The 133,085-nt window shown below is 33.2% G+C and overlaps 1 protein-coding gene across 2 annotated transcripts; it reads left to right on the forward strand.

Annotated features, from left to right (window-relative positions):
• The first annotated feature begins 13,797 nt into the window (after positions 1-13,797).
• LOC132945516 (homeobox protein MOX-2-like) lies at positions 13,798-120,261 on the forward strand. 2 transcript variants are annotated; one of them, XM_061015291.1, is made up of 3 exons: positions 13,798-14,612; positions 40,556-41,103; positions 117,892-120,261. In XM_061015291.1, the coding sequence occupies exons 1-3, from the start codon at positions 14,339-14,341 to the stop codon at positions 118,246-118,248; spliced, it is 1,179 nt and encodes a 392-aa protein (XP_060871274.1). In that variant the 5' UTR covers positions 13,798-14,338; the 3' UTR covers positions 118,249-120,261. The 2 variants fall into 2 exon arrangements, with proteins under 2 accessions (XP_060871274.1, XP_060871275.1); XM_061015292.1 differs by having other exon boundaries at positions 40,559-41,103.
• Positions 120,262-133,085: the final 12,824 nt, after the last annotated feature.

Genomic DNA, 133,085 nt, shown 5'->3' on the forward strand with positions numbered 1-133,085 from the left:
TCTAAAAACAGACTTGCAAATTCTTGCTAATCATTAGCTTTCGTTTGGTGCTGATTTCAAAATTCAGGTCAAAACCGGTGGGCCAAATTCAATATATTTATAACTATTTTATTATCTGAAAGACTGTAACCAATGACAACCCTGTTTATAAACAAAATTATACTAGATTTTCGTGAGCTGAAACAAAATGCACCCTATAGCGACATAAACGGGCTGAGAAACAAAGCTTCATAGGAATCTATATCAATATAAATTTTATTGAAAACGGTCCTCCAGTATAGATTTGGCGTCTTAAGCAGAAAAAAAATAATCCAACATTAATTTATGCTATATTATAATATGTATAATGAGAAATGATGATATAGGTAGATACACTCGTATAATATATTAATATGCGGAAATTAACACATCGGCGACACTCCACAGTATCGTGCGCGACTTAATGCAGTTGGCGGCAAAATAATATCAAGAAGTGGTACCTATATTTATATATATATAGATTTTATATTAACATTATATGATTATGACTTATAATACTATAGCAAATGTTTATTACCTAATTGGTGTTTCTTTTTTTACTTTTCCGGAGTCGCGTGCACGATATGTTTAGTAATATAATAATTTATAATGATAAAAAAAAAAATACGTCTCGACAATAAATAAATCTGTTGTACAGGATAAAAATCTTTCTAGCGAGGTACTTTGAAGGTTCAAATAGTATACCTATATATAAAATTACCGTTTTATACGGTCTTAAATGTTTTTCGCAATTATTATAAAACGTTTACATTTTATATGTACATTGTGTGTATAAGTATATAGAACTCGTGCTCTCCGACGATAGTATAAGTATTCCTTTTGCAAACTTTATATGAATTTGTTTTCGTTTCTCATAAATCACATAGAACATAATTATACATAATAGGTTCGTAATAATTTGCATTTAACCGCTTGCGAAATAATAATAATTAATAATAATTTTTATACAGGAAATCTTTATTTTATCTCCAAAGTTATAACGCACAAAATATAAATAACATCAGTGCTTCCGTAAATACACTGCAGCGAGTAAGAAGTTTATAATCGGTTGTTTTAAAGTTGTCTTTGTTTTTAAAAGTTGCAAACCACCCTTAAGTTCAGCAGCTTTATATAACCGTACAAAACGATCCTTTATTAACTCGTATATTTTAGCCTAATATATTTTTAATTTAATTTTCACTAATTTACACGTTTTAACATTCTGGTTTAATTTGTTTATATTATATTAGCGAAGTGAGCTGGTATTCAATTTTAAACTTTCGCTAGGTTATAAAATATCAATTGCGTAAAATAAGTGGTAAACTATTGTTAGTTGGTTATAGTAAAATAATCAGATATACTATTTTGTACTCATCAATATACTGGAATCCAACATCCAGGCTATACATTTAGTAAAATACACCACTGTAGGTCTATACGCCGTTCTAGATGAGTAGGTAATAAATAATAATAATAACATTATTATCATTGAAACAATTATGTATGGGCTAGGTAAGTAACCTATACATATTATCAATATATTGTATTTATCGACAATGTGTGACCAAGTTTCAAATTGGTAGTAAAGACATTGATTATTAATAATAACGAAATGCATTCTAATTATGCAGATAAGACATTAAAACAAATCGTAAACACCGGTTGCCACTACCTATACATTTTCAGTATTAAAAAAATAGAACGAATCGACATGGTTAAATTGTGAGCAGTGACCTACTCGACAAACGATTTTATATGCAATATGTATGTGAAGAAAAAAATATGAATTTATTGCTGTATTATAGTGAATTGCATTTTCTTTTCTCTGTGCGTACGTATATTCCGATTTATTTATTCCGATTGTTTTCTAATTATATTTTATAGGTATTAAATCAAATAATACGCGTTAATAATTTCCTCTTTAAAAACCATTGTGTTTATAAATATGTGTAAAAAAAATAAAAATAACTACTTAAATTATTACTATGGTAGGTATATATAGGCAGCACTTGCCTCTAATTGTTGTGTGGGAGGGTAAATTATTATTTACTGACCCAATTAAAATGATTAGTTTGTCGTCTCAATATTTTTTCTGGGAAGGCAACTGCCCCCTCGTGACCCCCTCCCCATATTTTTAAAAATAAATGGTTTCTAAAATAAAATTCATAAAAACGTATGAATATTATATACATATAAATATATATTGTATATATAACGTGAATATTATGCTTTATTGCCGGTTGGACCTTGTGTATAATATAAAAAAAAACATTTAATTGACCGACATTAATTAAGATAGCTTATAAGTCAAATTAAAGCATTATAATATATTAATTATATTAAGCTGCAATGATAATATTTATAATTACCATTTAATATAAATGTTGTTAGGTAGATACTAAATATTAGTGTTACTGCTTATAAAATATATTTCTTACTAAAAAAATATAACGTCTCAATTACATTTAATTGCGCTTAACATTATGTTATTAATTACATTAAATGAAAATGAAACGGAATAATTAATGCAACGTTATTATTACACTATACAGAAATTGAAATAATACAACCGTATATAAAGTAATTATAATTATATTACATTTATATGTTTATTAGTAGCGTGGTGATTATATAAGTTCATGTACGATTTGCATTCATTTATGTATTAAATTTAAATCACATAAAGTATAATCTACAAAGATGATCGAGTTTTCTAAATATTAATTTGTCGACTACCATTATTAAGATCCGCGTTGATAAAACGCATTTAAAGTGAAACTTGTATTTATTTTAGTTTATGTATATACGACTTTTTCAGAACGCATTGTAAGTTGCGTATACAGCATTCGGCGAGAGCTTCAATACAATTTTCTATTATAAGTATTGAAAATACCGTGCATTTTCATCTTTGAAATTTTGCTACATTTTATATTTACACTTTTAAGTTAAAATTAACTAAAATATTTCCATTTGATGCTACTATGCTAGATTAAAAAGCAAATACAGGATTCATTAAAAATGTAAAAAAAAATTTACGCATCGTAAGGAGATACTGAAGTGGACATCACAGCTGCAACCATATGGCGAGCACAAATCGTGCTTAAATTAACATAAATTATACGTTTAGCGGTCACTGCAGCCAGATTTAACAATTTCAACTGATATATATTCCTTTCCACTTTCCAATAAGTTAGAGTATGAGTTATTTGAGTATGAGTAGCTAATTTTATCTGTCATTGGTTATAGTCGCGGTAGTGGTATAGCACCATACATGAAAAGTAGTTACCTCCATATGTACACCATAATATACTGCAGTGACTTCCGAGTTCCAACCACTGATTAATAATACAATCAATATTGTTCATTCTGAATATAGTTCGATATAGTGTAATAATTCACTTGGGCTCCATTAAGCTCGACAAATAGTATAATATTCGGTGCACAAACCACACACACGACAGGCAATTCGTATATAGCTGGCGACCGGAAAACGTCATCATTGCGAGTTATTGCAAATATGTTCTACTACCGCTCTTGTTGCAGTACAGGAACTCCATATTATTTATATAATATAATATTATTATGATACCGATTTGTATCAGAAACGGTTTTGTGCAAAAGCAGCGGTGATGGCTGTTTTACAACGGGGCAGGGACTACCCTCGTCGCCGCAGCGTTTGTCATCGTTTGCCACATTTGTTATTATTATTACTATACGCGACAAGTGCGTAAATCACACAATCACAGTACCTAAATGCGTTGTACAGGGAACTCGCTGAAATATTGTTTCACGTCATGCGCTCTGTAGCAAGCCTTCGCAGCCCAGATAGATACGCTCTGCAGGCATATTATACATAGGTATTTATTATGTATATAGGTGCAGCAGCGGCTGGAATTTGTATATTATATTAATCAATAATCGCCGTGGAAGTCATTGTGGACCTATGCATATATATACATATAATATATACTGACAACAAAAGGTCGTTTCGATTTGGATACGCGCGTGGCTGATTATATAACGTCGGGTGGTGGCGCGTGGCTGCTGCAGAGGGGTTGTGGTGCGACGGGTTGAGGCGTTGCGTGGGGGTCAGGGCGGGAGAGTCGTTAAAAATGATCGAACTTTGGCCATTTAACGAAACGAAAGTTTTATACCCCTCGCCGGTGGTTTGATATATACCACCTACCATCTACCTATACCAAAGTCGCGGTCGACCGTCGTGGAGGATGGGACGAAGTTGTATATATAACTGCAGCGTCGCGATGTATAGTGATAAAACTATACCTCGCGGAGGGAGCGAGAGAAGATTAACAAAAAAAAACATAAACCGAACGTGATATGACATTAAATGATGCTGCAGTAGAACCAACCCTGCAGTGTTGTTACTTTTAATATTATAGATCCAATTCACCTATTATCAAATTTTAAGCTATAAAAACATTACCTGTGACCCTACGTGTTGGATTGTTTACGATATTTTAATTTTTACACAATTTATAAGCATTTTAAATTGTAATAATTTACACGTTCATAACTATTAGATAAAAACTAAAATATCATAAAATAGCCAACGCGGGGACAAAGATAATGTTCTTAACTTAAAGTTTGATAATATAGGTGAATTCACTCTAATATTAAAAAGTAATAGTAGAGGGTTGGTTCTGCTAAACCGAAAAATATATGTTACGCGTGAGAGAAGACAAATAGTGCGCTGACATCTTCTTAATAACTATATTACTGCAGCTTATAGAAGATGTTCACCAAATCGAGTGTTCGCATATAGGCTATATTATAGGTATCGCAATGTAAAATATTATAAATCAAACGAATTTCTTGGATTGGAAAACCTTCGAGAAAAGCACACATCGAATTACGAGGACAAGTGACGACGGCGTTTAATCTGGAAAACGTAGGCATATATGTACTGTGCAGCAGTATAACGCATATACATAGTTTATATATATATTATATATACCTAGGTATATATTGTTTGCCGTGTTCGAGTGGGATTAAAGGGTTAACAGCGCGGCCAGTCCGGCGGAAAAGTATATTATATATATTATATTATATTGTTCGACGGAGAAATCCTCGTATAAGCAATGGCAGAGGCGGTTATCTCTGCCGAAAGTCACGCTCTACTTAACCGCTAAAGTTCTGCGGACCGACAATAAACGAGATGGATGTTCACGCAAACGTCTTGACCCAATCCGGAACTCTGTCTCTCTTATATACACCGCGAGTATTAAGGTTTAGCCGAGACTAAATAAAACCTTTATAATATAACGTTATAATATAAAACAATTGTGTATACCTATATAGTTATTGCGGTGTTCAATAGACGCATTTGACAGTGCCACATTTAGACCTGATGTGCCCTGCAGGAGCAACATTTTACCATCCCTCGAGAATTCGTCATTACATAGGTACACTATATAGCTGCGATCCTTATTAACACAAGTAATTGACTATAGTTTTTACTTTGTAGAACGTAAATAATTCTAAGATTAAAAAAAAAACTATTGAATAGTATAATACAGTATTCATGTAACATGCAGTGTTATAGAAATATCACTATTACTATCTCTGGTGCACCTCATTTCGTCGGGAGTACCTACCATCAGTGGCGCAACCAATATTTGTACATTAAATTATATATTATAGTATATCGTCACAAATATAGTTGACGTTAGATACCTACACATAAATAGTTCAATAATTAGTACGTGATAAGGACGTACGTAAGGTAAGTAAGACAATTTTAAGCCCCCCTCAAACAAAAATCCTGGGTGCACGCCTGAGGCTACCATTCAAGTACCTATAATTTTGACTCGAGAGCGTTTGAGTGTTTTAACTATAGATTGTTAAAAGTCTTATAGGTGCAAATCGGTTTTGTTATATTGGTACCGTTAATTACTTGGCAGTTGGCACACCCGTTGTCCAATGGTTTTTTGTGTATAAAATAAAGTTTAAGAGGACACTACACCCGCATGCGTTGTATCCGTCTTACAAATGTACAACGCAGCAACAAATATTTTGCGTGGGACAACTACTATGCTCCCTCTGTATCTATAGTAGAATTACCTAAATTCCACAACATAAGGAAGAACTTTATCTGTGTCGTAGCGTTTTTGTTTTTTGGTAGCACTTACCAATAATTGTTAATAATTAAACGAAAAAAAACATAATGTTCTCAAACTGATAATTTTAACTGTATTTATGTTATCTAAATAATAAAAACGCTACGACACAGACAATGAGTTCTTCCCTCTGCGTTGTGGAATTTTGATAATTTAACTATAAATACAGAGGGAGCATAGTAAAGTTGCCCCGGGCATAACAATTTTTGTTATGTTCTGCATTTGTAAGACGGATGCGTCGATGTAGCTTCATCTTAGAGCTGAATTTGAGTATCTAATTATCTGCAGTCATCATCCGTGAAAATCAGACATGGTTAGGCATATCCATCACCTACAATGGATTGAATACGACACCTATAAAGTGTGTTAAATAATATTTATAAATACACTGTAGGCATTTCGACGTACGCGTGTCTCGGTTAGTGTGCAAATAATTATTTAGGTTATTGATTCGCACTGATATTTAATTTTCCTCGCCCGTACAATTTAGCGCCCGGGAAATTTTATCTGCAAAGTAGGTGCAGGGGCAAGGTATCTACTGCGGTATATTATCTTATATATTTAAAATATTTTTTTTCCAACCAAATCGTTGATTGTAATTATATATTATGTGAGAGATGATGACATGCGCATTATTGCGACACTGATTAGTGATATAATAAAATGACCTATATTCCTCGAGATTGGCGACATAGTATCATTATATTAACGTAAACAATTTATACAATAATATTCGAGTTATGATAAAAAAAAATAAATGATTTTCATACATTAATAATTACTATAGATAACGCATACCTAATTTTTAAAAAAAACAAGTCAATTTCGTTATAGTCGTATTAGAAAACATATTTATACTTACCTACCTACATAATATTTCAGTTGTGTAATAATTTCATATTGAAAACCTTTAAACCGTGTGTATACAAATATTATATCGATCGGCGGCATTCTCTGGTGCATTCGTGTACACAGAATATTATAATGTGCATATATATATTATATTATTATTATTATAATATGAACGTATGATTAAATCGGAAAACATGTTTCACTACTATTATATTATACACTCGCTATTATTTTACCCGGACAAATTAATTTGTACGTCCGACGCGCATCATTGCTATATCGTGAGAAAAAGGGATGACAATCGAGCCACCCTGTTTTACATTATAATATTATATACGTACCGCGTACACGGGTATTAATCCAATTTTGACGTGTTCGCTCGTGCGTGACATTATATAATATTATTTATAGAATTCTGTCAATTTGCCGAGTGATTTTATTATTATCTCGTAATTTAAATTTCAGGCAACGAAAACGAAATACCATTTTCCGCCACCCGGCTAAAATCAGAGTTAGGTAGATACTTATTTAGACACATATTTTATATATCTACGCTAAAATAAATAAAAAAAAATAAAATACTGATTAGGTTATTGAGTGGAAAAAAAGAGAAATTCGTGCATTTATTATTTATTGTGTCTGTCACTGCATAGCTATTGTTTAAACGATTGTAATTATTATTACGGTATGTATATATAATATAATATTATATGCATTTTGTTCAGTCATAAACGGACCTTGTAATCGATTTTATAGCATAACTGATTTCTATATACTATAATTGATTTTCGTAACTAATTATACATACGCATTTTATAACTATATATTCCTAAAACTATTTATGGCGATGTACATTGTTCACCTATAAAAGAATATTAAATAAAAAAAATTGTTGAATATAATATTATTTTTATCGAAAGCAACATTGTTCATGCGTGGTTCGTCAGCCGCAGGGACACGCAAGTTAACACAATTGATATATACACATTTAACGGCTAAATTAAAATTAATATCATAATTTATTTTATCCTAAATAATATATAATATATTTTATTTGTTTTTTTATTTTACATAAACACTTGTTTAAAAATTAACTATCGTCGTTTTTGATATTTACTAATGTGTATATAAAAAATATTTTTGCAATTGGAATTTGTTTCCGTAATAAAGAAATTAGGTATTATAAAAAATGTTTTTATCATGATTTGTAACGCGAGGTGCTAATTAGTAATTATCAGTCATACGAATATTAGTTTTTCAATGATTAATAAATCTATAGTATATACTATGTATTTTAATAAAACGCGGTCTTAGTATACAAATATAAAATGCTATTTAGTATTTACCATAAACGCGCATTGCTCACATTTTCAGTTATGCTTCTACAAGCGTGAAAGTGGATGTAAATTAGTTTTCCCGACCAAAATGGAATCAATGTATAGCTCTTTTAGTTGCGTGCAATGCACTGTAGGTACAATGGCACATAATATATATAAATTAGAGTAGGTACCTACCTACTTGGGTTTATCTGTTTTATGGGTTCTACAATCGAACTTCGCATACAACTGTAAAAATATATTTATGAAAAATAATATATATATTATTAAATATTAATTATACGTATATACATAATATAATATAAATAGGTAGAGTAGAGTGGTTCGTATATAAAGAACTAAAAAAGGAAATACTCGAACAATCATTAACTGTCATTCTAATATTTTGAGAATTGATTAAAATAGTGTGAAGGACATATAATTGCCAATTGAAATAATAATATTGTTCGATGAAAATACTACAATATTGTGTATTTTTTTTTCTACGTAGCACAGCAACGTTTTTTGAACTTCTATTTAGAAGTCAACGTACAATCACCGTCGGATTTCACTTGGAATATAATTAAACAAAACGTTTTCCATTCTTTTGTCGGTGTTGATGAAAAAAAAATTCTGAGCATGTTTCCTATATGCATTATTTTAACGCAATTTTATCATGGTGTATCATAATAAAAAATAATGAATTATTAATTGCTATTGTGTTAGCTGCGTCAAATAAAAATAATAATAGTTCATATATATACATTATTACAGTATAACCACTCAATTTATGGGACGGTCACGCGATTGGCTAACAGCTAGTTGTGTGCACAGTAAAGTGTATTAGTATTGTGTACACGTAAACACACAAACCTGAAACCTAAACTGAAGTTAGTGTAAACCGAAACGGTCCCCCCGCGATTAATATAGTTTAATCAAAGTGTTTTACTATAAACATGCTTTTGAAAGTATGTAAATGTATTCAACAACTTTTTGTACACGAAAACATTTTCAATTTTAAACAGAATATCATTATTGTTCACCGTAATAATTATAAAATAGGTAAACGCGTTCGACTTTGAAATTGTGATTTAATTAGTCGTATTCATTATAATAAGACACTGTTATTCGTAATAATTTAATAATTATTACATATTTCCATGATCAACAATTAATAATTATTAGACGTCGTAAAAAGTTTGTAATAACTTTCTGAAGTTTTAAATCCAATAATCACAATACAAATAGAGATTTTATGAGATTTTTATCATGTACAAATAGGTGTAGAAAATTTCTCAATATTCTCAATTCTTTGTGATTTGTTCTTATCCAAATTAAGTATAGGTACTATTGATACGGACATTTTGTTTTTAAACTATTCTAATAAGTCTATGATTGATACCAATGAGAACTATTAGAAATAAAATAAAATGTTCAACATATTTGAGTTATGTATTATAATACATGTTGTAATTACACAGCTAAACATTCCCCAATGAACACCTCCCAATGGCGGACGATTTGGAACCAACTACAAACTTTCTACAATCTGAACCCTCTGAATATCGTACGCCTCCGAATGGTGGTCAACATTTCAGCGATCGAGTGTCCGGTATTTAGAGGTTTCACTGTATATTAAAATCTGTTGGATCATAGAATTTGTATGTACATTTTAGTTTTAAAAAATACTTTTGTCAGTATGGCGATAGCCTACATATAGTCACATAGCTGGTAAGTATAGAATATGACGATTTAAACGAAAATAAACTTGGTAAATATAACTAACATATCATTGGCGCAACTAGGTGAGGGGGCTTAGCCCCCCCCCCCCCCCAACTAAGATTTATCCCCCCAAATATCCCTTATTGATTTAGATATAAGCCCCCTATGGGTTATTTTGAATAAATAATTTTGTTAGCCCCCCCCCCCCCATTTTTAACCCTAGTTGCGTCTATGTACCATATAAAGGTTTAAAAAATAAAAATATAAAAAATGTAAGTAATTAATATATTATAACAGCATCACGCGGTGACCACGGTAATATTTTATGTGTTGGGAAACAATTTATAATTCCGTATCGCGTTAATCAGTCGACCATTTCAAGCGAAATTGGTTCTACGTAAAGGTTTATGAAATAAGTCACGAGGCACAGAGTTCAAACACCGATCTACATTCAAACTTTTCAAAGAACTCATTCTATAGTAAACGTAATAGCCAATATAGATACCTACGTGATTGTGATATTGACTAATAAACTGAATAACCGTAATACTATTATAATACCATAATCAACTGTGTTATCAATTACTAAGTTATTTTGTAATGAATGTAACAATACATTAGTTAGATAATTAAATATTTGTGTAGGTACTATATTATTATAATTTATAGCAAAACAGATAAATCATTTCAAAGCAAAAAAATAATAATAATAATTTACAGACAAAACAATACTTAAATTTATAATATATAACAACAAAACAAATGTTACAATTTCTATAAATGAATAAAAATGGACATTCAAACATTATATTGATAATAGTAAACACTTATAATTTATTAATTTATATGAAGCTTTGGAATTAATGCTTATTTCGACTATGAATACGGCCCTAAGTAACACAATTTGTTAATACATTTTAAACTTAATAAACTTAAACTTAAACTTAATAAACTTTCTTTAAGACATTAAGTAATATTTTATAAAACCGCATAGACAAAATAAATTGCCTTCATATATATAGAATACGCAATAAAAAAAGCGGCTCCAATCTATTATGTTTTAATATTTTTTATAATAATAAATTAATATAAAAAAAATAAGTTTTATTTAAATTATTAGTTTTTTGTGAATTTTTTTTACTTTGATTTAAAAATCAGCTAAAATGTTTAAAGCTAATAATGTTGAGTTGTGTCATTAGAACTTTATTAGAACTATATTGGAATATATTATACTATTTTATACAAACCTGTTGATATTATGAGGTGAATAAATGTATAATGTATATACCTAGTCATTTAAATGCGATTATAAATCATCGTTAAAATATGGTTTATAAAATGATGTTCATTTAATGATAAACAAAAGGTTGACATCTTATTTTTAAAAAAAATTATTGACTGAAATGTATTCACGAGATATTTTAATGAGAGTGACCGAATGAAAAATCTCTGACAATTAAAGAAAAGACAAAAACAATTTACAATCTTATTATGTTGTTATGTTATCTTATTATAGTTATTAATACAGCGTAATACACTGCAATATTTTTATCTTTTTTATTAAAGATTACACCTTATATTATATAATCAGTTTATGGATCACATTAATTTTATTGTTAAATCATAAACAAAAAATGAACTATTTGAATTTAATAAACTTACGAGGTACCTAATACACTATATTATTACTTATAAATTATATTATAAGATATACAAAATACTCAAGAGTTGTTTAGTACACAAATACGTGAAAGTCATTAAATATATATACATATAAGACCAAATAAAACATACAGACTAAATAAAAAGCTCAAGATTTTTTCCTTTTTCATCGTTCGACTGTGTGTAATAATTTTAAATCAAAATAATGAAATAGGTAAGTTGTAGGTAAAATACATATAAAAATAAAAATTATATAGTACGATCGTCGATCGTTGTCTTATAACAATTCTATAAGTAATTTCAGTATTTACAAGTCTATTGATTTTCACATTACATAAATAAATTAAGTCACGATATGTCTTTATTCGCCGTTATTTAATTATAATTTAATACCCAAAGAGGTAAAATCACTAATTTAAGACGGAGTTAGCGCCGTTATAGGCGTTGAATCAAAATAAATAAATTATACGGACGCAAAATGTTGCAGGCGAGAAGATCCTCCCTCCATTTAGAATTTTGTTAACAACCTCTATTTGAATGTTTTTTCGACGAGACCACTAGAGGGTTGAATAATAATTTTGCTAAATTCAAGAGGGTATCTTTTATGAAATTCAAAAAGAACGATTTGATGACGATGATAATAATTAATAAAGAACGGATTTTTTATAAAAGGAAATATGTCTGTTTACTTTTAATCCGTCTTAATAATAATATTAACATTTTATATTCAAATACATTATGTACAAAGTATATACAATTGTACATTTGTATAATATTATATACACCTATACAAAGTACCGATGATACGATTATAAAATGTTAGAATACTACTCTTGTGATTTACAATAATATATATATATATAGGTCTTCAATACCATTGTCATTATTAGAACCAAAATAAATGTATCTACGATAAGTTAAAAGCTTTAACTGCCATTGCATGGTCAAGTTAACACTGCACTACTGTTCAATATTAATTACTGGTGTAGTAGTTTTTATATAACTATAGTAACAGTACTATAACAGTGGACAGCGATAATACTCTGTCAATAAAGAATTTAGACGTTTTAATAATTGATATAGCGTATACATATCTATATATATATACAATATAAGCATATATATATATATATTATAAAACAAAAGTTCACTAAATACGCCGTTCGCAATCATCAGATAAAAACTATTAATTTGTTAGACAACAAACTTGAAATTTATTATCTTTTCATGAAGCTATATATAGGAATAATAGGAATATCCAACCCAGACATAAAAGACGTGGTTAATCGTTGACGAAATTTGTCGGGTTTTAAAAAAGCAAAACACTGTAGGCACTTATTATGAATTATGATAATCGGTCAGCTGCAGAAAACGGCCGGTTATGGATTGGACGCGACGGAATGATTTTTGCGATGCGATGTGAAATGTGAATAACGCATTAAGTACTATCGGTGCGATTATAAACAGTTTCTTCGGCCGTCGTTATTATATGTGTATTATCATCATTTATTATATTATAAACTGCTTGGTGCGAGTCGGAAACCGAAAACGCGCGGTGTAATTATATTACGGTCGCGCATTTAGTGGCGAGAAATACGTAGAGAATGATTATATAATATAACATATTATATTAATTTAGCTGGGGGTTCACCGTCGTCGGGGTGAGTCTCGCGATATATTATGTAGGCGGGAAAGCGGCGGCGATGGTGGAGGCTGCGAATGAGGAAAAGAGAGAGAGAGAGAGAGAGAGAGAAAGATACACGTCTGCAGCAGCAGCACCGAGTGAAGAAAACGCGAGTCTACTCTGAGAGGGAGAAAGAGAGACTGTGTCAGAATAGAGAGACAAAGTGAGAGGGAAAATCGTATAAGTATATATATTATATAATATGTATATATGTAAGTACACGCATGTGATATACATACATACACACGCAAATATATATATATAACTCGTCGAAAAGTAATCTAAGGTGGAACCGTTTAGCTTTCAACAAGCGGCGGCGGCGGACCCTATAAAAGGGTGGGGACGGCGCGAGACGGCGCGGCGGAGAGGAGCGCACGCCCCGCGCACCCGTTCAGTAGCTGTTAAACTCGCATTACAGTCACGTTTATAGTCATCAGCCGACCGTTCGTACGGACGTTATACACGCGCGCGCGTCCTCGTCCTCGTTGTCGTCGTCGTCGTCGTCGTCATAATAATAATAATAACAGTGTAATATTATTCTCTCTCGCTCTGCACCGCAGTGGAGCGTTCGCGTGTTTTATCGTCGTATACGGTTTTTTTTTCATCGTCAATTATTTTTCTACCGTCTCAAACCGCGCAGCGTGTGTCCGGTCGTCTCTATCGCTGCACAACGGGTCGTTGTTAAATTTTTTTTTCGGCCTATATAGTGTCACGATAATTCCGAGTGTCGCTTTGCCTCGTCTTCGTTTCCCGACAAAGAGAATACAAAAATATATTATAATATCGTTCAGTGTTTGCCTATCGTCGTCGTACGAGCCGTGCGTTAAGGGTGGTTTCGCGTCGTCCGCGGGCGCGCGCGAGTGTGTTTCGCGCGCGTGAGATGTGTCGTCGTCATCCATCGTCGTCCGTCGTCGTTATTCGCACCGGTGTGACGCGATCCGTGTGAGATGTTGATGATGATGGACTGCAGCAACAGGAAGCCGCCGGCGGACCTGTCATCATCCGGCGTGGTCGTAGCGGCCGTGTCGTCGCCGGAGCTGGCGGTTGCTGGCACGTGGCACCCCCACGTGTACGGCAACCCCCCCAGGACGCCAACCGCCCACAACGTGGCTGATATACTCGGATGGACCAAGGCAGGCCCCGACGAACAGCCCCTTAACCTGTCGACGGCCAAGCGGCCAAACGGCACCGTGTTGGACTTGACCAAGATCAAACGCAAAGGTAAGAGACCCCATTGATATCCCAAATTCCCAACTTTATAGGTGACATGTTACCAAGGTACATATATTATACGGAATATATTATACGACATGACACGGGGTTCAGTGTGAGCCCGGCGTGATAATAACAATAAAACGACGAGACGAACATATTTTGTTTTAACGATCGTTTAGATCGTTGGTATACCTACCGCGGGTTACGTACATTGCAGTGGTATACTTGGCGGTAGTGTAGTACCTACATAATATGTGCATACCGTGTTATAATATTATTATCGTCATCTATATACCGCGGTAATGTCATAGTTACCTGCAGCAGGGATTTGCAGGTGTATCATTATTATTTATGTAACATAATATTATACTAAAATATTATTATTTTATAAACTCGTGGAATTTTTGTTTAAAACGTTCTACTCACTCTCTCGTCGCGTCGTGACTGTGCTGTTATTATTCCCGACACAAAACGCTCCGTGCGCTGCACATTCGTTCGCTGTTTTTATATATTTTTTTCCTTCGCTGTTTTATATTTTTCCCTTCACCTTGACTGCGGTGCAGTCTTCGTTTTTCAATCTCACGCCGTTTTCGTCCGCGCGTAACAAATCACGACGAAAACGATGACGGGCTACGGCGCCACGTCCTTCGGCCGTGGAACAATCTATGGATCATCACACGAATTTGAGATAATGTCACACGCGATGCGCGCGAAAAACGTTTCCAGTTACGACCTCACCGCAGCAGCTGAAATCAATCTCCAGATCCAATTTTTTTTCTCTCTTTCAGACGTAGCACGACTGATTATTTAATTCAAATCCATTTTGTGCGCGAGTCATATGATTATATACCGCGATATATAGACTCTAAATTAGGTTTATTTTTTCCACCCATCCGTAACAAGGATATAATATTATATAGGTATATAATTCTATAAATTATATAGGTAGGCATGGTAGGTAGTTGTCTTGCAATAGGAACACTATATAGTCACATTTTCTACGACAAACTATTTGTTCCGCCTCTCCAGGCCGGCGGTATTATTACATACATATACCTATAACTAGTCGAACGACGTTAATTATCTACGTGCAGTGTACGATAAACAATAATATGGGTAGCTGCAGTTTTTTTCTTCCGTATTGAACCGTTTATAAAGTAGCATACGCGATTGCTCAATAAAAATTCTATTTGGAAACTATACGGTACGCGTGCATTGTCGTATTTATACATAGGTGTGTGTGAGTGTGTGTGTGTGTGCGTTTTCGATTTTAAGGTGTAATTGCGTTGACGTCTTAATATAATATGTCGCACGGCGGGAGTGCAGCGGCGTCGTTTCAGGTGCAGTACAGGCGCCAATATAACGAGAATTAAATAAAAAAAATAAAACCCATACGAGACTATAAGCGCATTACTATAATAATAATAATAGTAATAAGCCTATTATACGAGTTAACTGTATATGTAAACGTAATATTGTTTAGGTGCTATATCTGTCCTCCGTTAAACGCGTTCAATTTATACCGTAACGTTTTTTATCGTTAAAAATTCAACATAAAAAAAATTTAAAAATTCCAAAATATCGCTTTGAGACAATTAAAAAATTACCCACTAAGCTCACCCTACGTCTCTAACCACACAGTACATCCGGATCTCAAGTTGAAATCCGTTCAAGATAAAGCAAAATTATTTGACAACAACGTTTCCCCAGCAATTTATAGCCAACCACCCGAACCCACTTATAAAAAATCTAGCAGTCCCTACGATCCCCGGTAATCCATCCCTCCCCCCAAAAAAACGTTTTAAATGCAAATGGTGTCGTATATGGTGTCAGATATATGACTTAAAAACCAATAATCACGAAAATCCAAACTAGGTATCGAAATAGGTAGTGCCGTCAGTGGGTGCGGACTACTTCCGTCAAACGATTTATGTAAGTATATGTCATAAATCTCGCTCTTAATCAAATTTGTTACTGTTCCTACTTTCTACCGATAGATTGTAAATACATTGTAAAAATAAAAAGCCGTCTTTCATATAAAAATACAAAATACAAATTTTCGGAAACATTTAGTAGATTGTTTTGACGGAAATGCCGACGCGTCGGATCCGGTGCCAGTAATGAATAATCTATAAAATTTCAAATCTGTGTCGTATGCGGGAAACGCTCCTGCAGGTTCGAATGTGCAGAAAATAATAATAATTAATAAATAACAGTCACTCGTTGTGTCACTCGACGTGACAGATTTATCCGCGAGCACGCGGTATATAGTAATACGAATGAGGTGGGGTAAACGTTGCGTTATAATATTATCCCGTCATCCTCGCGCGTGGTGACTATATAGGTCCGTCAGTGGCGGCGACGACGGCGGCCGGTGTAGTATAATCGATCGGTACAATTCCCCTCGTCCTCTCGCCGCAATAATTGAACGCCAAGCCGTATATAATTGATAATCGCCCGGCTTGTTTGAGTCTACCGAGTGATGCGCGTTATACATTATACATATAGGTACCACCCATCGACACGACTGCGGTTATGGTTCCTAAGTGCCTAACTACGTATACCGACTTATATCTATAGGTACGCACAATCGTCACGATCTACCCCATAATCGTCGCGAGCTATGATATATACGATATATATGAACGATATTCATTTTTTAAGGTAGGGTCGTACCTCTCATTCGCCCAACCGGTTCGCGGACATCCAAAATTCCAAAATCGTTATTCGATATTTTATTTTATTTTTTTTTTTTGTTGCTATAACACACGCCAAAGACGAAAAATCTATTTTTTAATAGAAAAAAAACATGTTTGCTTTATTCGCGGAGAAGAGAAATTTCGAAGAAACGCTAAAACATCAACGAACGATTGTACACCGGTTTCGGCCGTTGCAGTTTTATATTATATACAATATATCTATTATACGAATAATATACCGGGTGATCCATTTAACGTAAGACACTCATGATTTAAAGTTATTGAAAAACAACATATTTGTAACGAAAAATATATAGGTAGGTATTTATTTTTTTTTAAATAATAACATAATATAACGTTTTTGATTTCTTGTTATAAAGGAGAATAATTTTCACGTATAAAAATTAAATTTTGGAAGAGTAGTTGATTAGTTATAATTTTAAAGGTATTTTAAGTTTAGATATTATATGTGAAGTGGAGTGGTACAGGAGTACCTCGCAAAATGTTGGTCGACTATATTATACTCCGCTCATTAAAACTTTAAACACGTCTTATAACTAATATACAACTAATTATTCGAAATTTTATTTTTATATTTAGATCAAAATACTCCACAAATCATATTCTGCTTCGAAATATGAAATAAAATATGTATGTTATATATTATCATTCAAAATAGTAAAAAACTTAAAAATAACAAAAACATAATGTTATATATTGACTTAAATTAAATCACTTAGTATATTATTTTTAAAAACGGTAAGTGTTTTCTGAAATAATGATTGTCAAATGGATCACTCCATAATAATTATTGTAAATATATAATATAGCGTCGTGTTATAGAAATTATTACACTACCTAGTAAAAGTACATAAATAATCAAGTTTTTTTGAGGTGCTACAAAAATATCTTTAGGGTACTAAGCGGAGTGCTCCCTAGCTACCAGTTATGTCCATTGTGTAGTCACTAGTCCAATAATAATGTCGACAAATGCAAAATTTACAACTTTTTTTTTAAGAAATTTAATGGCATACATTTCTAATACAAATTACCGTCGAAAAACTCGGGTTTAGACATACATTGATTTGCCGCGGAGATAATCGAATGGCGATACGATACTTTTGGGACACACGCTGTATATACGGTATGTCGCGTATTATTTGGCGGTACATTAGAGGTAGGTTCTAATATTGCAGTAGGTACGCGTTGTAGAAATAATAATATATACCGGAAAATCGGAAACATCCGTCCAGACGACACTTATTATAATACAGTTTACTGGTAAGTAAGTATCTTGTATTAAAATTTAATATAATATAGTTTAAATACACATTATAAACGTCACATTTGAAACGATCTTGTTAGACTATTATCATGTTGACGGCCGCGGTATTTCGCACTCGGTGGTTTCTTTTTCTTTCTTTTTTTTCTATATACTTTTTACGGTTTCGATCAATGAATATTATATTATACTATGCACTCGTCGTCATCGCATGTTTAACAAACGTTTTGGAAAGCAAACACGACGGGGACTAATTATTATTATCGTACAGTCCTTTCGCGTGATTCATTAAAAAACAGTTGGTCGTCGCCGTCCGCATAAAATATAATATTATTATTTAGGGACGCTAGGAAACGCTCGTTCTGCTTTATATACAGCCAAACCCACGCACAATTATAATTATTAATCATTTTTTTTTTTTTTGATAACCAGTAGTACATAATATTATAGTGTTCAATCTCCTCTACATATATTATATTGTACACAAAATAATTATTATATTATTTAATATTGAAGCAGTTCATGACTCGGTTTCTGAGTATTAATGTTACTTTTTTTTATTAAATTAAAAACCGTATATTATAATACCTATATGTATACACAGCGCTGTTATATTCGTATCGAACCTAGTTAATTTATATTATGTATACACATAAATGTTTTTACTCGGAAGTCACGATTGGAAAAATATGTTTCAATGAGTCACATTTAATGATCGCAATTTTAATTTTTAATTTTTTTTATACGCGTGCAATACAATTTGCGTGTATGCTAAACATTAAAACATGGACGGTTTTCGACGAATCAGACCATTTGATATTATTATTAGTTTTTTCTCTGGAAACACACACTTGTGTCATTATATATTTAGTGAATCCCGTGCTATTACATATATAAAGTACATAATATTTATTATAATTTAATATCATCCCACCATGTACGCTTTGTTTTTCAGCTTTGTACTTCATAGTTCAAATCTTGTTTGCACGCTCGTTGCCGGTCAGAACAATAGTATATTTCGCTAAACGTTTGCTGCAGTTATGGGTATACATAATATAATATTATAATATCATATATTGTACACAATATGTACACACATTACACAATAATGACGTATATACAGAACATTTCGCTTTATTTTTTCGCACCGACAGCAATTGAAATCGATTACCTCAAAGGGCTGGAAGGGGACGGGGTCCCGGAGAATCAATATAATATAGAGTCGTTATAATACGCGAAACAAAGAGTACTACCCGCGCGTCCTTTATAATATATATATTGATGCAAAGGCGCGCGCGTAATCGGTGGTGGCGGTCGGTTGTCGAATAATATAATAATATTATAATAATGTTCGGGCCGGGCCGTTGAGAGAGAGATGATAATATTATATTGGCGCGCAAAGGTTAGCAGCGAATACTATTGTTGTATTATATTGTTCGCGTCCAAGTTCCGTTTTGTACCGTCCAACGTTTTGCACAGTCATATTATATTATTATTATTATTATTATTTTATTCTTCTCGGCGCGTAATATGATAAACAAACAAAAGGGGCTGCTACTGTTGTTGGTAATTCGTTTCGCCACTGTAATCCTTTTTTTCCTGTTGCCGACGACGACTTGCCCGTATATACACTATCTATACGCTGCATATATAAATATGTATATATGTGTATAATGTATATGTATTATCCTCTTTTCGGACGTGCGTGCACAAAAATTATGTTTGTTTTGCTCATCGTTGTTGTTCAAATATATAACGTGCGCATTATATACATTACACGTTTAAGCGCCAACAATAATAATATAATGACGACCGACGACGAAGGATCGTAGAAATTATTAAAAAACAAAACATACACGTCGATCATGCGCGCCAAACGACGTTGAGTTTCAGTATAATCTCGCGGAGACGATTATAAATAGTTTCAACTCTTGTCGGTTTCCTTTCTCGATTGCGATCAGACAATACCAAAAGCCTTCAAATCATGTGTAGGTAGTAGGTACTCGTATATAGTGCGGCAGAACGCATATTATAATATTATATAGTATATAGTATTACTGTTATTTAAAATCTATCTTAACCAATAATCGTCTTTCCGCGTCTCTCTATATTGACTTGATATTATAAATTATAATGCTGCGGCAGTCTCGTTTCGGGCGATACTTTCGTCAGTTTCGTGTTTTGTTTGTAAACAAAAACGATGGTCAATTAGGTCGGGGCGTTGCGTTAAAAATTGAATATACCAAAACTCGTTTACACGCAATGTACGTACCTACGCTAAACGATGGAAGACGTAGTGCAAACTCCCAAATTATATATAGGTACATTCACCAAAAACCACAAATAATAATAAATAATAATCCGTGACATGTCCGCCGGACATATTATATAGTGATTATGACGCGAGCGCGGCTATAATAAAATACTTATATATTTTATACCTACATGTATTAACTGTTAAGTACTATGGGTACAGAGCAACGTATTAAAAAATAAAATCCTTTTATGAATCGAAAATATACAAACGGATGTGTGCATAACGCCGAGCGCTCTTAACGTTTTTCTACCGTGTTTATTATATAAATTACTCAATATAACGTAGGTACATAATATTATATATCCTGATTAAGTCATTTATGTTTATTCGGTAACATCGCTGCACATTCGACTACCTACAACTAATAATAACCTACAACTAATAATAATACATACATTATACGACTTGTCGTGTGTCTGTTTTTTTTTTTAAATGCACCTCACACCTGTCCGTGTAGCAGCAGCGGCGCAGTAGCCGAATTCGCCGTGGAGGAGTAACACAGTTTTATAGCAGTAAATTGATCGGCCATTGTGGCGCCACGTTGTGTTTCGTTTTATATAACGTAACTTTACGAACATATTTTACGGAACAATATATTCGATAAAAATGTCAATGTGTGCTGTGCGTGCACATGCACATGGGCAGTGTTCGATACAATAGCTTAGGTTTATGGTTTGTAATTAATAATTATTTTTATATCGTAAATATAGTACCGCCCGCCGACCACCGTCCTGCCGATAGCTTTTATACGGTTATTACTTATTATACATTTATTTAAACCGCGCTCGAAACAAGTACACAGCTTTTTCCGTTTATTCCGACGACGATTTTTTTATTTTCTAAAATTAAAAATCGATTACAGATGGCTGGTTTTAAAAAAGTGATTGCGAGGAGGGGCACATCCATCGTGCGGGGCTCGTTGCAGTCGTTACGGTTGCGGATTTGTATACAAACACACACGCACATAATATAATGTAAACCGTTTAAATGGATTCCTGATGTTAACTCTCTCTCTCTCGGGAGGGCGCGGGTCTGGTCAATAAATTGTTCATATATGCGGAACGGTTATATTAGCGTATAAATAGTGCCCTTTTTTTTTATACAAACGATATTATTATTATTATTATTGTTGTTGTTGTTGTTTTAATATATACGTAAAGTATTTCCGAGAACATTTTTTTTTTTTTAATTCATCTTTCTCTTTTATCATAATTTATTAACTAGTTTCGCGGACGATATTATTATAATGTATAGAAAATATATATTCAATTAAACTTCTATAGGTTTAATTGACAGTAATAACAATTCGTATTTCGTATACAACTATAATTATCATAATATTAAATATGTTTACAGCCTACATCAAAATTCGTATTTTTTTTTAAAATACAAAAATGCTGTATTGTTTTTTTTTATCATTCGACATATTCAGTATATTTATCCACATCGCCTATGACTGTTGTTTGTTCTTTACTGACGGACGCCGTTAGTTATTAATTTATTATATATAACGCACAATACGTCGTTATTTAATAAAACATAAATTCCCATTAAAATAATATTATACATCAAACATTCAAACGGTTATTTTTTTAGTCCGATTGTGATTTCCAAAAACTGCTGAATGCGTCTGTTTTAAAAAAAAAAACATCCATTTACGGTTTTATAGTTTATACATGTCACTGTTATTTACTCGGTGCGTTTAAAAAACAATGGAATCGTTCAATTTTGTCGCCCCCTCCCTCTTCTCTCGACGACGCACAATGATCAATATTGTGTCGTGTCGTTGTTGTACACGGCCAGTCACCTTAAACAGTCAGTATCTGCACGTATAATAATATAATACTATATAAAATCATAAACACCAGTATTTTATAGATCAATCGTAAAATGTAAACAATATAATATAAAGGACGTTTATAAACCCATGATTAAGAAATAATTGACGTGCGTATAGTCCTCACTCCCCCCTTCTATACAGACATTTTGAGATGGGTAGATACATAATATTATATAGAAAGGGAGAGGAAAATCGATTTGTCGAGTATTATATTGTTTGTAGAACAAAAAAGTATTACGATCCCCGTCATTTAGATGACGTTTAATCTCGTTAACTACCTATACCGCATTTTGCCGAGTAGATTTTGACAAGCTCTTTTGAGACGTGTAATAGTCGTCGACCGTCGTGGTACTCGACCGATTGAATTCGTATATATAGTCTATATTATAAGGTATAATATGTTTTATACCTGTGCAGCAGTTGTTGTACACCATCATTAGAAATATTGTTGTGTGTTCGTCACGGTCTATCGATTTTACCTACTTAAATCGCCCTTGTGAGTTTTCCCTTTTTCACAGTTAAAATACCTACTTACGTTCTATATACCCATAGATTGTTGTGGTCGACGAGGTTGTACCATATTTTTATTATATCATAATACAGTTACCATAATAATAACGATTTTCATTATTATATCTATACCTATTCATATAACTGCCGCCTCCTCCTGGCTGTTTGCATACGTCTGACTGACTATCGTACAAAACTAATATAATATGTCCTTTAATTCGTTGGCAAAGAAAAAAAACAATTTATGTTAATGTAGTTTATAATTGAATCAAACACGCACTAGACGGGAAACGTAATTATTCGCGGAACGAGAATGGAAAGAGTTCAAAGTGTGTTCTCTTCGTGTGTAAATTATTGTTTATTGTTTGCAACTACGCATTAAGTACACGAAATTATAATTTTTAATCGACGGTCGGTGGCGGTTGCAATGTGATTAGGTACTTATGTATACAAGTATAATAATAATATAAGTTACACAAAAGGTCAGATCCATAAATACATTTTTCTTTGTGCCCCGTTTGCAGTCCGAGCTGCAGATTTAAATCGTCTAAAATTCTAATATAATATAATAATATAATATCATTATTATATTATATTGTATTATATCCAACTCCACGATAAACGTCCCGACATCCATTCCGTCGTATCGGTATTATTGGTTAAATTGTATTAAAATACGAGTGCAGGAGCCAATTAACATTGCCATGTGCCCATGTGTAATACGTTGATGAAATACATAAGCAGATAAGCAAAATATAGTGAGTGGCAACATCGCGTAATCGTTTCGTTCTTAACAGGATGTAAGCGCACTATTTGTTTTCTTTCTCTGACCTATACGCGCACAACACAGCAAATTTTCGTTCAGCTGCACATCCGATTTAGTATAAATTGTTGTTAGCAGAGTGTATTGACCTATTGTCAAACTTAAATGAGCACCTCAAACCGCATATAGGTTATATTGATATTTTAATTTAAAAGTTAATTATATAACTATGCAACATAATATTGACTAATGTATTACAATTTTAAAATACCCAATATATTAAAATACCAATGCAATCCTATGCAAGGTGCCTCAGACGATAAATAATAATATTCTTATATACCTTTAAGTTTGATAATAGTGCCCTATTATTCACTACAATATTAACGCTATCTACGTACAATTGGACCTGCTGAACGCAAATTGTCCATGTGGGGTCCGAGAGAGAAAACAAAATAATATGATGCACCACCACTGACATCCTCTTAATTATCGCGTTGATAAAATCGTGTGCAACAACAACCGGCAGCCAATCGACCGACCGATTTACGATGCACACGAATATTATTTTAATCGTTATTGGAATTTAACGAGCGAGTGTGTTATGTTACGCGGTCGACCGTGGCCTGTGATTTCCGACCGGCTTCCTCCTCGAGTGCCCATTCCTCGACGACAACGAATAAATTATCGTATTATCTCGTCGTAGCCGGTAGGTATAATAATATATAATCCTGGCCAGTGCGTTTTTAGACACATATTTATATTTTTATGTCTGTTGTCGAATCATTATATTATATCATAATATGGTCACACGAATATGTCTATCGAGGGTTTTCGGATATTTGGCAATCGCGTTGTTGTAATGGTCATAAAAATGTTCGTACCTATTATATTATATTATTATATTATGATGTGTGATACCGGTGTAATAAAATTTTTTTAAATTATTATAAGATATACCTAACTTCAAGATAACGTATAATGCTATACACGGTGGTTATAATATGCGTGCGGTTATATATTGTGACCGTGGCATATATTTTCACATTTTGCCGCATATTTATAATCGCAACGTCGAATATAATACATTAACTCTATACGTGTGCTCGTGAACCACTACCGTATATTATACCTATTTATATATTATAATATTTGCGCGATACAAAAAAAAAATAATGCAAGTCCCCGTGCGCCGCAAATACTTGTCAAACCAGATAAATTTTTCACAAATTTGGATCACACGAGAAATCGGAGACGATAAGATCAAAACTAGTTCACAGTTGTCAGTGTTATAATATTATTCTTATTATTATCGTCGACGGTAATTTAATATTTCGCGACGGAATTCGTGCTAATATAATATAAGTAGTTATTTTATTATATATATTTATAATGGCAAATGTGTTAACCGACGACGCAGTGGGAAAAATAAAAACGTACAAAAAATTTACTGATTAAAAAATGTATATTTTTAATCGTTCATGAATCGTCTCGAGGCGCACTGACTGCATATTATGATGATTAGCGTGCCATCAGCGAATTTAAATCGAAACACTGAGCGCGGACGGCGGATGTGTGTACACTCGTTTTTATGGGTTCGTCGGACTCGATAAAAAAAAATTATTTGACAATTCACGAGCACACGTGTATTGAAAACATGTTAACGGGTTGTCGCAATAATATTGTATTAAAATATTTAATAATAATGTGATATTATGAAACGACGTACGGTCGAAAAACGTACAGCGAGGGAAAAAATTAAATACCTACCAACCGATCGGCAAGCGGTGAGAGTTGACGAAAACAAAATCGTAACAATCGAATAATAATAATATATTATACTGCATGCGCGTATATTGTGTGTGCATGCATTGTTATCGCGACAACGTGTTGGACATATTACGGACGAAGAAAGCCACCGACGGGTGTGCACAATCATGCACATGTAGTATCATAGGTATATACCGTATACCGGAAATCGGTATAATCATTGTACAGTATATAAATAATATTAAACGAGAAGCAAGTACGTGGGGGGGGGGGACGTGCATAATATTATTTCGGAAATCATTGTGTTGCGCGTTTTACGACTGTGTGACAAGTGCGGCGGTTATGGCCATTAGACGTGAAACGGACAATAATCATAATAATAATAATATTATAATATATATATATAAACGTATAGTAGTATAATGTGTGACGTCATCGGTGTGGCGGCAGTTTTGACATTATTATTATTATTATTACTATTATCATCATCATCATCATAATCATCATTTGTACATTTTACCGTATCTCCCGAGCGGACTGTTTGCACAATACTAATGGGCACACACGCGCGGCGGCCGCCCGAAGAGGAGAACCGCCGCCGTCGGTTTTTTGGACGCTCAGAATATTTACATTTTTTTTTTTATTCCACACCACTCGTAATGGTTTGTTCTCCGTTTGTTTTATTTGTACGTGGCGCACGGCCTACAATGGGCCTATCGAATGTCTAGTATAATATACAGAGTGATCCATTGACATATTATGATGACACTCATTATTTCTGAAAACACTAACGCTTTTGAAAATGAATTCTTTTTACGTGATTTTGGGTCAAAAAAAAAAAAAAAAAAATGTTTTTTTTAACGCTATAGATTTGTGTAAAAAGAATATTTTCAAAACGCTTGTAGTTTTTGAAATAATGCGAGTGTTTACGTTGAATGCGGATCACCCTGTATTTATGTAGGTGCCTGCACACACGCTCTCGCTCACTTAAGGGTGTGTGATGGTAATATTTATTTCATAAACATATCCATTGTTAACGGTGTAGCCTGTAAGTACATTTCTCACTCAGCCCTCCGTGTAAGTCTATTTCAACTAATTTCCATTTATTGGCTTCCGCCATACTCTGGATATTCGCGCGTGGCACAGTAGTTATACCCCAATTTGTTGACGATTATATATGCATTCATCGCAGTGTTTATATTGTATTATAGTGTACCGCAATAATAATAATAATAAGCTTTTGTGTCGAGCTTTTGAAAACCGTTTTCGCCGCAATAATCGGCTTCTAGCGCGCCGAATCTACAAACGACTTTTACCGTTTCATATAGCCTACTATACTTGGGTAATGGATATTGGATACTAAAATGTCGATATCATAATATGAACTCAGATATAAACTGCTTTTTTGATTTGTCTGTACGAATATTGTTCGTCTAACAGATTCTAACACAATAGTAGGTTGTCAGCAATGATTGTAATTAAATCCATTAATGCGTAGACTACATAATAATATATTATATATAGGTAGGTACTATATGTAATTTAACAATAATAACACTGTTTACGGAACGATTTGCATGTAGGTACTATTTAAAAAAAAAACACGTGCCGGATTATATTCTAATTTCAATTTAAGTGCGACTACATCAGAATATTATAATCCACTATCTATACACGTACGTAGGTATGTAATATAAATCACCAACTATTATAATAGCTATTATAATGGGAGACGAGACAACAAAAACTTTTATCGCCGATTGTTACAATAATTCCGGCTCGTGTTGTTTTATCCTCGAATTTAAATTTAGTTCAAAGTATAAGTGTCAACAGTTATACGCATTAACAAAAACGTTTTTAATTTTTACGACTCCGTAAACACCCGGCACGGCATAATAATATTACTATTTTTATGGTAACGTGTGCGTATAACGGTAGTAGGTATATAATAATATAATAACCTATCCTCGGAACCGAAAGACATAAAACGAGAAGAGATAAGGCCAGACCGACAGTAATAATAATATAATGTAATATCTCTTAAAAACTTTAAAAATCCTATAAAATTGATTTATAAGATTTACGTCCGTGAAAAGCCACGCGTTTTTATTTCGTTATATACGTGTGACATGTCGTTCAAACTTAACCAACATGTTATAAGCAATGAAATTGGTTTTTATTATTTTTTTTTTTCATTTTAGTTTCGACGGCGAATTCTTAGAAATGAATATAGATTTTGTACCCATACCATACGCGAGTGTTGAAATACACATACTGGTTTAATTTTTATTTTAAAACACTCCGCAAGTCAGTTTTCCGAGTTAAGTTAACCCAGTTTGAACAAATTTAATAATTGTAATACATTGTATACCGTATATACATACCGTGTTTACATAACAATTGACAGGTCGTATTGTACAAGTCGTTCATATCGATGTAATGGCAATTAATATTATTAATGTAGGTACCTACGCTATTAGTTATTACTTATTGGTTATTACACAATTTATTACTCACTTTTAATTATTAATTAGCAATTAACAGTTTCTAGAATTTGTAAAAAAATAATTCATTTTGTCTTTCACAAGATTATATTATTGTTATCATTAATCATTGAATAATAAAAAAAATTATTACATATTTATTTAATTCTGTTTAAATCTATTTAAATCGCTATAAAAGGAACTTAAGAAGTAACTAATCATTTTTTCAAGCTATAATTTTGCTCTAAACATTTTATTAATTTTTCATTAGTGATTACTCATTACTCTTTACCGTGCCTTACTTAAAAATGTACGTAAAAGGTTAGAATTTTCTTGAGTCATAAGTCATAACTTATAAGTTATAACATAATATTATCACTTGTGGTAATATGATTAAATATTAATAATGTATCGATAGAACCTAAGGTATTACTTAGGTATATTATATTGCAATAATATTTTGTTGTTAGTTCGTTAGTTGCCAAATGCTAATGATAAAAATAAAACATATTTTCCTTCTTCGAAAACGTTGATGTAACACACACAATCAGTTTTTGATTAGATTAGTTTACAAACTGCGACCCATTATTTAACCACTTAAAGTTTCTGCGAAGGAAAGTGAAAATAAACGAGGCGGTTTTGAAGAATCATCGTAGTCCGCACCGTTTAATATTCTTTTAACAATAATATTATCGTGGTGAATTATCTTTGATTTCTGAAAATTTAATGTACTAAACAACATCCATTTAAAATTAATCAAACGTTTAGATAAACACATACGCGGACGTGTATAATGGGCTTGTACTTATTTACAGTGCACGAACACACTCATTTTATACGACGAGAAACGCCATTAAACGCCGACTATAAGCCATAAGGTCAACGATGCTATAAAAGTAAAAAAAAAAATTGTACAAACGTGTATATTATTATAATATATGAACATTATCGACTTAGACTATGAGGTTTATGTACTATTTGCTGACGACGACGGTGAACTGCCTTTTAATCGTCGTGTAAAAAGCGGCGGTCTATGTAGACCTAAGTTCGGCAAAAAAATTCGACGTGAAAGAGACTGGAAAAAAAAGAACTACGGAAAAAAGTCCGAGAATAAAAGTCTGGTAAAATGTATAATATTTATTTTTATAATTTATTATTACATAAAATATTATAATGCAAATATTGGTATAACATGTAGGTATGGTATATATATTTTTTTAATCAACACATGCACAAATTAATACCACATGATTTATGCGAGGTTAATTGACTATTATAGGATGAATAAGACATTAAATATATCCTGACTTAGCGTATAATCGTTGCCGTGTTCTAAAATTATGCCCTACTTGAGTCAAGAACTCCGTAATATTATATACTTATCGGTTATCGCGACCAACTCGAATATTATACGATTTTCCAATCCGTATCAAATATGACATAATATTTACTGGTCTATTTTTAATACTGATATAGTTTGCTAATATAATATTATATAGGTACCCTACTTAATTTACAATCACCTAAAAGTGAATTTACGACAGTCATTTCAATATATAAAAGTATATTATTCGGGTATTCGTGGACTTTGTTGGACTTTTTTCGCCGGTCTTTTTTTCGTCGCACTTTTGTTCGGAAATCCCCTACGGCGTGAAGCTAATATTATAATATATTTATATTATTCTTCAACGACTATGACGAGAAAATACCAAAAGTTAGTGGATCGGTCAAAACTCAAGAATAACTTCGCGGTGGTACCTGTATCAAAAGTTGGATCCGATTTTATCGTTCTTTTCATCTCCCTGCCGTCCCACGATTTGTCATGTGTTTGCGATATTGACGAGTCGTGCGTTTATAATACGTTATAATTAACGACTGTGATGGCGGTTTATCGACAACAATAATGACCGCGACCGAACGGGGAGATGGATGGACGATATAATATTATATAGTATAGAATTAGGTCTATCTCTGTACGCACTGCACGGTAGGTAAATAATATTATATTGTGTGCAGACAATGGATACATTGTGATAATAATATTGTGTGACAACCCGTGTGTACCTACCCTATAACCGCATTGAGGTGCAGACGTTTATCCTGGATGCGTTTGACCGTATATGCTCTGTCGATTGCTCATATTAATATTATTTTAATGTTTCATCAAAATATGACGTTTCGATTATGGTTGTACGCGATAATGTATAATATATTATATTATGTGGGGCTGTATACACACACGCGTGTATACATAATATTATATACATATTTACACCGTGATATTCGAATCACGTGATGTAATGTTTGCCTTTCACTATATATAGCTCCATTTTATCGTCGTCGTGTGTGAGTGTTTTCGGTCGGGTGAGAGTAGGCATAATATGATATTATTTAGTAGGTACCTATTTATAAGCATCGCGATAGACCGGAAAACGATGGCTAATTAAATTATCGAACATGCCTATCTAACCTAACCTGCATGGCTACATAAGACATATATGGCGTTATTAGTTTGTCGTTATTTATCTGAGTAAATTATCTATATAAAGTTTGATATCTTATTGCAAACCACTTGCAGCAAATAACGATCGTGTATAGAGCAGATTGAAATCGTGTCGTCTGATATACTTGAGCAAATTTTGATTTCAACAAATTCGCATAATATATCAATTTTTATTAAAATACAATATATTATTATCATAGCAAACAGCGTGTTTCGTATTTGAGAGCTTGTTATAATATATAAAATAAACGTAAAATAATAATGTAACAATATCGCGACGTCGACAAACGCCACTCGAATTTTCATACTTCAAAAATCAAGGATTTTGTGTAGGTATAATAATTATTTATATTAAACGAGTGCATATCATTATAATATTACTATGTGTATATAACGAGAAAAAAAATGCGTATAAAGAATAATAATATATTATAGCTGATGAATGAAAGGAGAAAAACAAATAAGCGCGCTTATCTTCTGAGAAGTAGTCATTAGTGTTATACATAATATTATAGGTGTACCTTTATATAGCTTATATAATATGAACGTGATAAGACCATAATAGCTATTACAATGTTATAATATTATTATTATTACATGTTATTAAATCGGTCTTTATCTCCGAGTCAATTTCACGAACACAGGCTAGCGGTGTACGTCGTCGTTGTGCATTGATTAATCGCGGTTCGCCGGTAACATACGTTTTTTTTTTTATACATTATAATATTATTAAATAATTGTGATTTTCCAAATACACGTGTTTTTTTTAAATTTTATACCTCTGCATTAAACGTTTTAAACATTTTTTTTTGTTTTCTGGACGACGAAACCGCCTTTGTATTATTATACTGTTGGCACCGCCAAAATCGAAATCGGCCCACAGAGAACCACCGATCTCGTCGTTTGGGGAATTGATTTTTTTATTTTCACCGAAAACACTCCATTGTCCGAAGACCGTCATCGTGATTCGCGCGTTTATAATATATCGTAATATCCTGTCCTGCGTGTGGTCTATTGTTCGTGCGTCCAGCACATTATACCCATATCATTTATATATAATATAAGTGCGTGTAGGTCGTTGATGTGGTGGTGTTGAGCTCTAGGAATAATCAATCTGGCCGAGAGGTATATTCGATATTATGTTATAGGTAGGTACATCGCGTATTTATTTTTTTTCGATCGATTTATAATAATATATAATACGTATTATTTATTATTATTTGTATGTGGAACGTCTTTGCTGCCCCCGGGGAACTATAGTGGGTACGACGACGACGACGAAATCGATTGCGATAGTGCCACCGCGGTGATGGCGCGATGGCTTATATGGTGTACTGTTGCCCGAGTGGTGGGTGGGGGGGGGACGTTGACGCGCGTTAAAAGACTTCAAAGACACGCGCTGTGCTGCAGCGGTTTCCGTTTCCCCGGCGTGATTTTTGGCTCGGCACCGAGTTTTTCTCTCCTGCTGCGGGGCCGCCATCGCGACGCCGAACGACGCACGCATATACTTAACTTGTCTATATTCGTAAACGTGCGCGCGGATCGGTAAACGGATATTAATCTCGTACGAACGGAAAAAAAAAACGAACCGTCTCGAATAGAATAATAATATACAATATCATCGTAGTACGATTTATATAAACACCATCGTACGATTTATATAAACGCGAGCGCGTACTATGTCCCCGACGCGTCCGAACGCTGCCAAACGAGCGCGGACGGACGGACGGACGGCGATGGAGCGGGAACCGGCCGGCCGGGCGATACACTCCGCAGAGAGATAATTTTTACGGCGGAAAAGATAATATTATTATTACAAGCGGACGAAATCGTTTTACTATAATTATAAGCGAATGGTAAAATCACATCACGCGCGTGCGGCGGCGGTGGTGGCGGTCGTGTATTACAGCAGCGCAGTCCTTTGCCAACGAATCGTTTCGTACGCGCGGACGCGCCTTGTCGTGTACGATTCGTCGTGCCAAGAAATGTAAAATGTAAAAAGAATAAAATATATTATACTAATTTTTCGCTCGCGGACCCATCATCGTAATAATATTAATATAATACACGCGAGTGACTCGAGCGACGATCCTCGTGTGCGAAATACTTTCGCCTCGTCATCGCCGCGATTGTCGTCGAGTGCAAGTCATACCATAGGTGTGTACACGCTGTACATACCATATCATTATTATAAATAGGAAAACCGGAATTTTTTGCCGAAACAGCCATGTGAGAAAAAAAAATGTCCATACGCTTCGCTGTTTCGATTGTTTTTCAAAATCCTTTCTTTGTACAACCATCTTTATTGTATAGACAGACAGACATACAGCAGCTATATAGAAATCATAGATTCGTGTCAATTGTTTAAAATATTTTATAATATTATAGTTTCAATCGATTAGTTATATGATATTCGTACAGGTACTAATATAGCTGATTTTTTAAAAATATTTATAAAAAACCGACGTGGGATACTTATCCCCCCCACATCATCCATATTCATCAAAATCTAAACAAAATAATTGTATTTTATAAGTTTTTTTTTTTTTTTTTAATGTAGAAACCATATTTTGTTACCAATGATTATCATTTATCATAATTCATAATTCACGACCACGTTTAAAGATCGTTTGCCCATCGAATCTAGAAAAGTGTCTACCGAAATGAATCTCCATTATCAGTATTAAACAGCTGGAAACTTACGCTCTAGCGCTTATTTGTTGTAGTAACTATAAATGCAATTACCTTTCAAATGTAAATTGTAGTTCCGTGATAGCCTCTATGACATATAAGCGCTAGTGCTCAAGTCTCCAGCTGTTTAATTTAACTTCAATACTGATTATAGAGATTCTTTTCGGTAGACATTTTTCAAGTATGGGAATCATGGGTCGATGGGCAACCATACTATCTATAGCCGTGTTCACGACTGATAGTTTTACATACTCTAAGTTCTATAATATATAATATTTACAACTTTTTACCACTTATTATGAAAATCATTATATTATTTTCTTAGTCACATGTTGCAACTTGCGGACAAACATTTTACAATAAAGCACCTACTTGATGAAGACTTGATTTGGAGGGGACTTGACCAGAGCCCCCTCCAATGTATTCAATGATAATACAATCGATTTAATATAGCTCATGTCATACATTATTGTGTAGTATATGCATTTGATATGTTTGTACTAACATAATTATTTTATTATGATAATATTTCAACCGGAAACATAGCCTCGACTATTCCTACAACTATATAGCTCTCTTCGTGCAATTATATATTTTTATCAATCGATTATGATATCATAATCTTGTATTCACGCGCTAGTGTTGTAGATAGTATACAATTTCCTTCTTTTTTTTTTAAATAACGAACGAATAATAATAATACTATGTAATAAATACGTAGCGTATACCTATTATTATTTCGTGACGTTATTTGTATAATATATATGATATCGTTTCAATAATGAAATCGAGTACAATAATATTATATTGTATAATACCTATACAATAGTATTATAATATAATAGGTATCTAACATTATTACGAATTCGCTTTTCGTTAGCGCCGCTTATATGATATTATTATACGTAAATGCCAAATGGAGAGATGTTCGTTCACTGCAGCTCTCGTACAATAAATTTTGTTTATTATTCACTCAACGTTTTTGCGTCTGATGTTAACCGAAATTTGGCCACAGAAATGAATACCAAGTGATGGTGTAAATAATAATGTGTACGAGTGAAAAGCCGCACACATAAAATATAATAACGGAAAATAAAAATCATAGATACCCTGCTGCATAATATCATTATTATATGCTTAACGATAATAAAAAGCCGAGTGTTATTTTAACTGCGACCTCCTCTTCGTTTCATTATACTCGACCGCTCATATTATTATATATACCATACACTATTATACTATTATTATTATATACGATTCGTGTGTGTGATTATTCAATGAATGAGCACAAACATGAACGGTTTGGCGATCGCCACTATCGAATAGCACCCGAAAACATTGTTGTAGTTAACGATGCCAAACATTTGCTTTCGGCCGGCATATGGGTTGTGTATAATAGGGGTTTTAGGTTTTTTTTCCTCACGTGCGTGTGCGTGTGTGAACACACATATTGAACGTGAAAAAGGACTTGGCCCGATGCCATGGGACATAATTATTAATTAAACGCCACTTGACCGAAAAACACGTTTTCACGGCGAGTGATAAACTAATATATATATTTTGCGTTTCGTATATTAATATAACTGCACTGCAACTCGCGAGAAAAACCGTTTACGCGCCGCTTAAAAGTTATATGCGCATGTCCGTACGAGACAATGATACATAATATTATAATAATAGTGCTTCTATAACGATAGTATTTCGTAAGCAACAGACTTCGGCCGAAAGTTTATTTTTGTATTTTTATTATATGTAACGGGCGCGTTAAGTATGTATACGAATAAAATTGTGAGCGCCGGCCGCTTGTTATAATATATTATTATTATATTGTATTAATAGGTACTATAGAGGCTACATAGAATTGTATTCGAGCGCATTAACATCGCGTTTATTGCATTTTTAACCACCTAACAATGGGCGTTTATACAGAGGCGTGCTCAGGAATTTTCATTTGGTTTTTTTTTTTTTTTTTGGGAGAGGGATAGCCGTTTTTTTAAAGATCCGTAAGAAGACTGCAGAGAAAGGTAGGCGGAGGGCTTGATAATGAAAATTAAAATAACCATGTATATATGTAAATTACACAACATGTAGCTACTTATTAAATAGGTAAGTAGTTTAATAGTTTAAATATATTTTTTGTGTTTATACTCATTCAGAACTTTATTGCGCACGCAGGATTTTAGTTCGATTAGGGTTTTACCCGAGTAAATAATTTACATTTTTTTTTCCAAATAGTTTATATAATTGGTTCTAACAATTTAAAACACTCGCGGGTGTTTAACCTGGACACCTGGTCATCTATAGAGCCTCTTCGTGTGGTAATAATCGGTGGATGATGATTTACCATACGACGATTATGGTAGACGTGTAAACGTTTAGCAATGTTCTAAATCAGCCATAAAAACTGAAACTATGATTATTGACGCCTTTGTCATATTTATAACAATTTATTTTATGTCTATTAAAAATTACCAACAATTAATCGACTCTGTGTATTATGAAATGGTGGTAAATAAGATTTTTTTATAAAAGGAAGAAATTTCAGGAGGGTCAGAACCCTAACCCTGCATCGCCACTGTATACAAGTAAAAAAGATTTGCATCTAATTTATGGGCTTCAGTCTCGTTAGTAATTAAATAAAAAATAGTTGATAATTATGTCTTGGCGTGTAAATTGATTATAATTTATAACCTACTTAGTATTTATTTTTTTACATCGGAGAATTTGTAAGCAGCTGTATAGTAAAAGTGTAAAACTATGCTATATGACGTGTCATAATAATATAATAAATGTTGCTTGGTTAAATCAAAGTTGCATACATTTAATGGACCCGATTAAACACTAATGGACCGATTCCTGGTCACTAATTGATGTCTAAAAGGGTCTGTTAAATATTTAAGGATCCGTGTTGAAGTCTATGTAACGGAAGTCTGCGGAACCCAGTAAAACATAAGTGTTTTTGTCGTATATTATATAATTTATATATTATAATGAGCCTCGTCAGAACAGCGTCACACGCACAGCCGTTCGTTTGCAGACGATTATTATTATATTATTCTATTATACGAACATTTTACATCGATGTATATATTTTTTACCACTCGTGTGTCGGTGACCAAGAATGTCTGACTTTATCTGAAACAAGCATATAATACGGCGTTGATGTTTCTTTGATTTAAGCCCTCCGCGCCATGTATAACTTTGTCACAAGCCCAAAACTAATAAAATGTATTCGCTCAAATATATATATACATATGTAGGCATATATATTTAAAAGCCAGTCCGACACAGACAAACCGTTCATATATATATACAAGTTGAATAGCTTAACCACAAATAGAAATCTAAAATTTTTAAAGAAAAACATTTTTCTTTTTTAATTTACTATGTTGTAACATATACTTTCGAAGTAATAATAACAGTTTAAAAAAATACGTCTCGTTGTGCACAAAAATAATATTACGAAACGCTATACTTGCCATTTATTTCTAAATAAGCGTTTTAAAAGCAATATAGGAATATAATACTAACAAACATTTGAAAATCATAATATTATGTAGGTATAATGGTATTATGGTATTATGAAATTATGTAAAGACCTTTGATATATAACATGTATTACTATTTTCAATAGTCAATAGCCCAAATAAATATACCCTGCATTGCTAAAACTACCGTAGGTGCTTGCCGTTAGGGGTGCAACATACCCCAATTAGGACCCATTATCTGAAGTAGGTAAATTAAATTTTAAATTGAGTGGTATATTATTATGATTTAATCTATTGGCATAATATTATTGTACCTATGGTCCAACTATGTTTAAGTGTATTATTGATAACACCCACCAATCTCATTGTTAAAAATAATATTCTAAATGGGCCACATAAAATATGCTTCCACTTGGACTTCCGCGGTCGATAAATACCTATAATTAACCGCGGTTATGTGTGTACTTTTTACTATATAAAAGTAATTAACTTTAAAGTACGAAAAGGAAAATAATGTTGAAGTTGGCGCACTACTTATTAGTTTTTTTCGTTTAAAGGAATGTAATAGTAACTATTAATTGTACTCTTTTGTTTCGGTATAGTATAGCGTTTAGCAAGAGCGACAAAACAGTTTAAAAATAGCTATCTCTTACAAACCTTTATATACTTTCCAACTAATAAAATATCCAAGTATCCTAAGTTAAAATAAATAAGATTCGTTCTAAATTTAAAAATGTTTACACATCGTGCTATAATATATATAACAAAATACCATATAGACATTTAAATTATATTATTTTAGTAATAATAGGTATGTGATAATAATAATACCCGTGCCATGTGCAGTGATTTAAAAAGAACGTTTCTGTGACTTGTGGACACTAGAAAATTAAACTGTTTTGCTTGAAATTATTTCATTGCTAACCAGCGCTTATAAATACATTATTTTTTAATTAAAAAAGTAATATAAATTATACAAAAAACTGCAACAATGTAGCGAACTTTTTTTCTATCATTATTTGTAGTGGGTATATTACGCGATAAAAGCGTTTATTCCGACAACTAAACCATAATAATTGTAAAAAGTATTGAATAATATTAAATAAAGACCCACCGTACTTCCTCAACAGACGCCAAGAAGTTGCCATCACAAGATGCAGAATCGGACATTCCTTCACAACCCACGCTTTTCTCATCAACAAAAACCCACCTCCCACCTGCGACGAATGCCATGCCGACCTCTCAATACAACATATCATCCAGGATTGCTCAAAGTACAGGGACGCAAGAAACAATCTAGCTATACCACCGAATATGGATGAAGCACTAAACGAAAATAATATTTTTAAAATTATCTCTTTTCTTACTCAAATCCACCTAATAAACAAACTTTAACAATGTAAAAACCCTTTCCGTAGTCATTAAGCTATACAATTTTTTTTTTTTGTCTTGTACTCTTAATTCAAGCTAGGCTAATGACCTGTGATGTCGAAGCCTTATTTTCCTAATAAAAAAAAAAAAAAAAAAAAAATTAAATAAAGACGATAACAACTATATACCTCTCCTTTAGAAATAAAAAGCTTCAACTTGCTTTCGACCAAAAATTAAAGTTAGCAATCTCATCATCGGGTCTTAATTTCACTCCGAATATGCGCTGTACTTCATGAAAATAACATAAGATCTCAGACATCATTTCAGCAATGCATACCCACAGATTGACCCCCTTGGATACCATTCGCCATTATAAATATACTGAGTTTACCTCGTTAAAAAAAAATCAACGAATCCCTCATGATGTGTTCAAAATGTCCGACAGATAATTTAAGAAAAAATAATGAAAATACCTACATTACACAACCAATAAGTGGTAGGCGCAGCCGCGGTATTATAGAAAACATTGAGCGTATAAACTCCATAACTATATAAGTGCACCATTTATACTGCGAAATCGGTCGCGTGACACTATAAGAGCTATCCATCTAATTCAAAAACTACTTCTTCCAAATACTATGTCATATTCTCTGCAGACCGTTAGCGCTATAATTAAATAAACACGACAAATTGACATCCCAATAATACAACATAATAATAATATGCGTGTTCTTGAGATACAGTAAAACCTACTTATAACTGAATCGCTCGGTACCAACAGAACTCCGCCGAAAAGGAATTTCCGTTATAAGTAGACTAAAATATACGGGATATGGGTTATATACAGGACTGTTACTGTTTTCCATTGTGAGGAGATTTCCGTCTAGCCGACCCCTAGTTATAGGGAAGTTTACTGTATTAATATTATACAAGTACAAAATCGGATACACAGCATAATATGTATATAAATAAAGCGTTTCAAATAAATCTATACTGCAGAGTATACCATCGAGGGAAATGAAAAAAAAAGACCTAGCAGCAAAAAGTGCTATATAGCGTTACCTTTAACATCACAAAGTTCAATACTATCCAAAATCAGCATAATATATACTCCATAATAAGATCAAAATGCAACTCTCAAATCCAAGTGGCAAGTTAATTGGAATACTCCCCGCACAAAACAACTAAATTAAATAAAACAAGACGCAACACAATGGACATATCCCCAAGAGATTCCAAGGAAACTCGAAGTAGTACTTAATAATGACGTTACGTATCGGCCATACCCATCTCACACACGACCCACTGCAGTTTCCTTATTGATAAATGATAACAATAAGAACATACAATGTGTCTTTCATGCGAAGTTCACCTTAAAGTAAAACATGTTATAACTGAATACCGCACGTTCTTAAAAATAAAATATAACCTTCCGGACTAAATATCTTCAGCTTTCAACTCTCGCGCGTTCGATCGAAACAACAATCAATTTCATCATCACCTCAAAACTCTTAAGTAATCAAAATATGATACCAACTCGTAGGTGTCAATGTATCATACAATATGTCATTTTTATATAAAGTGTATATTATATCAGTAACTCCTTAAAACCGCGCAATAGCCATGACGCCGCGGGTCACAATAATAATAATAATAAAACAAATTGTCAATAGTCTTATAATGCGACCTTATGTGATGGGCGGTTTTTCCTGGATAATGTAAAAAACTCAATGATTAACTAAGATTTACATCTATCATTCAAAATTTATGACTTTCAATAATTATAAATCCATACTTACTACTCTTATACTCATCCAATTTGTAAATACTAGGATTAAGAAGATGTGTGTTACATCGATTTTCAAGTAGATACAATTTGAGTATGAAAAACTAGTTTGTGAAATGTATCATACTCCATCATAATTAATTTGTTTTGCTTTATTTTTGTTAATTATAATATAAAGTAAATAATAAAGTTGATTATATTACGTCGACCCATGAATAATAGATGCACTCAAAAATTAAACGAGTGGTATTTATAATAATATATCGAAATGTATGAATTTTAAATTAAATCTACGTTAATCACACCGAGTGAAGGCAGTTTGTTTGTACTTTGTATGCCTTTAGATGTACAATATAATTTATGTATTTAAATCACTAAATGTCTAAAATTTTTTTCCGTTTATAAAATATAAAAACGAGTACCTATATCGTATGTTATGATTGCAGCAGACGTAATACCCACAACTGCAGTGTTGCTGAACAACAATAACAACCATAACATCAACAACAACGGCAGTCATCTCCTACAACAGCATCACCATCAACAGCACCTTAATCATTATCACCATCAGCAGCAGCAGCACCAGCCGCAACATCATCACCTTCAGTCATTGCCGACTACCACGCACAATAATGTCATGACGGCCGCGGCGACCGTGGCTACGGCAACGACAACAGCGGCGGCCACGGCCACGGTCACGGCGACGGTCGCTCCGCCACCGGTGCGGAAGAAGTCGCGGAAGGATGTGCCGCCGTCGTCGTCGCCTGGTCTGCTGGTGAGCTCTTCTTCCGGTTCGCCGGCCGGTCAGCAGGCCGGGGAGAGTGACGGCGGACACTCGTCCGACGGTTGCGGCGACCGGAAGCGGAAGAAGGCTCGGACCACGTTCACCGGCCGGCAGATATTCGAGCTGGAGAGGCAGTTCGAGCTGAAAAAGTACCTCTCGTCGTCCGAGCGATCCGAAATGGCGAAAATGTTGGGCGTCACCGAGACACAGGTAAACAACAACAAAAAATAATTATCATCGCAATAATCGTTAATATTATAATTGCAATTATTACTATCACGAGGAGAGCGGTTGGTAATGGTCGGCGGCCGTAAAATAACTTCCATTTAATAGTGGCGCGGTTGCGGGTCACGACACTTGTCCATAAATCTTCATTACCGCCGACGCCGCCGCCGCCGCTCTCGTTATTATTGTTATTATACTCTTATTATCGTCGTCCCCGTTCTGTCTTATATTATATCGGCAACGACGGTCGTGTGTTGTTTGTTTGCTGTATAGTAGACTTAATCGAAAATCGTTTTGTTTTCAAATAATGATAAACGATAAATAAATAACGCAATAAACGCGCCGTGGTGAACTGCTGCTGTAATAATACAATTTATATTATGATTATTGTTAGTGTATTGTTTGTTGTACTGCAGATGAGGTGGCGCTAGTCGTAATTCGGTAGCCGCGCACGACATACCGACCGACCGATGAACTATCTATAATATTATACACGTTCATAAAACAATAATTTTTTTTACACGATTTCGATTTCTCAATCGGTCCTTATTATAATTATCGGCGACGTTTTATTGTAAGTCATAATATAATATGCGATGTTGGCATAATATTATTAAATACGTCTTATCACTTAATCGTATCGTAAAATATTATCGTCATTCTTTTTGTGTGCACAGCGGTATTGTATATTATACCTATATAAGTAGATCAAACTATATATAGTCAAAACCGTTTGAAATAAATTGAACGTTAAAAAATGACTAATTGCTTGGCTCTGCGCCAATAACATTTCTTCATCGCGTTATTATTATTATTATGTAATAGCACGCACGAGGTTTTTGATTGAGCGCAAACGGTTTGTTATAACTTAAACATTATATTATGAGCATGTTGAATGGAAATGGAAATGGTGGGAGGGTGTGTGCATGTGTTTCGCGTCGTTTCGTCACCGCCAAGATTATAATTTTAAGATGCGTTTTTATCCGAAAAAGCAGCGTCGTTGCTGGGAAAAGTGCAAAAAATTGTTTAATTGAATTCCGATAGCCACAGCGATACAATAATAATATTATATTTACTAACAATCACGTTGTTTGGGCATTCATTCATAGCCTCACGGGCAAATGTTATACTTTATCGTCGTAGGGCTTCGATAATCGATATTATTGTCTTCAAGAAATATAAGACGTACCTATATTATGTAATAGTGGTTTACATATAAAATTATTATTAAAATATTTATGTATAAAATATTAGGATGATGCTGTTGTTCTTTGTAAAATTTGAGAACGCACCGGTCGGTATTGATCTCTGCCGTGTTGTGCCTATAAATAAACGCGTCTTATACGACGTATATATTATGTTAAAATACAACTTTTCAAAACGTCGCATCGGTTTTTCTCTGGTAATGAATTTTCCTAGTGTGGACTCATTCATATTATTATGAATTGTGACTATTATAGCTAGATCTGACTATCTGAGGTGGATTTACTACAGGCGTCGGGTGACGACGTATTATAAGTATTAAAAGTATCGAATTCATCATCGACGCACGTATAATATACTTAGGTATCAAAACAGATCATATGATTTCAAAGATATTTTTTAGTACCTACTTACCGATTAGGTAAGACAAGATAATGCGCGCATAAACTTTACACAATTGAAGAGAGAACTAAAATAAAACCCATACCATTTTAGGACGTTATTGACTTAAATACAATATTTTCGAATAAATTCTCACGACAACGTCGATTGTTGTTTATACAGCGTATATAATAATAACGAAATCAACAAATATATACGCCTGAATAGTTCTGGGAACAGTGTTTTTCGCGTTCTCTTCCAGACGAATTTCCTGCAGAGACAAATAAAAATATCATCATATCGCCGAGGACATTTTCGCAGGGTTTCCCGAAAAAAATTAATAAATTAACGATCGGACTCGACGGTCCGGATGCGCACGGTTTGCTCGGGTTGCTATCGCATTTTATATAGTATTGGCAGTATCACTATAATATTAAACAATTCATCAATAAATTCTTATATTTTAATAATTATTATATTACTATTATCACACACGTCGCCAGCAAACCGTTTAATAATATGACACTCGAATCACGTATCGTATTTTTAACGCGCGTTTTCCCCCTCTGTTTCGACGGGGAAACGGTATTTAACGTTCTCGTCCGCTGCTGTTTGAGTGACTATAATAATTAAAAATATTATTATATTATTCAATATTTCTATTCTATTTTTAGTCGACGCGGCCGTGTGCGTGTCACGAGATCCCGCGGAGTTGAGTCTAATAAATAAATAAATCGGTTTCGGATGTCACGCGTGTAGGTATAGCTGGTTGGTATATTGCGCGATTATTTTTTTTATTATAATTGATAATATAAACACATTATTATACTGAATAATATTATAGCTGGTTCCTATATTGTACGTCGAACGTTTATTTTGTGCGCCACACCTTTTAGTTGTTGTCTTCTCGTCCTGTAAAAAAATCACCAGCCTATGCGTATAATTCCGGCCGTAACGCGTTTGGGTTTATTGACCTAATATACAAAACATATGCATTGATTAAAATGTAATAATATGTTCGATTTGGCCGTTGTCAATACCACAATAATATGCGTTTCGGATATATAGTAGTATAGTACACTGTACACTAGATTGACTGCATACGACATACCTAGGTATATTATAAATGTGTATGAATTGGAATAACTGTCGTTAAAAATATTATACCTGCGCAGTTGATATTTGTCTACGTTATCTTTAGTATAATTTCTGAAAATGAAGTATATAGGTACTTCCGCATGGTACCTACGCTTATAATATATTAATAAATTTAAAAAATATATAATCATTAACATACCAAGAAAATTCCGACTTATAGGCCTTGTCCCAAGCGATATTACGGCTATTATTTACTTGTTGTTCGAAATATTATAATTTTGGTGCTCACAAGTATAGGTTTTGGAATAAATGGTTCCCCAAAATGAAATCAATTGTATATTTTTATTTAACTGATCCAAACATTCCAAACGGGTACTCCCAGTAGTTTCCTGCACATATACGACGTTTGGGTTTGGTCCTATTATAATATATTCTTTGGAAAATAACAGTAAAGCACGTTTGGGTATTACATCATAGAACATATTTCATGCACCTATACCTATACAATATTTGATACGAGACAGCTTATTAGCTTTAGAACCCTGCACGAGACATCACGTAAAGAGTTTGGCATTTTATTTTCTAGCAAAAATATTTTTGCGATGTATACCTAATATTTCCTTGTCAACGTTATAAAAGTTGTAACTTTTATATGCGATTACTACTGATATTTATATTTTTATTTTTATTTATGAATACAAATTCTTGTACAGCTATGCAATTTTTTAGGGCGCATAAAAAACCTGTAAATAATGCGTCCGATCAATATTACAGCCCAAAAATTGTTAATCGGACTTCTATATTAGCAGAACCATACTTTAGCCAACAATATTTTAGCCGACAAACATTTCAGCTGACTGTATTTTAGCCGATAGTGTTTTAGCAAACAATTTGTATTTCAGCCCCTCCAATTTTTTTTACCAGTCCTAGATCAATCCGGACCGTGCAGAACCGAACTCAGATAAATATTTCGTCAGATAATCATGCACGGTGGGGCTTTACATTGCTCAAAATGTATCGTTTTCAAAAGTACATAACTATAATAATATAATAATATAATCTGTGTATGAAATATGATCAAAAAAATTTTGTTATACATATACCTACAGGCGTAGCTTTTATAATATATAATTGTGCGTGTTTCCGTTTCTCCGTCTGTCTGTCTGTCTGTCTGTCTGTCCGTCCGTCCCTCTCTTTCGCGGTGCCCATAAATAATAACATAATACGATATTATGAGCGCGTATTATATACGGGTGCACCGGGGTACAAGCTAGGTCGATTGCTGTTCGGGCCAAAGCAAACACGACGGATTTATCTTTAGACAGCCGTCGAACAGCTTCTGCAGCGGCTATAGCATAATATATCTATATATGCACACGTACATAATATTATACGTGTTGTTATTGTAACATTAGATACCGAGACGGTGGTTTTATTCGTCCGATGCTGCGGGGGTGATCGCGTTGACGGATTTCTTAAACGCGGCGATTACGTCGGTTAAAATTAAATAAGCGAAAAGCGCCAGCAGTATACCGCAGGCGTATGTGCGCACATCTCACAGGCCTCAACGACCGCATCGGTTTTTGCTCACTCGCGTATCCGTATTTTCTATTCGTGGTATGTGCAGTGCAAGTTCAAATTTTGATTATTGGAAATGTGCTCTTTTAGCTGCGTATATACTACAGACAAGAGGAAAAGTCCTGACTGACTGTGATCACAGCAAACACTATATGATGTCGCCGTATAGACTTGGAATTGCAGTCATGGCACCGTGTAAGGCCAGATGGGTGAGCTAGAAGAACGGATTTTGCGAAATTTTGATTTTAAGGCGCAAAAATAAAGCGGAACACAAAGTGTTTTACTTTTGATTAAAAATTTAAAAAATAGTATTATTGGTTCAATTATAATACATTTTGAGATATGATACAGAGGAGCAGAAATTACCGAACCGTTGTTTCACTTGAGATTTTGAGGGAATGTACTTATTAGTTATTATTATGTAGATATATTATGCGCACTAAGAAAGGATTTTCTTAAATTCTCATCCTAAAGAGGTGATCACATGTATGAGGTGTCTGTAGTGGAGTGAATTAAAAACATATAGCGTCTTCCCAGTTTTACCCTTATTTATTAGTTATTATAATTGATCTGTATACAGATATAGGTACTATAGTATATGCATTTCTGTCAAAAAATAAATTCAAATAAATAGTTAACTATAATGTGGGGCGTGGTGACTGCAGGGGGGTGCTTTCAGTATAATCTACTATACAAACAGTATACACTTGTTGATATAACTTTAACTCCCCCCCCCTTGGTACTTTAGATACGTTACGATGTGTTTAACCGTTTCAATGGGTTATCAATCCGTGGAAAACGCTAACACAAGATAGACTATCCTGTAATATACACGAACGTGACGTGCTGGGTATATTAGTAAATTATATATTTTAAAGGCTGCACTTTAGTGAATTTTTTCTGTGTGTGTGTGCGCGCACGCGCGCGCGGTTTTCGATGTCTATATACTACCTACTTATATATCATTATTCGTATGGTATGCATCTATATTTGTGACAGCTAATATTGTATTCATCGGACGTCTAGACTGCAACAGAGATTTTTGTCTGGGATCGACTCGTGTCAGGGTGACCCAAATAATAATAATAATATGCGCAGTAAGTGTATTATATTATTATATGCGACTAAAAGTTAAATTTGAATTTGTATAATAAACTATTCGAGAAACTGTGTTGTTGAGCACTCCGCTTGGTTTGACACAATTAAACGATGTGTTTAATGGGTATATATTATTATGAGCGAGCGAGCAGACACGCGAAAATAATTATTATGACATTACGCATGTGAATTTTTATACATCACATAATAATGATATACGAGTTATTTCGCTCCGACGAATTTTTTACACTTTGTATCTTATTATTATATAATAATATGTCAATGAAAATTTTTTTTTACAAAACCATGAAATTAACTACGTATAGTTGCGTATTATTTATATACTTGTTTACGTTTTACTTTTTTAATACGTTTATTTTTCGACGTTTAAATTCGAGTTTTGTGGAGCTTCAGGCTAACTAGTTAATTTCAATATACTTATTAGTTATTGCGCAATGAGAACCTTATTATATTGCCCTCTGGCCAAAATCTTTTGAAAAGACGTTGTATACTATAATAATACAAAGTGTAAAAAAGTTTTTCTCTCTTTCTCGAAAAAAAAAGGTTCAAATGCTGATTGGAATGTTTTACAATCGTCCGGGGAAAAAGTTTGGAGCAAAACTCTATACAGTGTTCGAATCGAACGCATCCTAAATAACCCATAAAGCCATATAAAACAAATAATAATAACGGGCAACGAACGAAAACAGCTTCACAGAACGAGTCGTATATACCACAACACCAGTATAACTATATCTTCTCGTTTCCGTGATTTATGGCCACCGAATTAAAAAAAAATAAATAAATACCACACGTACATTTGCAAACATGTGCAGGCTAATTAGTCATTGTGCTATATTATTATTTAGTGTCGTCACTGCTGCTGCTGCTGCTGCTACAGCGTGTGGCACATACAAATTTATATTTTAAGACGTTAATTTCACACTAATTTACCGCCAGTTTTTATTTTTTGTTAATTACTCAAAAAAGTTTGTTGGAATTATAATAATATGATATTACGCTGCAGCGGTCTTTGATCGAGTTCCACTTGTTGAATGCGTGCGTGACACTAAATGAATAAAATGTATTTCAAAACTGATTCCGCGTAATTACGCATCGAGCACATAAAATAACACAATATTATTATATTATACGCCGCTTGAACCGCGCGACATTTAAAAATGTTCGGTAATAATTAATAATTTTTCTTTCGCCGCTCGATTTACAAACGACTCGTCGCAATTAAGAACACGTCAAATCGTATATACTACGATATTGTTTTAATAATGTCTCTCGTCACGCCGCGAAAACTCCATTACGATTTTTCGCCAATTCGTCGTCGTGCGGTATACTAATAATAATAATAATAATAATATATAGTATACAGCAAATAACGACTAATTATACACTCGACCGTGAGTAAATTTTAATCTTCAACACCGCGACGCGTTAACGATTTTTTAACTGCTCGTCGTCGCTTTCAATTAGCGCTCTGCAGTACAATAATGACGGCAGGCGTTTCGGTGCAGCAGCCTATCGCTTTGTGTATTTTTTATATTTTAACCGACAACTACATCAACAAACTATAATATTTTATTAATAATGCACCAAGACACTATAACACATAGCTGATAACGTCAAACAAGATTAATACGATTAAATTATTATACAATTTTAAACCTCGGACGTATGCGGCGATATTTAAGATGTTCATTCATGTTCTACAGCACCGTGTATATAATATTATGAATTATCAATCGGTGCCCGGACGATTTGTCCTTAAAATCGTGTATCCATCATCGTGTAATGGGTTCAATTTTTTTGATGTCCTCCGACAGTTGTAAGACGTCCTCTAATAAAAACTTCCCACTATTTTATGTCTACTCGTGAAATCAACCGGGAACTAATAAACCAGGGGTTACCAAATGGCGGGCCCCCGCTTGGAAGAAATTTATCCGGCCCGCCAGACAAGCGAAATGTATTGTTTTAGTTATTTGTTTGATGGTAAATTGAAGTTTTCATATTATGATTTTGCATTTACTTTCTTTGGATAAAACATTCGATTTTGATGACCTCCGACAAGTTCCTGAATTTCTAAAGAGGCGCTTCGAAAGTACTACGGTGAAAATAAAATCGGTGATTTCTGCAATTATCGACCGGTCGTCGTCAACTGGACCAGGTTACAACGCGTATAATAATATCGTGTGTGTGGAAACACTAGAAACCATGATGAAGTGTCGCTCTTTTGGTACCTAGGTACCATTTCTTTTATATTATATTATTTATTATATGTTTTTTCAAGTCTGATCTCGTACGCCGAATACCTCAACTGTATATAATATATTTATGCGCGTAATTAGATTCAACGCGTGTACGCGTGTGTAATATCATATTATGATAATATATACGTATCTACTTATTATTATCCTGTTCGTTTGTATTACACTGTCGTCTGCCTTTTGCTCATTCGATAACACACTCACACACACGAACGGTAGGTAATGTAATAATAATAATAATAATAATAATAATAATAATAATAATAATAATAGTAATAATGTTATACTGGCTGCACACACATCAAGACGGACGTTTTCCGAAACATGTGTTCTTTATTTATTTATTTATTTAATTTTCGTTATTTCGTCGACGTAATCAACTTCTGTCTCTCGGGCGATTACAATTTATTGTTATTTTTGGCACGTTTACCGCGCGCGCGAAACGACGAGTAAACAATTTTCGAGTTCATAAACACCGCCACCGCCGTCACACTGCACACTCGCAACGCTTATATTAAATTATTATGTACCTGTTGCCAAACGTTTCTGTCCGTCGTCGTCCTACACTCGTCCGTGTGCACCTTGTGCGCATAATAATAATAATAATAATAATAATAATAATGATTATACTTAGATTATAGAGCCACATGCTAAGGATGGCGGCGTGGACTGGGGAAGGATCGAAAGTGTCCACTCGTGTTCTTATAGAGGTTTCAAATTTAATCACTCACAACATTTTCTTTTACAGATATCATGTATATTGGACGAGATTTATTTGATATACGGTGCCACACGGTGGACAATATATATAATTTACCCAACCTCCTACTTCCGTATAGGTCATTGCGACGTGATTGTTAACGTTTGCCGTGTTCGCACACACAATTTCCTATATTTTCGATGGTTAAAACATTGTTATTTTAACGCACTGCTACTCGATTGATACATATATTATATAACAGCAAACAGAATGAGCGTATTTCTCCATCCACGTCTGTCAAACGAAAATAATATAACAAATATAAACTAAACTGCAGACGCTCGACTTCTCGGACTGCCCTACAGAAATTATCCTTCAAAATAAATGTATTTTCACCTATAATACCTACATCTACACCTACACAAAATATTGCAGTGTAGAACGGCGCGGGGGTGTGCCAACCACGATTTTCTGTTGTTTTTCACACAATTATTGGCCGCGACGGCGACTTAAATCGAGACCGAAATGGCGAGATATGCCAACAGAAAAATCCGACAAATCGAAAAAACTAAACTGTGACGTTTCGTTATTTATATTATTATACTTTTAAAATGACGTGTTTTTAACGAGCGCCGCAGCGCAGTCGTTCGTGTCAGCAGCCGACGACGACGGCCGTCGTCCCCTTTAAATTAAAAATAACGCCGCGTGCCCGCTGTACCGCGTTTTTTTCTTCTCGCGTTCAGCAATTATACTTTTATACTGTACGTCTATACACATTATTATAATCTAAGTGTACATTATATTATAATAGTCGGCCGCCGGAAGACGGATCGCTGCAGTTTTCACTGTCGGAAAAGCTTTTATAACGGGTCGACGTTTTTATAATAGCGTCGATCGTACACTCGAACTGTGTAGAGTCGAAAAAAATAACGGAAAAACACTTTCCAAAAGATTTTACCGAAATAAAAAGCCGATGGCTGGTGTCACAAAACATTCCAAACGATATTATTATAAATTATAATTATATAATTTTATAAAATATTATAATATGATTTATAGTGATATAATAAGATACCTCCTAATGTATTTTAATATATTTTGTTGTGAAGTATTCCTTATCGATACGTATGGAATTTTTCTTCTTGTAAATCTTGATCATCCCATCATACGAGTTATAACAAAACATATGACTACTCTATGTTAGGGAGATTTTACATTAAACCTGAACCTAGTATAATATGTAATCGCCGGCCCAGTTTACATTAATCGCCCAATTATATTATTAATTATTATATTAATCTTCTTGTGAAATTGCACAAGATGTCGATAAAAATATACTTCGTTTAAACACTCTCACTGCTTTTTCTAACGCCAAGGCGAATACATATTGTTATGAATATAAATTGTTAATATTTTACCGAAGCGTGTGAGTGACGACAGCTGTTGCGTGCGTTTCCTTTGACGATGATGTGTTGTATACTTTTTAAATAATTTTAATGTCGAAATACGAACGCTATCGTGAAATAAATCGTATACGAGAAGAAAAAAACAGTATTGTGTTTAAAATCCACGCCCGAACTTAATAATAATATTATATTATAATTATGTAGTGCATGTAATTCGTTTTGTAAAATACTATTATGATGGTCTGTATAATGTTATTTTAACAATGTTGAAATGATATCCCCTTTTCAGCGTCACCTAGTATACTGAAATGAATTTAAAAAAGGAAGTTGGTTTGGGCAAGAAGCATGCCTGGAGGAAGCGTGATTCGATTATAAGAAAGTACTAGTACCCTGCAGTAATGAGGAGACCTCTTGGAAGACCACTTTTAAGGTGAAAGGACTGCGTAAAAAGGTAGCAGAACCAAATAATAGTCATTGGCAGTAAACAGTGGAGGATGACGTGATATAGATGTCGGAGTGTCTGGTTAGGGGTATGGTGTTAAATGATCGAGACCAAACAATATGAAGAGAATGTTGTTTAAATTATTTTCTATCATATCATAAGAGTGTATATCGAAGGTAAAACGGAGTAAAGACGATCGCGAATATCGATATTTAGATGAATCGCGACGGCCGATGGGGTATACTATATAATAATATTATACAATATATTATTATACACATTATATATTTCAACTGAACCAATGTGTATAATAATTGCTTTTAATTACGCTGGCAGTCGCGACAATGGGAAACTTTTAATTGGCACGTTTCCAAACGAAAGTGACGACGGCGAATCGCGAGTGTACAAATTGATTTATGCGAGCACTCGTTATTCTCATGCTACGGACCTGTCGCAGCAGCAGCAGCAGTATACTATATTATATAGCTATTTCGACATCGAAATCGTCTCCGAAAAACCGTACGGTATTTATACGCGCGTATGTGCGAGTGGCGTCCGTTTGTGAATCGCATAATATATTATCATGCGCGTATATAAATATAATTATGCCGCCGAAGTGATTTCCGTATAGTCCCGAAAGACGCGTGTAGGACAAAATAAATAAAATGCGAGACTTTCGAAGGGGGGGGGGGAGGGGGGACAAAAAACTACAAAACCGCACACGTCCGACTGTATCGGGTTCATAAATTGTCTAATTGGACAACGACGATGAATTCCGAACAATACCGTGGTACGTACACGTCGGATGCGCGTTTTAATTGGCCGACATCTGCACAGCGCTTCGGCTGTTTTTTGTCTGCGTTCGCGTGTGTGTGGTGGTGGTGGTGGTAGTGGAGGGGGGGGGCGAAGGGTGGCCGATGGACCTCTCGCAGCGTCGTTCGTTCAAAATAGGCATACGGCTTTTTTTTCTTTTTTTTAATTCCCAGTTCTCGAACCCGACAAACGAGAAAAACTTCGTCGTCATTGCCGCGGTGTACCTCGGTATACATATTGTATTATCTAATACTGTTTTGCGCACACTCGCACGAAAAAATATATCGTCCGATCCGTGATTTCCTGCGAACGTCATTAAATCTATATAATAGCCAGTGTGCCAGTCTGCTCTCGATATGTGTATATTAAATCCGAGTTTAAAACGATACTCACTTGCAGCATGCGTGTGCGTGCGAGGACACTTGCCAGAGGCGACGGATGTGATGTGTGTGGTGTTTAGTGTTTACCGCCCCGCCCCGCCCGGACGACTAATTTTACAGTCTGTATAATGTGTGCTTATAATACGCGCCCGGTGTGAGTATAGATTGGTCAGGGGCGGTGGTGGTGGCGGTGTCCTTGTGGGGTGACTGGAAGGGTGGTCCGCGCAGCCCCGCATGTCGTTCCACCACGGGTCCTGTCGCGATGGTCTCGTTTCTGCTGCAAGGACGTTATAAATTACATTGTTTACAATATAATATTACTATACAGGCGTGTTTGGTAATTTTTTTTTTAAATTTTTAATTTATATTTCTTTTTAATACAATGTAGTATGTACTATAGGCTTCCGAGGAATACGGGATACCCGTATATAACAATACAACAATATACGTGTTTACAATTATTATTATTATTACCAAGCGGTTTTTATTCACCTGTCAGGCAACGAGTATATGGCAGAGTGATGACCGAGAAAGGGTATAAAATGTGTAATCATTATTATTACTGCAAACGATTTGAAATCTTATAGCTAATTCACTATATTATTTTACATTAGTATTGCCACGGCGGTGTCTCGAAGGTATACATTATCCCAATTTTCGGGTGGCAAATAAAAAACTGCAAAAAGATCGATTGTTCAGTTATATACTTTTAACATTTATTACAGTTATGACATTTTAAATCTGAGGCGCATCGTCATATTATTATATAATTATTATCTACTATTATTAAGTATAAAATATTTAAACAATTTTAACCGACCGCCTCCTTGTTTTAATTTAAAAAGTCGTAATTGTGGTGTGGACCGTTTTAACAATTTAACAATTAGCAGTATTTACTATACCAATGTAGTTAGTTTTATGCGTTAAAAGGGGGCGCCTGAAGTAAAATATTTTTCCGTGCAAAATTATACGGCCTGCGGAGTACTTACTTATATATTATTATAACCAGCAGCAGCAGCTGTATATACCTTCGGACGATGTATAAATGCGGTCTGAAAAGGGATGCGGCGAGGGAATATTGCGAACGGCTTCAATTAATTCAATCCCCTCTCCTCCGCGCAAGTTGTTTCATATATTATTATTATATTGCCGCGTATAGCTCCCTTGCCGCCGCCGCCACCGCCGCACTCTCCGCCAAAGCGTTCTTTGCCCTTCACTGCCGCCGCCGCCGCCGTCGGGTAACGACACTGCTTTTAAACTAGCTCCATCTCCGGCCAATTAATTAATTAATTAAACAACGTTTGCCACCGCCGGCAGTCGCGATTGACTCCCGTAAACCATTATCGTATTTTAATAATAGTATGCTACTGCAGTGGCGTATAAAATATATTTTACATATATAGGTAGGCGGATTAAGTATTCGGTGCGTACTTACGTCGATAGTTGGTGCTATATATATAAAAAAAGATATACTTTTATCGGGTTAATCGTTTTTATTTCGTTTGGAATTTCGCAGTAGGGCTTTTGTATCGGTTTTTTTACGATTGTATTTTTTTTTTTTAAATCAGACTAAATAATATATTATAATATTTGGATATCATAAAATATAGATTCATTCATATTTGCTTACACAGACGATGACACACATGCATATTATATCCGACCAAACTAAAAAACATTTTACACAACAGTCGTGAAATAGAACCTACAATCATTTTAGCACTTTTCGATGCGACCCTCTTCCTGTTACTCATAAATAGGCATATTATATATATTTTCTCGTATTTATTGACGCAGACACTATTGAATCGTTTTTAATAATATGTTCATAATATTGTGAGATACTGCAGTATACAATATAATTAATCATTTATAGGTTAGTACTCGAACAATCTCGCCTATATAGTGGAATTGGTGATTTTTTTTTCGCTATCAAAATTCGGTCGATCAATGTCATATCTCGGAATGCGGTCTATATATTCATCTATGATGGTCCAACCGTTTTTTTTGACACACCTTGCAGTTTACGGCTAAAAAATAAACACGATTCGGGATGATTCATCACTCTTTCACAGCACTACCTTTTGACTTCCGGTCACGAGTGGATTTTTTCTCATATAGTTTTTGGCCAACGTTTAAATATTAGTTGTGCAAAATAATATTTTCGGCGGTAAAAAATAATAATATATCACTATTATAATATTGCAAAATATATCGATGGTTAAACCACTTAACCTCACACATGTCTCAAGTTCAATTTTTGTTTTATTTAAACTTCAAGATTGTATTTCATTGACAACGTATAGTATAACTGTTTTTTAAATAGATTAATTAATTACTTTGTTTTGAGCCTATGTTTAATATTACATATTATTAAAAATATATTTTAAAAATGGTTCCTGAGAATTTGAATAATGTATGAACTTATGTGTGCGTGAGTGTGTGTGTATTGTGGGATTAATATTTATACTTTTTCGTAAGTCTTAATAGTAATTTAATAAAAACTGTGTTCGTATAGTACCTAATTGAATATTTTGTAACATTATAGTATTCGATTTCACCGAATTCCTTATAAAAATATTTACTCGTTTAACCATATAAGAACAAAAGTAATACTTGTAAGTTGTTTTGCGTACCATAATATAATATTATTTGTTTAATTCAATTATCAGTTTTAAAGAAGCGTTCTTCGATTTGATCAGTAAACATTACTTAATAGTTAATACCGTTGTGCATTAATCACTTAAGTTATTAAGTTTTTATAAAACTGTTTCTTTTTGCTATATTTAATTATAATTAATATGATTTTAAATAATTATGCTTTAAATTATTTTACGTCTGTAACAAGCTTGATTTAAATGTCTAGATTCTCAAGCAGTACTCGACGAAATAACCATTCGTTTTACTTTCAGATTGTAAAATTTATATTATAATACACAGATGATGCAATTATGAAGTACATATTTTTTTTCGCACTTTTGACAAACAATAATACTATATTTCATTATATTCACTAGCCATTTTCTTAGTTATTAACAACAGACGAGTATTTAGAGAAAAAAAGCTATTACGAAAACAACTTCAGACCTTAAGAAATCTGACCTCAATAAATTGTTCTCCATATTGTCGTAAATGAACGCAAACACTATCGAATTGTATACTATTAATGTTAAATTTGTATGTACCTAAACTAGGTAGCTAGATGCCTAGCTATAGTAGACATTGAATATCAAAAACGTTTTCGGCGATGTATTAAAAATACGTTTTAAAAAAGTAACTAATTTAAAAATTGATAACGATAAAAAGTAAAAAAAAGTGATTTAATCACTTAAAATGATGTGGAAACAAATATTTTTAGAAACGATAATATAGTTTATGAAATATTCAATGACTTACTTGCATTGGATTGGATCGCCCGGTAATAGAAAAATATTCGTTTTTCGCGAGTGAACAAATCCCATGTGTGAGCCTCTTTTTAAAATGCGAATTGTAGAATATCCTTGCACCCCTATTCGGTAGTACTTGGTGGTATGATGAAAATTTAAAGCCCCTAGCTATCATATTTTTGACAGTACCTACGCGTTGATTAGTCAGAAAATCTATTCTTATAATATTTATTTAGACAATAATATAATATAGGTACCTATACGTAGAAATAATATACGACGAATCGTTTCGATCGCCTTCTGCAGAAGATAACTCGCGTACACCTATAAACGCGTATATTTCTCGTAAAATTAAACCAATATTGACATGCGAATCGCGTATTTATAGTTTTTGCGAAATCCGCGTCTGTTTGCAGTGAATTATGAGTTATGACTAATAGCAGCAGCGCAGCTTACTCGCCTTACCAGCCATAGTACAGAGCATAAAATAATATAATCGGCATCAGTGAATAATATAATCGGTTACAATAATACTGTTAAAAGGATGTCAGCGCACCATTTGTTTTCTCTCTCTGACCCAACGGCAACATAACAAATTTACGTTTAGCAGAACCAACCCTGTGCGTTGTTATACTTTTATCATATTATAGAGTTAATTTGCCCATCATCAAACTGTAAGTTTAGGACATCACCTGTGTCCCTACGTTGTGTTTTTTAAACGATATTTTGATTTATATTTTATAATATGCAATTTATAAGCATTTTTAAGTTGTAATATTTTACACGTTCATGAGTTATAAGTTACATAACTTACATACGAATTAAAATATCATAAAATACCCGACGTACGTGACATAGGTAATATTCTTAACTCAAAGTTTGATAATAGGTGAATTCCCTCTATTACTAAAAGTAACGACTCAGGGTTGGTTTTTCTGAACGTAAATTTGGTATGTTTCGCGTGTACCGACATCCTCTTAAGGTATTATCATAATATAGTTGCATACTGTTCGTCGTACGCTCAGCGATTTTATTGAATTCCGTTTTCGTATAATATATCGACAAACAAACACTCGTCGACCGTCGTCAATAACTATATAACTATAATATATAGGTATGTACTTTGCAAACAATGTTTATCAATTATTGCACGCTCGCCATTTGTCGATTATAGGTATAGGGTCCGTGCCGGTACATAAGCCACATATTATTATTGTTGTGTTTACCTGTGATTTATGTATAATAAAATATATTATATTTCGAGAAAAACAGATCATATACCTACGCTTGGTTTCCTTTTCCGACTAATTGTTATCACGATTTTCGAAACCGCGGTACGTGCGGTAGGTAATTAGGTACGTTTACTGTTATCGTTTGCCGCAATAATTTATAATATACATAAACGTATAAAACCGGCGCAAATCTGCCTCGTCGGTGGCAATAAACGCGTATAAAATAATATTATATGTATAAATCGTCGCATGCGGTGACGGCGGCGATACGACAAATTGCGACATGGAAAAAAAAAAAAACGTCAATTCGACGATTTATCATCACTCAGTCATAATAATATCATATACGCGCGCGCGGCTTAAACGTTCAATCTCCCCTTCCGCCACTGCGAATATAGGTACATATATATATTATATGAAATGTATGTAGTACATACGTACACACGTATACGCCACTTATACCTCTCCACCGCCCCTTATTTGACGCGTGTATGTACAACACACACACTACAAAACAGTCGTTGTGATCAATCGGCGGAAAAAAAAAACCTTGTAAAAACCACGTTCTACTGCAGCAATCGTGCGTATATCGTGGTGCAGGTACGCTTATTTGTGCGAATATAATATTATTATATAGCGGTATATAATATATAGTATACTGGTGCAGCAGTAAGGGGAGAGAGAAAGTGCGATGGAGAGGAAGAGAGAGAGGGTGAGTGCGAGGTCGTCGAGGGATAGAGTAGAGAACGCGATCTTATGTGTGTATAGGTATCAAAAAAAACTGTCGGCAAAGGAAAAAAGAGGATAATAAAGAAATCGTTTTTAAAAGAATCGATTATTTTTTGTTTGTTCTCTCACACACACACACACACGCACACACACCGACAACTCTGAACTCTGTCTCTCTGCGTTTCTCGCTTTCGGCGTGTCGTTGTTATAAACCTATAGTACGAATGCTCGACTCGCCCGCGGGCTCCTCAACCCTTTTTTTTTCATATTTTCCCGTACATAATATTATATATACAAACTTACAACCAATTAACACCTACCATCGATGTAAACGCAACGACTACAACGTTTTTTTTCTTCTCTGAGTACTGGACGATTATAGTATTCATACGATATTATACAGGGCGATTCGCCAGCACGCTCACCCTCGTTTTTTTAAATTTAATAATGAATTTGAAAATGTTTTCTCTCCTAATTAAATGTATTATGTGTTATATTATATTGTGATCTATAAACTCCAATATCACCAACACAAGGCACTACCTCAGTGGTGAATTGGGCCAAACTATGTGTAACTAATTATTGTATTTATTTAAACTATCTTATTTTTGTCCAATAAAATATTATCTTATCTTATCTTATCTGATTTATTCAATTTCTGATTTTTGGAAATTATAAATAATATTCTTACAAGTTACAATAATGAATAAATACTATTAAGTCGATATTCGTAAATTAATATAGTGTTATAAAATACACTTTAATTATGTTAGTAATCCTACTGTATAATTTATGGTCAACGTTGGAGTAAATATTTTGCACTAGAACTTTAAATCGTATATTCATAATATAATATAGTGTAGCGGCAGCGGAAAACAGTTCGTGTACCTTCAATCAGACCGCACTTTTTTTAAATCGCAAAGGTTTAGTTTGGATAAAATTATATCATAATAATAATAATAATCATCCCGCGGTCGACGTTTGCAGTCCTTTATTATTATTGTAATCAGTCCGCAATTCTCGCGGTCGAGCACTTGATATTATCACATATTATATTCAGCACTAATTTTTATTTAAGAAAAACTTATATTGTAATAATACCTGAAGCTATAATATATACAGAGATAGCCGTAGTATTATTTAATTAAAATAAAACGATAGCGTTTTTAAAATGGATATATCGGTACCCATAATAATATTATAATAGTTGCACGTACTTATTATAGCAGATGATATCATGCACTTTTATATAACTTCCTACCTATGTGTACGTAGAATAATATAAACGCAACGTCATCGTCGTCGTACATAATAATGTACAACCAATAACGTCGAACTGTTCGAATCGAATAACGTTATTGTTTTTCGCGATAAGTATACGTCTAATCAACATGTAATAACCTATACGTACAAAAATATGTTCGGACAATACGATTTGTAGGCATATTGTAATCGCATTTCATTTCGACTTTCATCTGTATAGAAGTTATTTCTTGACTTATTATGTATAAAAATAGAAAACTCGACGGTTAACTTCTGATTTTGTCGTCTCGACGTCTCGTAATATCCATTTCATATATGTTAACCTACGACGCTACATTAAAAAACGAAGGAGTCAACTATAATTGTCGTCAACGTGCCCTAAAAATTCAAAAAATGTATTCCTAAAATGTATACAGATTACTACGACATGCGGTGAGATTAAAAACAATACATGAAATTTACACGGACCGTAATCGCTAAACATCCTTTTCGACGTTGCACTATAGTCGACCAAGACCATCACCACCGATTATTATACATATCGCGTCAAATTAATTATCAACGTGTCTGGTTTTAGCAAATATAGCCGGTAAAAAAAAAAAAAACTGATGACGAAAAATCGTTTTCACGTCGTGTGTATTATGTCATAATATTATTATTGTAGAAAACCAACAGAGGTTTCGTTTGTGTGATTATACGCCGGGCATAACATTATTATCGAGTACACAGAAAAGGTTTAGAAATTTTTGTATATAGATACATTAAATATGAAGGAGAAGAAAAAAAAAAAAGAAAAAAAAAAAAAATACAAGAAAGAAAAGACAGTATAACATAATATAACTTAAATTTTGTTGAGAAGTCCTGTGTTGTGTAAAAAAACCAATGTCGTTGTTAGGTTGCTCTGTTCGGGGCTGAGTGATTCGGCTAGCTGGTCCGGAAGGTTCAGTTCCCTCCTTTCATTTTCATATCTTCGGCATTCTGTGAGGATGTGTTTGACAGTAAGTAGGGAGCCGCATTGGGTGCAGATGGGAGGTTCTTCTCCCTTCATGAGGTGTTGATGGGTGATGTGTGTGTGTCCTATCCTGAGGCGAGTGATGGCTGTCTCCTGTTTCCTGGAGATGTTTGCAGGGAACGGCCAAGGGTATGTGGTTCTTTTGATCTCATGTAACTTGGTTGTCTCAGCTGCCCATTTGTTTTCCCATTGGTTGTGTGCCTCTTTGGCAATGATCCTCTTAACATCCTGGTATGTAAAAGCCAGTGACGTAAGGGGGTTGTTGGCTAGGTGGGCCTGTTTGGCAGCCTTGTCAGCGAGTTCATTTCCTCTTATATTACAGTGGCCGGGAATCCACATGAAGGATATTTGTTTACCGGCGAAGGTGGCGGTGGAATGAGCATTATGAATTTTTCTTGCTAAGTCAGTAGGTTTCCACTGGTTCTGGATACTCATGAGAGAGGAAAGGGAGTCGCTAAGGATAATGATTTGTTTGGCTTCAACTTTGTTTGTTGCAAACTCAATAGCTTTTAGGATGGCTAGTGCTTCAGCTGTGTAAATGGAGCATTTGTTTGATAGTTTCCATTGGATATGTGTATCCCCGTGAATGATGGCCATTCCAACCCGATTTACCGCGACAGAGGCATCCGTGTATATAAGTGCGTGTTGCTGTTTAGATGAAAGTATTTCCGTGAAGAGATTCCTGTATTGAGTGGAGCTGGTATATTTCTTGGGGAGTTGGTGTAAGTCCAGGATGATGTTCATCGAGATGAGCCACGGAGGGGATATGCTGATTTCAGTAGTCATTATGTTGTCTAAATCATATTTTTTATAATTGTTGAAAATGTGGTTAGGGGAGGAATGAAGACCTTGGGGGGAGCGGGCCATTCTGGCTGCGGTTTTGGATGTTAGTTCAGACCATCTTATGTCCAAAGGTGGAATGCCGGCAATGCTGAGTATGCTACTGATCGGGCTTGATCTGAACGCACCAATGGAGAGTCGGATCCCTGCGTTATGTATTGATTCCAGTGTTCTAAGGTGAGATGGTTTGGCGGCGGATATTAGAGAAGCTCCGTAATCTATTTTTGAAAGGATGAGTGTTTTGTGGATTTTCAGTAGCATTTGGGTTTGTGCTCCCCACGCTGTATGGGACAGAAAAGGTTTGAGAAAATAAACGCGCTACGATCGTCGTCGCCTCGTAATGGATGCTATTTAATAATATAATAATAATAATATGTGTGAGCTAACAGCATTAGCAGCGATGGAAAGGGTGGTGGGTATTATAATTATCGCCGGACGGGTCGATTTATAGAAAATTAACGTACATTGAACACGTAAATCGTATTTATTTTTTCCTCCCGTCCCGTATGACATACGCACCACAGGTTTTCTCTAATTAAACTGCACCCTCGTGTGTGTGTGTATAAAGTACTAAAGCGTTATAGGTAACTGTTCGCCATCTGCTGACACCCAAGTCAAGTGCAGTGTCTGTAATTAATACAAGGCCATATACCTATAACTTTTTTTAAATAATAATATTTTATTATAATACACGCGCGCGGAAACGAATCGCTTCTTCTCGGTACATAATAATATTATTTGATATAATAAATATTATAATAACTACGACAATGATAATGGGTCGCCGTCGTGCAGTGTCGTCGGTGCGAGTGCAATATAATAACGTAATAGTGTCAACAATGGGGTCCCATTAAAAACGTCGGCGGCGGCGTCTGTCCGTCCTTCGCTTCGCGTCCGCTCGCACCCTCGTCCGCCGCGAACACGATTTTCCCGTAACATATAAGTATGAGTGTGTGTGTGTGTGTATGTAATTCATTAAGGGCCGAATCGTATATATATATATATGTACGAAATGTGCGGCTGTCAAAAAACTGTCAGGCCTCTGGAGTCCGGGCGAGAACAGAGACAGCAGAGAGCCACCCCGGGCTAACGATTTCCTCGGGGAAACAGACGACGCAGGCCAACCCCTAGCGAGCCGAGTTCCGTGGCGCGTAAAAATAAAAACGAAATACAAAAAATAAGAGGGCGTTTCGTAACCCTTACGACGACTATAATACCATAATATACTAAAATATATATATACGCGTGTACACGACCTTATACGAATAATCGACCACGTCAAATTCGTGCGAGCACACCCCCCGTGTACGTACATTATTTTGATGTGCATCCTAATATAATATATACGATAACACCCATAATATATGTAAAGCAAAGCTAAACGCGAGGCAAAATATGTGCTTTCATGCGACATTGCTGCGCTCTTGTCTCGTCGCTTTGGGTTTATTATATATATTTTAAAACAAAAATATCTACCACCTTAAGCACATGCTTGTGGTGGTGGTAGAGAGTTATTATATAACATATTATGAACAATTTAATTATAAATAAGAAAAGCGGACAAGAATTTAATAATCAATACATACAGTTATAATACTTATAACTATAATATTAAATTACAACAGTTAAATATAATTTCTTGTTATTTATTCAAGTACTGAAAATAGGTACTAAATAGGTGTACCTACTTATATAATATAATATTAGATCATAGGAATAAAACATAATATTTGTTTTTATTTTCTGTTAATCGACGTCCGACTACAGACGAACATGGTTCACCCTAATTATTATTGCTGTTACTATTTTAAGCCGACTTGACTCGGCTTATATTATTATTATTGTTATCGATTTGTTCGTCGTGTACTGCAGCGGCGGCGGTGACGGAGAAAGTCAGACGGATCCAGTTTATCCGCCCCTCCCCTCCTCCCGTGTACCTATATATAATATTGTAAAATGTCACACTCGTTGTTATTATGGCTAGTGTTACGACTTTTTAATACAGGATGTTAAACCGCGTTTGTTCTCGTCAAGACGTTTTGAATATTTCAGAAAATTGTTACTATATAGCTATAATAATTATAAATTATATTAATAATATACAGGCTCGAAATACATTTGATGGTAATTTTTGGGCTAGTTAGATTTGTTGATCGAATGAAATGCGAAAAGTTATCAGTGAACCTATGGTTTGGCAGATTGAAAAAAGTTTTTAAAAGACGAATTACTGTTTTCCATTAAGTGGTTACATGCGTGTTGGTGGGGGGAGGGTGTTCGAGGAAGAACGTGACGTGAGACACCCTGTATATTAGCTGGTGCCTACCCGGTATCGTAGCAATTAATAAATTATTGATGACCATTTTATGTGAGAACATAACCGCAACCGTGTTTAAGCGCTTTATACTACGAGTAGAAATCCTCGCAGTGAGAGCGTATTAATAAAATATTGTCAACAACGCACTTGCATAGTTTCCAGTCTGTTTTTGTTTCGCGTAAAATTGTCGTCGTCTCTATAAAATACCAAAGGCAGAGAAATTCGCGTGCAATAGACCGTGGACGAACACGTTAATAAATTGCCGGAATTGATCGATCTAATATATTTGTACTTTTGTAGACGCCACAAAGAGCACGCGATAATAATATTGTTTCGCAAAATGTATAACTATAGACAACGGATATTTGGAATATACCGACAGAACCAATTTTTATTTCACGTCATAATATCGTTCTAGTGATAATTTATTATATTATTATCACGATACGCAGTACTTGGTAAATATTATTAATTCGGTGAAATTGTTTCACCATAGTTTACAAAACCCAATTTGCACCGTTTTAAATAACATTACTAGTTTATTTAAAAAATCATTTATAGAAAAATACAGTATTGACAATTTTGTTGGATTTTTGGAAGGGACGGAGGGATAATCCTTTTGCGTCCCGGATTATTATTTGACGGACTTTCCTGCCGCCTCTATAATATCGCCAATAGGTGTCGATTGTCGACCGAACAGCTGTGCGTTTTCACAGGTTTTCAATTTTTTTTCTTCTCCACACTTCGCGCGCCGTCGATTACCGTATTTGATAATATTATATTGTACCTATATGTTTCGCTTACAAATTTCCGATGTCATTCGTCCTCCTCGCGTTGATATAGCAATTTTATTCAATGATAAAACATCACAGGTATCGTACGCGACAGTCGTGTTATTTCTATATAATATATTATATTCTAATATTATGCATTTAATACTTATGCCGTTCTCGACACGTGGACTTACAGCACATTGTAATAATATCATCGTCGCGAGCGGTGTAACGACCATAGACATTTCGACATGTATACCGCGTATGCAATATATGTATGGAATAATAATTATTATTATTGTTACAACGCAATATTGAAACGGTATATAGTGACCAGAAGTGGTCGTTGTTCACATTCCGACGATAATATTCCACCTATTAGGTGGTTGTGTGTACGGTTGCAAATTGCAATGACGTTTCGTCAAATTAATTGTTTCGGTATGCGCTCATAGCGTAATAATATTATAATTATAGTTATTTGCAATCGGCTAATATACACCTACATAATATTATATTATAATGTACGTAAATACACAATATAATGTGTTCGCGTTTATTATATTATATTTTCGTTTTTCGTGGTTTTCAGCGTTCCGATAGTATAATGATATAGTAGTATTATACTGTCATGACTTATAAATTATAATGCAGCTCGAACCTTGTTGCTTCTGCATGTTGTTTTTAGCTTATTAGTTTTATTGTCAGCTATGCTATAAATTAGTTTCATATTAGTTAGGTTCTTTGTATTTATGGAGAATTTTAAATTTTAAAAGCAAATTGATTAATTCCTTGTAATGTGTTTGCTAATGAATATAACTATTAATATTAATGACAATGTGCATATTAACAACTTACCGAATTAAAAAGGCAGACGTTCATAATATGAAGTTGGAAGGAAGTACCTATATAATATTGTATTTTGATTTTTAAAAGCATATACTTACTATGGTTTTATACATAGCAAGTACATATTTTTTAGAGCATTAAATGGCTTGAGCCTTTTATTTCTCACGGCACACAGACACACAAACTAAATCACTCCGCAAGATGAATACGCAGATAATAATTATTATTGTCGGAGATTTAATACTTAACAATAGTAACGTGTTAAAATACGTGATTCGATGATAAACTTTTGATCCTACTTCTAAACGGGCAAGCATTATCGTATAATACTCTGTTTTTTTTAATATAGTATTTCACTACAAATACGTATCAGTATAATAATAATATGTATGTTGTATATTATTGTTTTATTTATCGTTTTTATCTTTTCGTAATTGATAACTGTTTTAATTTTTTACGAAACTATGTGTATAATGTTACACTTTCACGCGTCACGTTTGTGCGATGATATACCATTTTTATCATGCGGTCGCGTTATATACTATATATATTCAGAACACATATAACATATTATACACATATACCTGTATGATTATAAGATATTATATTATGGTTAATGGTTATGCACGCAAATATTTTATTGTTTGTTTTATCGAAAATAAATCGTTATGATTTTCTTTGTGTAAAATGAAACCGAAATCGCATAGTAAAAAATCATAAGTCGTACGATGATATCCTTAATACCACGACCGGGCCCCGCGATATATCATAATTATTATTATATACGTTTAAACGCTCTATAGATTGTCCGTAATCGTTATTCGTTTCTGTTATGTAATATTGTCGCATAAAATTTATACTTAAACTAATTAAACGAATATTGACATATACCTATAATATAGGTACCTACTATCTATAATTGCTATGCAGTAACGAGTGTGCTTTGAAGTTTGAGTAAAAATAGTAATAATAATAAAACCTATTAAAGCAGCGGCGCCCTATAGTTTTCGGAGCGATGAATAATAATAATAATAAAGAGTGGTAAAAAAACGACTTTGGTTGGAATAAAAAAAAACAACAAAACCGACACGTCATCCATTATTTCAGTTATTTGTTATCGATCAATAACATTATTGTATTATATTATTTACTTCGCGTGTTGTTCATAATATAGTAATATACAAATTTTAGAAATCCCCACACACTCTTGTAGTTTTTTGACGTTACGAAAACCGACATTTCAAAATAGATTCGTGAAATATGTAGCAGTGGACGTTCGCAGGCCTGATTAGACGGTGCGAAGAAGAGTCACATTTCGCTATTGTTTCCTCCACAATATTAATAATAATAATAATTTTATAGTAAATATTTATACGCGATTTATTATAATAATATAGTAGTCGCGTTGTGTATTTATTTTTATTTCACTCTCGTTTCACCGCGTGGTCGTGATGTGATAATAATATTATTATACACATTTATTATACACGTCGACGTTAATAATATCATCTGCGGCGGTTTGAATTCGTCATCGCACGTGTAATATATTATTATATGATAAAAAGTTCTGAACAGTTTTTTTCTGTCTAATTAAAAAAAAAAATAAAAAAAAAATAAACGGGCCGACTTAATATTATCGCCGCCCCACGGGAGTTGAACATTTATATACATACACGACGTCGACTACGACGGAATATCATTTTTCGGCCCCTCGTGTAGCCGGCGACACTGTGGTACATATATACGGAGTGATTCCCTGTCCGTTCTACGCTTATTTTTAGTAAACTTTTGTGATTTCGAATAATATTATCTCGACACGCGCAGTTAAAGTAACACGAGCTGACGGACAGTAATTTGTGTGATATTATTTATTGCCATTTCTTCGTTTCACTCGGCTCCTACCTATTTATAAACGGTAATAAAAAACTAGACTATTTGTTCAATCTTTGGACGCAAAGCACATTATTCCTCTCCGTTCGGTCATCGATAATGTCCAAAAACGCATCGATAACCGCTGAACGGCCATAAACGCATAACCGGTATGCGGCATACGACAAAAATCTACTCGGAAAATTAGTGCCTCAAATATAATAGTCTGCTGTCAAATGGATCACTCCGTATATAATATTATGTACGATATACGCGTTTTACTGAAAACACGTGTGCGTTTGATTGCGCATTTTTTCCCTCGAACCTACCCACCACCACCACCACCACTACCACCACCACACCCCATTACACCATCAACAACTCGTTCCCGCACACCGACTGCTCCGAATGTTAAAACGCTGAATGTAAAGTGGATGTTTTATTTATTTATTTTTTATACCATCGTACCACTCTCGATAAATCTGGCCGCCGACGCATACGGCACGCCGTTATAATATATTTATATTATGTTGTACACATCAATGTGCAGCGACGACGACGACGGCGACGACAAATATTATTATATTATTTATATTAAATAATTTTTCGCTTCCGATTTATATAATACACGAAACGCAGTGTATAGTAATATTATATTATAATGAAAATGTCGCAACGCATATTTTTTTTATTTTTTTTTGTTGCGGCGACGAGGCGACGGCATATTATTATTATTATTTTTATTATCATCATCTCCGATTGCGCGACTCGGCGTTCGGACATATTTTAATTATAAATAATTCGTTCATCCCCTTCGGCATGCCATCGTCGCACAATATCGCCCGACCGCCGCCGCCGCCGCCGCTTGTTATTAATATTGACAACAATCCGGTGCTCTCCTCCCCTCCCCTCCGTCGTTTATCGTATCGCTGCATTTTAAAATCTCTCTCTCTCTCTCCCTCGACGTCGTCGTCTTTTTGCCAACACATAATATTTGAAATTTGAATATTTCTCGCAGTGATTCTGTCAAAACGTTCCGTTATCGTCCCTCGGCGCCCTCGGCTCCACCGATCCCACCGCGCACTCTGATATAATAATAAAACTCCGTCTCCTCCGATGCTCGTATAATATATTATAATGCGGAATTGCAAACACGTGTTATATCCGTATAATCGTTTACAGCAAGCCCAGACAGACTAGTTGCGCCCCAGACAACATAGGAGTGTCTATAGTATATTTTTTTAGGGAGGCATAAACTTCGAATTCATGTAGTACCTACACGCATATAAATGAATATATTATTATAAAACATAAATATTAAAGTCATTACTGACCATCGTGTAGCAGTGTAATTACCGTGGTGTGGTGATAGACCGTAATTCAAAATAATTGATAATTAACTACTAATTCGTATATAATTTATTAAATATTTTATATAAATACAATAAATTGTATATACGTAACGTATGCGGTGCTGAATGTAACATTGAATTACAATTACAATATATTTTTAAATATTGTCCAAATAACTAACGCCAGTTAATTAAAATGAAAATAATATGTTGCCTATACTTTTAAATTTTAGCTTAAAAATAAATTTAGTTTAATACATTTTCACGGGGTTACGTATTTATGTCTGAAATTAACATAAGGATTTTGGACGTAATAGAAACCGACTCACGACTTTTGTTGTAAAAAAATAATTTTATTACACTACCACATAATATTCGAGTCATTCAGAAAAATACTGATAAAATTACAATCTTTTGTATGCATTTCGTGGACCGTAGTACTAATGATTTTCGTGTACTTATAATATTTATTATTGATTTAGTTATATTTTATCGGATCGATTATATTTTTGTTTGTAATGTGGGACGTAACAATTTAATCGGCGACCTATCTGTGTATCCTTTCTTTTAAATCGGGAGAAAGGGGGGGGGGGCGAGACTTGGTGAAATAAACCGTCGAGATTGAACGATAAAAAAAAAACCAATTTTCGGGCATTCTTCGCTGCAGTGGTCATCTATCCGCATAATATAACTATAATAATAATGACTTATTTAAGACGTCGTGACTGACCGGGTGCTTTTTTTTCCATATACGAGTTTGTTTCGGATTTAATTCGGTTAACGTTTCGATATATTATTATTATATTATGTCGTTTCAAAAAAAAACCACCGAGCGCATTCCGCAATAACGTGCTTAACATTTCATTGTCCTGAACAAATTACACTGCTGCAGCTACACACACACACACACACAATCGTATTATAATATACACATAATATAATGGGTTGCAACGAACGGCGTGTTTACGAGTGAGTGGGGGGGGGAGATGGGTTTTTATAACTTTTCAAACCGTTAAAGAGTTAAAACACGCGTTCATGCGACCCGTTTTATTTGTAATAAAAAAAAACTGAACCAGTACCTACCTAATTTAATCGGTTTTATTTGTTTCCGTCGAAAAAAATCCCACCTACCATACACGATACATTATACATATTATATATGTGAGCTATTATATTATAATATGTGTTGAGCTGCACTTATAAAATATATTTTCTACAAACGTAAAAAAACAATTTTTAAAAACTATGCAATAGGAATCGAAATCACCATAGGTTTGATTACAATAATTAATCACACAATAATATACTGCGTACGACGCGTTTTGTTTTTTATTATTTTCGTTAATTATTCGCGTCAAATACTATGTAAGTACTCACTACTCGATATACTCATATATAGTATAGTACCTCTAATTGATCTATGTAATTTTTTTTCCGACTTTCCGACTTTCCGCGAACGAAACCGTAATGATTACGATATAATACAATATGTACGTCTCATACTCGTATATATTATTTATGTGTATCGAATATACGTAATATCGTGGGAATTTTCCCGAGTCGACGACTGTAATACGCTGCCCGGTGAGGATTTCGTGGCGTTTTTATCCGAGCTGAAGTCGATATCGTCTCAATCGGTCATCGTCAGCGTAACAACATTACGTGCTACAAGTCGCCGCGGTTATAATAATATATGTACAGCGTAGTATATAGACTTATAGTCGTATATTATATTATTATAGTAGTTGGTGCCCGTGGGCCGATCATTAATTTGTCGTTCGGTCACATTATTATTATTATTATTATTATTATTGTTATTATCTCCGCGTCCTGTTTGACTGGTTACCGAGTTTGAACGGACGAGGCTATAATATATAATAAAATATAATAATATGATGTCGCGCGCGCGTTCGAGTATCGCGATTAATAATATTCGCTTACAATTTATTCTCCACTAATAAATTGTATATAAATAGGTATATAGTCATATAGGGACGCCGCCACTTTCTTTTTTCCAAGTTACGTATCGGTAGGTCCCGGTTTACATCGGTGTCGTGTAGTACATGACGTATCAGCTAGACCTTTTCACAAGGGTTTTACTCCTCTATGGCATGTCGAAGTTTAACGTAGGTACTGCCTTTTAATTACAGTGGCGTATTTACAATATTTTGATCAGTTATCGAAATATTTTAGTATAATATTTTTATTAAAACAACAATATAATTCAATACACCTACAAAAAGCAAGAGCAATCATAATACGTCATCATATAAGTGATTATACTTTGAAGATCGAAAAATGTATATATTTTTGATATTCAATTATATCATTATAATGGGGTGGAATTATAAAAGTACTGAAATTAATATAATACGTCATATTATTTTATTTCAACTGCATCCGTTTTTAAGGAGCTTGATATAGGCAACTTACATGAAAATCAAAATCAAAATATATTTATAAATTGATTTAATAAATATCTCACAAGTGGGCTGTATCTCGTCGTTAGTTATTGTGGAACAAATTGTAAAATTAAATAGAACAACAGTTTCACGGGGAAAGTAGTGAAAAGACTATAAACATATTATTAGGCAATACATTTAGATAAGAAACATAATTTTCACCAGATAATTTTCAAGAGAACTATTTGATTCGTGTTAATAATTTACCGAATAAAGTAATTACAATATGGCTCAGTGAAACTTCTATTTTGTTACGGTGAAAAAGAAGTTTCTTAACTATAGGATTATGTCCCTGCTGCAAGCGGTGCTTGTCCAACGGTTTTTAACAAACGATATTTATGTACGCCAACCACACTTTTTGCAATAAATACCTCTGCACCGGCCATTTTCGGATTGTACTGCCCCGTCGGAATGAGTTGGCCTGGTGCAGTGACTATATAGGGCGGAATACGTTTTTTTGAGCGTATTTGTGTAGTCGTTGCCAAAACGAAGAACTATATAGGATCGCCGAGGGGTGTAGGTACCTATATCACTATATGGTTGTACGATATTGAATAAAATATGCATCCGAGGGACCCGTAAATGGCGTAAGTACATAATACAATATGCGGCGGGTGTAAATGTTTAAGTGTCGAATCGTGTCGGATGCGAAACGGCGGCCGATTATTGTTATTTTGTCGGAGCAAATACGAAAGACAGGCTGTTATAATGTTATGGATGACTGTAGTTGTATTTGTATGATATTATACATTATTTATTGTAAACAGTATATCTATCTTCTCACGTGTTACAAACGATTATGATTATTATTATTTTTTTTTTTTGTGGGTTTACACAACACAATGAACGATTGTAATCCTTTCCGAAAACGGTCATCGAAAAATCGAGTTTTCGCGTTCACTACTGTGTACAAATAATATATATAATATATAAAGCGCATAAATAATACTGACAGACTAATTGCCGTGTAATGGTGTAGTTGTAACACAAATGTATAAAGCCTGCAAAAGTGCGATTTGTCAACTGTCATTGTTGTGTTCCGACCGGCCTGGATGGAAAATATAAAAAACAGAGGTACCTAAATTATAAATGTGTGCACTAAAAAATGTATTCTTTTGTTAATGTCCTCTACCTGCGATTTAAAAAAACCAACAAAAAACGAATTTAATATTTCTTTTTTTTCAAACACAATATGCATCATTCATTATGTCGTATAGGATAATAATAATATAATACACGCGCGTTAAACTGTTAATATTTCGGATAGCATAATACCATTGATTTAATATAATAACAATAAAATATTATTATAAAATCAATGACAATACTAAAATAAAAAATTTAAAAAATAATAAATTATAAATAATAAATTTGACCACTGGTGCAGGGAAACGCGTTTTCGTAACAATAATATTATTATTTGTTTATTAACCGTCATAAGTGCGAGTACGTAAGTATGTAGAAAGTAGTAGTATAGTAATGTAGACACTAGACATCGCGATGTTTTTATACGACATAAATAAGGTAGGTAATAAACTAATAATAATTGATCCTCTCTTCGCTACAAAACGGTTTGCAGCTTAATTTACCGAGACTAAATCAAAATGGTGTAGCTACTTTTTTCTTTTTTATATCCGACGATAAAACGGTTTTATTCCCAAAAATGTGTACTGCAGTAAAATCGACTTTACTTTTACCGTTCATTATATTATTATTATTATTATAGAAATAAAATCGCGCGTTTTAATCGTTTATCAAATTAACTTCGCAGATCTATAATCTCGGATTACTTCGGACTAGTAGAACTATAAAATAAATGGTAACTAATAAGTAATGACTATATTATACGGAAAATCGCTGTAATACATTTATTATTTTTAACTGAAAATAACATTTAAATACATATTATTTGATTTAATCCTGAAAATTCCATCATAATATACACTATAACAGCTTACAATAAATATTTATAATTATTTTTTCCCGCTTTCGGCTTCAGCGCACGTTTAACATAAACCAACAATTCTAATACATTTTTTTTTTCAAAATAGAGATTATAATTTTAGAGGTATTGCGGAAATTAACAAAACTCTTATACCATACCAAATTTATATTACCTCGAGTTCGTGGGTGCTGCCCCATGTGCTAAAAGGACACATATATTTATCATAATTGTGTCAATTCGTACGTCAATGTATAGCAATCAAATGCGTGGTCGAAGAAGTCTAGCGGTAGTGGGGGAGGGGACCCTAACTTAACCACAGGGGCCTGGGGCGTACTTAATTTATATCGGAAAATTTGGGATAAACTGTTATTTTCAATTTAGGAAAAATCATCACCGCCATGCAGCTACGTAGTTAATATTAATACGCCACGGGGACTGCTGTCTGCGTATTTTCTTGCGCTGTCGGACGTCTATCATAACGCAAGATGATAACCGGGACGATATTATTATTATTATTTATTATTTTACGCCACTTCGCAGAGACACGTGTGATGTTATACTCGCCGTCGGGAAGCTGTTGTAGTGGTCTGTCGATTTGATAGATTTCGTCATCGGCTCCGTATAGTGTTGTGATACAATATACGTCATAGTACATTAGTGCCTCAAGTAAACGATTGTCCACCAAGATGTAAACACAATAAACATTAATATGATGACGGTCAACTCTGCCAAGTGTTACGTTCTAACAGATATGCTGGTATACATATTATATTATATTATCGACTGAAGTCTGAAATATTAGAATACAATACTTTAGTCAAGTCGCCCTTAATATACCTATAGGTATTACATTATCTTCATATTCTACAACGTAATAATAATAACAGTATGTAGGTAATAACACAGCAATTATTATCAAACTATTTCTTCAATTTAATGGAAGCAAAATATCATTATATACTTATATTATATTATGTCGATTGAGTATCGATATTGGATATTATTTTCAAAAACACAAAAATGTATACTTTGAAAATGAGCGCTCCACTCCGTATGCATATAAAGCGTCCAGATCGACATCCGGCAAGCGTTTCCACGAGTACAATTTATATATCTTAAGTGCAGTGCAGGCGCCGCATCGCATTGCACGACAACGATGAGGCGAATCACCTATTATGTCGGAGAGCCCGGAGCGGCGTAAATACGCATAAGAACGGTCGTGTAATATACGTAGGTATAGGGTTTTAAGAATATACGTTACGAAGGCGGTGTGGGTTCAATTTAGAGTCAAACACATATAAATATATATATATATCTGCGGGCGGCGGCGGCGGTGGTAGAGAAGAGGCTGCGCTGCACCGCACTGCATAATATATTATTATATACATACACGCAGACGGCCGAATGGATCGTTGGAGCTCATGTCACCCTCGTTAAAACTATATATATATATATATATATACATTATACATACACGTATAGGAGTGTACAGGACCCACGTGCAATAATATACGAGCCGCCGCTCCGGTTTGTTGTCCGCCGTGGCATTAAACAGACAAACTACAACTGCACCGCACTGCACACGGCCACTTTCCGCGATCCCTCGTTGTGCTCCACCCCGACTAATATTATAATATATCTAAATGCCATAGGACGTACACAGAGTGGTTCGCGAAACTCGTATATTATAATTACCGTTTTATGTAATCGTCCGCTATTGACCGTTCGTCCGCCACGCATTGGAGGAGGACACCGAGCATGAAATCCACAGTAGTAGATCGATTATCAAATTATTTTTATTTTATATCATTCGAGGGTACAGCGCGATGTTATAATATTACACCGCTAAAACGCAAAAAAAAAAAATGGGGACGGAAGTGTGCCTGCAGGATTTGATCGATTCTAAACATCGAGTGGTGAATTAAATTGCATGCGTGTATTGTTGGCGTTCCGCAGAATTTTAGTATAATTTAATATGACCTAATATTAACTTAACATTAATATTTGTTAGTGTGCTATCCAGAATGAATTATATTTATTTAGCGACACGCGTAATATTGTTTGACGTCGTCGTTTGTTTTTATTAAAGTCGGTGGGTGGTGGCCACATTTAGTGTGCAGGCCACAAAAGTCAAAAATACAATTAACGTTCTTATTAATGTTCTTTATTACATAAATAATTAACCATAGTGCGATAAATGATAGTATATATTTACAAAAGCAATTATATAATATATTATACGCCTAATGTTTTGTGTACTAAACGATGTATAATATAGGAATTAGAGATTAAAAAATAATCGTCGACGTCTTAATATAGATACAATAAATCTACTCTCGTGGCACATTCTAAAGGCGAAAAAATATTTAGTTAAAATTAGTGTAAGAAATGTTAAACGCGTGTCAAAGTAAAATACATTTTATAACAACTGTTATAATCAGGAAAATGTTAAAAATATTATGACTTTTCAGTTGTATAGATTTTTAACTGACCTAATCAGTGATTATGCTTAATTACTAATTTTTTAATCACTGAATTTATCTTAATCGTTTATCAGTTGTAATATATTGGACGAAGTTAGTGATGCAATATATTATTATAGCGTTTCGCTTATATTTAGAGGTGGTAATAAGCCCACAGAGGGTGCGAATATTTTAAAAACGCGACAACATATTATAATATATATTAATAAAATTCATTGTTTGTGTGTGTATGTAAGTAAACCACAGCCAAGTCTATTGCACTCGTGTGGTTTTTAAATTTGGTACATATGTAATACTGTATACTCGAAAATGTGCATCTCGAAGCCAATTTTTTTAATTTTGCAATTTAAATAAAGCCTTACAAAGGGATTTGTTGGCTCACGAAAAAAATTATTTGTTAGTATAGACAATGCTTGAATTTTGTGGGGGGGGGGGAAAGGTGCCTCACTTATTTTTAATAAATATTTATGCGTTCTCCTTCTAGTTATATCCTAATCAATACGACATTTAAAATATATTCAGGTAGATCAGGTACATTTTTTTTACACTTTTGCACTTCCTCCTTCTTAATTGTTCCCAATTCAAGCACCGCGGTGTTGCCATTGATAACTTAAAATAAAACAGTCGTTATAATATCGTAAATGTTTTGTATTTTATACTTGCGAACCGTCCTCCAAATGACCGTGTTAAAAATATGGGGCGTGTCTAGTTCAAAATCAACGGATACCTAGCTATAGTTTAAGACGGGGCAAATGGCAAATCCGCACTGGCATTATAATATTATCTCAATTCGTCACGCCGCGCGCAGGATCAGCTTGCAGCAGCAGTGTACTGCAAATACGCAATAATATTATAACGTTTGAACGGTTTTGAACAGACGTCCCCCCCCCCCATCCCGTATAATACGTTACGCCACGGACGACCCTCCCCGTCCCGGACAGTCGTCACATCGCCGACGACCGAAACCGTGACGGGAAGCGCCCTGTAGTATGCGCAATAATGACCACTGCAGTCGCGGCGCTCGCGGTGTATACACATCGGACGAGCGGTGTACATACACGTTTACCCAAAACGGGGACCGAGGACGACGTCCGTTTTCTCCGAACGGCACGGGCGGTGGTCGTCGCCCGGCAATTTCCATTCGGGTCGCGTGTGCTGCTGCTGTGACGGTTGCGCGCCTTTTACGGGCCCGGTCGTGTCCGGCCGGCGCGTTAATTGGTTTACCGAGAAAACGATCTCCGCGCTCGCGTATTTTAAGCGACCGCTCACACGTAACGACTGGTCGTCGTCGTCGGGGCGAGTGCCGGCCGGCATACTGAACAGCGGTTTGGATTTGGATCGTTGTATACCTTATACCTATAGGTACGCGTCTGGTTCCGACCAACCTTACGTGCATGACGCGGTTTTTGACGAATCAATCGGACGGTCTCGCCAACCGGAGGTCCGATTCTCGCAGGGGGGGGGGGCGCACATTTCGCATTGTCCTGGACAGTATATTAAAATCGCAGGGATAAGTATTTCACGGGAAAACGTTGATCCCCGTAACGATGTCTTGGAGAGCGAGACAATATTTCCAAAGAATGTCATCATTCACGAATATAGTATTTTATTGCAATGATATTTAAACGGGAATCGTAAAAACGGGTTATGAAACGGGAAAATATTTAAAGGAATATTTGGGATTGTTCCCTGTGGACAAAATATGTGAAATGTCGGTTTGTGTATGAATATTATAATAACGTGTCAAGTCTTTCGTGTTGCGGAATTGATGATGTATGTATTCTATCGATTTTTGGGGTTTTCAGGGATTGATTTATACTTGCGACGTGTAATAATCCGGCGAAAACGCGATTCCCCTCGCCATAATACAATATGCATGGCTGGTATTTCGTGTACATATTATAAATTAATTTTGCATTCGGTCGAATATTATGCTGTAATAATAGTAATAGGTACTCATATATACTAATTGATTTGTCATGATACGTTAAAAAAAACTACCGTAAAATATAATATTATACTACGATCGATCGGTGCATAAAACGTTTGATATTTGACGACCGAATTAACCTCGTATAAAAAATAATATAATTATTGTTATATAAGCTAAAGCTATACGTATACTTTATATTCACATATATTATATATGTCTAGTCGTCGGAACAATGGCTCATTGTTGAAAATATGTACGACGGACGGTGGTGTGCAGTTGTGAATAATTAATGTGTCGACGATTAAAATTAAAAACTGTTTAAAATAGCTTATTGTCCGCCGGCGAATAAAGGTGAACGACTACAGTAATAATATTGACTTCCTTTCCGATAAAATAATATAATATTATGTATTATAATAATAATATTATAACGACGATAATAATAATAAATAATAATTAATGGACACGAAGACGGTATTTATCTATTTTTTCTATGAACCCAGAACTACAATATAATATACCTACCAGCTACCTATAGGATACAACAATATTATATCGTTTTGTCTTTCTGCATATTAATTTATACATTTTACAATGCACACGCTCGAAGCATGGCTATAATATGCACCTATATATACGCAGTTAAAACTGCACGTCGTGTAAAAGGTTATAATATCGTGTGGGGTTGTTCGACAGGGATGTTTATAAGAGATTACCTATCATATAATATACTTTCAAAGGCGTATTACGGCTATACAGTGTTACATATTATGTAACCTATATCATACCGCTGTGCGTATTTCGAATAATTTGTCTCCGTTGGGTTTACATCGATTACGTTATATATTATAATATAAAGTGAGTCGCGTTCGAGGGTGGCGGCGGCGGCGGTGACGGTGTGTGTGTGTACAACGGTATAACTACCACGGTATGTACCTATAATAATATAATACGAATAAACGTAATTTATGCGTTCGTACATATATCTATATATTATATGGGGCGGTTGAATTCTGCAAAGTCGACGCCGATTGAGCACGCGGCGAGATCTCTCCTGCGAGAAATAATATACCTACCCCTAAAGCGTATATGAAATCCGACTCGCACCCGAGGGTTGTTACTTACAACGCTACCCCCACACGCGCGGAGGATTATATCGACAAACGATTGTGCGTAAAAACACCGACTACATTAATTATTACAACCGCATACGTAGAGGCACTGCGCTATGGCAGTTGGTATATGTATATAGATAAAATAATAATAATAATATAAGCGAATGCTTTAATATTTGAGAATTCCATTTTCTCGTAAAATCGTGTGTTTTCAATGACGCGCCGCTGTAAGACGAATGTTTTCGATTGGACGAGCAAAACGAATATCATCCGACGCGTACTATTATATACGATGCTGACATTTACAGACCGTCACGAATCAAAAAATAAGTTAAGGGCGAGTATGTACAATAACGGTTAAATGATACTCCTGTAGAGTAGAATGCAGTTATAAAAACAAAGACAAATAGTTTGGAAATAATATATAAGCAGTATATTATACTGAAACCTAAATTATTTGTCTGTGTTTACTTTCTGTTGTCTTGTTGATATTTACTTATAATATATTGTATGTTTTCTATTATTTATATAATAATATTATAATAGTACGTGTCATAACGGCGTACTTTGAAAGATTTAGGCCAGCAGCTTATTTATTTGTTGAATACAATTTCAGCTATACAACAATATTAGACAAAAACAAAATTATCATTTCAACTAAAGAAAGCTGATCACCTCAAAACCAATAGCTGTGCGGAGTTCTAATAAATTAATTTAAAACATTTATTGAATCATTTACAGAAATAAAGGTTCATAACTTCATAAATCAAATTAATATTATTTGTATAAGACAAATCGATAGTATACAATTTATCCTATTATTTATATTATGCACTTTATTTCCAATTAATTTACAGTGGTATCGATAGCAAGTTGCTTAAAACTATTGTTATAACTACTTATAAATACTAAACACATAATATTATGCTCTCGATTGTGCAAAAGTTGTTTGGGAATAAGGCTTCGACGACTGAGGTCATTAGCCTGTAAGGTTGGTAGGGTCGGGACGGTTGGTACGGTTGGTTAGGAACACGTGTATGTGTGCAGGCAAGGTTTTTGCGCACTATACGAACCCGGGTGGTAACCCATCCGAGAACTAGTGGCAGCGGCCGTTGCTTACTCTTAAGTCTTAATCACGTCGCGTGATCGATTTCAGCTACCGCGCCGCGCCGAGCCACTTGGGAATAATACATTTTTTTTAAAAATCTTGTGATATGTGTAGGTAAAATAATTGTATGCTTAACAATAATAGTGTACAAACAAATAATAAGTGCAGAGCCATATGAACAGCGTTGTACCGATATTATTATTATTATTATTATCGTCAGTACCTATATTCAGTAGTATTCGAGTTTTGGTCACCAGCCTGTATATAATATTATATATACATATCATTAAAATTCTGCTGGCCGCGTATTACACTGTCGGTCGCTACAACACGCGAAGGGGACGAAGAACGAGGCGGCATTGGATATAACGCGATATGAATTATTTATGGCCGGCACGACTCGCGGATTCGGCAAGTGAGCGACTGGGCGGCAGGACAACGCTCGCTGTTTGTAAGCAATTATGCAGTACGCGCGCGCGGGACGTAATCTCGTCGTCCCTTATAATATATATATAAACCGTCGACCGCCGGCGGCTCGTTCTTCTCACACTCCGATTTCGTAGTCGTCGACCCTTTTAAACGTTTTCTCTCGTTGCGCAGTTTGCACTTCCAATTAAGCCCCCGAGCAGGAGACCCGAGGGGGTGGTACAGCGACGGGGTAGCGGCGGTCCTCTCCACGGCGCGTGCTATTTGTGCGACAACTGTCCCTTATATATTCGTACAATAATAATAATAAATATATACCCTCGTCGCCGCCAACTATACCTCCACACCTATATTATATCGATGTGCCTTTTTGTCGTCGTCGTCATCGTCGTTGTCGTCCCGAGTGTAATGCATACATAACATTGTACGCGACTTGCTTTCGAAAAAATAAAAATGTTTTTGAATATATAATATTTCGAGTTTACATATTTTATATTATCGTACCTCCATAGGGTAACGCGCGCGTGTTATTCGACGAAAACGTAAATTGGTTTTTATTGTTGTATCGTATTATATTCGTTTTTTATTGTGTTGTGATTTATTTCCTAAGAAATTAATTTACTATTATGTAATTGTATTGATTACAATAATTATTATATCGTAATGCTTTGGATCACTGTTTGAAGGTACTCTAGTTCGCTCCTCTATTATTATACACCTAAAGCAAAACTTTCAGTTAATTAAAAACGAACAGAAAGTTCGTTTTATATACATACTAAGGTTTTTAGGCTTTTAGTATAATATTATATATTTATATAATATATCCTAATAACCAATAGAACTGTTATAATGCCTACCTAAATACCTAATCATTAATAGTTTTTATTAGAAATAAAGTCAATTTCTACTATAGTTATATTTTATGCTTTTTAGTGTACATAAGATTACATTAATTATTTCATCTATATTATTATATGATTGCTATTGGTGTATATTTTTGAGGATTCACAGCCTAATCCTCCCCTTCCCAGTAGATCTATATTTTTTTTAACATATCACCATTTACATAAAAATAATGTAGGTACATTGAAACTAATTAACTTACAACATTAATTACATAATAATTACTAATTAGTAATCAATAAACACAATTTATAAAACGAGATCTAATTTTTGGAATATTTTTGATAGCTCGTCAATATTACTTCTTCGGCATCAAAGTTTATGTTTTTAATGAACAGCTATATACCGTGGTTGGTACATCACATTATAAATTATAATATAACAAAAAAGTTCTGTGTTGATCTATATACCAATAACCCCCCCCCCCCCCAAAAAAAAAAAAAAAAACTATGGAGCTGCGGCGCATGCCTAGATTGTGGTTTAAGACTTAGTTAACTTAACCTAAGTGTAATAAATAACTGATTACCAAATATACAGATTTGTATAGTCATTCTTCTGTGCCGCCGACGGATTATACGCGCTCTATATGGGTATGTGTACAATTTAAGTATAATATAATATATTATACGACGAACAGGGGAGGTGCACCTGGACCCGCGGGGCGTAAGCGGTCGCAGATATAGACACGCGCGTCGAATCGATCGTTCGTTTCGCGCAGATTTGTCGTCGAGCTCTTTTGACACGCGGGTCGTGAGCGTGTGAGCGAGCCCCCCCTCATTTGCGTTTACGTTTATATATCCTTCTTATATCCGTGTCTTTTGTATTCTATGTGTACCGTAGACTTGACTACATTTTGTGCATTTCTCTCTAGGATTTCATTTTTTATTATATAAATATATCTATTACATATCACAGAAAAAAATCATCTGAAATATTACAATATGAGATGGAAAAAAAAAAATTAAAATTAATCGTAATACCTATAAACAAAATGACGTGAAGGTACTTTCAGTATTCGTTTCGATTTGTAGAACACCTATATGCAATAAATTATTATTTATTACTGCCTATATACAATATAATATAATATAATACTTTATTATAGTTTTAGTTTATGTTCATATGGTCATATTATATACAAACATTATTTGCAGGAACTTGGAAGATTTAGCAATCGCTCATTTAATATTGTCATTAAAGTTAAATCTTCCGAACACAATATATATACACTGTAGTCATAACCGCACTGTATCTACTTATATTATAATATTACATAATATATACACTGCGGAAATCGGTTTAATAAGTAAGTATATTCTTATTTTAGCATTTTTGCTGAAATTGACAATATTGCATTGCACATTTTTAGTTCGACCGTGTACATTTTGTATTATCAAAAAGAAAAAATGAGTTTTCTTTGATCCAACCGACAACGAATCAGCGCCTAAAAGGTGTAAAAAAAAATACGTAATCGTAATCTACCCACTTCATGAATATTATATTCCAACGAAACGGACTCCTTTAACCATCTGAATATTATATACGTGTGACAGTTATTTATTTTTTGTCTCTGTCGCAACTCTCGATATATTATATACATAATGTTACAGACGATAGAAGAAGTTTCCGTCGATATAGTTAACGGATTTTCTGTCTTAGTCGACTGTTAATCGAACATCGGCACATGTACCGATACACAAGTGACAAATACACAATATGCATAATATAGTATTAACATAATAGTATAATATATATAATTCATTTATACTGTATGTAGGTTTCGTTCAAAATCGACTAGTGACGATTGATAATTCTTGACTGATATTTTAACTATCGTCATTTTTATGATCGCCATCGAATATTAAAACTAGGTTTAATTTTTTTGTTTCATCATCGATCGTTAAAGTTAATGCGTTATCTCGGTTCACTTATATATTTTACTAACACGTTTGCAGTATTATAATATTATTATGTTTGTTTTACCACGAACGACTTAAATAGTTAAATGTGCGTATCGTACAACTATACTATTATATTATATTCGATGGTACCTATAAATGTACGAGAAAAAAAGCAAACTTAAAACTTACAAGTCAAGAAATTCGTACATACGTTATACATATATATACATATATATATATATAAATTATAGTCGGTTGTGTCAAATCTCCGGAAAGGGGCACTTATATTATATTATTAAACGAACATTCGGGGTGGCGACCAAGGGGGGTGGATCACACTCACAGACTACACGTTATATCGTAGCACGATTTTATGTAAATGATGGGTAACCATATAATATTATTTATACCATTGCATTAATACGCGGTATTATATACCTATACGTAATACGTGTGCAATATCAATATAATAATTTATTGATACCTAACATAATATTTTTTTTTTTTTGTTTACGTCTTCTGTTGTCGATTATCTGTAAAGTTATCTGCAGCTGTAATATAGGCATATTGTTTCATAATGTATTACCATCGAAACCTTTGGACACGATTTTCTTCGCGCGTTTCGCCTTTTATGGGACGTGCGTCGTCGCGTGATCGTTTACATATTTTACAATATATTTTAATATCGAATTAGGTATAATATTATTGTGTTCAATGCACAGATATCTTATAAGTCCGTGAGTCCGTCGTTCAATGGTGTTGTATGTCGTAATCAGCCACGCACACGTATACCCGTATCGATAACGGGCGTATTGTTATTTAACAAAATGCATAATAATATAATATGTATGCATACTATATGTCTATATCATAATATGGTGTTCCACGTTGCAGTTTTTTTAATCATATTTAACTAACTTGACTGGAAATCACGGTTCGGGCCTCCCCGTAATCCGTATAATCGTATAGTAATATCGATTTTGCGCATAATTTGTTCGTTAAACAAGGGGGAGAAAAAAATTCTGATACGCTCCGGGGATAATAATCGATTCTTCACTCGCTGCACGTGTATAGCTTACAACGTCCTAACGGTCGTACCTAACTACAACACCGGTATGCGACGTGGAAAGATATAAATAACGTAAGTATAGAGAACCCGATCTGACCCGCAGGCGAAATTCACATACGGTTTAACGTTTTCTCGTTTCGGTTTATGTTTGTTCAACTGTCATCGCGCCGCCGTCGCCGCTGTGTAATTGAGACGCCGCCGACACTGCAGCAGGAGCAGGACCAGCAGAGGCGGCGGCCCAGAGAGTTGATTGATTATTATTATTATTTTCGTCGCGCTCCGATAGGTCTTCGGGGGCAATTAGCGGACGAAAAACCGATTGACTGCTACCGCCGCTGTTGCCGTTTCTACACTCGAGTCCAAACGGTATGGTTCTCACATTATATTAAAATATAACTAATATCCGCACCATTTTTTCGATATTCGACTACACTATACAAAAACTGTACGCGTATCGCATATTATGGAGTGCAAAAAACGTAAATAACTTGCCGAGCGTCTTACCTATATGGGGCTGTATAGACGATTAATAATATATTACATAAGCCATTCTTACAGCACGCACGGATGTCAGCCGAGTTGATCGGAGCAGAATATAACATGATATTTGAAAATTTAAGACTCAACGTAATTTCATTTGCATTTTTACGACGATCGACGGTCATATAACAATATTTTAGGACGTGTATATTATACTAGACGGCCGGCAGTGGCAGTTAATCATCGCATAATAAGCGCAGCTCGTCGAAATGGAATTTTAAACGATTTATAATAATAAAATAAACGTCGTACATCCGCCACCACCATCCACCCCCCGCGGCGCGAGTTTTCCGACAGCCGGCAATAATAATTTTAATTATTATTATTGTAATTATTATTGATACTAATTTGTTTAAATTAAATAGCTGCTAAATACGTAATTATTATGTTTTTTTAGCTAGACACTATAATAGGTATTAGGTACTACTATTATCGTTTTTGTTTAGTCGATTTATTGTGTTTTCAAACAATTTAAACTAGGTAACTCTATTTACACTTAATATAGCGATATAATAATATACAAGTGTTTGCGCAATAAAGTGTTTTTTCGCTACCTACATTTGGTCGGCCTAGAGACCAGAATATTTTTGATTTTTCGTAACCGCCGGTTTATTATAAGCTCCAGTTATTAACAGGTGTTTTGAGTTTATTCCACTGCCCACAGTAAGTACGATATACATAATATTATACACACATTATACAAAAAAACGGTATACATATTTCAACCGTTCGCGCGTGTTCCTATAGTATATTAATATTAGGTACACTCGAAAGTTACACGTTTTGAAAATAAATATCCACCTAACGGCGTAATTAAACGAAAAATCGCCCCGCTACAAAATATATATCTACGAGTAGGTACAAAAAACGAAACTTCGAAATGTTATTATTTTACATATTATTTTGTACGAGGTGGTGGGGCGGGCGGCGGCAGTGTGGGAGTGGAGCCACGGCCCTCGGTGGTTGTCGGCGTCGTGACCGAGTCCGATTTTTTTTTGTTTTGTTTTAATAACAATATATATATATATATTTATAATATTATTATATCGTAATATAGAGTCGACTCTGCTCGCGTGTGTGTTCTGTTTATCTGGAATTCAGTTTGGGTGTATTTTTTTTTCTTTTTCCCGGAACCTCGTTTGTGCGTTCACAAAACTACGCGTCGGGCGTGTGTATATTATTATTGTATATAATATTATAGTACATCTTTCGCATGATGCCGCCGCCACAGGACGGCCCCACACGAGTGTCATCCGATTTACGCTGGACCGCGCGTAAAATAATCCCGCCCGAGTTGCAAGAGTAAGGACGGGTTGACGTTTTATTTTTCTCCTCCGCTCGAAAAACAGAGTTTTTTTTTACCTTTTTTTTTCGTTATTGTTTTATCTATTTTGTGCGGTCCACAGTCGTCGTCGTGTACCTAATACCTATCATACATATATATATATATGTATATATATTATAGACCTATATAGTTTGGGTCCAACCTGCAACCTAAATAGAGAATTTAAATTTATACGTCCCTACAATAGGTATATGCACGGACTCAATGCCGGTTGCTATAGGTTTTCAAATCGTTGTTTTTTTTCTCTCCCGACGAATATATTACTATTCAAAAGTAAATAGGTACCTACTATTATAATAATGTGTGTTTGAGCCGATTTTATGAGTTTCGGCCTTTTAACAATGTGTGTGTATTTAAAAAAATATATATTACCGTGACCGGAAATTGTATATTATTATTTATTACCTTGACAAACGACTATAGATTCCAAATTTCCAACTACCTACTCGAATTTATTATACTATGAATAAAAATAAGTTTTTAAATTATAATCATTATTATAATATTATATTATTCGATACCGTTATTTTACTGCACGTCTGCAGCGTCTATACATTATTTTACGCGATTTAGCTGTCGATGACATTTATTTAGTGGTTGTCGACGCGTCAAAACTCAAAAGGATCTCTCCTCCCGCTGAAGTCTGTCCCCGTTGAAATGCACTCCGATATAAATAAATTATATTATTATATGAATAACGCCACTACAGACACCCGTCGGTCGGGCTTCAGCAAATATCGTACATTTATGTAGAATACTGAATAATCATAATAATAATATTATGACGAACGTTCACATTAATCATACCAATAGTTATTATGATAACATTCCGACATTGGCCTATTTATAAACTACGAATTATTTGTCCCGACGAATTAATGATGACGCGATTATGTTTTTTTAGTTTGACGTATCTTTATATTTTACAGTTATGTTGAAAAAATTGATAGACGCTTCTCTCTTTAGTACAAACATTTAGAAATACATAAAAAATAATCAATTTTTACATTTTTATCTTATTTGTATGATATATTTTTATGATTATTTATAATAAGTATGTAGTTTAATAATATGTTTAATCTTTTAGCGTTAAATAATACATTCACGCGGGCTTATACTTGTATTCATTTTTGAAAAAATGATTATAAATTTATAACGCTCTCACAATTTTGTAATTTTGTTTATAAATGTTAATAGTTCTGGGATCTTAGAAGAGTATTTACTGTTAAGCGAGTGGAGCGACGATCGTCTCTGATTTTGGTTGCATTTCACGTAAAATTCTGAAATGATGCCACTATGCATTATGCATATTTATGATATCATAATGTATTATTTCACCATCACGGGATCGATGGGAAATCCGGGGCGACGATAATGCCCGGAATGCGGTATTATCATATTCTTACGTACCTATATTATAACACACGTATTCGATGTGCAGACCAGATTTTTCTGGTCACTTAATTTTAGAGTTACAGTAAGGGATAATATACGAATTGTAGTTAGGAACTTAATCCAATCATTACTACATTAACCTAAAAACAACATAATTTATTAACTATATAATTTCAGTGGACGATCGGAGAATAATTTGTGCAAAACGAATAAAAGAGTTTTTTTTTTTTTTTATTGGGTAACCCGCGGCAACATAGGCCATTGGGTGTGGGTAGGGCACTGTAGGTTTTATATTGGGTAGGTTGGTACACGTGTGTGTTGTGTTTGGCAGAATTTCTAATGGGGCACCCGTAGGTTTCTGCCGTGCCCCGTGGTGGGGGGATGGCGGCACTTGTTCTCCGGTAAAAGAGTTTTATATTAATAAGAAACTGAGGGTCTCCATACTTCCAAGTCCCAATCCTACTCCAACAAATAACAACGAAATATAATTTTCTAAATTCATAGAAGAATTTAAGTCAATCATAAACCCTCTCCCTACTACTATTTCAAGTCCTGTTACTAATAATAGAAATTCCAACTATAATAACATTACCTCGAATTCCACATCCCACGGGACCCCAGAAGACGCTGAAACGTAAATGGTGCCGAGATCAAATTATTAGGGATCATTATCCTCATTACCGCAAATTTCCATCAATAGATGGAATCTTCTCTCAAGACTACCAAGTCCACTACAACTACAACCATAGGCGTGCGCAGACTTCAATGTCCGGTCGAGCCTGGTAGAATTAGTGCCCCAATACTTTGACAGTGCCCCTATTTTTATTTTTTTTACACATTACCTAACATACATTGTTATTGTAAAATGTAAATTTTGTGTAATATAAAAAGTGTAATATTTATAATATGTATAAATATAATCAAGTTAAATATGTACACATCATATTATATGTGCTAATTTCTAGACATATATTTTTAATGTTAAAATTAAAACGATATAAATACAGCTATGTATAAAAACAAAACACATTACCAGTGTGCAGTGACTGAGTGACAACAGTAAAGAGTTAACAAACTGAATAGATTATTGAGAAATGAGAGGTCAGTTTGTTTACGGTCTTCTATTTGAAAGCGACTATTATTATTATAATTGTATAGGTTTTTTTTTGGAGCAGTGCATCTACCGACGGTCTGCACTCGGCTTATCTTAATATTAAATAAACACGATGTTTATGTATACTATTTATAACCAACCTATTAATGTATTTAATCATAGTACATAATATTTTGTACACAATGTTTTTGTTATATGAATAAAGAGGTACACACAAATAATTGTTATTTTATTTCATTTTCACTACAAGTAAAATTTTCAAACATATTATTATAATAAATAGATACAATCATTTTACTATGCCCCTAAAAGATTCCGGTCGAGCCGGGGCTCAACCGGCTCGCCCCGTGCGCACGCCTATGACTACAACCCTCGACGTCACTTATACTTATTGTAAAAAAAAAATAACATATTTTACAGATCGCATGATAATTAATATTTGGAGTACAAAAAATAAAAAAAATATATTAATAAGTACCTAGGTGATCACAATATTATAATTGTTATCTTAGCTTCAAAACCAAATCGTTCCACCATTCTGCATTGTATTATACATATTATAGTACAATAATTTTATTATTCAACAGTCGCATCCTACATCATGACGGTGAAAATCCATCGTCGGTTATAATATATACAATACGTAAATACCATGATTGCAGGAAGCGTTTGTCAGAAATGTTCAATAATTTGTAGTGTTTAATACCCGACGATTGCAAAATAATGACGATAATGTAGTATATTATAGGTACCTATATACGGTACATACGCAGGTTAATAATACATACAATAATACGATCTATACATGCGATACACATATTGTGTGTGTGCAATATATTATTATATTATATGGACTGCGTATTATTATTATAGAGGGATTCTCTCGCGGAATGGGTTAATATTAATGTAAATAAAGTTATTAAACGCTCGGCGGGCGTTCCTCATCGCTTATATATTATTATATATATATATATATATATGTAACATAATATCGTATATTACAATATAACATTTGTTCCGCTAATTACTATAATGCTATACATAGGTATATAATATATATATATGCATGTGGCTTTCGTGCAGATATCGTTTGTGTATATATATATATTATTATGTTGTAATATACGCATTGTAATAATAATACGAATTATAGTGCGGCATGTGTGTATATAATATATGTATTGTATATAATAATATATCGACGGCGGTGATCGTATATATAGAGAGAATAAACCCCTGCAGCCCTATGTCGACGACCCTTTCGCACTCGGCTTTGTACGCTGTATTATATATAATAATAATAATAATATTATATTATAATGTATTAATGTGTGTACGGACACACTCGGCGACGAGATACAATAATATTATAATGTATACGTAATAATATAATATAATATTATACGTATATATAACAATATATATTTGAGAGATTATATTATTATGTATAGGTATTTATAAGCATTGTAGACGCGTAATAGGTTAATATTGGTAATAGTATTATCTGACAAAACGAAAATCCTCTAGTCGTCTGCCGCCGGTATGTTTCAGCGCAGAATCAAAATCTCGCGATTATATTCCTCTAAAAATATTTCATTAATTTTATACGCGATGTTTATATTGCGAGGGCACAACTACGCTGCAGAGTCTTAATGTCAATATATTGTAATAGGTTCCAACGTATGTACAATGCACGTTGTGTGTATTTTTCTTACTTGCAATGTAAAGGTAATACATTAAAAACTAAAAGTGTAATTAGTGTAATCTAAATTATATAATTTAATAACGATTTAAATAATGTCTAGTTAAGAAATAGTAACAATTAACAACAGACTGCTTTAGCAGCTATTATCATCTGCTTTTAATAATTGACAAAGTAAAATGTTTTCTGATTGTATAGACATAAAAACATAATAATATAGTGTACAAATGTACGATACATTAGAAATTAGAATAATGAATATGTCCAGACTCCGAATTGTGAACATTTTTGTTTAAAATTCGATTTTTTTTTAAATATAATTAATAATAATAACTATCTAAAAATATCTATATATCTTTAATAAAAGCTCCTGTCCAAACAGGGATAAAATATTGTTCTCAACCGTATTTTTGTACTATCAACTGAAATAGTTAGATAGTGGCCTGCGGCCACCTTCAAATATTATGGTAACGCGTGACAGCACGCGTCGAAACACTACAAATAAAACACGAAGGAGGGATTTGGAATGCTCTAAAATATTATTTGTTTTGCGTTTTGTTTGACGTTGGTAAAAATCAATCAATTATTATCGTGAATATGTCATATCGTTTTAATAGCATAACGGGCACCCGCCATCTCTTATATTTTATTAAATTTTAATTCTCTACTCGTTTCGCAATGGATGTTCCATCAATAATAATAATTATTAATCGCTAAACATTCTCTCGGAGAGCACGGCGCACGCGTATATGAATACTATAGGCATATAAAATAATATTATATATGTACGGTTGCGGATATATGGTTTTGTTGACAATATAATATCTATTTGGCACAAAATCGGTTGCTTTCACAAAACCGTATTGTCGATTTAACGTGTAGGAGGTAGGTACCTATATAAAAATATACGATTATAATATTATTATTATTGTTATACGACCGTTGTACGACTGAAGTAATAATCTTTTTACGCTTGGGTTGGTTTTTTTTCCTATCGACACCGATATTGCAGCCTATAATATAATAAACTATATTCGGCAATTTTCAAACGTCCTTGTTACTTGTGTATATGCTTTTGTTACTTTGTTACAGGTAATGCCTATAATAATACGCGAATTGCGAAACGCGAACGACGATTAAAAAATAATAATCACACATCTTTGGCCTTTGCTATCTACCTACTTTCGAATGTTAGTTACTATTATCGTTTTCATATCAAATGAGTAAACAATTATTAAACTATTATAAATTATTATCTTGAAATTATTATACAAAAGTTTCATTCAATCATATATTATTCTACACATACCGATTTAGCAGTGATATAATATTTTAATAGTAGCGGTATAATGTCTTAAATAATCGTTTTTGGAATTCACATTCATCGCACATTAAAACGATATATATATATATTATATATTTAAGTGAGTTAAGAAAATTCAATATTAAATCTACCTATCTAATTAAATGTAATTTGTTAAAACTTAACTTTTATCTGATTTTTCTTATAATTTGTAGATAGGTACTCGTATATTTGTACACTTTATAAAGTCATTTTAATAACTGAATTATATATAAGTACCCATTTAATTGATTATATCATAAATACTCCACATATGAAATGCTGTAAGTATTCAATATTGAAATTAACTTCGGGTGAGATATTTTAAATGCATAATACTCATAAGTTACAAGTTTACAACTTAATTACCGAAAAGTTTTCAGAAACTTATAACACGATCTTATAACTTGGCAGCTGTAAAGTGAGAACTCGACAAAGGGCGTGTGTAGTGAAATGCGACCGTTTATAGAGTTAAATATAGGTAGGTACTTAAGTGTATTACATCATCACTTATCGTTACTATATTTGGACGGAAAACAGATTTTCAATAAAATAATTATTTTAACACCGAATTTTAGTTATGTGATATGTAATCGAATTAATAACGTTCGCTTTTATGTACGCGTGGTCGAAAGTGATTGTATATGATGTGAAAAAAAAAAAATCGAACAGTTTTATGCATTTATCATAAACGCGTAGTAGTATAATACTTGTATAGTGCTGCAGTGTGTTCGTGAACATAATCGTTTATATTACTTCAAAAATATCTTTGAAAACGTATCAAATAATAAAATATACAAAATAATATTACAATGAGAGGTATCTGTGCTGTTTCACCAAACATTAAACTGATTAAACATAATATTATACAATCTAAAAACGTTTATGTGTTACATAATAATATAGTAAGCAATCCGTTATTACTTATTATTATTTGTTGTCGATTTAAAATTGCTAAAAAAAATTGAAATTCTACCATGCAGTTCCTCTGTATATAATAAAAATAAAAAAGGCATATGTAAATCGACCTTGTTCGACGATTTCGCGATATACGAAATATGACACCAATAAAGTTATAAAATTGAATATGTAAAATCATTGATTATTTATTGTAAGCCGGTCGTTTGAGTTCAGTTTATTCGGTTCTGTGTACATACTTTTATATTATATCGTACATAATATATATTTTATTATTCGACCGTTATTATAGTTCGCGTCAAATCCGAGAGAAATACGAATTCGGTCAAAACCGAAAATTGTCAGAACACGGCTTTACGCATATTATTATAATATTGTATGGATGCTAAAAGAGCACGTTCTACTTATGTATCTAACAATATGTTTATAATATTGAAAATAACGCTTTCTGCTGCGTGTTAGTTTAGGCGAATCACGCCTGGTTTAGGGGTACATTTCATATATATATATAGCACACACTACACACACATAATACATGAACGGGGTTATCCGATTAATGAAAAACATTTATTATTTCAAAAAACATGATTTTGGAAAAAATTCTATTATATAATATATTAGAATATTTTTAAGTCGTTAAAAAATTATATTTTTACTATTTTATATTTGTATGTTTTTTGAGTTTTTTTATTCTTTTGAATGACAACACATATTTTTAATTTTATATTCCGAAGCCTGATATTATGATTCGGATAGTATTTCTATCTATAAAATCAAACGTCGGACCAGGACCTATACCTATAGTTATTATTATAGTTATAACTAAATAACTTATAAGTATTTAAAGTTTTGATGAGCGGAGGTTAATTTGTAGTGGATTAACATTTGGCGGTGTATCCCTGTACCACTTCACTGTGCTCATCTAAACTCTAAATACTGCTTATGCGTTATAACTCAAAACTCATAACTCATAAGCTATATAATAAACTATACACTTGTCCAAAATTCAATTTCCACGTGTCGAAGTAGGGACTCCAAAAAAATATTCAGTTTTGCAGCCAAAAATAATTCAAAATACACGTTCACTAAAAAAAAATAAAAAAAATAAAAATGATAACGATAAGAAATACCAAAAATATATTTTTAAAAAACGATAAAATTTTTTTAAAATAATGAGTGCTAACGTAGTTAAATGGATCACCCGGTATTTATAAACACGCGTATAGATTTATAATATACAATTTTGTATTGATTACAGAAGGCGGACAAAATTACTGCAATGGTTTTCAATTGTGTATAATATTATGCTCGATATTAATATAATAACAATTTCGCAATAATTCGGCATATAATACATTATGTAACCTATATTTATAATTATATGGTTTTGTATCGCTCGAGGTTTGTATTTCTCTAAATCTTCGTCGAGTATGTAAGTGAAATATTATAATATACCGGCGAATTATTAATATTATTACTGTTTAATTGTTTATAAAACCTCTGCATCAAGACTGTTAAGCAATGTTACGGATAACGCAGATAATAATATAATATTTTAAATTATTAGCGGGTTACAGTCTGTTTTACTTTTTATATAAGTACTCAATATATAACCTACAGTGAAAAATATAGTATTTATCAATACAATAATAGCACTAGATTAATTTGTCCAATCCCTATTCTAGAACAGAAATGGGTATATATTCTTCATTGTCAGATCAGGCCGATATAGGTTTTAAATAGGTCACCAGGTATAAAAACTGTTATTATGTTTTAGATTATTTAAATTTTTTATAGGTCTACCGGACGCATGAGTCGGTGCCAAAACAAAAATGTGAAATTCCATAATTCATTTCATACTTATAAAAAAATTCGTGTCGGTTATATAAAGCGAAATCCTGCAGCATTTAAATCTTGCAAATGATAAATTAATGATGATAATATTGTTTTGCTTTACGCTGAAGCGTTGTTTTGAGTAAAAAGTCACAAAACATACGTTTAATTGAATACATAATATTCTGTGACAAAATGATCATAGATTTGTATATAATATATTATAATGCATTAATGCCATAATATTATTATTGCGATTGAGATTAAAATCAAAAAATAAATGTTTATTTATAAATTAAAACTGCAACCGTTCAATTTCGTTTCTCTGCTATAAGCACGAATTCCCATATTGTATATGAACGAATATTATATAGTGCTTGTTATTGCGACTTAAAACGTTTCCATTGTTCACGTTTTATGTTTTTATAATATTAAAAACCAAAATGACCGGATGTAATGTTTTTAGAACTCTTTAAAGCTTATATTATAAATAGTTTTCGTTACATTGTTGCGTGTTCAAACAACATTTTCAACGTGTGCAAACATAAATTGTATTAATGAATATATTCATCAGATTATCAGATTATACGCATGTTTACTTACATGCGAATAATAATATATCTAAAACTGTACAAAAGTACAAACGAAAAAACGTTCGCCCATGTATATAATTATAATATAAGTAGCATAGATATAATATTATGTATTATTTTTGGCGAGAGGTTAATAAAGTCATTTTATCGATCGTTCTATATTCAAATCGTATATAACAAAGGCGGCGTATCCAGTTAGATTATAATTATAATATATATAGGTTTATATACTTATATCAATGTATATAGTACAAGGTGTAATAGAAAGACCGTACGAAAACAAAAACAAAAATGATGCTACTTAAACGGATGACAAAAATTGTTAAAATTATATGATAAGTAGATAATTTAATTATTTAAAAAATATACTCATGTCAGCAAATTCCCCAAAAAAAATATTTTGAAAAAAGTTGTTACGTTCTAAATTAATTTAATTAAAAAAATATTGATATTTAAAAAAATTCTAAAAAATAAACTACTTGACTTGATAAATGTTTTTACTATCAAAAATTTTTCTCCTAATCAGATTCACAAATTGGCTATTTTGAATATATCCGAAACAATTTAAATCAAATTTTTTATTTTCAGTTAAAAAATAAAAATTTTTTTTTGTATAACATATGTGTAGCGCAAGTTATTATAAATTATATACCTATAAAAATATTTTTAAATATTGATTAGAACAAATTTAAAGTTATTCCAAAAGCCAGTTCTATCTGTTACACCCTGTATTATATTATTATAGAATTAATGTTTAAAAAGTTGTACGTTTTTACTTGCAATTTTTTTCGTTTTATATTTTGTGTTCGCTCTTAGCGTTCGGCTGTCGTCGAAAACTCGAAAATATAACAGTTTTATATGTATATTAAAATATCATTATGTTACGGGCAAAAGTCGAAATCGGGCAAATATCAGAAATGCCAATTTTTGTTGTATTTATATTTTATTTATTTATTTACAATAAAATAATACTATATTATGTACCTACTATTTTATAATTTATTTGTATATTTATTCATAAACGGGCGAACCCAGTTACAATTATTATAGACATAAGATATACGTCTAGGATTTACATAATATAATAATATTTGTTATTAGTTATTACATTACTCTGTTTATCCTTAAATATTACTAAATATTTAGATAACTAAATAATACTGGGAAATATTCAAATGCATATAATGTAGTTGATACGGTTTCGCTCAGCTGATATTATGGTTACAACCAGGTTTGCCCGGACTAGGTCGAAATTTTACGACGAAGTACCTAACCTAACCGTGGGAAGTTCTTTTGTTTTACCTGAGCATTTCTTTGATTTTCTCGATTTCGACTTATGTTCGTTACTATGTATCGTTAGTGTATGTTTATTATATGTTTTATTGTTTCGACGATCCTTTTATTTTACTCGGTATGATAATATTATAATATAATATTTCTTCGTCAATCGTCGTCGTATCCCCACTCGGCCCACTCGACCACTCCCAGGGACATACGACACGCACATATAATATCCTTCTCCTCCTTGAAGTGTTCCTATATCCGTTCTGGATGTTGAAAACCATGATGCCAATCTTGTTTTTATCCAACGACGACGACGACGACGACGACGGCGAAGGAGATCATTAACTTACGTGGAAGTACTGTGAATCGCGGATATTTATTAACCGAGACACTCTTCATCTCCATTTAGTTCAAATTGACGAGCGAAACGCGTAGTATGTTAGGTATATAGAAATCGACGTTTGCTATTTTCACAGTATTATACTCGTCAACGCGTCCTTCGCAATAATTCCCCGTCGAATCGATGTAATAATAATATAATAATTGGTATTCGTCGCAATAAACTACAATGTTGAGGCGGCTAAACGGGTTGCAGCTATAATATAATAGTCGGGCTAAGACGGTAATTATCACTACGCGTTTTTCCGACGATTATAAAAAACGAGTAAACTACTCCATAAGATAAACGACGTTTCTACGACGTGTTCGATCAACACGTTTTTAAACACGTTATTATTATTATTATTATTATTATTATTATTAGAGCCGTTGTTGGAAACGGAAATGGATGCTGCAGATTTGAAGGAGCGTTCGACGTGTGCAGGAAGCTATTGCGGGTTCATTTATTGTCGGCGATGTCGATTGGTTGTAGGCAAACACGTACACATCTTATGATATACTATATAGACAAGATATATATTATGTACATAATACTTAGAATTATACAGTTAAAATATACAGTTATCGGTAGTCTTATATAGAATTTTTTTACGTTCGCATAATATGTAATCAGGATTACAATGCGCGTACTGTGTACATTAGAGGAGCACACAACACAAAAATAATTTTTTCTTTAAATGTTAAATTATTGTAGCTATATTTGGCTATATTGAATGATTTGATGAAAATCCGACGAAAAAAAATGATTACTTTAAATGATACTTAAGAGACATTAAGAAAATGCAGAATAGCCGTGTTACGTCATTGGGCCCGGCTCATCGTAATTTCCCATCTTATACGTGCAAAAGTTCCTCGCTTCACACAACGATTTACCAACCTAAAAATTGTATTTTTGAAATTTAGTTTACGTACAAATATGTGATTTTATGTATTAAAGACGATTAAAGTATCAGCAATTCAATATAACGTTTAAGTTTTTAAATATTAATAAATCTTTAAAGTGATATTTTTGTTAAACGGCCCGTCATGGCCATTTAAATATAAAATAAAAATTCAAATATAACTCTTTTAAGATTTTTAATATTTAAAAAACTAAACGTTATATCAATATGCATAACAATATAGTGTTGGTTTCCGCCGTCGTTTTTGTCACGTGGAATCGGTTTTGCTTTAATGACACGCGATTTATTGAATCAACTGTGCAGGACCTATGGGTAAACAATATAAATACCGTACATATTTAAGCTTACGACAACATATTAATATGTTATATCGTACAGTGTAAGTAATCCACGTTATTTGTAAAAAAAAAAGAAAAAATGTTCTTATATAATATCATATAGGTAAAAATTATTCCCCGTACGTAATGTGCTTATTACCTAATATAGTATTAACTAATACAAATACAATGCTATACAAGTACGACAATTGTCAATTTGTCATTCGTTTGATGTGTAAATTCTGAATTGCATTTCAATAGTCGCATATATCGTATTATTCCCCGTTAGACGCTTTTTATAAATATATTACGTTATTAATTATTACTATACATATTGCATCGAAATATATATATATATAATTCTATAGGTATGAAATGTGTCATGTATTATACATATTTTACAATACAAACTTATTTTCGCACCATGGAAACGCTTAAATTATTTACTTTATCCATTGTCAAATCCCGTACCCGGTATGTATGGATATATTTATGGATACCTGGCGTCTTCCTGTATATACAATCAAATGTGGTGTTAAGACGTATTATATATTTTGTTTGATACATCTATAATACATTATACAACTATACGTCTTTGTTATAAAATCGTCGTCCGTTTACTTATAGGTCATCCTCATATAATGTAATACAACTTCGTCCCTTAGGTCGAATAACTATTTCAAATCTCGGTGAGGGTTACTTTTATTAATTCACATACCATTTTACTACTACGTACCTACATATTATTATTATAAGCTGTTCGTGAATTCGTGATACAAAACAAATGTGACCAGCCTAAACACGCCTTACCCCGCCCACAAAACGTATTAGCTTTTGTAAAAACGTTTCGGACTATACAGCTGCATAAACGGCTGCTTATACGAGTGTATATCCGCATCTAGGACAAAAACCAGATTTGGCCAATTAAATAGGCATTTGACGTTTATTTGCCGCGTATCGTTTTACTACAAAATTCGTTATTTGCTCTCAGTACAAAAATGTATAGTAAACATCCCTCGGAAAAACACGGCGTGCGCAGATTCGATGTCGTAAATCCTGTATACCACCGAACATATTATTGTTTGTTTGCTTATTGTCCTTGTAGCCGTTATATTATACACGCGTTTCAAAGGTGTGAGTACAAAATTAATCAACATCGCGAAATACGAAAATAATAATAATATTATCCCCACGATTTATGCGTCATCGTTCACGAAAAAGTGACGTCATCGCCGCCCGCTTTCTAAACGTCGCGCGGGTCGTATATTCAAATAATAATAATATCGCTATGGTATAATATTATATCGAACAATACGATATTGTCGTCTCGGCAGCATTTTTACGTCGCCCACTTGTATCATAACATAATAATAACATATATGGGGACTATTAAATGGTAATTTTTGTTTTCTTCACATGAACCTTTATCTTATCTAAACGTCGTCGTATGTTAAACATTTCCTCCCTATATATACATTATATTACAAGCTATATGCATACACACGACGCGACGGTTTGTACGAGGACTCTGTATTTATATTTAATGTAATATTGTTAAAATTATTATATTATGCCGAATAGACGTATAATATAGGCTGCAGCAATATATAGTACAAATTATATACATATTATATAGCGGGGAGAGATAACGATCGAGATGGTCGGACGGAAAAAAAACTATCAAATTAAAATATAATAATAATATATAAGGCCAGATCTGTGCCGAGTGAGAGCCATAGAATTATAGTAATAATATTATACTGCAGCGTATCGTGTGTGTGTGCGCGCACAGTGGGCGATAATCTTTGAGCCGCGCGTCATGTACGCCCACGACGTTTAATTTTTTTCGACCGATATTTACGAACATTTATCGAAAAACAATACTGTTCTCGATGGATACCGTAAAAAAGTGGTTTGCTGCCTGTCCTTTGGCTATATAATGTGCGCACGTTAATAAAAAAAAAAAATCCATCTATATAAATTTATAACGTACCTACATACAGCGCGCGTGTAACGTGTCGTATTATATTTCTCTCTTCTATTGTAGGTACGTCATAACATAACAATATAATAAATAACTTTATACTTTGATGCACGAAAATCGATCTGTATTATATATATACAACAATACACTTCGACTCGAAGGCGTCCCTAGAAGTGTATAAATAAAGTATAAGTAAAAGCCGTGGTCAATCGGTTTTTTTGAGGGAGCTCTATCGCTTTTATACTATATTATAGTATATTATATTTGCCAACCGGACTCAGTGGCGGTTAAATGATTTTGTCAAGGATGAGCTGGCTGATTTTTTAACGTGCACTCTGATAATTAAAATCATAACTTATTATTTAATTATAAACATAAACTAAAAAGTTAATTTATATAGGTAACAATTTTATATCTAAATTGTAAATAATTTTTCAGAAATTGAGACTACTCTAGTACAACATGCTAATTTCTGCTAAGTTTATATTTTAACTTAATTTTGATTGAAATATATATACCTATAAAAAAAGAAACCTAAAAAGTTAGAGTTTTAGAGATTATGTTTAACGCGATATAAATGTTTTATTTAATTGGTACTTATTTTATTCATACAAATATTTTCTTTTAGCTTAAAGCACATTTAATAAATAATACTGTAATCAGTATTTAAATCTACAGTTCTACCAGCTTTACCTTTACTCATTATGGTTTTCCTATGTACCTATCAAGTAAATCATGCGTTGTTATTCTGTACTGTCGCACGCAGTGCCATCCAAATCGTTTGTCGCGTAATATTATAATATTATATAATATAAACTGCTAACTTGACGCATAAAATCCCCAGAAATATTCAAATGACTTATTTGGACAACCCTGTATAATATAATATTAACGACCATTAAAATAACTTAAACAAAAACGATCGTTTGTGTTCGTGAAAATAACAGGATGCTAGATAACAGCAGCCCCTACCCCTACCCGAAGGCCAATTCGTTGGGCGCCGGCGCCAGTGCGTCGATTAGAAGCAACTTGATAACTGTCTCGTGTACAGAAAATAATATACTATCGTGTAATTTACACACACACACACACACACACACACACACACACATTCAGGAGTATGTAGAGCAAAAGTTAAGCCTACAACGTGTGTGTGTGTGTGTGTGGTGCGTGCGTGCTTAGATTGCCGGGGGCGGCGTAGGCGTAAGGTATTCGTGTCGATGATGAGGTGCATCGGAGCGTTGCGTGCCGAAACGAGTTTCGCTATTACGGATATTAATTCGCTAACGAGCCGAACATTCCATCTGTACACCACTAATTATCGTAAAGTATTTCAGTGTCGGGGTTTATTGTTATTGTGAATTACCTCCCTCCCACGTGTTCGTCAAGCAATTTAGGTTATGATGATATATACGTGTACTATATGCGATGCACACAACTAAGCAACTTAAATACCCGCGTCGATCGGGTCCCGTCCATCCCCTGCTTTCTCCTAGCTCCTATTTCTATCGTCGACTTTGCTGATATTCTGGATATTACGTATACATTATAGGCGAGCATGTTATTATTATTGTTATATTCTGTACGCATCGTAGTCTGCGGTATGCGCTCGTGTGCGGTCGGGACTCGCGTGCGTTAATCCCACCTCCCCCCCCCACTTGTGTAATTTCGATATTCTGAAAATTCGTTCAGTGTCGACCTTTGCCCGAAGTAAACTGGATTAACACGACTTTTCGCCGTTGTTTTCTAAATTATGCGATCCGCAGAGAATATATAATAATAATAATATATTATAATTTACAGCATATAACCACATAAAGTTAATAATTACCGAAATAACGATAAAATCGGGGGCATGGCGAATATGAAAAAAAAAAAACGGTTAAAAGCATGTTTACCATCATATGCACCCTCTGACCCGCCATTAAACCACGTGCACGTTCCAAAATAGTAATTAGTATTACTACGGTTTTAGCCCTGCAAACGTTTACCAACCGCCCCAAAAATGTCTCCTCCCTCTCCCGCTCTCAAACGGCTGACATCGACTCGCCTCATTTATTTGGGGTAATATTATTAGGACGAGTTTATATAGATACAGTGACTATACTATTATCTAATGTAAAACGCACTAGAATTTGGTAAAAATAACTTTCTGAACTGCAGCAGTATATACTGTGCAGGGTGGTGTAGGGTTAATCCCATATTGCCATAGTAACATGTGTGTGAAATGAAGTTTTGTGCAGCACAGTTGTACACTTTCACCCCCCCCCCCCCCCCCCCACACCGAAATCCAGCTCCGGATCCACCACTGCTGCAGCGGTCCCGGGTTTGCACTCGCAACGCACACCTTTTATTCCCGGACCAGTAGATTTATCATTTACACGTTATTATTAACTATACGGAACAATGGTCGTGTGGATACGTGATGTGATTTGTGAATTTCAAATGGAAAAAAAAACGGATTTATAGAGTTTGGCGAGTGTGGGAAACGTTTATATATATATATGCGCGTAATTGCGCGTGTTGGTGGCGGGTTGGTAGGTACACGCGCGGCGGCGCTAAACGTATTTCGTAGACTACGACGACGATGACGACGACGACCTCGGGCACAGTTTCTGCGTTTGTGTGTGTGTGTGTGTGTGTGTGTGTGTGTGTCGGACGAAGGGGGAAAAAATTGCCAATTCCGATTCGACAGTACGAGAACGAGATACTAAAAAAAAGAAAAACCCACTGCGGGCGAACTCGCGGGAATGATTGAACTGTAAAAATAATCGCATAAAATACGCGTTCGACGCGAATAATATTCGGACGACGATCAAATATATGAGCAATTTAGTACATCTCATCAGCGCCAACAAACGTTTGAAAAAGTCTCGCGAGTATGTTAAAATATCGCTGACGATCGCGACGCGTGTATAATTGTTTTCTATAACCAGATCATAATAATATGTAGTAAAAAAATTACATTTGCGAGTATACCATGGTTGTACTATTATAACAAATGTTGGCGTGAGCGTCGCGACGATCGATCGAATACCGACAAAGATATTATCATCGCAACGGTGTATTTTTCTAGTACCTACCTATATATATATACCCGCCTATAACCTACCTATAATATGTCGTTGGTACATTATAGGTACGTCATAACATATTATATGAGTTTCGTGCGTTCTCGATTGAAATATAATATATATGTTACAAGATAAACCGTATATATAATATACTATATGGGTATATATACGTCATAAAATTATGTGTGTAAGGCCCGTGATTTGGGACGAGAGCAATCCGTACGGCCGAGTCCCGCGCCACATCATTAACGGGTGGTTAAGTAGGTAGGCAGGTATAATACAGGTATAATAATATAAAGTATATAATAGGTAGGCCGGTGTACTTAATTGCCGATCAGAGATAACCACGTTACCGCAGCAGTCCGTTTATATAGCTATGCAATCTAAAACTGCTTTTCCCTCTCTCAGGTCTAACTCTCTCGATCCGTTTATATCATATAATATTCTCGTATAATACAAAACCAAACCAATAGACAATTTAGCTGTCCGTCGTCATGTGAACGGACGTTTTGTATATACTATAACGTCACAATGGTTCTTCGATGTATACAGGGTGATTCGTCAAGCATGCGCTCTGCTGCAGTGCTCAGCCCCTCAGTCCTTATGACATAAAAATATAGCGTATAAGTATATTCTATCATATTGTAGGTATATGATCTGAGCACACCCCCTTTTCTCTCAATGATGTTATGTTACCTATTCAAAATTTGATTTTTGGAGTTTTGAAATATAGATACTTACAGACCATAATATTTTCATATTTTTGAGAATTTTTATACAACTGAATGAGTGTACTGTGGAGACTCAAACTTCTATTTTTTAAATAAGAATTCCACTCTCAACTGTAAATTATATAGTGGATGATTTTTTTTTAAACTTTGGCATATTGAAATCAAAATATTCGAACGAGGAGTTTTTGAGTTATTTAACTTTGTGATCCTAAGCATGATAGGTTGGTATAATGTGTAATGATAATAAGTTTAGAAGATATTTGGAATACAATATTAGGGTGACTTGAACATTTTAGTAATTAATATTAATCCATATCAATATGTATAATTATTAATTTGTAAGAATGGTCTAAGTATAATAAACGCTAGATCCAATATTACATTTATATTTTATTTTATATATTTGCAAAACCATTTTAAGAACTTTAATCCGTAATATAAACATTTAACAACTGAAAAATTATTGGTTCGAATTTTTATATAGGTATTAGGTATCTACATCAACATTAAAAAATAAATAAATATTCACCATAATATTATTTACAGTAAAAAAGAGGGTTTTCATTTGAAAAACAGAAGTTTGTATTACCACAGGAGCTAAGGGTTAGGTTAGGTTTGGACAAAAATCTTTAGATTTTGAAAATATGGTTTTTAAGTATATTGATAATGATTTATTTGGCTTGAATTTGAATGGAAGGTGAATCACCCTGTATAATTCCACTCCAAATGTCAATTAAAGTAAATATTATTATTATTATAGGTACTTATAAACGTAAGCGGTACGCGCACCATTATTTTCACGTAGGCATATACAATATACAATATACATCCATCACTAATTGGTAACAGTTTGGCATTTATTATGATCACTAAATCACCCTAAAAGCCCCCTAACTCTTTTTAGAAACACGACGTGATATTTTTCCGCCTTTAACCGCATTTGTGGTCATATTATAGAAATCACTACCTACTGTGCAGTGCATTTATCGTATGGGCATATATTTTATTATTTATAAATTTATAATACATTAAACGTGTATAATGTATAGGTATATGGTGTGATTTCGTCGTCTTCGTCGCCGCCGCTTAATAGTATTTAAATAAGCACGCACGCAATTTATACATAATTTATATTTTATACACCGATAATAGGTATTAAAATATATATTACACAATGCGGTTGTGTTTGTAGTGATGAAAAGAGCTATAAATTTTAATTCATTTTTCATGTTATTATTTTTTTTCTGCATGTATGCGTTAAACGATCGGATGACTATTAACGTGAAAGCAGCTATATTATATACGACATGTAGTATTATAATATAGTTTGTCACCGCACTCGGAACCCGCGAGACGTTTTATTTTAATAATTAAACTTAATTTGCCCCGCCGTTCTCGAGACTGATCCGAACGTACAGTTTAATTATGGCCACACAACTACAAGATTATAATTTATAATATATAGATACGGTTATTAGAGTGAGGACTATCCGAAATTCTCTCTCTCGGCGTATATACTTGAATACGTCTTCATCTAATTAACTTGAGACTGACGCTGCGTAAAAGTGCATAAAACCCGCGGATTCAGAAATATTATCGCTCGAATCTGCCGCAGGAGTGAAGGATAGCACATTTAAAACGGAAGAGTGGCAGATTTCGTACACGAGGACAGACCGTTGAAAAGGGCCACGGAAATTTTTGGAGTAGAAATGCTCGAAATGAAATTCGGAAAGTGGCGGAAAAAATATGCAAGAACTTCGCTTGGGTTCGGCGTATACGGAAAACGCTATATTTCATCACTTGAATTACTCGTTTGTTGACGTCACGTTCACGTTTAAATGTAACTTCCTTTTATGTTCTTTGTAAAATTGTTCAGATGTCACTCCAAGAGTCTGGCGCATTAAAGGGGTTGCTTTTCGTTTTGTTTCCCATTGTTCTGTGCGCGAGTACGACTACCGAGGGGGAGTGCAACCAACAGAAAAAGTATATCTAATATGCTAAGAGGTCGTTCCCGTACGGTAGTTCATGTTGTATACTGTGTATTATGTTGTATATTGTATAATATTATGTGTGTGTGTGCGTGTATGTGTCGTACACTGCAGAGCAGTATAGCAGTTGGTCAATAATTTACTATTTCACAAGTGGTCCGTATATGTATAGGTTGACTGTTTTACACTTAAATGAAATTCAAAACACACCTAATTATACTGCAGTTTGCAGCAAGTATATAATATATAGGTTGTGTATATTATAATCGCCAGCGAGTGTAGAGAGCTGTTGATCAAAGAGAGAAAACGCGTTGTTCGATTTACTAATTTACTTATTTACCCGTCGCTGTTGCTGGTGTAAAAAAGATCAGGATAAGACAATGACGATAATAATAATACATCGTAGATTATTATAAACTGGATGTTATGCGTACCGCGGTAAACGTTATTATATAGTGGCTTTTAAAAATAAATTATTAACACTAAAATAAACTAAATCGTTTTTTTTGGCAGCTTGCTCGTGCAGAATAAAACGACCATTAGTCACAAGAATTAAGTTTATTAATAAATGTGTTGTTTTGAAATAAGTCGGACCAAGCGTAACTATTTTTTATGGTTGTAATTAAAGTGTTAAAACATTTTTATAGAGAGTATTTATCAAATTAAAAACTTCGATTTAAACTGTATAGTTATATGGTAGGTACTCGATATAAGCGTATACGTTATAATTATGTATACACACTGTGTGTCTGTGTATGATGTATATATATGGTACATGGTTTTATTTTTCACATGTATATTTTTTTTACCTAAAGAAAAATTAATGTATACGAAAAGTAAATAATATACCTATATATTTTACTATATAATATTGTTTGGAATTATTTAAAGAGTTTTTAAATAAAAGTTTGTCTGTCTTACATTATTATACTTAATAATAACAATGCAGTGTTTTCTTAGTTTTATGACGATTCGTGTATTTTTGATTTTTTATACAATTTCATTTCAATAATTCAGTTATTTGTTATTAATTTTGACAAAAAATCAGTTGCGTTATTGTTGTAATATTACCATTATATCGAAATTATATTACACAGCTGCTATAATGTTTTCCTCTCGGGACATAACACAAGTCGTCGCAAATTATTTATTCAGCTTTTGTGTATTATGTTATTGTTTATCATTCTATTTTTATTTCGTTTTATAAACCAGAATTTCGCGCCCAGTACTCACATATCGCACGTAGATCTAATCAAGTCCCTTAAGAAAATGAATAAAAACACTGGAAAGTTATAAATTATAATATATATTATAATACGTATGTCGTACCCATACGCTTTACCCACATTCTCACAGATAAAACAATGATATTCTAATTGGATACATATCATAATCCAACGTTCGGAAAGTTCACATATACGTTAATATTCACCAAGTAAACCCACCCTCGATATCAATTGACAATTTATACATGTATCAACAGTTTCATAACATCGTCTGATCGACAATTTATAGAAAAAAAATTGTGTTTTTCATTTGAAGGTTTATTGGTATATACCTTCATTGGCAAAAAATTTAAATTTAAAAAAATGCATCACTTAAGGAAAAAAGGGGGTGCGTGAGCTTGCTTGGTGTATCATCGTGTATATTACATAATATGCTATAATATGTACATTTGTATATATATTTGTATACATATTATGTATGTACTATATATAATTGACACATCGTTTAATATTATGTATAGTTAATATAATTCGTATTTTATGGCAGTTGCCTCGTTGGCTCGGAGGGTTTAAACATTAAATCGCATTCGTTTGTTGCGAAATCGATTTTTAAATAAGGCTAATAGACGCAGTTAAAACAAAATATTATACATTATATTATGGTATACACGCTGCAACCCTGTATAATAACAATATCATCCTCGTTTATGCGGGGAAACAGATCTTGTTGTCCGTATATAATATTATATAATGGGATTTGATACGAAGCGTATTTATTATTTGTTACTATAATCATAATATTATTATAACGTTGTACTCGCAGCTTATAATTTAAACTACTCGTCTGTATATTATCCGCCGATTTTAAAATCGTTCTTTTTACGTGAACGAAAATCTTATATGCATTGACATTTCGAGCGTATACATGTTTGCATACGTATACGACGTGAAACCTGTTGAATGCACCGTTTAAAATATTTTCATTATGTCGTATAACATAGTGCTAGCTAGTAATTTATTCGGTGTCAGAAAATTAAAATATTCAAATAAAAGGGGACTACTGGCTGCTATAATAATAGCCTATAATTACCCCTACCTGTATTATATAAACAGGTCGTCACGATTAATGCTCATAACAGTTTATACTAATAAAACGTTTGTTTTTATTATTTTTTATGTTATGACGTTATGTATTATATAATTATATATACAGTTTCGATTTTCCACGCGCGTCATAAGTAATAATAAGTGCTCCTCGCAAATTGTCTCGGCCGCGGTAGTAGTGCCCAAGTATTCGATGTACAAGGAAAAATAATAATGAGAACCTACACACTCACCGGTATTATGCGCGTGCTTGTACGACGATCGCAATAGCATACGGTGTGTCAATATCATAATACAATACGTCTATCTATGGATCGGTGCACGCGAGTACCTCTACTCGGTACCTATATATTATATAAATGCGAATTGCCGCACGACAACCGTATTATAAATATTATATTATTATAATCTTCGACAAGACTACGACAATTGCCGTAAAAGTTTTAAACGTAAAACGGGTGCAGTCCAACGAGATTCCGGAACGGCGAGGTTTACGTATAATTTATATTATTACGCCGTACGTACTATAATATTATTATGGTGCCCATACGGTTATCGCGGGAGCGTACGATGGAAATTTAAAGAGCAGACGTCGAGTGTTTATATATGTTTATTATTATTGTGTATATATGTGAAGTCTGCGTAGGTACGCGTATTCTATTATATCGACGTAGTAGTAGTATATTATTACCTATATACGTATGTGTGCCGGTCGGATCGGAAATCGAAAACTTAAACGTGAAAAAAAACACCGCTCTCGTCTACCGAAGTTTGCACATACATATATATATATTATAATAAACTTGCTCGTTCGTTATGCGATGTGTGCGTGTGCGTGGAAAACAAATAAAACGTTTTTCACGGCCTGTGAGTTTTATTATTGTTAATAAAACGACGACGGCTATGATACGGCGGCGGTGTCGGTCGTATTACTCGTATTATATAATAATAAAATAAAAAATCAATATTGGAGGGCGTTCATTGCGCACGTGTGTCATTTACACGTCATTCTCGTATGTACAATAACATTATTATTATTATTGTTATTTTGCGTTTTCCGAAAAACCGCGACGGAAATTATCATAATATATTTTTGAGCAGCGAGCGAAATCGTCCGAGGTAATAATTATTGTTCGTCGTGTACACATATATAGGCCGCCGCGACGAAAGCACCGCCGCCCGGACGTGTACGCACTCACTATACCTAAATTATATTATTCTCGTCCCCCACCTCTGTATGATTATTGTATCGTATTAAAATAATAATAATGATAATATAAAAGAGTTTTCGGGAAGCGACAAACGAACTCGCTGCGCCGCCGCCCACTTTACTGCCACATCAACCCCGCGCAGTTTCTGGTGGTGCTGCCCCGCATGCGGAGACGGGGCGCCGTGACAAAGCCGCCCCTCTCTCGCCACCACCCCCACCACCACCACCACTATACACATCCACCCTCCAGCCGTCGTTCACCGAAAGTGTAGCGCGCGCGGCACAAAAGGTATATATATATATAATAGAGTTAAAACGAGCGTTTTATTCGGTACAAACGGTTTTCTAACAAGAGTCGTAGTAATATCGTTTGTATATATATATATATACACGCGCGTATACCTTCCCCTATCCACCCCCACTCCGGACGATTTAGGTGGCGGTGGCGATGTCGGGAATGGCATACGGTACGGCGGCGGCGGAGGGAGATCAATAAAACGAACTGTTCGCCGCCGCCAAGAGAGTATATATAACAACGAAGGGGTGGCGTGGCAAAGTGTTTCGGGGGTTGCGGCGAGTGGGACCGCTACGACGGCGGCGGCGGCGGCGACGACTATTATAACTACATAAAACACGCTAATGGCTCAATACGCGCGCCACACACACACACTCACAAACATTTTTCGTATATATATACACATTATACGAATTAACGACCCCAACCCGCCGACGCCGTTTCTTTTCCATACTTCCTCTTTTGCGCGTAGCGCCCTCCTCCGACGACGGAGGATCTCCCCGAAAATGTATACAAAAAATAATAATATAACACTGTGCAGTTTAAGTACGATTGGCACTGGCGGTGGTGTGCTCAGTATATGATGCGGGGGGGGGGGGGGGTGGCGTCGAGGTGACTCTCCGCGCGCGCGAGGTCATTAATTCGGGGCCTCTGCGATGTCGGCGGGATTGACACGATTATAACTCCCGCCCTCCCCTCGGGCCCGGACCGATGAACCTATACTACGCGCGAGGGTAGCATCATCGGCGGGCAGCTATATAATATATATGCGCGTAATATTTATTCCGTGTCGGTAGTCGTATTTAAAAGTTTTTGTATTTTTATTTTTACCGAGGAGGTAATCAATCGCGTCGGTCCATCCCCTTCCCCCACACGCGCCACTCTATAATGGCCCGCCCGGAACGATTAAAGCGCGCCGAAAAAAATAATATATATATATATAAACACCAACATCAAACGATATATATACATAATTCTATGTGCTTACACCGGAATCGCCATTATGGTAATTGGATTTTGTTTTTGTTTTTTTCTCCTCCACGGAATCGTGTTTTACCTTTTTACAAAAACAATAAAACAAAAAAGAAATAACGGCAAATCGCGTGCGGTTCGTGTGCAGTTCTGTTGTATAGGTACCTACTTGCAGACGGCAGCGATCTATATATTATTATAATATGAACATAATATAATACTCGCGCAATAATGATCGTCGTCGTCGAACTATTATATATAGGCACGCGTGTCCCGTAAATTATTTACGTGTACAAGACTAATATATTATATTATTATATCTCGTGCGATCGAGTTCGTTGGATTTATAAAGATTTATAATAATATGCGAAACTGCAGCTCTATACGCATTACGTATTATAATATAGGTATTTATTATAATCTATACGATGTAGTGGGCACCACATACACTTACGGTTCGCGTAAACACCGGCAGGCATATACAGGCTAGCACAACGAACGCGATCATTACGAAATTATTGTTTTCGATCGTGGAATAATAAAAAAAAAGTATAAAACTGTATAATACTATGATTGTTGAATGTTAAGTATTTTATATTCACACTAAAATGATTTAATGTGAATACAAATGAGCGGTGATGAAATAATAATGTACGTATCATGCGTTAATCAAATATATATACCGTTCAAAACTTATGTTACGATTTCTGCGAACGATTGAACACATTAATCTCATCTAATTCTCGAGTGGGTTTTATTACGAACATTATATATCATATACATATTATATTTAAACGTATCACCTTATAATTGAAAACGAACTGCATACCAGCTATTTATACTTTAAGTTTCCGCCAAGTTTTCGGCACGCAATATATCTCATTACCTAGTTGATGTCGTTGCCGTTGTTATTTATTATAGTGATATAGGTGCACAATATTTTTGACAACTATGCATGAATATAGGTATGATACACATTACATTATGTGTTATTTATATTATATTTTTGTGTTTTTAAAACTCTATACAACCGTTGACTAAGGTTTTATTTATGCGTACACTACAGTACACGTCTTCTCATAAAGTAATTAACGTTTCGAAAAAAAAAAATGAAATGTTTATTGTAATATATTATTGGGGACATATTTTTTATCGGAATGAAAACATTTTTACCGCCCTAATTGATTCGTTGGCCGGCGCGGACTCATCTGGCTTCGCGCCCGATTTTCAATTATCATTATATTATTGTTGTTGAAAATAATATTTATTTTTCTTATAAATATAACCACGGTTGCAGTATAGCCGTACATACATTTCGTCAAGACTCTCTCTCGAGAGACGTAACTATCTCTATATAAAAGAGTTTTTCAAAAGTTAAAGAAACCTGGCACAGTTGTTGCTATTCTCGATAATCTAGCCACGCGTTACTATGTTATATGTTCGTAGATACGTTTTTTCTTTTCGGTTTCGCGACACGCAACGTATTATTATTACATTGAGTTGTTAGACAAAAAAAAAAAATTGTGCCATATCAATTTGCGGAATTCCGAGCGAAATTCTCCCCCGCGGTGAAACCGCTATAGCCGGTACCTACCTATATATACAACATAATTCGAGGTGGCGTGTAAGTTCCGATTTGTGCGCAAGCTCGGTTCATTACACTAATGGTAAAATGTCGAAACGTGAGCATATTAGCAGACCGCGTGCAATCGTCATGTGCCCGATAGGAGCGATCGCGTCAAGGGTGGTGCACTGGTGCCACTGGTGGTAGACGGTGTAGTGTAGTGGTTCGTCTGCACCGGGTTTCCTATTTATCGGTGTACGTTTTATCGAATTAATAATTATTGGAGTCTGCTGCTGGCGGGAAGTATACAAAAAAAAAACCGACTCACAATAGACTCGGCCAAACCGATTGTTAAACTGCAGTATAATAATATAATCGAGTTATATATTAATAATAAATAATGACGACGATTTTGAAACAATATATTATTATAATATTGCCGATGAGATTATTACAACTGCGTAGTACCTATTATATTAATATAAATCATATGAGTATGTCATAATAGAAAGACGGAATCGGGGTGGATACCTCCGCGCGATTTCCCGAAAAGAAAAATGAAAATCGATATCGCGAAAAAACGGTATTGTACTATTATTGTACACGCACGTGTATAGGATACAATTTCGTGTTGTACGGATATCAATAATCCACGTGACAGAAATATCAGCGGAAGACCTCTAAAATATATATTATATATAGGTTAGGTACGAAAACATTTTATGTCGATTTAACAATATCCTAATGGGATATTTTTCTTTTCAGCCTTTTTCTATTAGCGACGCCGTGTAGGTAGTATTACATTCATTCGTGATATTTATTATACCGTGTTCGACTCGTATATTATAAATAAAAAATACATCGATAGCTGATTTGATCGGTTCCCAACATTATTTGTGTGTGCAATTTAACTATAGGTACCATGTTTATTGCAACCGATATTATATTATTAATCATAAAAAAAATATAATATAGGTAATTGTTTAATCAATTCGTCCTTAAACTATTTTGTTTGGAATTTTTGAATAACTACAACAAGTAAGTGTCTAAAGTGTAAACACTCAAATTAAAATATCATACTTACATGTTTATTGATTATCTTCTTTGAACAGTCAAGTGTTAAAGTAGACATTATACCTATATAGATGTTAAAGCATATATGTCAAAATCAAAGTCTAAGTATTCGTATTATTAAATTTTAAAACTGACGTTAAATTACGTAATCCGAGAAAATTGTCGTGCCCCCCCCCCCCCCGGGTGTGAAACATTAAACGCTATCCCCTCTCCCAAGGTAAAGCGCCTTGTAAAACTATTAATATTAGCGTATATTCGTTTAACAATACATTATCATAATAATAACGTATAGGTGGGTGTAACCGCGATATAACAAGAGCACCTCTGTTGTAGTACTCCTAGGTATACACTCATTACTTATACATTATTAAATTACTGCTGAATGCTGATTTCGATTCGGTTACATATAATATTGTATATAACTGCAGCGGTGCGGTACGCGCGAAACGACGATTATTATAATGATATATTATAGGTACCTACCTACCTACCTATATATTATTTACGCTTGCGGTGCTACAGTGCATGACATGTAGAGCAATTCACTTTGCTTTTTAAATATTTTATTAACGAGACCCTATTAAACACTCTATACAATGCCGCCGCTGCTACCGGTCCGTATAACGAATTCAGAACGATATTGTGACGCGGTTATTTTGATTAATATTTTGTTTTCGTTTAAAAATAATATATACTTGTCGTGGTCGAAAAAACGGTATTCGCAATTTCGTCGTTCCATGTATAGGTTTGCTTAATACATTGAGCGTGAGTATGTGCACACAATATTACAATGCTGGTAACGTTTTATTGGTACCTATATACGTCATTATTCAAACGCGGTGTACAAGTGAATTAAAAGAGATTGCTTTAATACGCCGTGTACAATATTATGATAATTTATTATAATTTAATAGGACCCGGTGTAGCGTATACGATATTATATACGATCAGGTGATAATTATATACTTAGTAGTTTCAGATATAGCCATGATATTGGTATGTAATATTATAAGTGAGTTATGACGGCAATTTATTATAATACGATTTACTATAATATAATATTATTCAAATGTTATCGATAAATACTTTGAACTATCAAAACGAAAAAAAATTAATGACCAACCCATTTCAATAGTGTCTCACCGTTAAACCGTTTATTATGTAATTACAACGTACAAATTAATTTATAAAATATGTAATTATGCTATTTGTATTTTGTACTACCGCTAATTATTATAATTTATATATTATATACTATTAATAAAAGATTAGGTATCTTTGTTTTATAGAAACAAATTAAATACAATTAACGGCGGCAGTGAATGGTATTAAAAATTGTAATTTCATTATATTAATTAACTTCTTTTTAATATTGGTTTAAATTTAAATTTTTAATTAATTTGTGTTCGTTATAGCAGCGTCGATGAGTCGACATCATAATATTATTATACTGTAACACGACACTAATCTATACGATTTAAGCAGAAAACAGATTTTATTTACGAATTGTTTATTCTTTCAATTTACATTTCAATTCCAAACTTTGAATTGTAACTATAATATAGGTAGTAATAAAATAAAATATATAGAGAAAAAAAAACTTAAGAATTGCTAAATCACTTTAATGGGGTTTGCTAATTTATTTGCTTACATTTTTTTTAGTTCTCAATTAAATCAAATGTAAAATTATAATTTATGCGTGAATATAGTTTTAATTCGTGTATTTACCTTATGTATGCATAAACGATTGTTTATAAAATTGTATTATTTTTATATTGTACAAAATATTTAATATTATATAGTATAATAGGTACCTAGTTAGGTATGTCCTGAAAACTAAGTTAAATTATACAATACTTGCGAAACTTGAAATTAAATATTCCAGAGTCTTTGACTCAAACTATTTAATTTTTTTTTTTTATTATTTTAGGACCGTGTCCACGTAGGAAACATAATAACAAAAAAAAATATTCGTATAAAAAAAATTATGATCTTAGATAAATTAGCTTTGTAATTTTATACTGGGAAATGTTTTGAATTGCAAATAACACTTGTGGACGTCTTTGTGAGTTATGGGGTCTACACTCTACATACATATATATATATATATTATTGTAAACGCGCGCATATTATTTGTGTGTGTGTGTGTGTGTGTGTGTGTGTTTAGACAAGGCCTCGTATATATAAATATAAAAGAATAGATGGTAAAAAAGTTTGCAGTGGTATTTTTTTACGAACCCATAACGGTCCAGTTGCAGCAGTAAGGGTGTTTACAAATGAGCACGAAACGAACATGCTTTCGTGCAAAAATAAAGAGCGATTCGATCGAAAAGCCTAAAAAGAATAAAACGCCGACCCCATTTGTCAGACGGAATTAATTTTTATAGCTCCTTCCAGCTGAATATTAAGAAGTATTGGTATTGCATATCGAAATCTATCATATACTTACCTTTATCTACGGTCGACAATTATCGATCGTCACTTTGTATCTTATATGATATAATATTATGCACGATAAACATAATAAAGTATGTAATTAAATAATGTTTAGATTATAGGTACCTACACCATACCTTTTTATATTTATATGGTGATGATTATGATATGTTATGCACATTTTACGATAATTTTTCCAGAAGGAAACAACTTTTTTACACAGTATTAAAGTAAAAATAATTCTAAAAATAATAATATACTAAATAGGTATTATTTGATATAACAAATAATACTTTATAAAAAGTATTTAATATGAACCGTAAACACCGCTGTGCATGGTTAATTTATTTATTTTACAAACATCTGCAGTTTTAAGTTACTATATTAGGTTTAGCTATTTTTTCTCCATAAAATGTTTATTTTTAATTTTTATATACGACGAAGGTACTTATATATTCTAATCAAGTGGAAATGTGGAATATACCTATCTGCTGTATTTTTTTTTCATTAATTATATTCAAAAAAGATTCCTTATTAATAGGTTAATGTACTGTTGAATTTGTTATAATATAGTGTTATTATCCTTAGTTATAATAACTATACTTAATGTTATAACTATTTTTTATTATTATGATAATAAATTAATTACACGATGCCGTTTACTTATTGTTACATCTATTTACAATTTATTATCTATTATCACTGGAATGGAAAAAAAACGAGCAAAGTACCTACTATTTTTTTATGTGATTTCAAAGTATAAATTGATTTAAGCTCCATTTGTCAGATCTCTATTATTTACACAAAGGAAAATTTAAAAGAAATACAAGACGTGTTCTCTTCTTCGATTGCCATTTTACATTTAAATAGTTTCGTCTCGTGAAATCGATATAGGCGTGACAAAAACAGTACAAATGTTTGTTTCTGACAGAAAAGTATTCGGAAAAATTGCTTGTTGCGATTCATTGCGTTTTGTTTGTGTAAAATCGAATGGAAAATAATGAAGAATCGAAAACTTTTGTAAAACCTTTCATATTGACTGCACTCGGTGCATTTTATTATATTATTTGTATGCGTTGTTTGTGGATTTATAATATAAAAACGAAGGAGTGAAACCGTTTTAATTAGCTGGTATAATAATGGCGCCGCGTAATTCGTTTTTCCTATAATAAGGGATGAATGCGCTGATTTTGCACATTCAAACGGATGTCCAATCCAGACCATTAGCTGAATTTTTTACGAACGAACTGTGTTAGGACTTTTTTTTATAATTATTGAACGAACAACATTTACTAAATAAATACGGGAGGTATAGTTTAGGACAACAATACCCACGACCTACCTATATCAAGGCGGGTCCAGGGATTTTTTTTATAAATTAGCGATGAGTGGGACGTAATGATGATAATATGTTAAATCAAAGATCGCAGATAACAAAAATTAAATAAACTATAAACATATTATTTTCAATATAGAAGGTATTATAATATGCAATGTTATTAATTATAATTGTTTATTCTACATACGATTGGTAGTTAAATTTAAAGAACGAAGTCGAGTTTCCGAGATTTATCGGACTGCTGCATTCTTTACTGGGTTACTCATAATATAGTCAATCCATATTAATAGTCGAGTTAGTACGTCTATATCATGTAATAAAGTCGATAAGTCATATTAGGTCTCTCCCCCCAAACTATTTAATAAATCCTATATGACCTCCGTCCCACGAGCTGCAATACTCTTGTCATGTTCATAATATAATAATAAATTAATATATATTGATATAATGTAGCAGTATGCGGCTTGCATTTACTTTTATAATAATAATTGTAGTGCCGGTGACCGGCTGATGTCGCACCCGCGCGTATCCTCTTCGAAAGGCGTATATTATTACATGTCGTTGGAAATAAGATAATGACATCTCCTGTTTAGCGCGTACGTGATTGTTTGTAAATTTTAAAAAAAATGTCGACCTTCGAGGGTGGCGTAAACGTGTATAATGTGCATAATATATACTGAGAGGTGTCGGTTTAATATACATATATAATATAGGTGTTCACTCGGATTTGAATAATGCAATACGCTGTTTTAGTCCATTCCGCGTGCTTGTGTATTATTATAATACACTCTATGTTCCACGTTATGTTTGCCCTATACCACTGACAGCATATATAAGAGGCTATATATGCACTTCGCGAAAACGTTTTCGGTATTATATGACGTGCATAATGCATACCTACATTATTATATTGTATAGCTGCACTCGATATCAAACAATACGTGTCCCGTTTGGCACAATCAGAAGGGACGAAATAATCATATCTAAATCATACGCGCAGAGTAAAAAAAATTATATACATAATATAATATTTATTATTGTCACGTAAATAATATATATAATACGCGAGGAAAACTCAACAAACATATCAGTGTGCACCGTGCAGGTATACCGCGTCGAGTGTCATTGAACATATTATAGTTGGTGGTTCATACCTATATACCTATCGTGGTATTTCGCAATAATTTCATCGTGTGTCGTGATATTTATTATTGTAACCATTTTAGGTCTATTTATTCGTGTGAAATGCATTAAAATGTATTCAAAATTATCTATACGAATTGCATATTGTACCAATAACACACATACATCATACTATACATCCAATAATTATCCAATAATTATACATAATATTCTCAAATTTAATTGAACATAATATATAATAAATACATTATATACTCTTTGATGTATTTATTTTTATGTATATAACGGTATAATGTCTATACGACGGTGGTATATATTCTAGGAATATAATGCGCGAATGTAGACTGTATAATATTGGGTGTTACCTTAAATTGATATAATATCATGTCTTGTTAACTCGACATAAATTCAAGCTTATACTTATATATTATTATTAAGTTCTGGGTTTTTCGCTTATTTTTCTAGACCTATCTTAACAATGTGACGTATAAAAACTAAGATCCTTGGTCAAATAGTAAAAATCCTAATTTGTATTTACGTTTAGGGGTGCATCCACCCTGTATGGCTTGTGGTAAAAAACGATTTTAACAGTTTTTCGTCTTGTCAACAGGTGAAGATCTGGTTCCAGAACAGACGGACAAAGTGGAAAAAACACGACACCGTGACGACGACGGAATCCGCGGACCCGGCCACGGCTGCGGCCGCGGCGTCGGCGGGACTCGGCGGCGGCGGCGGACTGGCCAAGTGTTCGCCGAAGGCCGCGGCCGGCGCCAAATTTCTCAGCGAGGGCGATGACCACTCGTCGCTGGAAGACTCGGAGAGCTGCTACAGCAGCGTGGACGCGGCTGAGTCCAAAGTGGTCACGGCCAGGACGCCCGAGTCGCTGCCGCCCACGTCTCCGGCCACGGACAACGAGACAGCGGCCACAGCCACTACGACGACCGCCATGGCCAGGGCGCCCAGTTAGAGGGTTAAATCCCAATCCGTTTTCTTAAAAAATACTATAAAATATGATAATGATCAAATAAACGAACGGACGATCGCTGTTGGATAATATAATATTATTGTGTTTGTTTTTCGTTTTTGTTTTTTTAGACGCGCGCGGTGTGTGTATAATAATAATAATATTTATATTTGTTATAAAAAATAATGATAATCGTAATTTATTGTTATTATTAAAATTGTCGGCGTGTAGTAAAAAATTAATAGTAAAAAAAAAACATAAAAAAACGACTCGGGAAAAAACATAAAAATGATTTGATATTATTATTATTATTATTATTATTATTATTATTGATGTAATATCGCTATACTATTATGCATAATATTATTATTATTATATATATATTTTTTTCATTAGATATACCTAACACTTAGTAGTATATGACACGTGCAAAATATGTATACCGCGTGATCACGACAGTGATATATATATAATTGTACATTTCCTTTTCCCGACTTTTAGCATAATATTTTGCGTTAAAACGAGACACGCGGACGACCCACGCGCTGTACCCTGTATACCTATTATTAATTACATAATAATATTACATCGGCGTGTCGTCTGCAAACCGTTTTTGGCTAATACTTTCGCACTGTTCGTTGTTATATTATTATTATTGTGTATTTCGACTATTTCGAGTGTATAATACTAAAACGATTGAAGAAAGACGCGTGTATTCATTTTTTTCTGTGCTATACGCGCGATTGTATTTTGTTACAATATAATGTTTATTATAATATTAAAAACGTTGCACGCGCAGGGCCGTATTTGTGATATTTTTACCTCACGTTTAAGACTACAAATAAGTACGCCCAAAATAATGAAAGGGGGGGGGGGGCACTTCAAAAAAAAAAAAAAGAAAATAATTCGTTGAAAATATTATATACTTACACGTTGATTAAAAATATAAATATATTTTACAATCACTATGGTTGTTATCGAAAACGAAAATGATTGATATTATTTTGTCGCGATGCGGATATAATATAGTAAAGAAAATAACAATAATAGGCGAAATAACCAAATATTTTCATAGGTAAATCATACCCCCTCAAATACGGCTCTGGTTTGTTGTGTTGAATTTTTCTTTCCTCGTTTTGTACATAACATAATATTATTATAAACATAATATTATTATAAATCGTTCTATTGACGTTAGATGACCCGCGCACGAGAGGTGGTCTAATTTTTTGATTGGCTGTCCCCGACAGAACGACACATTTCACGTCTGTTTGCGGGAATTTTTCGGTTTTTCTTTCATTCCGCGACTCGAGAAATGCAAACTTTAATTATTACAAACATCGTGATTTCTTCTTCTCCGTTCGAGTATTACCTACCTACCTACCTCTACCTCTCTCTCTATCATTACGGCTGTATGCTCTCTAAACTAATATTTTATCGCTGTACGTTATCAATATTATTATTATTATTATTATAAATATTTTTATTGTTTGTATCTATCGTCTTAAATCTATCATGTGTTTGTTTTTATGTAGGTAATAATGTGTAAAAAAAACATATTTTTTATGTAACGCCCTCCTCGGCGGACGAACTTACTGTACTGAATAATAAATAAAAAAAAATGTACTGTCTTTAGGACCTAAACAGCAATCGATTATACGTTAAAATATTTTTGAATATTAATATAATAATATAATATTAATTAAACAGAACTTCTCGCGATACTTTTCCTGAATTATTACCACGATAATTACGTGCCCGTGATTATTAATTGTACATCTATGCACGCTGCACGCGCATCCGTGTGTTTATTATATATTATTATGTATTGTGTATAGAATGTGTATTGTGTACAGTACCTCCATAATAATATTATTATGTACCGCCTTCAACGGATATTTGTGTATAAAAATCGAACGTGTATAATATTTATGAAGATTTATTTTCAGTGTGTTATATGTTATTTTTTTTAAAAAACCAACATAATAAATGTGAAAGGAGAATATTAAGATATTATTTGCGTTTTTGTGTTTTCAATGTATTTACAAATTAAGTATTGATATTATCGTCGAATAATATTGTTTTTTTTATTGCTCCACGCGTAAGAACGAAATAAGAAAGTTAGGTGGGTACGTATTTCGGTCACTCAAGCGACACCTGTTGTTCAAATAATATGCGTGCTACAGAACGTGTGATATACTGAGACGCCATCTAGTTTACGTTCCATTGTCGTTTTACGATCTTGGAAAATACCCACATTGGACCCACAACAATAATGACTTTATGAGTTATAAGTATTTTTATTCAATTTAGTATGAAGTAACAATTTGTAAACAATTACTTTAATTTTTTAGACTTCAGGTGCATTATCAACAAAATAAATTTTAAGAAAAATTGTATAAATTATGATTTTAGTTTATCTTTGTTTGTGTGTTGACTGCTTAATGTATAAAACAAAGATATAATTATATAAATATAAAATCACTTACATTCAACGTAATTTATATGCCAGTTATAGTTCACAATTCGCAGATCAACCAGTATGTACCTACGACCGTACGACGTAATTAGCACACAACTTGTATTGTTATCAGGCGCTTCTTTTTTAAATCTATTTAAAGACAAGATTCAAGCCAGGATTTCTAAAAAGGGGAGGGGGGCAATAAAAATATTAATTAATATAATAAGTACAATTTCTATCGCTACATTGTCTTAATTACATATCATACATATTATCATAGATACTGACGTACACATATATTATATACTTGTCTATGGAGTATGGAGGTACTAATATAAAATCAATTAAAACAACCACGGTCGATGGTGAGGGAGCATGGCTCCTCTGGCTACGCCACTGATGGTAAGATAACGTCACTACATTTATAATAAAATATATTATAGTAAGGTGTCTACTACCGTTATAATTCATTAATATTTTACATACTCATAACTCACTTAAAAATTAAAATATCGTAAAAATCAACGAGAGACCACATATTATAATGTTCTTACCTAAAAGTTTGATAATAGGTCGATTTACTCTAATAACAAAACTAACTGCACTGAGCACACTATTGAAACTGGTGAACGAAAATTTGTTATGTCGAACGTGTGTAAGATAGAGACAACATATATGCGCCGGTGCGACGTCCTCTTTATGTCTAAAAACATGTTACGTATATGAGTGAAAAAAAATACGAGGAATTTGTAAAATCGTAGGATAATTGTTGAAAAATTTGACAATTTTAAGTTAAAACATTTGCTCGTTGTCATTCAGTCAATATTGGTTTTAGAGCCATGGTAAAGAGGTCAAAATGACTAATCGGTCTATCCGAATTTGATATTTAAAACACTTATTGTCATTTAAAAATAGCAATTTGTGTTGCGCATGCGCACACAAAAAATATAACAATTTGAAAATTATCAAAAATGTGTATTTACTTATTCCTTAAGGGGATTCAATACCGTGATTTTCTGTTTTTGTCTAACACACACGCGACATAGGATTTTAGACTAGTTTTTTGCCATTCATACCAATTGATCTAATGCAGCGATAAGAATTCTAAAAACAGATTTGAATTTGTCGTCAAATCTACTTGAAATCGACTTTCCCACATTTTTGATTTTTTGATTTTAACTTCTCCAAAATTAAAATACGACAATTTTTAAATATTTTTTTTTAATATGACATTTATAGGAATTTGGGGAATAATATCAAACATGTGGGAAAGTCGATCACAAGTAGACTTGACGACAAATTCAAATCTGTTTTCAGAATTCTTATTGCTTCAATAGATCAATTCGAATGTTTGGCAAAAAACACATCTAAAATACTATGTCGCGCATGTGTTAGACAAAAACAGAAAATCACGGTACCGAATCCCCTTAACTCCTCCCGAAAACCCCATAACAATCCGAGATCACTGGATTGAAATATGTCGTGTTACCTTTAAAAGGAAACACACTGTATTTTACTTATTACATGTTTACATATTTCTACATAATTTCTATTTAATCAAAACATTTTTAATGCTATACCTATAATAAAATAATACAATTTTTTAAACCAGTATTCCTATTATTACTTTTTCAAATGCGAGGCAAGGTAGGTACATTATTTTTCCTACCTATATAATAATGTAAGATAGCGAAGAATAATGATAGTAACATATTAAAGAAATAAGAAAATATGTTGTGTTATAGACACATTGTTAGGCAAATCAACCCTATGATTTACGGATGATTAAAGTTAGTAAATATTACATTATAATTTAAAATATTGATAAATTTCAATAAATATACTTTAATTGAATTTATCAACACTAAAGTATTAAGATGTACTATTAATGTTAAAATAAATACTATTTTTCAATTTAAAAAAAACAGTAGTGGTATTAATCATACTTGAATATGAAAAATGCAATCAACGGAAATGATTAATTTTGTTTGTATCTATTTTTATTGCTTACTTGAGGTATTGACAATTTGTATTAGATAATATAAAGATCGCAGCGAATGATATTTTGCTTTCACGTAGACATGTTGTATTATAATTGCATACACAAAGCGCCGTTTAAAATTTTGTTAGCTATATTATAAGAATTTTTTGAATAAATTTTTTATTTTTATATTTTGACCATCAGTAAGAATTCTCTAAAAAATATTTATTAATAAGGTCTCAAATTGTCAAACTATACTGATGGTTACAAGTCACAAGTAAATAATTGTACAACAATAATACAATTCAACAGACGAACTGATAAAAATCATACAACAATAGTACCATAGATAAACATAAAATAGTACTATTAGGTTGTAACCGTGGTATTCTAGGGGCCCGTGATTATTGTTCAATATTACAAATGATAGGTAGGTATACTATTTAGTATACTATATTTTATTACGAATAATGATGGTCATTGCATCATTCTCGTTTTAGGAAATTCACCAGTAATAGTCTGGTGGAACTCATACGCTAGAGTGCAGACCATATACCATTATACCAATATAAACAAATTTAGACACGAAGCGTATTTATTACGAGGCATATCGTAATATTATAATGACGTTGTACTCGGGAGCTTATATTTTTATACTACTGGACGCGTCCAGTGGCGCCGAACTAATTTTTTTTAGGTGTAGGCAATGAACAATTACTTATACCCACCTACCCCCATTGGATATTGGATATTATAGAACTAAGTCGTGGCGGCAACCCCCCTCTCCATCAATTTTAAATCTAAAAAATATTTTCACAAGTCATAATATTTACTGCATTATGTCTACATTTTAGCATTCTTTAATATTTTAACATAATATTACAGTTAGGATCATCTCCAGAAAGAGCCTCCTCAAAATGAAAACTAAGTTATTATCATCTAAAAACGATATTCACAATCACTGATTTAGTTATTTAAGCTTTTAGCTAGGTACATCATATCATTCAGTAACAATAAATTAGAACTATTACATTTTTTTTCTTAGTACTATTATGTAAATACCATAATAAACATAAATTAATACCTGTTATGTTTTAACCGCGGTATACTAGGGCCGTGATTATTGTTCGATATTACAAATGATAGGTATATGTATATACTATTTAGTATACTATATTTTATTACGAATTATGATGAGTCATTGCATCATTCTCGTTTTAGGAAATTGGCCAGTCAATAGTCTGGTGGAACTCATAGAGCGCAGACCCCTATACCAATATTAGCAAATTAGACACGATTACACGAAGCGTATTTATTACGAGCATATCATAATATTATTATGACGTTGTACTCGCAGCTTATATTTTATAGTTTATACTACTCGTCTGTATATTATCCGCCCATTTTAAAATCGTTCTTTTTACGTGAACGAAAGATCTGATATACATATGCATTGACATTTCGAGCGCATACAAACATGTATATACGACGTTTAAACCTGTTGAATCAACCGTTTAAAATATTTTTCATTATGTCGTATAGCACAGTCCTAGTAATTTATTCAGAAAATTAAAATATTCAAATAAAAGCGGATTCCTGGCTGTTATAATAATAGCCTATAATTACCCTTCCTTTTATAATTTAAACAGGTCGTGACGCTTAATGATTACAACAGTTAATACTAATAAAACGTTATATTTTAATATTTATATGTTACAGACTTATAGGTATATCATAATTGCTTACGGTTTTGATTTTATACGCGTCACAATTAATAATAATAATAATCAACGTTTGAAAATTTGGAAATTTCAAAATATTCAAACTATATTTTTACGTTATTGTTGTGAGAGTGAAATTGAGAAAAGTGGACTGATCGATCTTAAGTTGACATAATAACAAATTTAAATCAGTTTTAAAAACTATTATTGAATTACTAGTTTAATCAGTATTATGAAAGAAAGATTGGTATATTTTGACTAAAAATAACTGTCCGTCACCGATATTATGAAAAATAAAGATGTTGTCAAATATATTTGTCTAGTACCTATATGTAACAGTTTGGCTACATTTTCCGACTGATCTGCTTTGTAGGTTAAGTTAATATATTGTCTAGCGATGCATATTTTATATCGTAATTATTAAAGTACCTTTCAACGATGTTCATGCGTTTATTAATTTATTTAATTAGTGAGATCAACTAATACTGTACATTGGTGACGAGGCATAAATGGTGTACTTATATTACTTATATATTCATGTATTATGTGAAGTACGTTAGTAGGGGGACATCGAAGTAATGGCTCCAGACAAATTCCACGTGTTTGATAGTATTGGTGTAGTATAGTATAGTATAGGTATAAGGTAATATAGTATATATATTAAGAACTTATAATCCATTTTTTATTTAATTTATAAATATTTGTGCATTATAATAACTATATTTAAAATAAAAGGTAAGTATAAATGCATAAAATAGTACATTTAATACATATTTTTAGTACACTTTTATCTGTACCGATATGCATACGTATTATTAGACAAATTAATATAGGCATTACATTAGAGACGTTAGAGACATTTTGAAATTTTAAATTAAAATCTAGACAATTGCACGTTTTTCCGCATTGGATTTTTCCTTTCCATGACACCATGACATCCGTTTGATTCGACGATATTATAAATTATAATCATATTATAATCGATTATTATAATTTATAATCTCGTCGAATCAAACAATATTGTTCTATTCATATTCATATTAGCTCTTGCTTCGTATTTGCAAAAAATTAAAATAATGTTCCTTTACCAGCTATAATATGTATAGATTGCTTTACATTGCGTGGTTGTCATAAAAATACCAAGCAGCAGACGTGTTCAGGATTTCGACGCCCAAGTGGTGGTACATTTTTTCCCCTCCCTAAATACCCTTGACAATTTTTTGCGACAAATAATTTTTTCTAATTTTTTTCGTCATCGTGATATACGGGGTGAAATTTTAAGAACGCCCACCCCTATTATGACCTTTAATAGAACATTTATTCAAATTCTTAAGGGGGCTGGAAGCGCTCTGTTTCTAAGGAGTAAACGATAGGCAATTAGTTTATCAGTTGAAGTCGCGTAGTGCTGTTCTGTGAGTAGTGAATAAACATTTGTGTGAATGTCCAGCGTCTCGCTACACACATCGCCCGCGACTGAAATTGCTCACTTCCAGCCCTTGAAACACAATATACTGTTTATATACTTGCAAGTAATACCTGAAGTACCTTCAATGACGTTATATACCTATTATTATTATTATTTTTTTTTTTATTAATTAACCCGAGGCAACTTTGGCCATTGGGTGGTTTTTACTGTGGGGGTGGGTACTGTACATTTTAAACACGTGTGGTTTTGCCAGATTTTTTAGTGGGCACCCGTAGGTATCTGCCATGCGGCCCGGGGGGGGGGGGGATGGTGGCACTTTTCTCTGGACACCGCGACTTGCCCGAAGAAAAATGACGCCCGCGGCCGGCATCGAACCGGCGCCGGTGTACGTCTCAACCGACGCCTTAATCCGCTCGGTCACTCCGTCCCTCTTATTATTACTATAATATTATTATGACGTATAAACAGTAAACACTATGTCGCATATAACATTGATATTATACTGTGTTGGCTAGTATTGTTTATTGTTGACGACGATTGTGCCTATACACTGTTTAATCGAATAGAATTAGTTTATTTATATTGTAATATTTCGACAGTAAATTGTTTCCAATAAGCATTTAACTTTTTTTAAGTTTGGTATTTATGTATAGTGTTTAAATTTAAGTAAAGCAAAGTAATGTTTTCAATTAATTGAATTATTTTTCTTCGACTTAAAAAAGCTGCCAACATAGTACTTAGCGTGCTAAGTTTCATGCGTGAAGAGGTATTCCGTCAACCAATTAAGATGTGGCTGCAGGTCGTAGTTTAGATTGCATTAATTAAAATTAATTATACAATTATAGGTGCACTTATGATAGATTTGATAAGCCAGGTTTATTCAAAAACAGCTTTTAGTTAAATAATTTATCAGCGAAAGGCGCATCAGCCATGGGTTCGTTATATTATGTTAAAATGTATACAAGAAATTACTTTAAAAATTCAAATCCTAAGACCACCTATGGTTATCATAGTAAATATTAACTCATATTATTCTTCTTGTCGAGTCCGGTTTTATAATACGCCAATAATGATACTGCTAATAATATAATATACATTTTTTTTATAAAAACACAAACATAATAAAAAAAGGAAAAAAATTCATAATACATACAAATTAACAAAACATAACTTAATAATGGAAACAATAAATGAATACATTTGGTAACGAATTCGATAAATCTAATAAATAAAAATCACATACCTATTTGGTAACGTCCTATATGTTGTATTTTTAATGTAATTTTGCTATAATAATAAGTTATTAGGTACCTATAATAGGTAGGTACTATGCAGACTCTACAAAATGTAAAATATTTTAGGCATCATAATATCAGGTCTATATAAAATGTAAGTACTTTAAGTATTTTATTGAGATTTTAACTCATTAGGGTTACCTAATCATTTTTAATTACAACAAAAACTTCAAAATAAATTTAATTCAAAACTGGTGTCGTGTAAATATATCCGTCTTACCACTGTTTTTTGTTGCCAAGTTGTCACCTATTATTTGCAATAGTTAAATACTTAAATAGGTACCTATAACTTATATTTATAAATATTTTAACCTTGTTTTAAACTTTTAGTTCTTAGCTATAAAAATTGATGGATTGTGGCCGCATTCAATCCCCACATTCATGCAGTCTTTTTGTAATATGGCGTCGTATACAGTACAGCACATATACAAAGTATATTTTTTGATATATTGCTATTAAAGTGATTAATTTTACTTGATACGATGTGGTAGGTTAAATTGTTTTGATGATGTAATTGTGTGTGTTTAAGGCACCCGGTGCCGATGCCATTTTGTCTCCAAAAATACACTTTTTTAATACAACTATTTGAAATAAAATACAAATTCAGAGATCGATACGGGCTGTAGGAAGTCTTTTTCTTTCAGATAAAAAAATTATCATAAAAATCCGACAATTCTACAAAGCTTGAGATTTATTCCCGTAGTCATTTTTTTCGATAAAATACACCTTATCAACCCCCCCCCCCCCTTAAATAAGCATTGGGTAGTAGATAAGTGGAAAAGTCTTATAATTGAGAGGGCAACTAAAATATAAAATTTTATTGAATTGTGGAAAACTTGAAAAACTGGCACCGGGACCCTTAACATAGAATAATATACGTTAACAATTACAAGTGTAATTAGTTGCTTTGCAATTAACTGCTTATAAAAAAAAATTGTGACTGGATTTTTAATATTTTCAAATGTTATTGTAACAATTTATTAAGAGCCTTGTATTAAATTGTCAAGATTTTTCAACCAACAAATAATTATTGACATTCATAGAAAAAAAAACGAAAATAATTGGAAATTGAATATGTCCGTAAACAGTTTTGACATAGTTATCGTGTATAGAAAATGCTTAATATATTGTTTATTTAACTATTGAAAATGTCATGTATTTGAACAAGGTACTTGTTTAATCATCAATATATTATTACATATTTAAAAAGACAATTTGTTAAAATCTATAATAAGTTTTTAATAAGTTTTCTAACTTTTTAACCTCACATTATTGTTGTAACAATTTTGTAATCAATATAATATTTATAATCATCTTATCAATTTATCATATTATCATTACCCACACATGCTCCCTTTTTTTTACATGGTGAATGAAATAAATTAAATCAATTACAATGAAATCTAGCCCAGATAAAATACAAGTTATTAAAGAGTTACAATACCCAACTAATAAACTAGAACTATACAGATTTTTAGGTACCTATGATAGGTTTTTTGAGAAACTTTATACCAAATATGTCAAAATTAACAAAATCACAAAGGCAAAAAAGGGCTCCTGATAGATATGGTGCACATATATAAAAAAAAAAAAACTTATACAGCTAAGTACAGTATTATTATTATTATGTGTACCAGTAGATTAGACATTTTTTTTATTTCTCTTAAGGATGTATTAATAATAAAAAAAAAGTATTAATTAAGAGTTAAATACGGATTTGGTAAATTGAGTCCTATATTATTATTTTTAGGTAAACTGAGTCAAAGTAATCAATGTCAACTTTTAAAATTTATTCTAGTAAATTAATAATGCTTATTAAATAGGTAATCAATGTCAACTTTTAAATGAATAATACATAATACATATAATAATTAATATTTTCAATACCTAATAATAATAACAAATAATAGGTACTCTTGATATTAAACGGGTAAATATTTTAATGATACGAGCTTAATAAATTGAAGTCTACTAATTTCATTATTTTTGTACTTCGTCATTTGTTCTCTTAATATATTCTCCTTTTCTATGTTGTGTTTTGATTTTTTGCATAGCTCTTTACTTCTTATTTGAATATATGTATTAGATTGGATTTCTTTGAGTGCATCAATAAAAATATAAATATTTGGATGTGAAGTATAAAAGTATAATTTGTAACCATTTTTTTTATTACGTTCAATTTTCATTACGTCCATTATTAATGTTGATATAGATGTGCTTTATACTCGCAATAACTAATGGTGCACAACTGTCGAGTGTCGACTGTATGTATAGGTAATTTTGAAAACTATAGTCTAATAATATATGAGGACTCAATTCACCGCTTTCATTTTTTTACAGGGGACTCAATTCACCGCTTTTGAAAAACAGTAATTTTGTTTGGGACTCAATTTATCTACGCCCGTTAAATAATGTAAAAAAAAAGGGGGGCATGTGTGGGTAATGTTAATATGATAAATTCATAAGATGATTATAAATATTATATTGATTACAAAATTGTAACAACAATATTGTGACCACTACATCATAAAATAATGTGACAGTTAGAAAACTTATTAAAAACTTACTATACATTTTAACAAATTGTCTTTTCAAATATGTAATAATATATTGACAATTAAACAGTACTAAAAGTGAAAATCGAAGCATTATTTCGACTACGTATGGTGTAAAACAGAAACAAAAAAAAATAAAACACCAATACATTTATCGCTCCACTCAGAATTTAAAATATTGTGAATACTGTGTTTTCAATATATTTTCTATTAGTTTTATTAGAATTCTGAGGAAAATTGTATTACATTTCCAAGGTTTTTGAACGAGCTTAAAAGTTTTTATCGACATATTATAAAGAATAAAAAAAATGAAATAAACTGAATGGCTCGAAAAAAATAAAAATATTTAAAAAATGCTAACATTTGATGCAAATATTTAGTATCTGTAGTTATTTAATTTTCAAATCAATATCAATATTAATTAAACTGGTATTGTGTAAATTATCCGTTTTTTCCTTTACTTGTTTTTTTAATTATTCACTAAAATTGTATGATGTAATTTAAAAATATAGCAAGCGCCAGATAAGGAGCCAGTTTCCTATCCGTGGCACATGGCATATTATAAACACAAAATTAATTATAAGAAACTCATTAGTATAATAATTGTATAAATTATGATTATAGTTATATTGATATAGCATATCTTAGTCCGTGTGTTAACTGCCTAAAATATAAATTCCATTCCATTCAACGTAATTTGTATGCCAGTAAACGGTTCACAATAAACTGCAGATCAATCATAAGTATATCAATGACCGTACTACGATGTAAGTAGCACACAACTTGTATTCGTTATCGGGCGCTTCTTTTTAAAATCTATTTAAAGATAAGATTTAATCCAGGATTTCTAAAATGGGGGAGGGGATGGTGGCAATAAATAATATTAGTTAATATAATAAGTACAATTTCTACCGCTACATAATGTACCTATTAATTATATATTATGCCATGATGCAAGGATGTGGGCCACTCAAGAGCGCCACTTAATAGAGGGTCAATTTTTAGATCTCTAAAATCTAGCAAGCTAGAGCATTAAAAACATTTTTAATGCAAAAATAGAAAATCAATAAAACATCATGAAAGTGAATATTTTTCTACTGGTAATTTTTTTCCAAAAGTACACGTCAATCTCTTTTGTATATGAAAATTGATTTGTTTGCAATTCAGAAAATTTATAATTCTAAATAAACTGAAGCATCTTGATTTTAAGTTTCAACTGCCATAGGATTATCATACGAATCTATTATCTACGAATAACGTAACTTATAAATACAGATTAACGTTGAAATTGTATGATGTAGGTAATTTAAAAATATAGCAAGCGCCAGATAAAAGGTCAGTCTCCTATCCCTGGCACATGGCATATTTTAATGTTTTATATTACAGTGCTTGTAAATTTTAGTCCTTGAAGTACATATTATACTATAGCAATTATTATATTATATTGTATCTACACAATTTGACATGGAACCAATTAATTACAATTTAATGAAACGTTTTACTTGTATATTGTATATATATAAAAATAAATAAAAATATGTAAGTAAAAGAAAATTATTGTCGATGTAGGTATAGTACACTATAAGTCCAAAGTCGTCCTTTGGGTTTGTAAGAACCAAAGCAAAAATACATGTGAAGCCTAATGGCTAATATACATTTTTATTTACAAGTGTCTTAAAAATACATAGTTTTTGTAATTCACTATTCACATATTATTACGAGTAATTGATTAAAAATTATAGAACTTCAGAAAAATTATTAGTCATTGTTTAAAAATTGTTACTTCATACTAAATTGAATAAATATACTTAGTCATAAGTCAAAAAGACATTAATAAAATCTGTAAATTGAAATGTTAATATAAACGTAATTTATTGTATGATATCCCTTATAGCCTTAAGGCCATGACATGCTTTTTATATATTAATATTATAAAATATGAACTAAAAACTAAAGAATTGATTATACAATAAACTTTATATTTTAAAATTTAAAACAATTGAAGTATTTGACATTTACTACCATCCTTACACTGCTAATAGTAAAATTATTATTGAACTGGCAAGACATCAAGTCCATCCAAAACTGTTACATAATAAACAACGCCCATGTATTTACTGGAGTGAATATTTTATATGTTTATAGTAAACACTATGTATACATGAATACATATACTGTTATTTAACATCATCAGTAAAAAATATACTTTATATACTAAGAGCACATGATATTATAAATTATTATTAATAAATGATAAAAATATGTCAGCTGTTTCGTGTTTGTGAATAATATACACCACATTTACATACTATAAAATCAGATTACAAGAAATTTGTTCGATTAAGAAGCTGTAGTTAAAAATTACGTTCTAGATAATGTAAGATTATTTAATAGTAAGATATAGTTACAGCACACTAAAAATTGATTAAATACATTGATTTTAAATTTTAGATTCTGAGTGGAACGATGAATGTATTGATTTTACAATGATGTGTGTTTATTAGATTCTGAGCGAAGCGATGAATGTATATTGATTTTACAATGGTGTGTGTTTTTTTTTTTTGTTTTTTTTTGTCTGTCATCACCTTTTAGGACAGTAAAAGTGCTTGGATTTTCTTCAACAGTAACTTTTCTGATAGGAAAGTGAATATATTTGGTACATTGGGGGGGGGGGGGGGGTCAAACGTAAAAATTTCCCATTAGTTTTCAAAAGCGACGTGAAAAACAAAAGAAAAATGAAGGAAAAACGGGTTTTTACGCAAAATCTGTTTTCGAGAAAATCGATTTTGGTTTTTTGGTGAAACTTTAAAACAAATGACCGTAGGGACATGAAATTTTAACTGAATGTTTATGATTGCATTTCCTATACACCATAACATTTTCCAAATATTTTGACTTATTTTGAGCTGTTTACGGACATTGTCAATTTCCATTTTTTTTTAGTTTTTTTTTTCTATAAATTTCAATAAAATTTTATCTGTTAAAAAAGCTTGAAAATTTAATAGAAGGCTCCTAAGTTATTGTTTCAAAGGCAGATGAAAAAAATTAAAAATCCTTAGTCACAGTTTTTATTTATAAGCATTTAAAGTTCAAATTTTGACAAAATACTGAGAAATCACGAAAATTAGCAAATTATTTTGAGTTGAGAATTCATAAAAATATAAGATTGCTCATAAGTTTGTCTACCTTTATCAAAAAAAAAATGTCTACAGGAAACTTAAATTAAATTTTTATGAGCGTCTGAAATTTATATTTTTACAACAATTGATATTCACTCGATTTCTCATGTAACAATTTTCTTATTTTATTGTAATTAAAAAACGAATGACTGTAGATACTTGAAAATGTCACTGAATGTTTGTATTAGCATTTTCTATACACCATAAAATTTTGAAAATATT

This window comes from Metopolophium dirhodum, chromosome 5 (assembly GCF_019925205.1).
Source record: "Metopolophium dirhodum isolate CAU chromosome 5, ASM1992520v1, whole genome shotgun sequence".
NCBI classification, from domain to species: domain Eukaryota; kingdom Metazoa; phylum Arthropoda; class Insecta; order Hemiptera; family Aphididae; genus Metopolophium; species Metopolophium dirhodum.

What these genes read in the sequence shown, in the direction of transcription:
- LOC132945516 (XM_061015291.1), top strand. Translation starts at nt 14,339, where the DNA reads ATGTTGATGATGATGGACTGCAGCAACAGGAAGCCGCCGGCGGACCTG. An exon ending in GACCAAGATCAAACGCAAAG is followed by an intron (nt 14,613 to 40,555) that starts GTAAGAGACCCC and finishes TTATGATTGCAG; the next exon opens with CAGACGTAATACCCACAACT. An exon ending in TGGGCGTCACCGAGACACAG is followed by an intron (nt 41,104 to 117,891) that starts GTAAACAACAAC and finishes TCTTGTCAACAG; the next exon opens with GTGAAGATCTGGTTCCAGAA.